At 44.3% G+C, this 118,521-nt stretch overlaps 3 protein-coding genes across 5 annotated transcripts; 1 reads left to right on the plus strand and 2 right to left on the minus strand.

Moving 5' to 3' along the window:
- Positions 1-14,120: 14,120 nt before the first annotated feature.
- GABRR2 (gamma-aminobutyric acid type A receptor subunit rho2) lies at positions 14,121-77,325 on the minus strand (the record flags this gene model as incomplete). 2 transcript variants are annotated; one of them, XM_080700191.1, is made up of 9 exons in its annotated part: positions 14,121-14,565; positions 20,327-20,523; positions 21,395-21,547; positions 26,046-26,186; positions 26,351-26,433; positions 27,446-27,669; positions 28,965-29,032; positions 65,631-65,737; positions 77,213-77,325. In XM_080700191.1, the coding sequence occupies 9 exons, from the start codon at positions 77,323-77,325 to the stop codon at positions 14,254-14,256; spliced, it is 1,398 nt and encodes a 465-aa protein (XP_080556317.1). In that variant the 3' UTR covers positions 14,121-14,253. The 2 variants fall into 2 exon arrangements, with proteins under 2 accessions (XP_080556317.1, XP_080556316.1); XM_080700190.1 differs by having other exon boundaries at positions 20,312-20,523.
- LOC308266495 (high mobility group protein B1) lies at positions 32,309-32,908 on the plus strand (the record flags this gene model as incomplete). The annotated part of the gene is made up of 1 exon (XM_080700729.1): positions 32,309-32,908. The coding sequence occupies one exon, from the start codon at positions 32,309-32,311 to the stop codon at positions 32,906-32,908; it is 600 nt and encodes a 199-aa protein (XP_080556855.1).
- A 7,856-nt stretch (positions 77,326-85,181) lies between the features above and the next one.
- UBE2J1 (ubiquitin conjugating enzyme E2 J1) lies at positions 85,182-112,544 on the minus strand (the record flags this gene model as incomplete). 2 transcript variants are annotated; one of them, XM_080700513.1, is made up of 8 exons in its annotated part: positions 85,182-85,460; positions 93,339-93,458; positions 95,933-96,062; positions 98,368-98,473; positions 98,741-98,825; positions 102,396-102,527; positions 103,454-103,527; positions 112,514-112,544. In XM_080700513.1, 8 exons carry the CDS (start codon positions 112,542-112,544, stop codon positions 85,182-85,184), a joined length of 957 nt encoding a protein of 318 aa, XP_080556639.1. The 2 variants fall into 2 exon arrangements, with proteins under 2 accessions (XP_080556639.1, XP_080556640.1); XM_080700514.1 differs by lacking the exon at positions 93,339-93,458.
- Positions 112,545-118,521: the final 5,977 nt, after the last annotated feature.

The raw sequence follows: 118,521 nt of genomic DNA on the forward strand, positions 1-118,521 counted from the left end.
GCATGGTTGAGTTTTCCATAGCCTTCAGCCATCTACTTTCTCTACCAAGAGATATTAAATTATGACTACTATAATCTGATAAGGAAGGAAGGAAAGAAGGCAGGCTGTCTCCTCACAATGTAAACTTTTCAATTGCATTTCCTGTGAGAAAGTGCAGCCCCGTCTCCCTCTGCTGGAATCCTAGTGAAACTGTCTAAGGCATTTTTAAAAATTCATTTCCAGGACTGCTTTTAGTTGAAACCCATGCTTCTAGGCTCAAATATAACTTCACAAGTCCCCTGGCTTCTTGTTGATGGAGTTTGGTATGGTTTCCATGTATCCAGGGACTTATTGGGGAAGATGTGGTCAAAAAAAAAAAAAAAAAAAAAGGAAATGCTGTGAGACCCATCAAGGCAGCTGGAATGGAAGAGGGGGTGTGGATGCAGGGTCCCCTTGTGCAGAAGCACAAGTTGTCGGTGCACTGGATTCAAAACACAGAGACTTCTTTCCTCATTACCCAAAGAAACCCAACCACTGACAAATAATAATAGTTTATAGTTAAATGGTCCTTTGGCGTTTAGGAAACATTTTCACATCCATGATTCCATATGGCCCCAAGAACCGGCCCTCGAATTAGGTATAGCAGGTTGCTACCTCCACATCACTGATGAGGAAACTGAGGCTCTAAGACAGAAAATTATTTACCCAGGAGGCGTGGTCAGAGATAGAGATTGTGTACTTTTGACTCCAGGGCTGGTGCTTTTTCATGGATGCCATACTCCCCCTTCTGAAACGGTGCATCTGCAAAATGGTGTATTTACAACACAGTCTTCTTCCTTACCGTGCTGCTCAACAAGGCATTTTGATGACAATTGAAAACTCGCAGTTAATTCATTCCAGATTGTTCCCTACTCGTCAGAGTTGCTGACTCACTTGAATGAAATAGAGGAATTTTGGCAATGGTAAGAATAAACACTTTGAATAAGAAGCCACATTTGGAACTGTCAACTCCTGAAGAAAAGAAAGGATGTAATTTAATTTTATGATAACATAAACAACAGATTTCAATTGCATTCATGGGTAAATAGACAAGAATAGCACAAGAACAACATAACACAATGTAAGTTGTGCAATTTAATGCATAACTATTCAAATTCTTTCACATATGTAACATAGAAATTAGAGTTTTGGGAAATTGCGAAGGAGGCAAGCACCAACTAGATTATTAACAATGGCTTTCATCAAGAACCGGCGCCTTCAGGGAGCCAGCCAGCCGTGGGAGAAGGGACCTACGAGCCACATGTCCAGAGAGTCGCACTTAGTCCCAATCGGCCAGCTGAGTCATGTGGAGGAGTGGAAGTACCGATGTTTTATAGGCATGCCGATTCTCTCACGACATCTGTAGTCTCACGACCTCTGGAGTATGTCTCGCAATGTTTGGAGTCTGGAGGTACCTGGATTCTTGCATATCTCTGCTTCTGACTTCTGGGATTTTGCCTCCTGTCCCCACTGCGGGGAAGGGAAGGACCCGACCTATCAACATATATCCTATATATCGTAGGAGATAAGCCCATCTTGACTCATGGCTTAGCATTGATTATGATTTCTTAAAATTGGTTAATGTAAACTCTACTCTCTTTGAATCTCTTGAAAAGTAAAATCAAAATATCCAACCTCACAGTGTTTTCACTTGATTTTGTTTTTTTCAGATGACTTGGTTCTTTGCTTTAAGAGAAAGAGAAACATAAGGAGCTCTAAGAGCCAATGGAACTAATGATTTTGGTAGCTTTGTGTCCACCTTCTCCCTTCCGAGGCATTCCCAAGGGCCAGCTGTTCCATAGGGGATTTAAAAACCACCCTAACTCTTGCTCTGTACCCTGCCATGTAAAAGGGCATACAGGGCAGCTTGGATGTGAACAGAAATCACAGGTTTGTGGGGGATTGCTATTGATCACTGGTGGCTGGAGCTTACCTTAGGTTTTGTTTTGTTTTGTTTTTTGGTGGTGTGCTGTGGGGATTAAACCCAGGGGTGTTCTACCTCCAAAACACACCCTCATCCCCCTATTTTATATTTTTGGAAACAGGATCTTGCTAAGTTGACCTGTTTCTCAACTCTCACTGAGTTGCTGAGGCTGGCTCTGAAACTGTGATCCTCCTGTCTCGGCCTCCCAAGTACTGGGATTACAGGCATGCACCACCACACCCCAGTTTACCTTTAGGTATCTTATAGAATCATGACTATTGTAATGGGAAGAGGTGTTGGGGCTCCCCCTGGTTACTTTACCTTATTTAACATCAAACTTGTCTCGATGGTTTTGGTTGCTTTTTCTAAGAGATTCTAAAGTCATAGGAGATTCTTGTTTTATTGGTTCCTTGTAGGTACAACTGTAAATTCCTGTCCTAGTCAGGAGTGGAATAGAGTTTGCTAATCTGTGGTGATGTGGTCTTTGGGGCTGTGACTTCTGCTTCTGATTGTTCTATAGAAAATGCTAAAGATAGGAACACAGGTGGCTTTCTCAGTTAGCTTTTCTTGAGTTGAATATTCAATAGTTTCAGGAGTTGCTAGGTTTCACTTTATTTAGAATTTCCATAGTTTCTGCTCTGAAACTTCAATAACAGGGACATGTAATTTTTAGACAACCATAATTATTTTGCTTAAAATTGTGCTTTACTTAAAGATGCTATTTTGTGGTCCCTGGTAATTTCCTTCTCTTCTCTTCTCTTCTCTTCTCTTCTTTCTTTCTCTCTCTCTCTCTCTCTCTCTCTCTCTCTCTCTCTCTCTCTCTCTCTCTAGTATTGGGGATGGAACCCAGGGGCATTGTACCTCTGAGCTACATCCCCAGCGATAATTTTTATTCTTTATCTATTTATTTGTTTATTTTTGGTGGTACTGGGGGTACCTCCAAGCTATACTCTCAGACCTATTTTATATTTTATTTGGAAACAGGATTGCCAAGAGCCTCACTAAGTAGCCGAGGCTGGGTTTGAACTTGTGTGATCCTCCTGTCTCAGCCTCCTAAACGCGGGGATTACAAGCATGCACCACCACGCCTGGCTGTTTATTCTTTATTTTGAAACAGGGTCTCAGTGAGTTGCAAAGGGCCTCACTAAGTAGCTGAGGCTGGCCACGAACCCGGATCCTCCTGTCTCAGCCTCCTAAGTGCTGGATTACAAGTGTGCCCACCACACCTGGCCCCAGGTAATTTTTAAATGAGAAAGAAAAAGAAATGCTGCTCCATCCATCCCTGCCTTCCCCCACCTGCCATACATGGTACCTCTTGCACTCAGTTATCCATGGTCTCTCACAAAGGGAGGCAAGCTCGAGGCACTAGAGAAGTCAATAAGGAGCAAGGCCAAACTGTCCAGGCAGCAAGGACAGAGAGAGCTGAGTATAAGACAGTTCCTAGGATGTGGGGATGCTCTCTTCTTAGCATCCCATGCTGCGAGGCATTCCCACCTCACTGGCGCCATACTGAGAGTCCTGGGAAAGAGCCATATGCACAGCTCATGGATCTATTCCATCACGTGGGTGGTGCTAATCAACCTGTAAAGACAAAGGTTGTCGTGGTGCGTACAAAGAATAGGGCTGACCTGGGACCAAATGGCAAATTAATAAGACTGTAGGTGACTTTCTGGTTTCTTCTGTTTAATCTAGTGAAGAGTTTGACGAGAGCAACCCACCCACCAGGAAACAAAGGCTGGAGGGACTTGTGAAGTGGGGAGGCTAGGAATAGCAATGACGTCTTCTTACTGGAGCAGATGGCACGATAGTAACAGCTCAGCCTCAGCCAGTTCTACCTAGTTAGTTCTAGTCCCATTTAGACCTGAGTGACCTCTGGGAGGTGAACCTGTCCAGACCTGGAATTCTTTATGCATCAAATGGGAGTGACAGCAACAGGACTTACTTCATACTAGGTAATTGAGTCAGTTTGTATCAAATGCTTACAGTCATGCATGACACTTGTGATGTGTTTGCTCTGGACTGAATGCTTGTGACTCCCTAGTCACATGTTGAAGCTTAAATCCCCAGTGTGGTGGTCTTGGAAGGCGAGGCCCTGTGAGAGGTAAATGGGTCATGAGGGTGATACTTTTGTGAATGGGATTGATGCTAAGACACGACGCAAGAGTGCTCATCTCTCTCTCTCCCTCTCCCTCCTCCTCCTCCTCCTCCTCCTCCTCCTCCTCCTCCTCCTCCTCCTTCTTCTTCTTCTTCTTCTTCTTCTTCTTCCTCTCTCTCTCTCTCTCTCTCTCTCTCTCTCTCTCTCTCTCTCTCTCTCTCTCTCTCTCTCTCTCCTCTTCTCCACATGAGGATACAGCAAGAAGGGGAAGGTCTGCTAACCAAGAAGAGGGCTCTCTCCAGACACTGAGACTCCCAGCACTGTGATGTGGGTCTCTCCAGACTATGGAACTGTGAGAAGGAAATGCTTGTTGTTGAAGCCACGCTGCCATAGCAACCTGAGCTGACTAGCACACGTTAGTTGGTGCGTTCACTGTAGTCTCTCCAGGGAAAACTATTTATTTCTGTGAATTTGTCACAGGTCACGCCACCACTTTGCACTTGTATAGGGCTTTCAAGTTGTCAGCTGCTTCTCTACGAATTCTTTTTTTTTTTTTTTTTTTTTTTTTTTGTGGGTCTGGGGATGGAACCCAGGGGCATTTGACCTCCGAGCTACACCCCCTGCCCTATTTTTTATTCTTTATTTTGAAACCGGGTCTCACTGAGTTGCAGAGGGCCTCACCAAGTAGCTGAGGTTGTCTGCGAACTGCGATCCTCCAGGTCAGCCTCCCAAATGCTGGGATTACAGCGTGCGCCACCATGGCTGGCTCTTTCTTTTGTTTTTAACAGCAAACAGTGAGGTAGAAATAAATCAGTGCCTCTGCTTCACACACAGGGAAACAGAGCCCAAGAAGTCTCTCCAATAAATAATAAATAAATAAATAAAATTTTTATTTATTTATTTATTTATTTATTTATTGCTGTACCAGGGATGGAACCCAGGGGCATTCTACCTTTGAGCTCACCCCCAACCCTATTTTTTATTCTTTAATTTTGAAACAGGGTCTCACTGAGTTCCAAAGGGCCTCACTAAGTAGTAGGTAAGGCTGTCTCAGCCTCCTGTCTCAGCCACCCAAATGCTAGAATTACAAGTGTGCCCCACCATGCCCAGCTTCACAGCTTAAAAAAAAAAAAGAATGGTGGGGTGGGATGGGTTTTTTTGTTTTTGTTTTTATTTTGCTTCATGCTACCAGCTTCTTGCACAAATTCCTCATTCAACTCTGCGTCTACCCAAAACAAGGTTCAAATTATGTTTGCCACCTCTGAGCCTCTGTCAAGAGTCAAGAGTGTCTTTTTTTTTCTTTATTTTGAAACAGAGTCTCACTGAGTTGCAAAGAGCCTCACTAAGTAGCAGAGGCTGTTCTCTAACTGGGATCCTCCTGTCTTAGCCTCCCAAATGCTGGGATTACAAGCGTGCGCCACCACAGCCCTAAGAGTATCTATCTTTGATGAACACGTTTTTCTGCTAAGATTTGTAACACACACACACACACACACACACACACACACACACACACACACACACACCTGCTAGATATTTAGGTAGTTATATGTATACTTAATGTATATGCAAACTCAAAAGCACATCGAAGAAAAGAGACAAATGGGACTTCATCAAATGAAAAACTTTGGTCCCTCAACAGAAACCATCAAGAAAATAAAGACAATCCACTGATTGGGAGGAAAATATTTGCAAAGTATGTGTCTAATAAGGGATTTGTAACTAAGATATAAAAACAATAATAAAGAGACAACCAGCAAGGAGTGGTGATACACACCTATAATCCTGGTACTTGGGAGGTTGAGACAAGAGGATTGCAAGTTTGAGGCTACCCTCACCACTGTGGGTATAGAATGCCTCTGGGTTCAATATCTTTTTTTATTTTTTTACTGGTACACTGTATTCATACATCATAATGGGATAAAAAAAATTGTTTAAAAATGCATGCACACATCACCCAGTTAGCCCCTACCCAATCCCCATCCCATTCCCTCCCCATCCCTCCTTCCCATGCTTGGCTTAGTAGTTGACATCTAATATTATAGCAGTTTATCCAAAATTAACAATCTCACATCACAGGTTCATTTGTCTGACATCAAGCTTTTGATGTCAGACAAAAAATCTGGAGTGATTTTAACATTTCAATATTTCTTTTTGCTTTTTTAACAGAGGATATTTTTTTCTTTTTTTTCTTTTTTAAATTTTTTTAATTGGTGCACTGTATTCATACATTATAATGGGATAAAAAAAACTTTTGTAGACATACATGCACACATCATCCAGTTAGCCCCTACCCGATCCCCACCTGTTCCCTTCCCATCCCTCCTTCCCATGCTTGACTTAGTGGTTGACATCTAGTATTATAGCAATTTATCCAAAATTAACAATGATAATCTCACATAACAGTTTCATTTTTCTGATACCAAGCTTTTGGTGACTTAAAGATAACATTTCAATATTTTTTACTTTCTTTCTTACCAGAGAATATTTTTTCTTTTTTTTTTTAGGTGAAACTATCATACATATATTTATTTATTTTTCAGAAAAAATCTATGCTAATATGGAATATGGACTCTAGATACCCAAAACGATCTCAAAAAAGAACAAAGCTAGAAGATGTATATTTTCTGATTTCAAACCTTATAAAGCTACAATAATTGAAACAGTGTAGTACTGTTATAAACGCAGGTATATAAACCATTGAAGTTGAATAAAAGCCTAGAGATAAATTCTTCCATATATTGTCAAGTTATTTTTGAAAGGTTTCCACGAACATTTGGTGGAGGAAATAATTATCTTTTAACTAAATATTGTTGAAAAATAATAATTACATGAAAAAGAATAAAATTGGACCCTTACCTAACACCATATACAAATATTAACTCAAAATGGATAAAAGACCTAAATATAAATCTTAAGACTATAAACTTTTAGAAGAAAATCTGGGTCATTAAAACTCACAACATTGAAATTGGCAGTGATTTCTTGGATATGATTTCAATGGCACAGGCAACAGAAGGGTAAACAAACTCCCTAAAAAATAAAAAAAATATATTGTATATCCAAAGACAATGTAAACAGACTTAAAAGTTACTGATAGAACGGGATAAAATATTTCCAAATGCTATATCTGAAGGTATATTAATATTCCAACTAGAAATCCTAAAAATTAACAACAATAAAAGCAAACAATACAATTTAGAGATAGGTAAAAGACAACATAAATAATGAATCTCCACAGATAACCAATCTTAGTTGTCTGTTGGATGAAAAAGCTTGTTTCTCTGGTTCTGGTGTGTGTCACCTATTTCTTCTTTGTAGTTAATCTCTTTGAGTATTTTCTCTAGCGCTGGTTTTGAAGACATAAATTCCTTCAGTTTCTGTTTGTCATGGAAGCTTCTTATTTCCCCATATAATTTGATAGAAAGTTTTGCTGGGTAGGAAATTTTTGGCTGGAAGTTGTTTTCTTTCAGAGTTTGGAATATATTGCTCCAAGCCCTTCTGGCTCTCATGACTTGGTTTGGGAAGTCTGGAGTGATTCTAATTGGTTTGCCTCTGAATGTCACTTGGCCCTTTGCTTTTGTTGCCTTTAAGATTCTCTGCTTGGCTTCCACATTGGTCATTTTGACAATTATGTGGTGTGGGGATCCTCTTCTCCGATCTTGTCTAAAGGGGGGTCTTTAAGTTTCCTGGACCTGTGTATCGACCTTTTGCTCTATGTTTGGAAAATTTTCTGCTATTACTTCCTTGAAGAGATTGTTGATCCCTTTGGTTTCACCTTCTTTTCCCTCCTCTATTCCAATTATTCTTAGGTTAGCTCTCTTAAAATGGGTCCATATTTCTTCAATGTCAGATTCCTGCTGTCAGATTTTTTTTTTTTCTAAATTAGAAACTACGCATTTATTTTTGGAGTGATCATCTTCTAGGAGCGAGATTCTATTCTCCATTTGGTCTAATCAGTTGTTTGTGCTTTGAATTGAGGCCTTTACTTCATTGATTGCATCCTTTATCTCTTTTTGGCTCTCTCTGAATTCATTTCGAAATACCTCTATTATTTCTACAGTCATTTTCCTGATTTGATCTTCTAGAAATCTCTGAATTTCTGTTTTATCAGGTTCTGATGTTGTGGGGTTGTGGGCATTCATTGCTCCATTGTTATTCCTCTTTCCCATGATTTTGGAAGTTTGTGCCTTCTCTGGGTTCTTCTCTGGGTCACTACGACTTCACTTAAGGTGCTCTGGATCTCGAGTCTGTGGTATCTCAGTCCCCACTACTCCTTTACTGGGTTGTATCGCAAAGTCTCAGGCCGAGGGAGCCAATCGAGGCTGCTTTAGACCATGGGGGGGTGCCAGGTTGGGCGTTCTCCTATGGTTTGATATCTCTACCACAGCCCCTCCCCCACTGGGTCAAGTTCCTGGGAGTGCAGTACTGGGATTTCTCCTCTAGGGGCCGCAATTTGACTCACAGTAGTTGAGTGCGCTGATGGAGCTGTAGTGAACTCAGTGAATTCACTGCTGCTGCCGCCGGTGGCAATATAGCACCACTGTCACGCCCTCAGCTGTGAGGCTGGCGTATTTCTTCTCTGTTTTTGAGCTCTACTCTGAGTCCCTGCAGGGTGTGCTGAGCCCAGCCCCTGGGAGCTTTAGACGCTCCCTGAGCCAAAAAATCTGCCGAATTCCGCCCGGCTGATCCACAGTGACTCACCTCGGCTCGCTGTCTGCCACTCCTCGCTGGAGCCTGGTGGGCTGTTGAGTGCGTTGGTCTGGTGCCGTCCAGTGAACTCGCCGCTGCCGCTGGCAGTAAGGAGCTGCTACCGTCTCCTCAGGCGTGAGGCCAGCATATCTCCTCTCTGGCTCTGAGCTCCGTTCTGAGTGCCTCTCCTCTATGGAGCCTGGTGCTGCAAGGGAAGGTGGTGCCCACGCTGCTCCGCACTGCAGTTCCGGCCGCAGCACTGCGGTCTGGTTTTTTTTTGTTTTTTTTTTTGGTGTCTTGTTTATCCAGCCCTCTTTTTCTCTGTCCCTTGTATTTACATTTTTTGTTTCTCTGCTGATGGTGTTTTCTGGCTATGAAAGGCACTGATTTTGTGGTAATAGAGATTGGTTGTTAGCTGGACTCGTAAGCCCCGCTTTTCTCGGTCGCCATCTTTCCGGAAGTCCCCTTTTTCATACTTTTTTTTTTTTTTTCAGAAAATATCTATCCTAACATGAAATATGAACTCTAAATACCCCCAAGGCCTGGATCTTCTCTACTTTCCATGAATTCCCTTTCATTTTATGAGCCCCTAAGGCATCCTTCCAATAAATCCCCTTTTTACTTGCACCATTTTTAGTTGGGTATCTGTCACTGGCAACTTAAAGGGCTGGAAAATATACCCATTCATATTCTGTTGGAAATTTAATCAATTTTACAAAATATTTCCTCCCTGTTCAAAACTTTTCTTGGTCCAACTTTCTTTCTCAACCTTCTCTTTGTAGTGTGGTGAGGCCCTGCCATGAGCCCAAGGCGTATGGAAAGAGCTGACCTCTCACCTCCTCTTCTGACAGCCTGGGATCCAGCCCAAATAAACGGCCTGTGCCACAAGCCCTGTTCTCTGCAGATAGGGTTTGTGTATTCAGGCTTTCCTCCCTCCCTTCATGCTTTTGCTCAGGCCCTTCCATTTGTCTGGAGTGCTAACAGAACCTTCTGCCACTGTGGAAACGTTCTGCAGCTCTGGGCTTTTCACTACAGTAGCCACTGGTGCCTGTGGCCACTTAGCAGAGCACTTGGAGTGTGGGTAGTGCAACTGAGTTCTCAATTTTATTGAACTTTAATTAATTTAAGTTAAACCGGCATGTGGTGAGTGGTTACCACATTAGCACAGATCTAACATGTACTCTGCCCAGTTTTTCTTCTCTAAATTGCAAGCCTTCGGGGAGACATCTTGAGATGCTTTTTTCATGCGATCCAGTCTTCCCAGTGGGATTCTTTCTTTTCTTCTTTAGAATTCTCATCACACATTGAGCCATTATTGTGACACTAAACGCTTATTATGGTCTAAATGTGCCCCCCCCAAACATTCATGCGTTGGAAACTCAATTCCCAAAATTCACATGTTAATGGTATTTGGAGGTGGGGCCTCTGGGAGAGATCAGGATTAGCTGAGGTCATGAGGATGGGGCCCTGTGATAGCATTAGTGGCTTCGTAAGAAGACGGAGAGAGCCAAACCAGAGCATTTGCTATGTCTGGCCATGTAATACTTTCTGCCATGTTCTGATGTGGCAGGAAGGCTCCCACTAGACATCACACTCTATCCTAGGACTTTCAGTCTTCAGATCTGTGAGCCAAATAAACTTCTATTCTTTAGAAATTACCCAGTGTTGGGTATTTTATTATAACAACAGAAATGGACTAGGACAATACTTTTTAACTTATATTTATCTGTCATGTCCTCTCTGGTAGCTGTGATTACTCTTAATCTGGACCCCACTATAACTAGCTCAAGGATGCCTTCAAATGCTTGTTGTCTGAATATATAATAGTAGCACCGCAATTAACATTAGCAGTAAGGAACTGATAGAAGTTGCTGTGCAGTAAAAGATTAACCTAGTCTCAGAAAAGGTTTCTATCTTGTACCCTAGTCCCTGAAAGACAATCCCTAAGACCTTGAAATGTCTTGCCTAGAAAAGTCTTTGCTTTTATGGCCCTAGCTTGAGCCATATTAGATAGTCTCTTCTAATAATGTAATTTAAACCAGGCGTGGTGGCGCACACTTGTAATCTCAGCATTTGGGAGGCTGAGATAGGAGGATCACGGTTCACAGACAGCCTCAGCTACTTAGTGAGGCCCTCTGCGACTCAGTGAGACCCTGTTTCAAAAGAAATAATAAAAAAGAGGGCTGGGATTGTAGCTCAGAGGTAGAATGCCCTGGATTCCATCCTCAGTACCACAAAAAAATTAAAATTAATAATGTAATTTATAATGGTGGCCTTGGGACTCAAGGTCTCAACCAAACCTCTGGAAGGGCTGGAGACTAAGGTCAGTCATGTGTACAATTAACTGTACCCATGTGGCCACCCTCCAGTGCAAACTCTATATACCTCGACGAGCTTGGGTGAGCCTCCTTGGCTGGCAATACTCTATACATGACCACACATCATTGATGGGACAAATAAATGCAATCCATGTAGCTCATGGGAAAGGACAATTCAGAGTTCTGTGCCTGTCTCTCCAGGACTCTCCTCTGTGTATTTCTTTCCTTTACTGATTTTAGTTTGTATTCTTGTTCTATAATAAGTTGTAATCACCAGTATAGCTGTATTGTGGCTTTTTTTGTTTTGTTTTTTGGTGGTGGTACTGGAGATGAAACCCAGGGGCATTCCACCTCTGAGCTATATCCCCATACCTATTTTATTCTTTTATTTGGAAACAGGATCTCACTATGTTGCAGAGAGCCTCATTGAAATTTCTGAAGTTGGCTGTGAATCTACGATCCTCCTGTTCCAGCCTCCTAAGTACCGGATTACAAATGTGTGTCACCATGCCCAGTTATATGGTGGCTTTTCTGAGTTCTGTGAGTTCTAGGGAATTATTAAACCTGAGGTTGGTTTTACAAACCAGTGAACATACAGTTAGTAATATATGTCATAACGATGCCCGGAGCTACCTCAGCTGAGAGTCCAGCTGAGAGTCCAGGCCCTTCGTATCACACAGCCTCTGGACTGGTGGGCTGGAAGCCACAGCTCAGATTAGGGCTGGTGGAAAGGGACGATGATCTGAGCCTCAGCATGGGCAAGGGACTGGTAAAGCAAGTGTCTGGGACCAGGTGGCACAAGATATCTATAAGAGGACAGGAAGTCAATGGAGCTCAAGCCTGATCTCAAGCCCTTCCACAATGAGAACTTTTGAAGGAACATAGAAATCAGAGTGCATATAGCAACCACGCAGTAAGTCACAGTGAGGGAGGGAGAGGACAGGTAGCCATGAGCCTCTGACCTAAACGCCTGGAGGCTCTGTATGCATGCATAACCCAGTCCTCAGGAACTCTACAGTCTGGGGCTTGACTTAAGGCAGGGTAAGCCTTCTCTTTTAATGACCATTTTTTCTTTTATTTTCTTTCTTTCGGGTTTTTTTTTTTTTTTTTTTTTTTTTTTTTGGTGGTACTGGGGTTCCTGGAAGCCCTTCTACCTATATAATTTTTTTTTTTGGAAACACAGAGTCTCTTAAGCCAGCGAGGCCAGCTTCGAACCTGCGTGATCCTCCGTCTCTGCCTCCCAAGCCGGGGATTACAAGCATGCGCCACCATGCCAGGCTACTGACCATTTTCAACTCTTGACTAGACTAGACACTGAGACCTGGCAGAAGCTGGTAGGGCAGTGAGAAAGAGAGCAGAATAATGTCCCTCAGTGAGCAAGCCCAGGGCGGCATGTCCTCCAGCTCCCCAAGAACAGTCTTTTGACTTCAAGTGCTGTGCTTTAAAGAAACAGTCCTCTGATCAAATCATGACCTTTATACCTTCTAAAATTCCACTAACGGGAGATTCACTCGAGTCATCCAGCAATCTCCTAAAGCAGGGTTAAGGGAAGTAGGCGTTCACCGCTTAGTGGAGATCCACTAAATCAGACTGCCTTCCGGACTGCACTTAGAGCTCCTCTAAAGTAGGTGAGATCGCTGGGGTGGGGCCAGACATGGACCCAGAGATGATACTGATGGTGATGGTGGGGGGGGGGTGATTGAGGACACTCTTCTACTGGAGAAGGAGGAGCCCAGAAACAGAGGTAGGATGGTGTAAAAACAGATTCTCACGGCAGACCACACCCTCAGGCTCTCACTAGTTCTCAAGTCCCTGTCCTCTTCCCCCAGCTGTTGGCTGGTCCCACCATAGACAGTCCAGGACAGAAACAGAGATGGCTTCATGAGGACCTCATCAGAGACTGGAACTGCTTTTGTAGACAAACCTGGAGTCATTTAATATTGGTAAACAGAATGGGTCCGTGTAGTAAGCAGGGTTGAGGAAGAAGAAGGCAGAAGTACTTATAATCTGCATCAGTGAACACAGTTAGCCAGACAAGGTGGTGCGCACCTGTAATCCTAATACTTGGGAGGTTGAAACAGGAGGATCACAGGTTTAAGGGCAGCCTCAGAAATTTAGCAAGACCCTCAGCAACTTAGCAAGACCTTTTCAAATAAAAAAATAGAGCCGGGCGGGGGGCGCACACTTGTAATCCCAGCATTCGGGAGGCTGAGACCTGGAGGATCGCGGTGCGCGGACAGCCTCAGCTACTTAGTGAGGCCCTCTGCAACTCAGTGAGACCCGGTTTCAAAATAAAGAATAAAAAATAGGGCAGGGGGTGTAGCTCGAAGGTCAAATGCCCCTGGGTTCCATTCCAAGACCCGCAAAAATAAATAAATAAATAAATAAATAAATAAATAAAAATTAAAAATAAAAATAAATTAAAAAATAGGAAGGACTAGAGGTGTAGCTAGAAGGTATAATGCCTTTGGGTTCAACCTCTAGTACCAAAACCTTCCTCTCCCCCCCCCCCAGAAAAAAATAATAAAAAACAAAGACTGAGCACAACTTAGAGACGTTCTCGGAGGAAAAAGACTATGCATTCATTTTCATAGTTCCTGGTACAGGGTGGAACTTTAATGTTTAATTAAGTGTTGAATGGGTGGATGAATAAATAATCCCTATATTACAAAATTATATGGATTGCCAGACTCACATAGGCCAAATCACTTCCCGTCTAGGATCTGAGAGTTTGTTTTTGTTGTTTCTTCCTAGATAGGCACTTCATCCAGTTGTTTGGGCTTACAAGTATTTCATTCCCTATATCTTTCTGTCTTCTCCCCAGAATGCCCCTAAACTTTCCCTTCCCTCTCTTCCACTACTGAACGCTTCATGAGAGTCTCACAACATCTGGGAGGTATTCAAGTCTTTTTTTTTTTTTTTTTAATGGGGGGTGGCGTTTTCTGTGAACAAGTTCCCACACAAGAACAGGAGACAGTCTTACTCAGAGAGGTGTAAAGTGTGACACAGAACACAGCATGAGCAAGGAACAAACCCACGAGGCAGAGGCGAGGGAGCTGGAGACCCCTGGGCCCCTGGGAGAGAGGGCGTACGCTCCTGGTGGCCCAGGGGCTAGTGTTCTGTCTGGTGTGAGGAGTGTGGTCAACAGGTCCATGTGTCCCCTCCATGGATGTCCATGCCCTTTCTCAGGCATGGCCTTGGAGTCCCTAGGAAAACACCGACCAATAAATTAAGTTGAAAAATATGTAGGAGGCAGGGAATATCAACCGGGAGTATTTGTCGATGACATGGGTGTTCTGGAAGATGCGAAGCCCCATCTGGCTCCCGAGGAGCCCCTTCTTCCTGGAGGAGTTGGACTCGCTGCTCAGGGCCAGGTGGACCACTATTTTGTCTTGTCTTTCTTCTTCTGTCAGAATGTGACTTCTTGGGTACCCAGCCAGGCTGTTGGCCTCAGACTCGCTGTAACTCCTGTCCAGCATCATGGTTCTTGAATGAAGCATTCCACACATGCATGGGAGCTACGGGCCACAAACACAAAGGACTCAGTTAGGCCTCGCGAGATGGCTGGAAGAAATGGCCGGCGTCCACAGCAACGCCCTGCTGCCATGCAGAAGCGTGGAGAGAGTTGGGATTACCTTCCAAGAGTACTTAGTCCAGTGATTCTCTACACCGGCAGCCTATCAGATTCACCTGGGTCATGTCGGGGTGCAATACTAGACCAATTAACTTAAAATTCCCATGTGATTCTACTTTGCAGCCAGAATTGCAGAATTGAGAATTACTGATGTAGCTCAATTGCAAAGGCAAAACACTAGACAGCTTATGCAGGTCTTCTGAGACCAGACAGCTAATGTCAGAACCAGGAATTTAAACTGGCATATTCTGATTCTGGTGCAGAATTCCACCCCTTTGTGCATAAATCAAAAGCTGATTATGTAGGAGAATGCCTTTATTCTAAAGAGTTCTATCTAAGAACTAAGAATCATGGTACTATTACATTTATTTTTGTGGTACTGGGGATTTAAGCCAGGGGCATTCTACCTCCAAGCTACATCCCCAGACTTATTTTATGTTTTATTTTGAAGCAAGTCTCACTAAGTTGCTGAGGGCCTTGCTAAATTGCTGAGGCTGACTGAGAAGCTGCAACACTCATGTCTCCGCCTCTCAGGGACTGGGATTACAATGTGTGCCACCATACCTGGCTCTATAATGTATCTTTGAACAGTTCAACTGCACACACACACACACACACACACACACACACACACACACACACAGAATGTTTATATGGGAGAAGGACCCTCACAAAAATAGCAAAATAGTAACAATGTTGAATTTAGTTGTGATATATATAGATGAACAGCACCCTAATCTCTCAACTATTTCTGCAGGAAGGAAACATTTGTAAGGAATTCCAAGTTGAAGAGGAGGAAATTATTCCCCTGACAGCTGAAGTTGGTGGAGTGTTGGCTCCAGCAAGCACAGGGGCTGGTTGGTGTTGGCCAAAAGCACGAGGCCTCCTGGCCCAGCCAATTGGCCCTGGGCTTACTCCTCAGCCTGTTGACTTTAATATGTTTCTGACTCAGCTCTCAGCCCATTGGTGCCTCTGCTTGCACCATCTGAGAAAGCAAAATAATGACATTTCACAACCTGCCTCCTACTGTTAGGAGTCTTGAAATACTTGGATGAATGCCATGAAGCTTCTGAATGCAAAAATAGATGAATGATTTCATGCACAATTAAAATTACTTGGAATATTTTTAAACCTGGAGAAATCATCGCGGTTTAGGGGTGTTTTTTAAATCAGGTATGTTTGCTTCATTGTTCTTTCTATGCTTCATCCCATCAGTTAACAGTAATTAAGTAATGCACTACTACATCCCTGAACATATAGACTCATAGGTATGGATGGGAATAAAAGTCCAGAGAGAGATCAACTATTCAACTGATTGCACTTAGGTACGATCACACTCAAACGGTGGTAAAATTGTAAGGTATTGTCATTGAAGTTATTTAATAAAGGCACAGGTTTTTATTTATTTCCTCTAAACTGAAGTTCTTCATGCTAAAATGAAAACAGACTTTTAAGACTAGAATCAGGAGGTGACATAAATTATGATAAATCTGTTTTCCGTATCAGCTTGTTTCTAAGAAAGAGTAAGTACTGCCTGTCTTTTAGGTCTAGATAATCAGCCCTGGGACTGGAGCAGCTGGGAGGAGGACTTACTCCCCTTTCAGGCCCAGGCAGAGTTGCTCTTTATGTAGAAAAGGACAGCTTTTATGTAGAAAAGTACAGCTTGTTAAATGCGCTGAACCCATGCTGCCATCCTCAGAGATTATGGATCAGTAGCTCTGAGATTCGGCCTTGGAATCTTTACTTAAAAATATTTTTCAGCTGGGCATGGTGGCACATATTTGTAATCCCCACACTTTGGAGGCTGAGACAGGAGGATCATGCAGGTTTGAAGCCAGCCTCGGCTGGTTTAAGAGACCCTGTTTCCAAATAAAATATAAAATAGGTCTGGGAGTGTAGCCCAGAGGTAGAAGGCCCCTGGGTTCCATCCCCAGTACCACCAAAAAAAAAAAGAAAAAAATTTTTTCATTAACTTAAGTGTGTGTGTGTGTGTGTGTGTGTGTGTGTGTGTGTTGCTGGGGATTGAACACTGGGCCTTGCACACATAGGCAAGTGCTCTACCACTGAGCTGCACTCCCAACCTAGAACTTACTTGTTTACTGGGGATTGAACCTTGGGGCATTCTACCTCTGGCTACACCCCCAGCCCTTCTTAGATTTTATTTTAAAACAGAGCCTCCCTAAGTTGCCAAGGGTGGCCTCGAACCTGCAATCATCCTCAAAATGTGTGGGTGGTATAGTGGTGAGTGTAGCTGCCTTCTAAGTACTAGGATTACAGGAGTGCGACACCTCACCTGGCTTAGAACCTTTATTTTTATCAGACACAGAGGCGATTCAGGGCAGGCACTCCTTGGCACCTACTTGGGAGCCTGGGCTCCCCTGGGGGCCTGCTTAATGGTTTCTCTGTGAGGCAACAGGAGAGTCTTTTGTGTTCACCATCGCTGTCTGCCCTCCAGCACCTGTGCTTCCCTCCGTGACGGGGCAGAGTAGAAGCTCACACACTCCCTTTATGTCTGCCTCCCACAAACACAGTGGCTTTTCCTTGTATGACTTCCTGTTGCTGTTTAAACAGTGTCTTATAATCACTGACAAAGACCAGGGACCATGGTAACGTTAGTGAACTGTCTGGTTCAGGATTCATGCAGTTAATGGTTCATGACCCCATGTTTATCAGATTTGCTAGTTTTTGAACAGGAAAGTCTAATGGATTATAAATCAAAAGTATTTGAATATATTTCTGTGTGTGTGTGTGTGTGTGTGTGAGAGAGAGAGAGAGAGAGAGAGAGAGAGAGAGAGAGAGAGAGAGAGAGAGAGAGAGGAAGGAGACTGGGGATTGAACCCAGGGGCATTCTACCTCTGAGCTACATCCCCAGCCCTATTTATTTTTATTTTGAAACAGGGTCTTGATATGTTGATGAGTCTCACTAGGTTGTCCTCAAACCTGTGATCTTCCTGTCTCAGCCTCCCAAGTACTAGGATTATAAGCATGGGCTTCCACACCCAACTTTTTTTTTTGGTGGTGGTGCTGGGGATGGAACCCAGGGGCATTCTATCTCTGAGCTACACTCCCAGCCCAACTTTTTATTCTTTATTTTGAAACAGGGTCTCACTCAGTCGTGGAGGGCCTCACTAAGTAGCTGACGCTGGCCGCGATCCTCCTGTCTCAGACTCCCAAGTACTGGGATTACAAGCATGTACCACCATACCATACCTGGCTCATGCCCAGCTTTTAAATATATTTCAAAGGCCTTTGATAGGATAGCAGATTTGAAGCCAGCCTCAATAATTTAGTGAGGCCCTCAGCAAATTAGACCTTGCTTCCAAATAAAATAGGGCTGGGAGTGTAGCTTAGAGGTAAAAAAAAAAAAAAAAAAAAAACTCCTATGTTCAATCCCCAGTACCCTGTTCCACATACACACAAAAAGTTTGAACTAAAAATAAATTCTTAAACAATCTAGTATATTTGGAAACAAGTAAAAATGTTTGACATTAAAAGGCTATGTTTGAGCTGGACATGGTGGCGCACGCTTGTAATCCCCGCGCTTGGGAGGTGGAGACAGGAGGATCGCGCAGATTCAAAGCCAGCCTCGCTGGCTTAAGAGACCCTGTTTCCAAATAAAAATATAAAAATAGGTCTGGGAGTGTAGCCCGGAGGTAGAAGGGTTTCCAGGAACCCCAGTACCACCAAAAAAAAAAAAAAAAAAAAGGCTATGTTTGAAAAGAAAATGTTTCTAAACATATATGCATATATACATATGTACATATTTGTAAAATATATATACATTTGCAGAATATGTATATTTGTAAAATATATTGTAAAATATATGTATAAAATATATTTATTTCCAAATATATATTTGTATGTATATATTTGTAAAAATATTTGACAGTAAAAGACTGAAAAGGAAATGTTTCTAAAATATATATTATATAAAACATATTATATACAATTATAACATATAATTATAAATCATAATTATAAATTCTAATATGTATAATTATAAATTATATATTTGTTTTGGTTCTTGGGATTGAACCTAGAAACATTCTACTTCCAAGCTACACCCCCAGCCATTTTTTCTTTTTTCTTTTGAAACACATTCTCATTCTTGCTAAATTTCTGGAGCTGGCCTTGAATCTGCAATCCTCCTGTCTCCACCTCCCAAATACTGAGATTACATCCAGTTTCTTTCTCTAATTTTTTTTTTTTTTGGCAGTACTGGGAATAGAACCCAGGAGTATTCTACCACCAAGCTACACCCCCAGCCCTATTTTTTTATTCTTTATTTTGAAACAGGGTTCACTGAGTTGAAAAGGGCCTCACTAAGTAACTGAGGCTGTTCATGAATAGCAATTCTCCCTTTCAGCCTCCCAAATGCTGGGATTACAAGTGTGCGCCACCACGCCCGGCTCTTTCTCTAAAATTTAAACACCTCCCCCCCCTCCCCAAGCTAAGGAGTCGACGGTCACCCAGATGTGCATAAATTTTCATGGTCCCTGATCTCTGTACCTCTTACATGATCATCACTCTGGAGAGTGCCGTGATTGCAATGATTTAGTAACAAGTGAGCATTTTACTTAACCGTGATTAATAAGAGTCAGAATACAAATGAATAGAATAGGCTTTCTCTTTCTGTGCCAAAGGCCCATGAACATCCCCAGATTTCCCATCTGCATTCTATCTCTTGTGCAATATGGTTTAGTACAGTCCGGTGGAGATGGTATCGTAATCCCAGGGAGTCAAAGACTGCAACATTTGCCTTAGTTTTCTTGTGGATAAATTTCCGCTGAACACTTATCAATAAAGGAGCTCTGTGTTCTAGAACTCTCTCCTCTCTTCTGGGTTCTGAACAAGAATGTGTTTTCCCTAGACATGTTCGATAATAATAGTGATATTTTGTGTGCCTAGAACCCTACAGTTTCAAAACAACTTTCGCATACATATCTCGGGTGACTCTTACAACAACCACCGGGGGAATGTGGGGTGAAGGCTCTGTATATCTCTGCCCTGCCCTTTTTTTATACCAAGGATTAAACCGGGGGCCTGTTCTGAGCTATACCCCAGCCGTGCGTGTGTGTGTGTGTGTGTGTGTGTGTGTGTGTGTGTTACTGGAATTTGAACCCAGGAGCATTCTACTTCCGAGCTATATCCCCAGCCCTATTTTGTTTTTATTCTGAAACGGGGTCTCACTACTTGCTGAGGCTGTCCTTGAACCTGAGATCCTCTTATCTCAGCCTTCCAGATACCGGAACTACAGATGTGCTTTTCCAGACCATTTTTGTTTTTGTTTTGAAACGGGATCTCGCTAGGTTGCTGAGAATCTCCCTATATTGCTGAGGCTGTCCTCAAACCTACTATCCTCTTGTCTTGGCCTCCTAAGTACTGGGCACCACCATGCCCGGGCTGTAACTCTGTTTTTACAGATGAGGAAACGACCCCAGTTTGGGTGGCAGAGTTGGGCCTAAATTCAAATCTTCTGGTTTCTAATCTCCAAAAACTTTCTGGGATCCTGTGTAACAGACGCCAGAATCCATTCTAAACCAGGATTCTCCGGCTTGCTGTGAGCACCTCCCTCCTCCACGTGCAACACGACAGGCCCGCACCGCCCTCAGTCCTCAACCTCACCCAACCAGGGCCCGCCTCACCTTCTCCCGCAGCTTCCGCTCCTCCCACTCCAACACCGTGGTCAGGTAGTTGACGGCCGCGTACTCCAGCACCGAGAGGAACACGAACACGAAGCTCACCCACAGGTAGATGTCCACGGCCTTGATGTAGGACACGCGCGGCATGGAGGCGTTCACGCCCGTGATGATGGTGGACATGGTCAGCACCGTCATGATGCCTGCAAAACCCATCCCGGCTCAGCATAGGGCCGCCCTGCGGCTCACAGTCAGCCCCACATCCTCGGGTCCCTCAGATGGGATGAGAAATCCCCTGCGGTGTAGGGGGCGGAGCCAGCGGGCGCCCATCCCCAGGCCGCCTGGTGTCTGCAATGGGGCTGGCAGGTCAGGATTGGCTCAGAAAGGGCCTGTTCTGCCATGGAGCTGAAAACAGTGACTCAAGGACACTTTGAAAGGAACTTAGCCAAACCTCTGGGATGAGCACATTCCCCTCACACATGCGCAGTCATCACACCCAGGTGGAAACTCCTGGAAGCCTACCATGCTTGTTTCCCTCCTGCTTTGCTGGTAAACCCTCTCCCATTTCTCTGGGCCCAGCCTGCCTTTGTCTAAATTGCTATGATGGGCAATGATCTCTCACTCTGGGACCCAGGGTCAGGAGGACCACAGCTCCGGGAATGCAGTCCTTCCTGTACCTGAGGTTATGTAAGGGGAGCACCTCCAGGCCCTCTGGCTGCTAAACAAGGCCAGCAAAAGAAGCCCTCTATTTGCAGAGTACATCTCTTGGCACCTTGCGAATCCTCTACTGTATCTGCTGAACTTCACTCAGTCAGCTGTGGACGTCTATATCCCAATAGGCTGCATCTTTCTAAAGAGGTGCTGTTCAAGTTGGCAAAGGTTTAGCTCCCCATGGTTTTCACAATGTGCTGGAAGAAACTGGAGCTTCATCTGAATGGTGCAGACAAGAGGCAGGTGGGTAAGTTGCTCCTTCCCACTCAGCCTGCGGTTAAGGCCTCTGAATCATGACTTTCCCTTTACCTAGTGACCATTTGAAACAACCACCACCCTGCCAAACTTTATCAGTGCTTTTACCCAGTGAAATTCTGGCGGGCACAGCTCTGTGGTCAATCCAGAAGGACACCCAGGACAGCATGACCATCAGGGTGGCGGGGAAATAGGTTTGGAGCAAGAAGAAGAAGATGTGGCGGTGCAGCGTGAAGTTGATGTACAGACGGTTGTACCAGCCTGGGCACACAGAAAGACACCAGTGAGGCTCGGTCAGCAAAGCAAGGACAGCCTCCTTCCACAGATGCCAGGCGCGGTTGTGGTCATCAGCAACAGCAGAGTTCGACTTCATGACCAGTTGGCTTAATTCGATCCCTTTCTCTTCCAAAATCTAAGCTATCTCTCCTATAAATAGCTTAAGCCCAGCTATGGTGGCGCACGCTTGTAATCCCAGCATTTGGGAGGCTGAGACCGGAGGATCATGGTTCGCAGCCTGCCTCATTGACTTAGTGAGGCCCTCTGCAACTCAATGAGGCTCTGTTTCAAAATAAAGAATAAAAAATAGGGCTGGGGGTGTAACTCAGAGGTGGAATCCCCAGTACTGCAAAATAAATAAATAAATAAATAAATATCTTGTCAATATTTGGTACATTTACTGTCACAGTAAATCTAATCTAACTTGTATAAATCTTGTATAATGTATAAGCTAGCTTTTCTTCACAACAGTTTGGAAGATGGTAGGACAAAACAGAGGCATAGATTTAACTGTTTATTTGGTACCTGTTAACTGTAAACCACAAGAGCAGTTGCTGGGTGGCTGGTGGCTCAGGAGCATTTGAAGTGGCGGCAGTTTAGCCAGGCGCGGTTGGTGGCACACGCCTGTAATCCTAGTACTTGGGAGTTGAGACAGACTTGAGGACAGCCAATTTAGTGAGACGCTCAACAACTTAGCAAGACCCTGTTTCAAAAGTTAAAAATAAGAATAGCTGGGGATTGGGGAAGGGCTAAATGAGTGCTGTGTGTTCAAATGCCTCTACCATCTTGTACTCCATTAAGATGCCTGACTACAATGCACCGATAAAAAATAAAAAATAATAAGAAAAGTGCTGGAAGTGGGTATAGCTCAGAGGAAGAACACTCCTGGGTTTAATCCCCGGTACCAAAAATTAAAAAAGGAAAGAAAGGTTGGAGTGATTTCTGTTCTGTTGAGATCAGTACCACTGAAGCAGAACGGGGAGAGGCAGACTGTCATGGGGTCCTCTTTAGTGTGAGGCGGCTCCCTCTCCTATTCTCCAACTCCATCATAAGATGGAATGGGCTGTTCACACATTTCTGAAGTCTGACATCAGTTCTTCTCCAGGGGGAAAAAATGACAACATGGGTCTATTTCAATATGGCAATTTGTGATTCGTTGATGAATGGTTGTAAAAAGAGATTGAAATTGTAAAGTTTCAAAAGACCCAGAGCCACTGGGATTCCAGCTGGTGCCAAGGAACCATTAGTGTAGAGTGAACCAAGGCTGGGTGCACAGCCTGCCCACCTCCCAGCCCAGCCCGGCCTCATCAGAGAACAGGCAACTTCCTGTGTCACAGAGCGTGGGGCACACGCCGCAGCACAAGACGACTCCAGGAATTTGTGTTCATTACATGGGTTATTATTATTATTATTATTATTATTATTATTATTATTATTGCAGTACTGGAGATAGAACCCAGGGGCATGCTACCGCCAGACAACACCCTCAGTCCTATTTTTTATTCTTTATTTTGAAACAGGATCTCATTGAGTTGCAAAGAGCCTCACTAAGTAGCTGAGGCTGTCCTCGAACCACGATCCTCCTGTCTCAGCCTCCCAAATGCTGGGATTACAAGCATGCGCCACCATACCTGGCTCAACATGAGTTATTTAAATCATGTTCTATTTATGGCAAATGACACCAATGTTCCACTGAAAATGTTTTTTTTTTTCTAAATAAAATACAAAAGAAGAGTTGACTTGAAGAAAAAAATTCAGTTGATGACCACCTGGGTAATAGCTTAGGTAAGACAAACAGGGCAGGGGTATTAGGAAATTTAACTGAGGTTTGAGTTTTATTTGAGGCAATGAGGGAATGTTAACCAAGCAGATGCCCACATTCTGATGTCTGAGGGGAAAAGAAAACCCCAGGTCTTGCTCCTACCCTCAGGGATTTTCAAAGAACCAAGTAGGTGTTGGGTGGAACATAAAGATTCACCAATATTCAAGATGGATAACTATCTCAGCACAGCTAAGCGCTACAGTATCCATCTGAGTGTCAACAGTGATCCCATTCAGTTTTGTAAGGGGCAGCCCTCAACTGGCTAGAAGGGCTGACACAGGCTCACAGAGGTCGACTGACTGCACACTGGACAGCCGGCCAGGAGGAGCAGCTCAGATGGGGTGAGCAGTGAGGGCCGAGGAACCTGACTCTTCCAGGACACCTAGACTGCACTCTGAAGCCTCGCCCTGTCCAAGAGAGATTTTGATTTAATGCATCTGGCCAGAGGACCTAGGAATGGGTATGTTTTAAAAGATTCCCCAGGTTCATAGCAATGCTATTCATAATAGACAAAAGGTAGAAACCACCCAAGTGTCCATCAACAGATGAATGGAAAAACAAATTGTGGTGTATGCATGCAGTAGAATATTATTTCGCCTTAAAAAGGAATGAAATTATGATTTATGCCACGATGTGAATAATTCCTGAAAACATTATGCTATGTGAAGTAAATCAGTCGCAAAAGGATAAATATTGCATGGTTTCACTTAGATGAGTTACCTAGAATAGACAAATCCATAGAAGCAGAAATAAAGTTTCTAGGAGTTTGGGGGAAGGAGAGTGGGGTTACCATTCAATGCGTTCAGGTTGCTGTGTGAATGATGAGCCAGTTCTGGAAGTCCACAGAGCTGCTTGTTGTACAACATTGTGAGTAGACTTAATGCTAGTATATTTTACACTAAAAGATAGCTAAAATGGTAAATTTTAGGCACATAGTGGCACATGCCAGTAGTCCCAGTATTTGAGTGGCTAAAATAGGAGGAATGCAGGTTTGAAGCCCCTTCAGCAACTTTTCAAAATGATGCCGGGTGTGGAGGCACACACTTGTAATCCCAGCATTTGAGAGGCTGAGACAGGAGGATCCGGCAACTTAGTGGGGCCCTTTGCAACTCAGTGAGACTCTGTTTCAAAATAAATAATAAGAAATAGGGCTGAGGGTATTGTTCGGAGGTAGAATGCCCATGGGTTCCATCCCCAGTAGCAAAAGCAAATAAATAAATAAATAAATAAACAAACAAACAAACAAACAAACAAACAAATAAATAAATAAATAAATAAATAGAGCTGGGGGTCATCTATCTTGGAGGCAGAACGCTCCTGGACTCAATCCTCGGCCAGGCTCCCTCTTTGCTGTGTCTGATGCTCTTGGGGGCCTGGGGGCAGATGCTGCCTGTGCAAAAGCAGGCAGTCTAGCTAAAGCTTCCAGCACAAAGGCTGGGCCTTCTCAGGGCTGGGACAAAGGGTAATGAAGAGAGACCCAGTAGGGTCCCATAGCCACACTGTGGGTTGAATTGTGTCTCCTAAAATGACTTGTGGAAGTCCTACGACCCACTCTCCTTACCTGTGAACGTAACCTCATCTGGAAACAGGGTTTTTGCAGACGTAATCAAGGTAAAATTAGATCACGCTAGGTCAGGATGGGCCTTAATCCAATTGCCAGTCTCCTTACAGAAGAGGAAATCTGGATGTAGACACCCAGAGAGGAGAACACCCTGCGAGGCCACAGACCGGGGACCTGAGCGCCAAATGCAATGTGGGCAGCAGCAGGGATGGGGCTGCGTGGTGGAATGCCAAGAATTCCTGGCAGCAAACGAAGACCGGAGGAGGCAGGCAGGACTCCACTACAGTCCTGAAAGGCAGCCTGCCTTGTGGTCTCTGGTCTCAAAAACAGCCAGTTGTGGCACTTTGTTACAACAGTCCTAAGGAATGAACCAGGCACCAAGGGTGAGATTAGGGAAGAGCCGACAAATGGATTCTCTCAAACGTTTAAACAGAAGAGGAGAGACAAGCTGGACGTGGTGGCAGATGCCTGTAATCCCAGTATGTGGGAGGCCAAAACAGGAGGATCACAGGTTCAAGGCCAGCCTCAGCAACGTAGACCTCAGCAACGTAAGACCCTGTTTCAAAATTAAAAAAATTAAGAGGGCTTGGGGGAACCTCAAAAATAAAAGAAGGAAGAGGAGGGGGGGATGAAGCATTCAAAATAAATTGATTAGAGCTGGAAATGGTGGTGCACACTTGTAATCCCAGTACTTGGGAGGCTGAGACACAGGTTCACAGTCAGCCTCAGCTGCTTAGCGAGGCCCTCCACAACAAAGTGAGACCCTGTTTCAAAATAAATAATAAAAAATAGGGCTGGGGGTGTAGCTTGGAGGTAGACTTCTTGGGTTAAATCCCCAGTACTGCCAGAAAAGTAAATTAATAAATTAAATAAATAAATTGATTAGGGCTGAGGATTTAACTCAGTGGTAGAGTGTTTGCCTAGCATACATGTGGCTATGGGTTCAATCTCCAGGAAAAGAAAATGAGAGAGAGAGAGAGAGAGAGAGAGAGAGAGAGAGAGAGAGAGAGAGGAGAAATTATTTTCATTGGGAGAAGAGGTTAAGGTTGAAGAAGAATTCTAATTCTTCCATGTTGGAATCGGACTGTGGCAAGAGTTACCGGTGCTGCTGTAGAAGGCCAGTCTAGAAGTCGTATGAAATTTCTGAATCAGAAACTGAGACAAGGAAATCTTCTCGTCTGTTTTCAGGGATTCGTCCCCATTCTTCCAATACAGCATCAGATCTTCATCCGTGTATGCATCTTGGGGGGAGAGGAAAACAAGGTAACTTGATGCAGCACGAGGCAGCAAGGAAAGCCCACCCCAGCCGAGGGCTAGACGGGCCTGACGTGCGGCTCGAGGTCACTAACGTGGCGCAGAGACCAGGCAGGGGTCAAGGAGAAGGAATGGACGACACCGTACTTACAGCTCTCCAGCTCCAAGGAGCAGGTCTGAGAGTCCAGGGGAAAGTGGCTGAAGTCCATGTTGCACATGGCCGTGACGGTAATCCTGCACAAGCCAAAGGCACGAGTCGGCCCATGCAGGGAGTGGGGAAGGCCCAGCGTGTGGCCAAGAGCCTCCTATGTCCACTTTAGACGTCCGGAAACAGAGGCACCACGTTACAGAACCCTAACTGTGGAGTTTGGTCTTCTGCGGCAGGTGCTGTGGATGCTCTGCTGGGCCCCTTTTCTGGCTGTCTGCGCCCCTTCCCTGGCCACTGGGGATGTCGCCATGGCCTATACCTACACCCTTCTCTGGGCACTGCCCTCAGCCCATAGCGCTGGCTCCCCAGAGCTGCCTGGAGGCCAGGGGTCTCCTCCCCACCCCTCATCTAAGGCCAGAGAGAACCTAGTTGTATCATTTAACTCTGGCAAACTGTATATTCAGGCCAGGAAGATAAAATGAGACAGCTTAGATCACTCAAGTTAGTCCAGAAGCTAGGCTGCAGTTGCACTCAATAAAATAGTAGCTAGTGTTACTATCTTTTTATTCTCTATTACCAATCAACTTGGATCTTATACTCTTAAGAGAAAGTACAGAGGATACTATTGCCTCCATCAACTTATTCAGGCCAAAGCAGTTTTCTTTCTTCTTTCTTTCTTTCTTTCTTTCTTTCTTTCTTTCTTTCTTTCTTTCTTTCTACTGGGGGAGCCACACCCCCAGCTCTTTTCTTTTTATTTTGGAGCAAGGTATCACTAAGTTGCTGAGGGTCTTGTTAAATTGCTGAGGCTGGCTTCAAACCTGCAATCCTCCTGTCTCAGCCTCCCAAATACTCCCAGGATAACAGCATGCATCATTATGCCTGGCTACCAAAGCAGTTTTCTAACCCATGCTTAAGACCCCCAGTCATAAGAATTCACCCACCCTGGGGTGGCCATTTCATCTCTGGACAATTCTGACTGGCCTCAGAAGGCTCGCACCTTCCCACAGACCCGCGGTGACAAAGTCTTCAGAGCCAGAGGGACTGGCCACGTGTCCTGACATGGCTCTGGACAAAGGGGCACAGCACCGGGATGGTTACCTCATGCTGTACAGCACTTGGCCATCTGGGAACACCCTCAACATGATGTTGTCAGTGGTGGTGTCGTGCATGAAGGACCTTTTGGAGTGCACAAAGAAGACGTCCGGGACCCAGATCTTCTTCACCAGCCGGCCATCGAAGGTCATGCTCTTGTTGCTGGTGCTGGGGAAGGCCAGCCGCGCGTCCTTCCAGTAATGCCGCAGGTACAGGGTCATGGTGAAGTCCTGCGGGGCCCGGGGTGACACCAGAAAGGGCGGGTTAGAGCCTCTTCCTCACCATCTGCTGGCACTCGGGCTCAGCATCCAGGGTCGGGGCGACAGTTCTGCACCCAGAGGGACAGCGCTGCGGGAATGGTTCTCTTTTGTCCTCACGAGGAGCTTATAGTCAAGTGTGGGAGACGACCGACAAACAAGACAGAATAAAATGCAAAACAAATCTATAGCAAAATTAAAATCCAGGATGTGGAGCTGGACGTGCAGCCACATGCCTGTCCTCCCAGCTCTTAGGAGGCTGAGATAGGAGGAGTGCAGGTTGGAGGACAGCCTTAGCAATGTAGCGAGGCTGTTAACAACCTGGCAAGACTGTTTCCAAATAAAAAATGTTAAAAAGGGCTAGGGGGTGTAGTTTATAGGTAAAATGCCCATGGGTTCAATTCTAAGTACCAAAGGGGGAAAAAAAAAATTGGTGATGTGGGTTAAGGAAAAACAGAAGCCCTTTTGACCAGGCAGTTAGGGACACCTCTTTGAAAAAGCCTTGTCTCAGCTGAGACCTAATGGGTAGGGAGGAGCCGCCTGGGAGGGTCAGGGGGGAGCACCTATGCACTTCCTGAGGCAGAGGAAGAAGAGATCTGGCTGGAGCCCGGAGGGGTGCTCCTTTCCAAGGTGGCCCTCTAGGACAGCCAAGAGATGTACGCATGCACTGGGGGAGCCAGGGAGTGAGAGGGCTCACAGCAGGAATAAAACCATCAAACTGCAGGTTTCTAATCAAAACACCCACCTGCAGCGCTCCCCCAGGTGTGGCTCACCTGCCCAGGTACAGCACCTGAGCACTGCGCTCAAAATGCAAAACCCTGGCCTCACCCCCAGAGATGCTGAAATCAGAGGGTATGGAGTAGGGACCAGGAACCTGCATTTGACCAGGTCTCATGTAATTTTTACCTATGAAGTTTGAACCCCACTCTAGATTTGTGGAGGGGAGGATTCCCGGGGATTGGACCCATGGATACTCTACTTTTGCACTACATCCCCAACCCTTTTGGTTTTTTAAATTTAATTTTGAAACAGAATCTAAGTTGGTGGGGTAGCCTTCAAACTTGCAATCCTCCTGTCTCAACCTCCCAAGTAACTGCTCTAGATTTTACTGCATCTGAGCCCACTCCCAACGCCCCACGTTGTCACCTCCAGCTCCTGCTCTGACCTACAGGTGCAGCCTGCCCCACTGAGGCCACCCAGCCACAGGCCCTCACAGCCTCTCAGCCACGTGACCCCTCGCTGGGGCTGCGGCCCCGGGCGGCGCCTACCATGTCCACCTCGGAGATGCTGTCCAGGCTCTCCACCTGCACGTCCACACCCACCGGGATGGCAGGGCCTATGGAAGAGCAGAGAGAGCTGGTCAAGGCACGTTCCTCTCCAATGCCTTCTTCTCCCAAGAGTCAGGGGTGTGGCAATGGTTCAGGATGCTCTCTGAGTTTTCCTGCTAGTTCCTGGTGTGTGGGGAGTCTGAGCTTCCTCCGTGGAGGTCAGGGGCTGTGTCTGCTTTATGGGCCGTTCTTGGGCCAATGCAGAGGTTTAATCCATGCTTGTTGGGTAAGTCAACGAACCAGATCATTACTTTCTGCCTATCAGGGTTGTCTCTGTAGGGTGGAGGTAATGATGTTGCTCTAGTGTTGCAGTAGAGACCTTATTCGTCCAAAGAGAACAGAATGAGGCTTAAGAGTCTCCAGTCGAAGACTGGTTCATCCGCACACCTGGGTCTGGGCTCTTCGGTCATTTGGATTCTACCCACGGAGAACCTAGCATGTGGCTGGGGTCCTGCCCTCTAGAATCCTTTCATCTAGAGTGAGACAAATCTCTGTGCAAAGTTAGATCACAGGAAAGGCAGCACTGTTCAAGATTTTTAAATCATCTCAGGACATGCAGGTAATACTACATAGCACAGAAACCAGTATCCAGTTTCATCAGGCCCCTGGCAAGATTCCTAAAACTGTGTTTATCTGTGCATTCATCTGTGGTCCTGTCCTTTTTCTTACTTTTTTTTTTTTTTTTTTTTTTTTTTTTTTGGTGGTACTGGGGATGGAACCCAGGGGCCTTCTACCTCTGGGCTACACTCTCAGACCTATTTTATATTTTGTTTGGAAACAGGGTCTCTTAAGCCAGCTGAGGCTGGCTTCGAACCTGTGCGATCCTCCTGTCTCAGCCACCCAAGCGCGGGGATTACAAGCGTGCGCCACCACGCCCGGCCTGTCCTTTTTCTTGAGCTGAATGATGGTCCCATTGGCAGGTTCACCTTGTAATAGTTTACTGAGCTGCACTTTAGTACCCTTGTCTGTATGTACATCATGATTAGGTACAATCCTTTTCTGATTTAAAATTTTTTTTTTGGTGGTACTGGGGTTCCTGGAAGCCCTTCTACCTCTGGGCTACACTCCCAGACCTATTTTTTTTTAATATTTTTGAAACAGGGTCTCTTACGCCAGCGCGGCTGGCTTCGAACCTGCATGATCCTCCTGTCTCCGCCTCCCAAGCGCAGGGATTACAAGCGTGCGCCACCATGCCCAGCGATTTTAATATTTTTTTAAATCTCAGGAAGGAAAAAAAACAAACCCTCAAAGCCTATATCTGTCAAGCATATTAACAAATTCTCTTATACTCACAGCCAAAATACATCCCTGGAGAGAGTGAGGTGGCATCTGGCGGACCCTCTGGGGAGAGGGGGCATCTGGAGACCGGTCTAACTGCACCTGGGCTGCCCAGGAGGCAGGAACAGGACAGTCCCATCCAGCCCGACCTGACTGCGGCCTGAGCAGGGAGACCCTCGGAGGCAGGGTGACTCTGGGTCTTAGAGGATGAGAATCGGAAGGAACGAAGACAGGCTGAGGCAAAGGAGGAGGATCAGAGGTCCTGACGAAGACTTGGCAGGAACTAGAAGACTCAGTCTTCCATTCCAGCCCAAACACAGGGAGCGGGCTCTCTTAAAGGTGGCGTAGGGCATTGGAATGGGCTCAGACTCTCCCTACATCTCCCCTGTAGGCTTATAACATGTCACATTCCACCATTAAAGATTTGTGGGTTTTTTTTTTTTTTGGCTAAGTTTGATAGAATGGAAGTCTGTTAGAATGTGATCGAGAGAATATTTGCTGTGTTCTTAAACCTGAAGGCAAATGAGTACATTTTTTTTCCTTCTCATATAAATCAGGGTGTAAATCAATCTGTTCCTGAATGGATAGCTTAGGTCAAGGCCCAGGAGAAATCCTGGCTCGGACAGCCACATTCTCTTCTTACTCTGGACTTCAGGGGGGCTTTGGAGGGAAACCTGAAGTGAAAAGGAGAAGCCCCCTCCTCAGGGCCTCCTTTCCAGGGACTTGCCACATGAGGCATATCTGAGGCAGCCTGGCCCAGACCCCCCGGCACTGTCATCAGAGGACAGAGGCTGATTAAATTACCGCATTTTCTGGCCCCAGAGTTGGGGCCATACTCTTTCTTTTTATAATGTGCTTTTATCGGTGCGTTATAGTCTCACATCAAAATGTAAATCATGTTGACAGTGACATACATGCATACAACACTTGGTGCTCACACACACCCCCGGAGCCGTACTCTTTCTACTCTGTTCTGATTACCTCTTCAATCCCTTTCTCTAATATGCCAGGCAACCTGCAACATGACTCCAAGAGCCAAAGGGAAGAAACAATACAGCAGTCTACCGACGTTCCAGTGACCTGGTTTTCAGATAATGTGCCCCGTGTCTGAGCAGGAGCTTGTTTGGCTTGGGGCACTGACCACATGAAATATAACATCGCTCATGGTGTCTGCGACTGTGCCCTCTGTTCTCGGGGTCCGGCTTCCAGCTGCCCTTTTAAGGAGAAATCTGACAATATGTCCGAGGGAGGTGTCGGTGATCCGGAGGAACTGCCCACCTGGAGGGCAGGCTCAGGTCCCAGTGCCCTGGCTTGTCCTCGCTGCCCACTGTCCACAGCTGCTCTCAGGGAGACGCAGCCCTCCAGCCTGAATGGATAGTGCGGCCCTGCCTGCCCCCTGTAGTCTGAGCTTCTCCTTTAACCCATCCCAGGTGAGGCTCGCCTGAGGCTCCATTTTGTGGCCCTTCCCAACCTCATTTGGAGAAAAATCCTTCCTAAAATGGTCTTTCTTCTCCTTCTAGGAACATTCTGTCTGATGGTTTGAGTGGAGCTGAGTTCTTTTAGGGTTTAGAAGAAAAATAGTCTAGTTAAGCCAGGTGTCCATGACTTGGCCCGCTGACACGGTCATGGGTGTTTCTGGTTTAAACTGATGTCTGGTGAGCCAGTGAGAAGCCTCTGGTGAGATTTTAGGCAGTAGAGCTGAGAGGTGGCAAATTCGAGGCGTAAGGAAAAAGTGTGATTGGCCAAGGGCTCCTATCAGTTCCAAGCGTCTCTGTCATTACTTTTTCTCATGTCATTCTGGGAATTACTATGAGGGTTTATCAATTTTTTGATAAGGACATATGTCGTTTCTTCTCCACTGACTCTTCAAGAATCAACGTGAGCGTCTGGCTCCCGCTCTCACAGCCATTGCAGTACATTGAGCTCCATAGAGACAGCGCCGGGGCAAGTGAGAGCTGGACGGGCACTGGGCGACTCGCTGCCGCGCGGAGGAAAAACAACTAAACATGGGCAAAGGAGATCCTAAGAAGCCGAGAGGCAAGATGTCATCATATGCATTCTTTGTGCAAACTTGCCGGGAGGAGCACAAGAAGAAGCACCCAGATGCTTCAGTCAACTTCTCAGAGTTTTCTAAGAAGTGCTCAGAGAGGTGGAAGACCATGTCTGCTAAAGAGAAAGGGAAATTTGAAGACATGGCAAAGGCGGACAAAGCCCGTTATGAAAGAGAAATGAAAACCTATATCCCTCCTAAAGGGGAGACAAAAAAGAAGTTCAAGGATCCCAATGCACCCAAGAGGCTTCCGTCGGCCTTCTTCTTGTTCTGTTCTGAGTATCGCCCCAAAATTAAAGGAGAGCATCCTGGCCTATCTATTGGTGATGTTGCAAAGAAACTGGGCGAGATGTGGAATAACACTGCTGCAGATGACAAGCAGCCTTATGAGAAGAAAGCTGCTAAGCTGAAGGAAAAGTATGAAAAGGATATTGCTGCCTACCGAGCTAAAGGAAAACCTGATGCAGCAAAAAAGGGAGTTGTCAAGGCTGAGAAGAGCAAGAAAAAGAAGGAGGAGGAGGAAGATGAGGAAGATGAAGAGGATGAAGAGGAGTAGGAAGACGAAGATGAAGAAGATGAAGAAGATGATGATGATGAATAAGTTGGTTCTAGCGCAGTTTTTTTTTCTTGTCTATAAAGCATTTAACCCCCCTGTACACAACTCACTCCTTTTAAAGAAAAAAAATTGAAATGTAAGGCTGTGTAAGATTTGTTTTTAAACTGTACAGTGTCTTTTTTTGTATAGTTAACACACTACCGAATGTGTCTTTAGATAGCCCTGTCCTGGTGGTATTTTCAATAGCCACTAACCTTGCCTGGTACAGTATGGGGGTTGTAAATTGGCATGGAAATTTAAAGCAGGTTCTTGTTGGTGCACAGCACAAATTAGTTATATATGGGGACGGTAGTTTTCTCATCTTCAGTTGTCTCTGATGCAGCTTATACGAAATAATTGTTGTTCTGTTAACTGAATACCACTCTGTAATTGCAAAAAAAAAGTTGCAGCTGTTTTTGTTGACATTCTGAATGCTTCTAAGTAAATACAATTTTTTTTATTAAAAAAAAAAAAAGAATCAACGTGAAATAGAATTTTCAAGTAAATTAAAGCTGAGAAAATTTTCTGGCAGGCAACCTGCCCCAAATGAAGTGTCTTTCAAGGAGAAGGAATGTGATCTGAAAGGGAAAACTAGAGATGCAAGAAGGAATAAAGAAAAACAAAAATGGCCAGGTGTGGTGGCGCAGGCTTGTAATCCCAGCATTTGGGAGGCTGAGACAGGAGGATGGCAGTTCAAGGACAGCCTCAGCTACAACTTAGTGAGGTCATTTGCAACTCAGTGTGACCCTGTTTCAAAAAAAAAAAGAATTTTTTAAAATAGGGCTGGGGTGTAGCTCAGAGGTAGAATGCCCCTGGGTTCCATCCCCAGTACCAAAAAAAAAAAAGAAAAAAGAAAAACAAAAATGGGAAATATGTGCTGGGCATGGTGGCCTGTGGTGGCGCTTGGCGCATGCTTGTAATCCCTGCGCTTGGGAGGCGGAGACAGAAGGATTGCTCTGGTTTGAAGCCAGCCTCACTGGCTCAAGAGACCCTGTTTCCAAATAAAAATATAAAATAGGTCTAGGAGTATAGCCCGGAGGTAGAAGGGTTTCCAGGAACCCCAGTACCACCAAAAAAAAAAAAAAAATGAAATATGTGCATAATTCTAAATGAATACTGATTGTGCAAACAATACTGATAATATTTTGTGAAGACAAAAAACTGAAAGTACAGCCAGGCGTGGCGGCTCATACTTGTAATCTCAGTACTTGGGAGATTGAGTCAGGAAGATCACAGGTTCACAGCTACCTCAGCTACTTAGGCCCTCCGCAACTTAGTGAGACCCTGTTTCAAAATAAAGAATAAAAGGCCTGGGTGTGTAGCTCAGATGCAAAACACTCCTGGGTTCAATCCCCAAAACCAACAACAAAAAAGAAATTAAAGTATACAACAAAAATAGCTTTTAAGCAGGGAAAGGTATAAATGTCGTAAACGTGTTCTTTGTGTTGTCCAGGAGAACAGTAAAAGTAGCTGCTTAACATAAGTAGATAAGCCAAGGACTCCTGTCATTTTCTGGGGAGCCTCAAGAAATAATACGAGTATGCATTTCCAATCTAATATTGGAATAACCAAAAATAATCCAAAAGAAAGCAGAAAAAAAAAGAAAGAACATAGAGTTGGTTGAAAAATAGAAAGGACACAGTAAGATAAATATTGAGCATATACTGTGCCATAAAGCAAATCTTGAAGAATTAGGATTTATTTAAGGTATGACCTCAATGGTCATTAGAAATTAATAACAATAACGTAACTGGAGCTGGGCATGTTGGCACATGCGTCTAGTTCCAGCTTCCGAGAAGGCTGAGGCAGGAGAATCACTTGAGGTTAGAAATTCAACTCCAATCGCCAGGCGTGGTGGTGCACGCTTGTAATCCAGTATTTGGAAGACTGAGACAGGAGGATCCGGGTTCTTGGCCAGCCTCAGCTACTTAGTGAGGTCCTAAGCAACTTAGTGAGACCCTTTTTCAAAATAAAAAATAAATCCGGCTGGGGGTGTAGCTCAGAGATAGAATGTCCCTGGGTTCAATCCCCAGCACCACAAAAAGAAAAAGAAGAAAGAAAGAAAGAAAGAAAGAGAGAAAGAAAGAAAGAAAGAAAGGAAGGAAGGAGAAATTCTATTCCAGCCAGGGCAGCATTGCAAGATCCTTTCTCAAAAGAGAAAAAATATATAATATATGTGTTATATTATTATGATATATAAAACTAGAAAATCTTTATTGAAAGGTTAGAGCTGCCCCCGCCCCACAAAGGGGCAGGGTGGGAAGCTAGGAGGCGGAGCCCAGTGATTCCGAGAGGGGACCACGCCTCCCGGTCAGAAAGAAGCGAGTTCAGAGTTCAGAGGGGAGCCCGACAGGGAGACGGAGAGACGCACTCTCCCCCACCAGCCCCCGCATGCACGCGGGGGCTGGAGGCCGACCTCCCATGAATAAAGCCTTTCCTATAATATTATGGATCTCCGCGTGTCTCTGTGCAACAGGGGACACGCCAAATACCTTTCATATTGGTACCGAAACCCGTACCGGACTTATGGGACCTGGCTTGGATCTGCGCTTATTGGAATCCATGCTCAGCCTGTGCACGTCTGCCCGCCCGCCCCACCGGCTTCTGCAAAAAGCTGAAAGTAGACAGGACCGCGCTGCCCGCCCGTGCTGCGCCCGCGGCCCGAGCTGCCAGCCGCCTGGATGGGCCTGCGCCGGCCCGCGCCCATGCCATTCCGGCCGCCCGCGCCACCCGCTGCCAGGATGGACCCCGCCGTGCCCGCAGACCCTGCCCCACGCCACGCCCGCCCCACGGACCGCCGCGCCCGCCCCGCGGACTGCCCCGCACGTGCCGCCCGTGGACTGTGCCGCGTCGCGCGCCTATGCCTTCTCTGCGCCTGGCATTGCTTAGACCTGCCCGCCAGACGGCCCGGGCCCCTGCGCCGGCTCTCTGCTGAAAGGTAGATGGCGTGGCCCCCTGTCGCACAGAGACACACGGAGATCCATAGTAGATATTATGGATGCCTTTATTCGTGGGAAATTGGCCGTGGCCGCGGGGGCTGGTGGGGGAGAGCCCGTCTCTGTCTCTCAGAGCTCCTCTCCGAACTCTGAACTGGCTTCTTCCTGACCGGGAGGCGTGGTCCCCTCTCGGAATCACCGGGCTCCACCTCCTAGCTTCCCGCCCTGCCCCTTTGTGGGGCTGGGGCAGCTCTAACCTTTCATCTGCTGATCAGCCCCGGCCCGCCAAGTCCAGCCCGTGCTCCAGCTGATCCCTACACTTGGACTCGCGCCCTGACGCCCTTCACCCTATGCTCACCCACCCCCGCTGCCTGGGCCCGGCCATTCCGGTAAGCAGCCACATGGAATCACTGTGGGGGGAGGCCACCAGCTTTGGCCCGCCATCTTTGGCCCACATGTAATCACTGGGGGGCAGCCATCTTGGCCCCACCATCTGTAACCCCTCCTACCTCATGGCCTCACTGGAGGCCTCTCCATCCTTAACCCCTCCCACCTCTTGGCCTCACTGGAGGCCTCGCCATCTTTAATCCCTCCCACTTTCCACTCCTAACCAATCCTAGGAGTCAGCGGCCATTTTTAAAAAACTTTTCGCAGCCATCTTCAGCCCAGGTCTCCACAGCAGCCTCTCTCAGCGGTAAGCTTCCTCTTAAGGGAGTGAGTGGGTTCCGCCTAACTCGGAGGATTCTGACTGACTGCTGTTAAACCTGGTATACTGGTATCCTCCAGTTCTCCATTCGGTCGGACCGATTGAGAGGTGTAAATAGAGAAAAGAGACGTCTTCTCTCTAACACACCTGATCTGTATTACCGAACTAGGCAGGGCCCTGGGACGCTGGGGATACCTGCCTTTGTTCTTGCCCACTTACAAATCATGGGGGGAAGTCAGCCATCAAAGACTGAGATTGACTCTCAGTCTCCGCTGGGCCGTGTGTTGGCTAATCTCCAGGCTCTGGGTTTCTCCGGGGAACTGTCCCCTGAGAGGCTCATTTCTCTCTGTACTAAGGTCTGGCCGACATATGATTTAACTAATAATTTTCGATGGCCTACGATGGGCACGCTAGATCCTAGGACGCTGATGGCTCTCAGTGAATTTTGCACGCGGTCAGCAAAATGGTGTCTAGTATGTACAGCCCTTCTGGCGGCTGCATTTTCTGTTTTCTCCCTCTACCGGCTCTACTGCTGCCCGAGGCATGCTGGCTGGGGAGTCCCACCAGCCACAGCCACCATCTTGGACACCACGTGGCAACTCACAGGCACCACCTGGTGGCCCTTCTGGGTCACAGGCTTATAATTCTGCGGACCCACAGCCGCCATCTTGCGATGAAACGTGGGGGCCGGGGTCTGACCCAGCTGTCTTACAAGCCCCATCTTCCTCTCTCCTGGCCCCACTTGGCGAAGTGGCTGGGGCAGAAGGGGTGGTCCGGGTCCATGTCCCTTTTTCCCTTCCAGACCTCACTCAACTGGAAAAGAGACTGGGGTCCTTTTCTACCAATCCTTCTGGTTTTATCAAGGAATTCCAACATATTGTGCAGGCATATGATTTAACTTGGCGGGATTTGCATGTCATTCTAACCTCTTCTCTAACTCCAGATGAACGTGATCGGATCCTGAAAGCAGCCAGAGAGAGGGCTGACCAGGCTCATTAAACAGATCCAGGGCTTCCTATCGGTATAGCTGCAGTTCCATCTGAGGAGCCCCACTGGAATTATAATGTAAAGGAGGGAATAGAAATAAGAAATTATATGATACAATGTCTTCTTGATGGTATGCGAGATGCTTCCCATAAGGTGGTTAATTATGATAAGCTCAGGGAAATCACCCAGGGTCCAAATGAAAACCCAGCAGTTTTTCTTAACCGGTTGTGAAAGGCCCTTACACGCTATACCCGTCTAGATCCATCCTCTGAGGCAGGCTCGATCATATTGGCCACCCATTTCATTGGGCAAGCGGCTCCTAACATAAGAAAAAAGCTAAAGAAAGCTGAGGATGGCCCGCAGACTCCTGTTCGAGATTTGATGAACATGGCATTTAAAGTCTTTAACTCCAGAGAGGAACAGGCCAAAGTGGAGCATACCCTCCATCTTCGTCAGATGGCGGACTTACAGTCCCAAGCCCTGATAGCAGCCCTGAGGCCAGAGGAGGAAGGGCAGCGCTCCGGGTGGCAAGCACCACCCAGGAGAGGATGACAGTAAAGACAACCACCTCCAGGAGCCTGTTTCAGGTGTGGAGTAAATGGCCATTGGAAAGGCGAGTGTCCTTTAAAAAGCGGTGGACCTCAGGTATCTCACTACAGGGGGTCTACCCTTCTGGACAAGGACCCGCCACTGGCCCTATTTGGTCTGACCAAGGACTGACAGCTCCTGGAATCCCTCGTCCTCCTTCCTTCATCTTCCTTGCTGGCCCAGGGTAACTACAGGTACAGGGTAAGCCAGTTTCCTCTTTGGTGGCCTGCTCGATCTTTCAGGCCTTAGTTTCCTTCCCAAATCTCGGTCCAGGGTGATGACATCAAGGACAAATTCTCTTGCACGATGTTAGGACCCACTAAACTTTGTTTCTTTCGACATAACTCTCTTTGATGTTTATATTTTAGCAGGTCCACTTGTTTACATACTATGGTGCTCTCCCTCCTCGGATGCCAAATTGCCTAAGTATTAAACTTCTAAAATGGATAACTGATACTGACGCTCCTAATGCAGTAACAGGTGTTTGTTTGACCAGACAAATCCATACTCACTCAATGCTGAAAAGAGTGGTGTGGGGTCTTCTTTGGGAGTTGCTGCTATTAATAACTCTGGTCTAATGAAAAACTGCTAAAGGGGTGGTAGACGTTCTCCTCAGGAAAATGCTGCTATGTAAGTTAGTAGATCTAGTGACTGCCTTGTATCTAAAAGGGCTCCTGCCCAGCCTGGGTTCCGCTCTCACAATTTTCTTTTTCTTTAATAGCACCTTGCCTGTTAGTCTCCTCAAAGCAAACCAGTCACCAAGCTCTCCAGGGTAACCTCCAACTCTCGCTGCGACCACACCTACCTGCTCCCTTCCGGAGGCTCAGATTCCAATTTCTCCCAACCTGGGGCCCTGACTGACTGACGGCGCCCCTTCCCAGCAGGAAGTCGCTAGAAGAACCAAACATCGCCCCTCTTCCCCCCCTTAGTCAAAAAGGTCGGAGTGAAAGGTTAGAGCTGCCCCCGCCCCACAAAGGGGCAGGGTGGAAAGCTAGGAGGCGGAGCCCGGTGATTCCGAGAGGGGACCACACCTCCAGGTCAGAAAGAAGCGAGTTCAGAGTTCAGAAGGGAGCCCGACAGGGAGACAGAGAGACGCACTCTCCCCCACCTGCCCCCGCATGCACGCGGGGGCTGGAGGCCGACCTCCCACGAATAAAGCCTTTCCTATAATATTATGGATCTCCGCGTGTCTCTGTGCGACAGGGGACGTGCCAAATACCTTTCATTTATATGTTTGGAAATTGAGCAAAATACTTCTGAAAACTCATTATGTCAATATAGAAATTATAATGAAAATTAGAAAATTTTAACTGATGATTTTTTCTTCTTTCTTTTCTTTTTATTTTTTTCTATTTATTTATTTACTTATTTATTTATTTATTGCGGTACTAGAGATGGAATCCAGGGGCATTCTACTTCCGAGCAATACCTCCATCTCCATCTCTATAGTTTTTTTCTTTTTTGTGGTACTGGGGGTGGAACCCAGAGCCCTTCTACCTTCGAGCTATACTCCCAGACCTATTTTATATTTTATTTGGAAACAGGGTCTCACTAAGTTGCCGAGGGGCTCACTAAGTAACTGAGGCTGGCTTCAAACTTGTGTGATCCTCCTGTCTCAGCCTCCCAAGCACGGGGATTATAAGCATGTGCCACCACGCCCGCCCCCCCCCCCTATTTTTTTATTCTTTATTTTTGAAACAGGTTCTCACTGAGTTGCAAAGGGCCTCACTAAGTAGCTGTGGCTGTCCGAGAACCGTGATTCTCCTGTCTCAGCCTCCCAGATGCTGGGATTACAAGCGTGCGCCACCACACCCGGCGAATGATTTCTAATAATACATCTCAAAATGCATGGGCTGAAGGCTAAATATTTCTGATAGGGGAACTTATAACATTAATAGAATATTTCAGAAAAGAAGAAATGATTAAATTTAACAAGTTCATAATCTTTCTAAGAAGTTAGGAAAAGAATAGCAAATTAAAGTATATACAAGAAAATTATAATGTTAACAATAAAAAGTATTGGAGCAGAAACAAATATACAACCCAAAGGATCAATTGAGCCAACTATTAGTTCTTTGAAAGGATGAGTAAAATTGATACAACTGACAAATTTGCAATTTTGACAATCTTGCAAAAAAGAAGGCAACAATATTTAATATAAAGCCGGGCATGGTGGTGCACGCTTTGGGAGGCTAAGACAGGAGGATCACGCAGATCTGAAGCCAGCCTGTCTCCAAATAAAATATAAAATAGGTGTGGGAGTGTAACCCGGACATAGAAGGCCCTGAGTTCCATCCCCAGTACCACCAAAAAATATATATATATCAATATAAGATATGAAAAGGACACCACTGTATATGCTGTAAATCTAAAAGAAGAAAAAAAAGAGGCTATTCTGAGAAAGATTTTACCAATTAACTTTAAAGTGTAGATAACAAAAGCCTGGCTGAGATAGAAGGATCGCAGTTTCGAAGCCAGCCTCAGCAGCTTAGTGAGACCCTGTTTCCACATAAAATATAAAAATAGGTCTGGAGGTGTAGCACTGAGGTAGAAGGCCCCTGGGTTCCATCCCCAGTACCACAAAAAAATAATGTAGATAACAGGAGTAAATTCCCAGAATATTCTACATATTAATGAACATTGACAAAGGCCAAGTATTAAGAACCTGAAAAGTCCTATAACTACTTTAAACATTGAGTCTATAATTTCAAATTTCCCACAAAAAAGATAATATGTCCAGATGGCTTCATGGCAAAGACTACCAAAAGTTTAGGAGGAATTAACACCAATCTTATACGTTCTTCCAGACACTACAGAAAAGACTAAACAAATCAAAGGTGTGTTATCAAAAGATAATTATTTTCTGAAAAAGTGAAAATATAGGTCAAACTCACTCAGAAACATAGAATCAAAAATCCTAATCAAAATGTTAAATAAAATAACATCTAGCAATACATTTTATGTATGTATGTATTTATTTACTTACTTGATACTGGAGAAACACCCAGTCCACCCTCTTTTTTTTTTCTTCTTTTTTCTTTTTACAGGGTTGCTAGGTTCCTGAGTCTCACTACTTTGCTAAGCTGTCTTTGAACTTGAGATCCTTCTATCTCAGCCTTCCAATTACTGGGATTATAAGAATGTGCCACCACACCCAGTTTCAGCAATAATGGTGGTACTGGGGATGGAACCCAGGGGCCTTCTACCTCTGGGCTACACTCCCAGACCTAATTTTATATGTTTTATTTGGAAACAGGGTCTCTTAAGCCAGCAAGGCTGGCTTCGAACCTGCATGATCCTCCTGTCTCAGCCTCCCAAGCATGGGGATTACAAGCGTGTGCCACCACGCCTGGCTCAGCAATAAATTTTAAAAGATACTAAATCAGGTTTATTTTAGGATTGTGATGTTTCTCTAACAATGGAAAATCAATCAAAAACTTCTACTTTCACTAATAGAAAGCCAAGTAGTTCACTAAAGTTTCTACTGAAAATTGAAAATCTGGACAAAAGAAGCTATATGTGGTGGGTGGGTGGTACTGGGGACTGAACCCAGGGATATTCTACTCCTAAACTACATCCCTAATCCTTTTTAATTGTTTATTTTATTTTAAAACAGGGTCTCTAAGTTACTGAGGGTCTCGCTGGAATGGAACACCACTCCTGGCTCTTCTTTTTGAAGACATTGAAGTTAACAAATTATAGCCGGTTTGTGAATGTTGGAGGAAAACAGAGGCTTGATGAGCTGGGCCCAGTGTTTGGATATACTTTTAGCTGCCCGTTCTGGAGGGGAGGAGAGAGGGCCAATGAGGCCTTTGATCATCTCATGGAGCTGGGGGGAGGGATTAGAGTCTAGAGCCCACCAGGTGTGGCTGTTTTACACGTGGACCTTACAGAGCACACCTTAACAGTGCAGGTAGGTAGGCCCTTGCAGGATGTGCCGCTCATGTGAGAATCAAATCATGTCAATTGCTGAAAGTCCACATGGACTACATGGAGTGCTGATGCACCAGGTACCTGAAGAAATAAACATAAATTTTCCCTGGAGGAAGACAACATCATCCTCATTTTGGTGCTAGGGATTGAGCTCAGAGGCATTCTACCTCAAAGCTACACCCCAGCCCTACATTATTTTGTGTGTGTATGGGGGGGGGGGGGGGTTGGGGATGGAACCCAGGGGAATTTGACCTCCGAGCTACACCCCCTGCCCAATTTTTTATTCTTTATTTTGAAATAGGGTCTCAGTTGCGGAGGGCCTCACTGCGCCACCACACCAGGCAAAGTTATTTTTTATTTTGAAACAAGGCCTCACTAAGTTGCTGAGACTGGCCTTCAACCTGCTATCTTCCTTTCTTAGCCTCTAAAGTACTGGGATTACAGGCATGCACCACCATGCCTGGGTTATGAAAAGAAATTTTTAAAAATATTGAGAATTTATTTTTATGTAAAATTAGGAATTATAAAAATGAAATCTATTAATATAATCTTTCAATTTATAGATTAACAGAAAAATATATTTCAATAGGGGAAGCACTTTTATCGTAAGTTTTTGTGGGTTTTCCCCATATTTTTCCTTACTGCTCTGGCTAGGACCTTTAGTACAACACTGAATAGCAGTGGCACTAACGGGCATTCTTGTCAAATTCCCAATCTGAAAGGTTGCCATTTAATATATTTACTGTAAAATGCTTTACCATTAAATATGATATTTACTGTACCTATTTTTTAGCTATCCCTTTATACATTAAAGAAGTAACCTTGTATTTCTATATGATTTTTAAAATTATAAATGGGTATTGATTTTTTTTTTTTTTTTTTTTTTTTGGTGGTGGTACTGGGGATGGAACCCTGCTCCAGGCTACACTCCCAGACCTATTTTATATTTTTATTTGGAAACAAGGTCTCTTAAGCCAGAGAAGCTGGCTTAGAACCTGTGCCATCCTCCTGTCTCACCTCCCAAGCGCGGGGATTACAAGCGTGTGCCACCACGCCCGACATGGGTATTGATTCTAACAAAAGAAAAGCCTTTGTTAAAATCAGTAACCGAAGCTGGGTGTGGTGGTGCACGCTTGTAATCCCAGCACTTGGGAGGATGAGACAGGAGGATCGCACAGGTTCGAAGCCAGCCTCAGCTACTTAGTGAGGCTTTCAGCAACTTAGTGAGACCCTTTCCAAATAAAATATAAAATAGGTCTGGAAATATAGCCCAGAGGTAGAAAAGTCCCTGGGCTCCACCCCCAGTACCACACATGCACACAAAAAATCAGTACCCTAGCCAGGTGTGGTGGCACATGCTTGTAATCCCAGCATACGGGAGGCTGAGATGGGAGGATCAAGGTTAGGGGACAGCTTCAGCTACTTAGTGAGGCCCTCTGTAACTTAGTAAGACCCTGTCTCAAAATAAAGGATAAAAAATGGGGCAGGGGGTGTAGCTCAGAGGTCGAATGCCCCTGGGTTCCATTCCCCAGACCTGAAAAAAAAATCAGTACCCATTTGTAATTTTATGACAAAAGTTCTACTATTCGTATATGATTGGGTACCTAATTTTAATTGTCATACAAATTATTTTAATCAACAAGAGGTTTTAGTAAAGTTGTTGAATATAAAATCAATATATAATAACCAATTGTTAGAGCCGGTCATGGTGGCACACGCTTGTAATCCCCACACTTGGGAGGCGGAGACAGGAGGATTGCGCAGGTTCGAAGCCAGCCGCGCTGGCGTTAAGAGACCCTGTTTCAAAAATATAAAATAGGTCTGGGAATATATCCCGGAGGTAGAAGGGTTTCCAGGAACCCCAGTACCACCAAAAATAAATAAATAAATAAACCAATTGTTACAGTTCACTATGCCAGAAAAGTTAGAAAAGGAATTTTTTAAAAATATATCATCTATGAAAGCATCAATAATACCCAGGAATTAGTAGTTAGAAATAAATCTAATAAACTATCTTAAAGTTCTGTCTAAGGAAAACTATAAAACATTGAGAGAAATTAAAGAAAACATAAGTAAATGGAGGAATATATCAAGTTTGTGGACTGGAAGATTAATTATTATAAAGATATGAATTACTCTATAGTTTCAGTGCATTTCCAATAAATATCCCATTTGGCTTTTTGTAGAACTTGACAAAGAGGTTATTATGAAATCCACAGGTCTAAGAGAAGTTCTTTTGGGGATAAGAGGGTGAAGAGTTGTTCTAGCCAGTTGTCAAGATTTGTAATAGAGCTCCGGTGATCAAGGTAACGAAGGGCCGGCACGAAGATGGACAAGTGGGAAGTGGAACAGAGGGGAGAATCCAGAGAGAGACTCATACACTTAGGGACACTTGGCTTGTTTCTATAATAACACTGCAGCCAGGTCCTGTGGTGCACCTGTAATCCCCATACCTGGGAGGTTGAGATCACAGGTTTCAGCCAGTGCTCAGTAATTAGCAGGACCCTGATTCAGAATAACAAAAGTAGGGTTGGGGGTGTAGCTCAGAGGTAGAATGCCCCTGGGTTCAATCCACAGTACCAAATAAATAAATATAAATAAATAAAGATAATACTGCACATTATTGGAGAAAAATAGTATCTTTAATAATTAAGGGGCAATTGGCTATCCAGATGAAAATTATCCAAAATACAAAATAACTCCAAGTGGATTGTAAGATCCAAACAAACTCCAGAATATACCATGGGAGAATATTTTCCTATATCAGAATGATAACATATTGGCATATGTGTTAATCAGGACACCAAAAGCATATACATAGGAAAAGACTGATAAGTATAAATTTAAATTAAGACAACCTAGTTGATGGAGGACATGGACGAAACCTGAGGAACAAAAGGTTCCAAAAGAGTTAAGGTGGTTTAGCGAAAAGGCCAAATTCTCCACAACTCTGGGTGACTCTGGTGTTTCCGGAATTCGTGCCCCTGGCCCACCAGTGAGAGTGAGAACTGACCTTAATCATATTTTTAATAATCTTTATCCAGGTCGCTTTGTTCCTCCCCGTCCCTGCAATTTCCCTTAGATAATTGTATTTTGTAAGCATATGACGTATGTTCTATATCAATCATTCTCTATTGTACTTTGATGTTTTCTTTATCTTGAAGTCATGATTTTTAGCATGGTTGTAAAAAGAGTATAAAAACTTAGTCTTAGAGAATAAAATTGTCAGTTGCAGGAGAGGCAATTGTCCATGTCCTTACTTCAGGTCTCTCCCTCCCAAGTCCCAGAGAAGAATCTCCAACACCTATTTAAACTATTATAACTAATTTTTCTTGTTAGGGGTCAGGATAATGGCTGCCCACAGTGGGAGGATAGTGACTGGGAAGAAAAAGGGGCTTTTCTGGAGTTCTGGAAATAGTATTTCTTTTTCCTCATTTCTTTTTTTTTTCTTTTTTTCTTTCTTTTTTTTTTTAAATATATATATTAGGGATTGAACCCAGAGACATTCTACCTCCAAGATACACCCATAGTCCTTGCCCTTTTTATTTTTTATTTTGAAATAGGGTCTTGCTAAGTTGCTGAGGCTGGCCTCAAACCTGTGATCCTGCTGTCTCAGACTTCCAAGTACCGGGATTACAGGCATGTACCACCATACCAGGTTTGGAAATAGTATTTCTTGATCTAGGTATGGGCTGCATCAGTGGGTTTCTTTTGGATAATTCACTAAGTTGCACAGTTATGATTTGGTCACTTTTCTGCATGCAAGTATGATTTGATCAAAAGTTAAGCTGGAAAATCAAGAACTTTATCAGAATATGCCATGAAGAAGAAAAAGACAAATAATAGAGTGGGAGAAGATATTTGTAATACATATGATTAACAAAGGGCTCCTATACAGAAGATGTAAATAACTCCTAAGAACTCCACTAAAACAAGTCAGACAACCAAGTACAAACACAGGCAAGAGACTTGAATAGACTTTTTTTTCTTTTTCTTTTTTTGGGATACGGAATAAGGAACCCAGGGGCATTCTATCTCCAAGCTATACCACCAGCCCTAATTTTTATTCTTTATTTGGAAACAGGTTCTCACTAAGTGTGGAGGGTCTAAGTAGCTGAGGCTGGCTGTGAACCTCCGATCCTCCTGTCTCAGCCTCCCAAGTACTGGGATTTCAGGTGTGCCCCACCACGTCCAACAAGAGGCAGCTTTTGATGAACTTGGGCTGCAGGCTCTGGAGAAAGCCCCACCAAAGGTCCACATTCTGGCCAGGCTTCAAAGCACTGATTACTTGTAACAAATGTGGGCGAGAGCAGGAAGCATAGCATGTAGCAAGGTGGATAATTAATCCACATTTCTGTTATGTATAATAATAATTTTTAAGAGGCAGCTTCTTTGATCTTTCTCACAAACCCTTGTGCCTGTCAGATGTGTCCATTAACAGCAGCCAGTTGCTGTCTACCCCGGTTCTGAAGCACTGCAGATTTCCTCCCATCTTAGTGACCTTGTGGTATAGAGGAGAAAGGCACCGGGACCCAGGCTGGCGGTCGCTGCCACTAGGCACTTGCTCTGGATTGGCATCTGCTGAGGAACAGTGGCTCCCACTTTAGCAAATCCATGGTCCTTTGGCGTCTAGCAGGGAAATTCTTCTAAGATGCAGCCTCTGGGTCTAGACCGAAGCCCATGCTGGTGCCTGCAGCTGCTCCCTGGGCATGCAGGGACCTCTAGAGGCTCCTCAAGCCCTGCCAGGAACTGGGCCTCAGCGCGTCCGTCCAGCCACCTTCCTGCCCTGTGACTGTGTCTTTCCTCCTTGCTCACATTGTGGCAGCAGAACACACACACACACACACGCACGCACGCACGCACGCACGCACGCACGCACACCCTCCTAGGCAGTGGCCTGCCAGCCTCTCTCCCCCACCACGCCCACAAGTTCCCAGGCTCCCTCGGGCCTGTCTAGATATTTCCACTGAGCCCCATGCTCTGGAGGGAGGTGGGTACATATGTGTTTGACTTCTTTGCCCTGATCATCCATCTCCTCCCTCACAAGTCACCAGCGATGGCTTCCCACCCCTCTTCTTGTCTGTTGGGGACTCATTGCCTAGTCCCCAGAGGTGACTGGCCGTCCATTGCTGTCTCGAGAACAGAGATGGCATTTAATCTTCACAGTGAACATTCAATAAAGTAAGTTGGTATGGCTCTTTTTTATTTTATTTTTTGATTTTATTGATGTTGGGGATTTAGCCCAGGGGCTTTCTACCTTTAATCTACACCCCTATCCCTTTTTATTTTTTGAAACAGGCTCTTGCTAGGTTGCTGTGAGTCTCGCTAAGTTGCTGAGGCTGGCCTTGAACCTGCAATCCTTCTGTTTGAGCCTCCCAAGCAGTGGAATTACAGCCATGTACCACCAGGCCCAGCTGTTATGGCTCTTGATATGAGAGTCCAGGATTATTGAGACTAGCTAGTCTGTGGATGAAAACATTACTTCCAAATTGGAGAAGACGTTAGAAGATGGAAGTCCCATGTTCTTGGATAGACAGAATAAATATTGTCACGATGGCAACATTACCAAAAGCAATCTATAGATTCGACACAATCCTTAGCAAAATAACCAAGGATATTCTGCACGGAACTAAAAGAGCAGTTCTAAAATTGATACGGAAGCACAGAAGATCCAAAATAGCTAAAGCGATTCTGAGCAGTAAGAACCATGGTAGAGGCATCATAATATCTGATTTAAAAATATACTCCAGATCTGTAGTAACAAGAATGAGCATGGTGTTAGCACAAAAACAGACCCATAGACTGAGGGAACAGAAGATACAGAGACAAATCCACACAGTTACAGCCAGCTGACCTTTTAAAAAGTGCCAGAAGCACACAATGGAGAAAAGACCACCTTTTCAACAAATGATGCTGAGAAAACCGAATATCCCATGTAGACTCTTGTCCTGCACAAGAGTCAACTCATGGTGGTCAAAGACCTAGAAATTATACCAGAAACCTTGCAATGTCTAGAAGAAACCATAGGACCAACCCTCTTACTTTAGGCACAGGCAGAGATTTTCTCATTAAGACCCCTAAAACTCAAGAAATGAAACCGAGAATTAATAAATGAGATGGCATAAAATTAAAAAGCTAAGCTGGGTGTGCTGGCACACACTTGTAATCCCAGCACTTGGAAGGCTGAGACAGGAGGATCACACAGGTTTGAAGTCAGCCTCAGCTACTTAGTGAGGCTCTCAGCAACTTAGTGAGACCCTGTTTCCAAATAAAATATAAAATAGGTCTGGGAGTATAGCCTGGAGGTAGAGAAGCCCCTGGGTCCCATCCCCAGTACCACACACACAAAAAAAAAAGTTAAAAAGTTTCTGTACAGCAAAGAAAATAATCAAGAGCACAAAGAGAGAGCCTAGAGAATGGGAGAAAATCTCTGGATTCATTTCTAAAATATATAAAGAACTCAAAAAACACCCAAACCACAAATAACCCAATCAATAAATGAACAATTGAACTGAATAGACAGTTCTCAGAAGAAAAAATATAAATGGCCAATAAATATATAAAAAATATTTAATATCCTTAGCCATCTAGGAAATGCAAAACAAAACTACACTGAGATTTCCTCTAACTTTCTCTAGAATATCAAGAATACAAATAATAATAAACACTGGTGAAGATACGGTGGGGAAAAACGCTTACACACTGCACACTGTTCGTGGGATTATAAATTAGCACAACTGCAATGGAGATCGGTATGGAGATTCCTTAAAAGACCAGGATTAGAAGCAAAGCACGGTGGTGCACGCTTGTAACCCCAGCATTTGGGAGGCTGAGACAGGAGGATTGCGGTTTGAGGACAGTCTCAGGTACTTAGTGAGGCCCTTTGCAACTCAATGAGACCCTGTATCAAAATTAAAATAAAGAATTAAAAAATAGGGCTGGAAGTGTCTCTCGGAGGTAGAATGCCCCTGGGTTTCATCCCCAGTACCACACACACACACACACAAAAAAAAAAAACTAGGAATGGGACCACAATATGACCCCACTATATCTTTCCTCAGTATCTTCCCAAAAGAATTAAAGTCAGAATACTATAGGAATACATGCATTCCCATGATTATAACAGCACAATTCATAATGGCTAGGTTATGAAATCAACCTAGGCATCTGTCAACAGATGAATGGATAAAGAAAATGTGCTATATACACACCGTGGAATTTTACTCAGTCATAAAAACAAACACATCACCAGCCACTTGTTAGAGATAACAATTCTCAGGCCTCCCCCCCAGGCCCATGAATTAGATGCTCTGGGTGTAGAGTCCAGGGTGTGGTTTTAACACACCCATCAGGTGATTCTGATCCACACTCAAGTGTGAGGACCGCTGGAGTATTCAGGAGAGTTCTAGGAGTGGCCTAAGGCCAGGGGTGTTGATGCATACCTATAATCCCAGTTCTTGGGGGGCTGAGACAGGAGGATCTCAGGTCGAAGCCAGCACCAGCAAGGTAGCAAGATTCTCAGCAACTTAGCAAGACCCTGTTTCAAGATAATAAAAAAAGGGCTGAGGTGTGGCTCAAGGTTAATGCCTCTGGGTTCAATCCCCAGTAACACACACACACACACACACACACACACACACACACACACACACACACACAGCATGTTCTTATCAACACTTCTTTTGCTGTCATGTATCTACTGGCCATCTCCGTCAGATGCTGGGACTGCCACCTCCACACGCCCTCTTCCCACCTGCTGAATCATCAGGCTTTTCTGGGCTTCCACCCTCGCCTCCTCTTTGAAACCCCCTCCTCTGCTGTCATGGAGAAGAGATTATTAGAAGAGGGTTCGGAAGGGTTCCCAGAGAAGGCAGGAACTTGACTCCGGCCCACAGTGTCCATGACCTTTGTGATAGAGAAGGATTTCAGCCCACGTCAGAAGTACAGAGGTTTGGGGAAGCAAGGAATCGACATTCAAGAGAGAATGCAAGCCATCTCGAGTGAGAGGCACTCTTTGGGACCCTGGCTTCTGTCTTGAAGGAAGCTTGGTGAAAGGTGGGCACGGGAAGGTCGTATGGATGCTCAGTCTGGTGTTCTCCAGATGGTTTATGGGGGTCTGGTCATTGTCAGCACTCTTAGGAGGGCTGGTCACCATTATCTGATCAACAGATAACACTGGAAGCCCTCTAAATTATCAAAATATTATCTCTCTCATTGCTTGTACTATTTATGTGGAATAATTACTAGCATACCAGGGAGATTCACAGATTTCCCAGAAGTTTAGGAGTGAGAGGCCTGAGAGAGAGACTGGCTTGGAGAATGATGAACATGGAAAAGTGTGTGAAACTTCTGAACTAAAACTGTATTTCCTTGTCCTTCCTTTATGTCTCCTCTCTACCTTCTTTTAATTGCTTATATTTTTCTTCAGTTGCCAGGGGCTAGGAGCAATGGAGATGAAATGTTGGTCAAGGGCAGAGCTTCAGTTCTGCCAGATAAGTAAGTTCTTGAGATGTGAGAGCTTCAGATGACAGCACCGTACTGTTCACTTGACATTTGCTAAGAGGGTAGATTTTAAGGGCTCTCATCACAAAACTAACAACAAAAACATACTGTGAGGTGACAGACATGTCAAGTACCCTGAGTATTGCAATCAGTCCATAATGTATACTTGTATCAAAACATCTATTTGTTAAGAAGGAGAAGAAGAAGGAGACAAAAAAAAAAAAAAACAGGACTTGGGAGGTTAAGACAGAGGAATTATGGTTTCACAGCCAGCTTCAGCATCAGCAACTTAATGAAGGTCTCAACAACTGAGACCCTGTCTTCAAATTAATAATAATAATAATAATAATAATAATAATAAGTAATTAGGGCTGGAGTGTAGCTCAGAGGTAGAACGCCCCTGGGTTGTATACCTTAAATATATACAGTTTTTGTCAATTACACTCAGCTGAAAAAAATGAATTTGCTAAACCCACTACAGACCCATCTAGTAAAGGCCCAGTCCTGTCCCATTGTCCAGCATCGTGTCCCTCGGGAGAATAGTGACGCCCTCAGTCACCCGGCCTCAGAGGGAGTCAGGATCGCCAGGCAAACAGCAGAGAGTGCCACCAGGGCAGCTGCAGAAGGGACTGTGTGGGACAAAGGGCCGGAAGAGAAGTGGGTGTGAGCAGGACATGGCGGGGCTTTGTGGTAGGAGCCCCAGCTTCCTCCCTTGCTCCACTCCTCCACATCTACCCCAAAGTGTGGCAGCAAAGTGTTAACCTCGCCCGTCGTCGTGGAGGGAAGAGGCTGAACCAGGAAGCCCAAGAGCCCACAAGAGAGGAGGCCCAGGCCCACAGGGAAATAGGGCCCCCGTGCTCTTGCCTTAGCTGGCTCCGGGGCCTTGGGACCAGAGAAGCAGCATTTGGAACCTCAGCGGCCAGACTGCTGTGCGTGAAGTCCAGGGGTTGATTCTCTTCTAGAAAGGAGACCATAGAATAAAGGGCCAGCAGAGACAGGCGCCTGAGAGAGGGTCTCTACTCACTAGTGCAGCGCTCCTTACGTGAGGTGGTTCTAGAGCAGCAAGGCAGGTGAAACTCGTGTCAGAATTACCCTAGGAAATCCCTTAGAAGACGCCACACTGGACAGTCCAGCTGGGAAGCAACCTGAGAGCAACAGAGCAGCTCAGGCCTTCACCCAGAGGGTCCCTGGGGGAGCCAGGAGGCCTGCCAACAAGCCCAGGCCTCAGCTGCGCCTGGCCGGGTGTCTCCATCCTGTCTGCATCCTGCCTCTATGGGGCCTGGTGTGCCTCCGTCCCCACCGCTGCCATCATCCTGTCTCATTATCACTCCTATCAAAAGACAGAACCTAATTTCCTTCCCTTTGATCCTGGAGGGCTTTTGTGGGGTTCAGTGAACACAGTACATCAGGAGAGATGCTGCTGCAAAAATCCCACCACCTCCAGGTCTCTCGGCAGCTGAGAGACCAGAGAGGCAGGAAGGGGTGCGGAGACAGAGAGAACCATATGGGCAGCCCTGGAGTCTCGGAGGGAACGTCAAGAAACGGATGTCTCTAGAAGGTAAAGCTGGCCGGGGAACGGGGCGATGTTGGAGGATTAAGGCCATGGGGTAGGGATAAGGCAGTACTTTCAAATTTTGTGTCATCGTTTCCTAAAGAAAAAATATAATTGGATTTCAATTTGTTAAAGAATTAAAATTAAATGCTAAGAAATAAGATTTTGTGGGGGAGGCTTAACTCCCAAGAACACGTAGCATGAGGGACGACGGCCTGGCCTGGCCAGTGGGGGAGGGGCTGACTGAGGTGCAGTCTGATGATGGTCTGATTCAGTTTGACTGATTCAGAAAGGGAAGGGCCAGGGGGGACGCAACCCCCAGTGGCTCTGGCAGGTCCCTCCGCGGAGCCTGGACGCTCTGGGCTTTGCAGTTAGCTGAGGGGGGCACAGGTGCTGGTGCGTCCTGCTTCCCCTGCTCGTCAGCTCTGAGTTGTGTGGAGTTGGTGCAGGGAAGACTCTCCTGTGTGCTGAAAGCTGACGTGGGGCAGGCACGACAGGCCGCCCTGCCCCACTCACAGTTGGGTCCGGTTCCCCTGGTCTCACTGGCCACTCAGTCTCACTCACCCAAAACGGGCTTCACTAAGTAGTAGCTGAGGCTGTCCGTGAACCGCATATGGGAGGCTGAGACAGAAGGATTGCGGTTCACGGAGAGCCTCAGCTACTACTTAGGGAAACCCTTCGCAACTCAGTGTGACCCTATTTCAAAATAAAGAATAAAAATAGGGTTGGGGGTATAGCTTGGAGGTGGAATGTCCCTGGGTTCCATCCCCAGTACTGGAAGAAAGAAAAAGAATCTGAACTAACGTGCTTCAGCTTTTACTCCCCAAAAGAGTTCTTTTTCCCAGACATGACTCTCCCAAATTCCTGGGAAATCTGTAGATCCTAGAGTTAACTAAAAGAAACTATAATTGCCCTGTGCATTGATAACAAGTACAATATTTTGAGAAACCTAGAATTTAGGGCACTCTCCAGATTATCTGTCAATCAGATAATGAAGATCCAAACCAGCCTGAGGTTCCTAAGGACAAGCAGACCACCAGGAGCTGGCTCAGGACTACAGGACTGAGATCATCCTCCCCAAAGCTGACCAGGCTCCCGGACCACCAGAAACAGCCTCAGGGCCTCCTGGACTAAGGTTGTCCTCATGCACCTCCTCCAGCCCAGCCCTCATGAAAATCTCCTATGAGAAGAGAGCCTTACACTCCCCGATATGCTTTCTTCGTCTTGAGATGGCCCGCCTTCTGTCTTGAATATGTATTTTTTCCTGTTTCCCCAAATAAACTTCTGTCCATGTCTCTAACTGGCACGTGCTGATATTCTTTTCATCACCTTAGCCAAGAACCCCAGTTCCTGAGTTGAAGACTCAACCCGACAGAAGGACCCATGCACACGCGTATGGACATCCCCATCCCATTCACACCTACCCCTTGCCATCTCAAGCCCAAGGGTTCACAGACCCGCTCGGGCCCAGCGAGAGAAGAAGCCTGTGCAGGTGATGGACAGGTGATTCCAGGTGTGGCCTGGAGTGGAGCGACGGTTGCTGGGCACATCCCCTGCTGTAGCTCTTTGTAGGTCACTGCTTCCTCCCCTCCCGCTCAGGCTTGGCCTGGGCACGGCCCCACTCTCCCCAGCCCCTCGAGCTGGCCCAGGGCTTGTTGGCTCCCCTCATCCCTGCCCACAGCTTTGCAAACACACCTTCAGGAAACTCTCCAGTTGCCCTATCGAGCATGCTGTTTCCTGACCATTTCTATATCCCTTCCCAGTTGCTTTTCCTCGCTGCCCCATCTCAGTGATTGGTCTTGGGCTCTGCACTTAAGAGGCTCCTCTGATTCTGTGAGACCCCAAGACCTGGCTGTTCTCCCTCTCTGTACCTCCCAGGCACCTCCACTTACTTCTTTCTATTGTCTTAACTCAGTCCCTCAACAGCCCTGGGCTGGACCATTGCTGAGTCAACCAGTCAGCGCCCTGCTTCCAGTTGTGGCCCCTCCGGCATCCTCTGGGTGGCCCACAGTGAGCTCCCTGGGGCACAAGCCCCATCCTGCCATTCTTCAGCTTGGGCTGTGCTGCTGCATCTAAATGCGGCAAAGCCTCCCAGAGCTGCTCCAGCCCCACTGCCCTGCGCCCCACGCTGCCTTCCCTCCCCAGCGACCACAATGCAGCCGCACAGAGCTGCTCCCGCCCCTGACTGGCTCACTGGTTGGTGCTCCCACTCCCCGAGCACTGCTCCTTGTGTTTTCTTCTTCCTTTCCCTTGTCCTGGGCATGCTCCCTCATCCGTGGCAACTGCAGCCTCCTGAATGCAAGCGGTGCAGTCCTCTCTCGGGGAAGAACTGGCCATAACCTCCACTCCACTCATCAGTGGGAACAGCCTACTTGTTTCTGTGATGTGGAATTATACTTAAATCAATTATATTTCCCCAAGAAGCTGTCAGCTGGTTGAGAATCATGTGTTTTTTTATTCCATTTCATTTATTTATATATTTTTAGTACTGAACCCAGATGCATTCTACCTCTTAGTCATACCCCCAGGCCTATTCTGTTTTTTGAAATAGGGTCCCACTATGTTGCTGAAGGCCTTGCTAAATTTCTGAGGCTAGACTCGAATCTTCGATCCTCCTGTCTCAGCCTCCCAAGTACTGGGATTATAGGTGTGCACCACCATGCCCGGCTCATGTAAAGTAATTTAACATTAAAAGGACTCCAGTAGCTGGATGTAGAGACGCACGCTTGTAATCCTGTGCTTGGGAGGCTGAGACAGGAGGATCAGAGAGGTTCGAAGCCAGCCTCAGCTACTTAGTGAGGCTTTCAGCAACTTAGTGAGACCCTGTTTCCAAATAAAATAGAAAAAAAAAAGGGTCTGGGAGTGTAGCCCGGAGGTAGAAAGCCCTTGGGTTCCACCCCCAGTACCACCAAAAATAGAAAATAAATAAAAAATTAAAAAATAAAAGGACTCCAGTAATGTGAGATTCCCAGGCAACTGTGGTACCTTCTGAGGGGGTGTGGGGGTGTCTTCCCTGTGGCACTCTGAAAGCTCCTGGGACTCTTCTTTACAGTAGCCCTAATAATTTGGCATCCCCACATGAGGATTTTGCGAGCACTGGTCTCCCCCATGAGAGCACAGACTCTGAGGACATGCCTTTCTTGCTTACCTGTGGTCCTCAGGTGCTCAGGATGGTGCTCAGGATCCTGCCCATCACAATAGCAGCTCAAAAAGTGCACATTTGTCTACAGACAAAAGCATTGGAGAACCGGACCCTGCTGTTCCCACCACTTTCCCCAACCATTCTGGCAGGCTTCTTGGATATATTTCAAAAGAATCCATGACGATTCTACATCCTTCCTTTAATTCATCACTACAGTTTGGATTAAAAAGCAGCACTGCGCTGGTGGGAATGTAAAATGCTGCAGCCACTATAGAAAGCAGTATGCTAATTCCTCAAAATATATATGGAGAGAATTACCATAAGACCCAGTAATTTCACTTCTGGGTATGTAACCACAAGAATTGAAAGCAGAGTCTCAAACAGATATTTGTACACCCATGTTTGTGGCAACATTGTTCACAGTAATCAAAATGTGGAAAAAAAAAACCCTGTCCATTCATAGATGAATGGATAACCCACATGGTATAAACACACATACAATATGATTCCACTTTAAAAAGGAAGAAAATTCTGTCACATGCCATAACATAGATGGACTTCCAAGACATTATGCTAGATGAAATAAAACAGTCACAAAAGCTAATCAAAAGCTGCATGATTCCATTTACCTAGGTACCTGGAATAGTCAAAGGCATAAAGACAGAAACCAGAGTAATGGTTACCAGGGCCCCTCGAGGGGAGAGCGGGGAGTGACTGTCCAATAGCCTTGGAGTTTCAATCTGGGAAAGTGAAACTGTCGTGTGACTGGATGGAGACTCTGGCGAGGCGGGACAGAGAACTCGGGAGCTGGAGGGAGAGGCCGGGGCCCACCAGCCGCACGGTAACAGTTCAAATTAAGGATTGAAATTGTGCACCCCCAAATCCAATTCTGACCACTCATAAAAGAACAGATGGGGAACCTCAGTAAGGCTTAAGAGCTCACCTCTCAGCAGCCTGGTGGTTACTTTCTTCCAGGAACCTCTCCCTCCCCCGTGAGGGGGAGGGAAACTGCTTTTGTCTTCTATCTTTCCCTGACTTAAAATAAACTTTTTTTTTGTAATAGAGATTGAACCTGGAGCATTCTACCTCCGAGCTGCACCCCCAGCCCTAATTTTTATTCTTTATTTTGAAACAGGGTCTCACTAAGTTGCAGCAGGCCTCACTAAGTTGATGAGGCTGGCTGTAAACCTGGGATCCTCCTGTCTCAGTCTTCCAAGTATTGGGATTACAAGTGTGTGCCATCATGCCTGGCTAAACTTTCATATTTCTATACCCTTCAATAGACCTTGGGCTTTATTCATCAAAATCCACTGGAAAGATTTCTATAAGGGGAGACACCGGCCAGGCAGGTGTTTCAAAATAAATAAAAAAAAAAAATAGGGGTGGGGTGTAGCTCAGAGAGAGAATGGATAACCAAACGTGGTATAAACAAACATACAATATGACTCCACTTTAAAAAGGAAGAAAATTCTGTCACATGCTATATCCCCAGTACCCCAACAACAAAAAAGAGGAGACATAGCCCCATTTCAAAGGTTGCGCAACAACATGAAGGTACCTGAGACCCCTGAAATGCAAACTTAAAAATGGTTACAACAGCCGGGCGTGGTGGCGCACACTTGTAATCCCCGCGCTTGGGAGGCAGAGACAGGAGGATCGCGCAGGTTTGAAGCCAGCCGCGCGCTGGCTAAGGAGACCCTGTTTCCAAATAAAAATATAAAATAGGTCTGGGAGTGTAGCCCGGAGGTAGAAGGGCTTCCAGAAACCCCAGTACCACAAAAAAATGGTTAAAATGATAAATTTTATGTTATGTCTATTTTGCCAAAGTTTTATTTTGAGCTCCGCTGAAGCTTGGTGACAAAAATATACAAAGTGTATACTATTTCACAACTTTTAAGTATTACATTTTAATTTTAAAAAATTAGTTGTCGTGTTTCTCCTAACAAATGAAAGAGAAACTCCTGTCCTCTGGAAGTTCTAAGCAGGACACTACTGAGTTGGGCGCGGGAACACATGCCTATAACCCCAGAACTTATGAAGCTGAGACAGGAGGACTGCAAGTTTGAGGCCAGCCTCAGCAATTTAGCAAGACTCTTAGCGACTTAATGAGAAACTGTTTAAAAGGTAAAAACATAAAAAAGGGCTGGGAATGTAGTTCTGAGGAAGAACAGCCCCGGGGTTGGATGCAAAAAAACAAAAAACAAAAAACAAAAAAAAAAAAACACCAGAGCACACAACTGAATCAGGCAACTGGTCATTTAAACAAGGTATTTTTGTTTCAACTGATCCCTGGGATTATTAGGAAGCTGCTAGATTTTTAATCTTTTCTCTTCCCAGACTGAAAAGGTTATCCAAGGGTATGTAGTCTTAGACAAATTTCTCACTATCAATTACTTTTAAACATCAATCCACAAGGAAGCGCTTCTTCAGAAATAGGATGGAAATACGGACATCTTGGCCCAAAGGTCCGGGCATGGTGTGCGTGTGAGCTCGAGGAGGCCGTGCTGGGCTAGACGCTCACTCGAGGCAGGTTGGGCCCAGGCTCTCCTTCTATCCAGGGCCGGTCACAGCGCCGCCCCAGGGCCAGTCACCCATGTGCTGTCTGCCCAGCCTCCGTCCTCAGTGATAAGTAAAATAAAAAATTAAATGCGAGTAAAATAAAAATAATGTGCATACGGCGGAGTGTGAAAAACACGAGAGAGGTCCGGTACACGTGGCATGTAAAGTTTTTTTTTTTTTTTTTTTTTGGTGGTACTGGGGTTCCTGGAAGCCCTTCTTCCTCCTGGCTACACTCCCAGACCTATTTTTTATATTTTTGAAACAGGGTCTCTTACGCCAGCACGGCTGGCTTCGAACCTGCGCGATCCTCCTGTCTCCGCCTTCCAAGCACGGGGATTACAAGCGTGCGCCACCACGCCCGGCGTGCATGTAAAGTTTTAATGGCACGGCTCTCCCTGGGATCAGGGCGAGGCACCGTGGGGCCCGCGCGCCTGTCCGAAGCTTGAGGACGCAGGCTCTCCTTTTCAAGGTATGCATCTCGCGAGATGAGGGTTTACTCGCGGGAACGCCCAATTCTCGCGGGGGTTTCAGCCCCTCCCTTGCCCTGCAGAGGTCATGTGACACAAAGTCACATGAGTGCAGGACCCAACTTAACACTCAGCTCTCCCAGGCCCTGAGCAGGGCTCCCTGCCCCGAGAGGAGGCACGGGGTGGAGTGGGACTCTCAGGAGCACCTGATGAAGTCTCCTTGGCTTTAGCCATCCCCAGATGCTCCCAGGGATTAGAGGGTGTGTGGAAGCCCCCTCCTGGACCAGCTCCTTCTCACATGCAAATCTTATTTATAGGCCTGTAAGGTGTGGAGTCCCGGTACCTCACTGTGTGCCCCCTCCCGGTCTTAGGCACGTAACAGCTGGACGTCCAAAAAGCCAAAGGAAGGGGGGCTCCTCTCTGTGCCTTGTGGCCGGGATCTTGGCAGCTGACATGAAACAGCCCGCGGTCTTAAGGATTGACACCTCCTTCCCCTCTGGGGCCCTCTTTCCCCAAAGTCAGGGTCCTTCCCAAGGGCCAGAAGTTTCCTCAGGCAGGGCCAGGGGGCTGTTCTGACCCTCTGCATTCTGAGGAGCCCCCCATGGGCCCAACAGATTCAGTGACGGGGGCACAGAAAGTGCCACTCGGTCCTTGACGTGGCTTGAGACAGGCGCTCTCTGACAGGGGGTCCAAGCAGTTGCATGATTCTGTTCAGAGCCAGGGTTTCTGGGAATGCAGCCAGGGAGTTAGCCCCTGCTTTCCCCCAAGGAAGGAACTGTTTCGCAACACCGTAAACAAGGAACAAAGTTCTCCTCCTAGCTGTTTTGGTCCTGGGTGTTGTACAGTCACAAGACTTCCATACTGAAGGCATGATCAGGCCACTGCGTAAACAAGAGCCTGGGGAGGAAATCACAGCGCCTTGTCTGAACGGCCTCCCACGCCCAGGCGCCCCTGAGCCGCGTACCAAGGCCACGATGTGACTCATGAGGACCTTGAGTCCCCTACCTTCACAGTCCCCTTCTCTACCCAACATAGGCAAAACAGATACTTCACAACTATATGAGTATAAAGATGAATATATTAATAGTAGGTACTCAAATCATTTCTTCTATCTAAGACTTTATCTTTTCTTCTGATTTTAAAGTAAAACTATTTTTGGCGGGCCCTGCCAAAGTGTGGTGGCTCAGGCAGCCTCCTCTGCCCAGTGACTATTCAGCCCAGTGACATGCGCAAGGAGACAAGGAGGAGGCCCGGCTAGGAGGGAGGGCTCACCTTCAACAGCACTGGGACCCAGGCCACTCACTTGCCCACTCTGTGCCTCGGTCCCCTCACCCAAGGGTAACAGTAGTATCCACCTCAAACCATTCATGAGAGAGCTGGCTGTGGTGGTGCACAACTGTAATCCCAGTACTAAGCTAAGACAAGAGGATCACAGGTTCAAGGCCAGCCTCAGCAACTTAGAGAGGCCCTCTTCAACTTAGTGAGACTCTGTTTCAAGATAAATAAAATAAGGCTGGGGTGTAGCTCAGAGGTGGACTGCTTCTGGGGTCAATCATTAGTACCAAAATAAATAAAGAAAGAAAGAAGCAGCTCATGAGAGGATCACATTAAGACTGTATATGGGCTTGGAGTATAACCAGGGGAAGAGCACTTGCCTAGCACACATGAGGCCCTGGGTTTGAGCCCCAACATGGAAAAAAAAATTATATGTCTTAGTGCCTTGGTCAGAGTGGTGCATGTCACACAAAACTCAGTTGACAAGTGAGACTGTCACCACAGTCTTATGACCAGACCTAGCCACCTAGCTGGCCTCTGTGGTCCTAGAACACTGTACAGGAAGAGAAAGGTCAAAATTCCAGTTCATGGGGACATTTTTACTTAGATGTCCCAAAGCAGATACAGATTTTTTTGTGTGTGTGTGGTACTGAGGTTCCTGAAAACCCTTCTCTGGACTACACTCCCAGACCTATTTTTATACTTTTTAAAATTTGGAAATAGGGTCTCTTAAGCAGCGCGGCTGGCTTTGAAACTGCCCAATCCTACTGTCTCCGCCTCCCAAGTGCGGGGATTACAAGCGTGCGCCACCACGCCCAGCAGATACAGATATTTTAAAGCTGATTATTCAGGAAAACTTTATTATCCTAAAACTCCTTGGTAGAATTGCCTACAGAGAGCCGGGGGAAGCCTGAAGTAGGGGCAGTAGGGCAGCCTCCTCTTGTCCTGAGGATCAGGCTTCTGGGTGGGGAGAGGAGTGACAGGGAGTCACCAAAGGCTGTCACCTCCCACCCACTTATCTATCTCCCGCTCAGCAGGTGTCAGAGCTCAGGGAATTTAGTGCCTTTTAAAATGCAAAGGCCTCTGAGATAAATTAATCCCTTACTAGTCACCCTAGTGGAAGAATATGTGCCAGGGGCTTTACATACATTATCTTGTTTAATCTGGACAACAAGTCCGTGTGTGGGGATTACTGTCCCCATTTTATAAATGAGAAAACAGAGGCTCAGAAAGGATTGGTGGCTTGCCTGAAGGTCACCCTACTCTTTCGTGTGGCCCAGAGAGAACAATGTGTCCTGAGAGAGGAGGAGGGGCAGAGATAAAGGAGAAAGGAGGCGGCCTGCCTGAGCTTGTCATTTCAAATGACCTGCTGAACTGCTCTGGGCCTGAGTTTCCCCACATGCACTAGGGGACAGTTGGCCCAGGGATCTCATGCAAGCCACTCTCCTGCCCTGCTCCCTGCCTGGTCGCAGCATACAGCGGTTCCTTTCCCATTTGCTATGGTCTGAATGTTTATGTCTTCCAAAATGCATGTGTTGAAATTCTAACCCCAGGCCAGGTGTGGTGACGCACACTTGCAATCCGGGTACTTGGGAGGCTGAGACAGGAGGATCACAGGTTTGCAGCCAGCCTCAGCTACTTAGTGAGGCCCTCTGCAACTTAGTGAGACCCTGTTTCAAAATAAAGAATAAAGTATAGGGCTGGGAGTGTAACTCAGTGTTAAGTTGGGTCCTGCACTCATGTGACTTTGTGTCACATGACCTCTGCAGGGCAAGGGAGGGGCTGAAACCCCCGCGAGAATTGGGCATTCCCGCGAGTAAACCCCCCATCTCGCGAGATGCATACCTTGAAAAGGAGAGCCCGCGTCCTCAAGCTTCGGACAGGCGCGCGGGCCCCACGGTGCCTCGCCCTGATCCCCGGGAGAGCCGTGCCATTAAAACTTTACATGCCACGTGTACCGGACCTCTCTCGTGTTTTTCACACTCCGCCGTACTCACTTATTTTTATTTTACTCGCATTTAATTTTTTATTTTACTTATCATTTGGTGCCGAACCGGGAGAACTCTTGGGTCCCTCCCCATTTTTTTTCCTTTTTTTTTTTTCTGTTTTCTCTTTTTATTTTTACTCTCTTTTTGAGCCCCGGACTCTCCAACCCGCCAGCAGCTCGACTGTGAGGTCCCACAGCAGCGCTCCGCTTGCAGGCGTTGCTCCCACCACTGCCGCCGCTGCCGCCCCGTGCCTGCGTGGACTACCTCCTGCACGGGCCAGGACCTCTGCCTGCCGCTTGGACCTCCTAAAACCGCCGTTCCCGCCTGCCCACGCCGCCCGCCGCTGGAATGGGAACGCGCCGCCCGCGGACTGCGCCACGCCGTGCGCCTATGTCTTCTCCGCGCCTGGCGTTGCTTAGACCCGCCTGCCGGGGCCGCCTGCCTCCTCCATCTAGGTGGCCGCCACTCTGCTAAACAGCCCCCAGCCCGCGCTCCAGCTGGTTCCTCCACTCGGACTCGCGCCCTGGCGCCCTTCACCCTGTGCCTGCCCACCCCTGCTGCCTGGGCCTGGCCATTCCGGTAAGCAGCCACATGGAATTACTGGGGGGGGGGGTCGCCAGCTTTGGCCCGCCATCTTGGACACGTGGAATCACTGGGGGGCCGCCATCTTGGCCCCACCATCTTTAACCCCTCCCACCTCATGGCCTCATTGGAGGCCTCGCCATCTTTAACCCCTCCCACCTCATGGCCTCACTGGAGGCCTCGCCATCCTTAACCCCTCCCACCTCATGGCCTCACTGGAGGCCTCGCCATCCTTAACCCCTCCCACCTCATGGCCTCACTGGAGGCCTCGCCATCCTTAACCCCTCCCACCTCATGGCCTCACTGGAGGCCTCGCCATCCTTAACCCCTCCCACCTCATGGCCTCACTCGAGGCCTCGCCATCCTTAACCCCTCCCACCTCATGGCCTCACTGGAGGCCTCACCATCCTTAACCCCTCCCACCTCATGGCCTCACTGGAGGCCTCGCCATCCTTAACCCCTCCCACCTCATGGCCTCACTGGAGGCCTCGCCATCTTTAACCCCTCCCACCTCATGGCCTCACTGGAGGCCTCACAATCTTTAATCCCTCCCACTTTCCACTCCTAACCAATCCTAGGAGTCGGCGGCCATCTTTCCGGCCCGAGCCAGGCAGCTTGGCACTTGCTCTGCCTGCCAACTGCCTGCGCGGGCCAGGACCTCTGCCTGCCGCTTGGACCTCCTAAAGCACCGTTCCAGCTTGGTTCTCCGGTCACTGCCGGGACCTCTGGCCGGTTTGCCCCACCCGCCCCGAGCCAGGCTCACTGGCGGTGCTCCTCGGGGCCCAGCCTCAGCGTCTGGCGCGTGCCTGGAAGCCATTTTGTCTCCACGCCGCCTGCCCGGCAAGCCATGCCGCCTGCGCACCCCCACTGATCCCACCTGCGCCAGCCGCCAGTGCCGTCCACACCAGCCACCGGCATCCACGCGCCCCAGCTCCACCACGCTCCCAGCAGCTTCTCAGCGCTTCTGTCGCAGCCAGCGCTGGCTGGCAACACTTCACTCCGGTAAACTGCCTCCTTCCCTTGGTTAGCGGGTTCCTGACTTGGGTCTTCCGGTCCACTGGGACCCAAAAATCCAAGCGCTTGGTGACCCATTGTCCCCCGGTCCACTGGGACCACGCTGCAGATGACCAGGTCATCCTCCGGTTTTGAGAAGGAATGAAGACGTTCTTCCCTATCTCTTAACCTCTGTTTCCGAACGATTGAGCAGGGAAATCGGGGACGCCCATTTCCTGTTCTTCGTTTCCGCCCGCGAACCAATTATGGGGAGTCGAACCTTTATACTAGCAGATGCCCTGAGAGCCTGTCTGCCTTGATACGAGTTGGGAAATAGGTTGCGGTGGCCCAGGAACAGTTAGGAACTTTTCTAAGTGGTCTGGTATCCCTCCAAATGCTCTCCCCCATCAGCTTCCATTTATTTTCCCGCCAGCTGCCATTTTGTGATGGCTCATAGTCGCTGCCTGGTGATGTCACAGTCGCCATCTTGGCCCGCGCCAGACTGCAATTTTGCTGGGCGGCCCGCGTGGGCACGCCCTAGGTACTGTGGGAAACGCCGGGGCTGGGGCGACACCCTCTGCCCATGGGGAGTCTGCGTTGCCATTCTTGCCGGACACCAGCCCCGGGACGCGCTCTTTGTGAGTATAGGTCCGTCACAGCTGACAGAACCTTAACATGGCATCTAAGCTTTAATTCCAGAGAGAAACAGGCGGAAATGGAGCGTACACTCCGATTTTGCAAAAAAGCAGATCCCTGGTAGCTGCCCTTCAGCTGGCGGTGGCGGCTCAGCCCTCTGGAGCGCCACCTAGGTGTGGAGGACTGCAACAACAACTACCTCCAGGAGCCTGCCTCAAGTGGGGCAAAGCCATGCCCACCAATCAGACTGCTCCGCGTGTGGCCAGGAGGGCCACTGGAACAGTGCCCTTGGAAAAGGGTTGGCCCCAGGTGCCTCAACACAGAGGGAGCACCTTTCCAGACCAGGCCCCGCCGCTGGCCCTACTCAGCCTGGCTGAAGACTGATGGCTCCTGGATCCCTCAACCTCCATCCTCTTTGCCAGCTCAGGGTAGCTCTCCAGGTACTGAGTAAGCCAGTCTCCTTTTTGGTCGCCTGCTCAATCTCATGATTTGTTTTTTTCTTTAATAGCCCTTGCCTGTTCAAGCCTCCTCAAGCGCACATCACTAAGCTGTCCAGGGTAACCTCCAATTCGCACTGCAGCTATGCACCCACCTGCACCCTCTTCTGGGGGACTGGACTCCCAACTCCTCCCGGCCTGGGGCCCCTGACGACGCCCCTTGACAGCAGGAAGAAGCTAGAGGGTCCAACGTCATCCATTATCCCTACCATCAAAAGGCCGGGATGTTAAGTTGGGTCCTGCACTCATGTGACTTTGTGTCACATGACCTCTGCAGGGCAAGGGAGGGGCTGAAACCCCCGCGAGAATTGGGCGTTCCCGCGAGTAAACCCCCCATCTCGCGAGATGCATACCTTGAAAAGGGGAGCCCGCGTCCTCAAGCTTCGGACAGGCGCGCGGGCCCCACAGTGCCTCGCCCTGATCCCCGGGAGAGCCGTGCCATTAAAACTTTACATGCCACGTGTACCGGACCTCTCTCGTGTTTTTCACACTCCGCCATACTCACTTATTTTTATTTTACTCGCATTTAATTTTTTATTTTACTTATCACTCAGAGGTAGATTAAACGCAGAGGTTTAATCTCCAGTACAAAAAAAAAAAAAAAATTCTAATCCAAAAGGTGGAGGCATTAGAAAGTGAGACCTTTGAGAGGCGAGTAGGTCTTGAGATGGACCCCTCATAAATGGGATTCGTGCCTTTCTGAAAGAGACCTCAAAAAGATCCCTGACCTCCCCATCCCCAATGTGAAGTTACAGCGAGAAGGTGCTGCTCATGAACCAGAAAGACATGGGATCTGTCAGGCCCTGGATCTTGAGCTTCCAGGGCCAGACTGTGGAAAACAAATGTCTGTTGTTTCTTAGTCTGCCAGCCTATGGTCTCTCGTCACGGCAGCCCAGACCAGTGAAGACCCAGGGGCCGTGGGGCATTTGTCCTTTGGGGGAGTGTGTGAGGGAGGGGCCTTCAGGACAAGTTAAAATGTCTCTGCCTTGGAAAGCAAGTGGCCCTCACAGCAGGGAATTTCCAATCAGGCAGAGAGCAGCCAAGCAGAGGAGCTGTTTATATCCCAAACCTCCCAGCGTTAGGCAAAAGGATGCTTAGTGGCTAGTGGGCTTTGCAAAGGTAGCTGGCTACCTACAGCCTGCGTCGCCACCCTCTCCACCCTTCCTGCCCGCTCTCCTCTCCTTGGGCAACCGTACAGAAGCGGAGTGGAGTTGGGATCCTCAGACTATGAGAGGAAAAATCCCAACCCCCCTCCACATCCACCCAGGAAGTGTTGGGCGGAGAGGACCAGACAGCGCAACCCTGGCAGGCTGCAGGGTCAGGGGAGGACTCGGGCTTACCTCCGAAGGCTGGCCGCATGGTGAAGTCATGGTCATCCACTTGGAGAAGTGGCTGAGGTTTTCCTGTTCGGATTTTGGTCACATCGAGGTTCTTTTTATATGAGTGACTGCAAAGACAAAGCAGAAGGCATGCAGAGCCTGCCTGTCAGGCTCCTTCCCTCCACCCACATTGTTCTTCTCACGCAGAGAAGGCATGGGCCGAAGAGTCCCCCACCGCACCCACACTCTGACAGGAGGGCCACGCGAGGGCCAGGCCCCTCCAGAGCCTCCGCAAGCAGATGTCCTTCTGGGCACAGTGTCATGCCTGGGCAAGCTCTTAACTGCCTTGTCAAAAGTTATGATTGGATCACAATTCATTAGGTTGAGTAAAAGGATTAATGATTTTTTTTCTTTTTAAAAAACGTTCATTTCCGGGAGTGGTGGTGCACACTTATAATCCCAGTGACAGGGGCAGGACCCTGCGGGAGCCCCCCTCCCAGAGCAGACGGCCCGCAATGGCAGGGTCAGGGCCACGTTGACCGAGGGTCCAGGGGAGCCAGAGCCGGAGCCGCCTGGCCCACGGCTCAGAGGAGCATTCGCTGGCGTCCTCTCCCACTTGATCTTTCCAGACGGTTGTCTTCACCACCACCACACACGCTCCTGAAGCAGTCCAACCCAAAACAGTCAGGGCAATAGTCTCCTGACAAGGTTACCACTAAACAAGAAAAAGGAAAGAGAAAGGAGAGAAAGAAAAAAGGAAGAAAGAAAAAGTAAAGGATGAAGAAAAAGAGAGTGAGAAGGGAAAAAGGAAAGTCCATGCACAGGCTAATCTGAGGGGCTTCCTGTCCCTTCCACGGCCCTGCTGGCTGGTGCATGGCGCGTCTCACACCTGCACGTCTCACACCTGCGGCTCACATACTTTGTGGTACTGGGGATGGAACCCAGGGGCATTCTACCTGCGAGCTCACCTCCAGCCCTATTTCTTTTTTTTTTTTCTTTTTTTTTCTTCTTTTTTTCTTTTTTTTTTTCTTTTTGGCAGATTTGGGGATGGAACCCAGGGGCATTTGACCTCTGAGCTACACCCCCTGCCCTACTTTTTATTCTTTATTTTGAAACAGGGTCTCACTAAGTTACAGAGGGCCTCGCTAAGTAGCTGAGGCCGTCCGTGAACCGTGATCCTCTGGTCTTAGCCTCCCGCAGGCTCCCAGCCCTATTTCTATTCTTTATTTTGAAACAGAGTCACATACAGATGAAATGTATAACATTAACTTTCAAATAAAAAAAGAAAAAAAAAAAGAAATAGAGTCTCGCTGAGTTGCATAGGGCCTCACTAAGTAGCTGAGGCTGTCCATGAACCCAGATCCTCTTGTCTCAGCCTCCCGGATGCTGGGATTACAAGCGTGTGCCACCACGCCCGGCTTCACATATCTTTCTCAAAGGGTTATGTCTGAGTTTCTATCTGTGTCTGTGGTACTAGGCACATAGCTGGCACATAATTGGCATTCAATAAACAGGAACAGCATGACAGGACAAAGGAACAGCTTCTAGAAGGAACGCTAACCAATTACATCCCAGTACATTTAATCAAAGTGATCTCTAAACCAGACGGTTCTCAGACTTAACTGCTTATTAGGATCACTCCGTGAGTTTTCAAAAATTCCAATGCTCAGGCCACAACCAGACCAATCAAATCCGCATCTCTGGGTAGGACCTGGGCATCAGCTTATTTTTTAAAGTTCCCCAGCTGATTCCCAAGTAGCCAACGCTGAGAACCTCTGCTCCAAGCTTAGCGTTTTTAGATCATGTAATACCCTGATGATAATAAGCTCTATCTAGCTTTGCATGTTGTTGTGTAGACCAGTGATTCTCAAACCCACCTTCAGATAGAATTACCAGGAGGAGGTTTTCAAACTATTGCTGCTTAAGCCCCACCCCAGAGATTTGGATTTGATTGGCACAGAGGAGGGCTTAGCACTGGGAGTTTTTAAAACCTCTTCTAGAGCGGGGCATGGTGGCCCACGCTTGAAATCCCAGCACTTGAGAGGCTGAGACAGGAGGATTGCACAAGTTCCAAGCCAGCATAAGCTACTTAGTGAGGCTCTCAGCAACTTAGTGAGACTCTGTTTCCAAATAAAATATAAAATAGGTCTGGGAATATAGTCCGGAAGTAGAAAAGCCCCTGGATTCCACCTTCAGTACCACCCAAAACAAACAAACAAACAAACAAACAAAAACTCTCTGCTGATTCGAAGGTACAGCATTCTCTGAGAACCACTAGGCAAGACCTTAATCTGATGTCTCCGGCAGAGTCCGAGAGCTGCCCAGAGCACCTGTGGGTGCTGATGATTTCAGTGTAAATGGTGACAAGACTAATTCATATGTGGAAGGAGCCAAATATCCTCTCAGGGCCTGTGATCCGGTTCCCTGCAGCATACTGAAGATTTTTAGAAGTATGTGTTCACCGTTCATTTGTGTACACCCCAATCTTGTTTTCTATGCTCTTGTCACATTTAGTTTTCTTTTGAAGCAAATGTGGGTGCTTCCAGCTTAAACTTGTAAGAGAGAGGGAGTATTTCCTCTCTTGAGATCTTGGAGACCTCATCCTATGAAATCTTTCTTAACTTTTACTCTCTACCAGCTCTGTCCAGATGGTATCATTCTGTGGGAGGTCAGAAGCTGTTCTGATCAATAAAGTAGCCACTACTCATGTATGACTGCTTAAATTTTAATAAAATTGATATTCAACTTCTCAGATGCACAAGCCATGCTTATGTGCTCAAAAGCCGGTGATATCTACTATCTTGGACAGTGCAGCTAGAGGATTATTTCCACAACCATGAAAAGTTGTGTTGGTAGTTCAGTGCCCGTCTAAGGTCCCTGGCCACAGATTCCCCTGTTTGCAGGGGCTTCCTAACTTAGAGTCCCACTCTGGTAACTATAGGCCCCATTTCACAGCCCCAATCTCACTGCCCCCCCCCACTTCTGGTGAGGCTGGGGCACCACCTGTCTGTCTGTCTGTCTGTCTGTCTCTCTCTCTCTCTCTCTCTCTCTCTCCATTCAGTTCCTCCCATCAACCCTGAAGATGTCAGCAGGCTTACGGACAGTTGTCCCACACGCGGTGGCACAGCTTCCCGGTCCCTGGGCCCTAGATCATTTGCTCCACACACTTCTATGGAGTACTACTCTGTCCAGTGCATGACAGGACAAACGAACAGCTGGCTAAATCACATCGTGGGGAGGGTGTATATTCACTGCCCTCACGGAGCTGATAACCTAGCCGGGGAGATGACAGTAAACAAGTGCACAGATACCCGACCTCAAGAAATGTCACGTGCCATAAAATGAAGCAGGGTAAGGAATAAGAAGGCGGGTGGTGCGCCAAGTCTCCCGAGACCTGGAGGGAATGCAGGAGCCGAGCGAAGACCCCAGCGAAGCCCATGGCGAGGGAGAATCCTTATACTTCCAGGCTACACTCCCAGACCTGTTTTTTATATTTTTATTTGGAAACAGGGTCTCTTAAGCCAGCGAGATTGGCTTCAAACCTGCGTGATCCTCCTGTCTCCGCCTCCCAAGCACGGGGATTACAAGCGTGCGCCACCACGCCTGGCTGGCTTTCTTTCTTTCTTTCTTTCTTTCTTACTTTCTTTCTTTCTTTTTTGTACTAGGGATAGAACCCAGGAGCATCCTACCTCCGAGCTACACCCCCAGCCCTATTCTTTATTTTGCAACAGGGTCTCACTGAGTTGCAAAGGGCCTCACTAAGTAGCTGAGGCTGTCTGTGAACAGCCTCCAGTCTCAGCCTCCAGAATGCTGGGATTACAAGCGTCCACCACACCTGGCCCCTGGCCCTCCTTTCTGTGGGGCTCTCTTTTTTGCTGTGTGGTACTGGGGATTGAGCCCACAGGAGTCCCATCTCTGAGCTATACCCCAGCCCTATTTTATTTTTTATTTTGAAACAGGGTCTTGCTAAGTTGCGGAGGCTGGTCTCAAACCTGCAATCCTCTTGTCTCCGCCTCCCAAGTGCTGGTATGATAGGCATGCTCCATTAGGCCCAACCTGTAGTGCAGAGTTGAACTCTGCCCTCAACGCTCCCCATCCACCACGTACTCAGCTTTTCTCTCTTTACCCACTCCTATCAGCATTCAAACTGGATTCCAGTCTCTTCCACCTTGAACTAAAGGAGGCAGAGAAACTGTCAGACTCCACGTCCTCCTCTAACTCCCATCTCATACAGCCTTTGCTGAAGTGACAGCAAAACAGATATGTCATCTTATTCCTCCTCCTCCTCCTCCTCCTCCTCCTCCTCCTCCTCCTCCTCCTCCTTCTTCTTCTTCTTCTTCTTCTTCTTCTTCTTCTCCTTCTTCTTCTTGTGGTACTGGGTATTGAACGAGTACCACAAAAGGGGCAGATCAAGGGGCATTCTACCTCTGATATGCAGTCTCGCTACTTGCTAAGGCAGACCTCGAACCTGCAGTCCTTCTGTGTCAGCCTCCTAAGGCCTGGGTTTGCAGGTCTGTTCCACCAGCTCTTTTTGCTTCCTTCTTAAGACAACATTTAAAGTCTTGGCTTCTCTGAGCAGTCTGGGGTCCACAGCACGGTTGAGTGCCGCGTGCCTCCTGCCTCCCCATGCGCACAGCCTCTGTCCTCCACATTTCGCAGCACAGTGGCCTTTGCGACAGCTAATAAACCTGCACTGACACATCATACCAGGGGCCATGTTTACATGAAAAGTCATTCTTGGTGTTGGACATGCTACGGGTTTGGGCGAATGCATAAGGATGTGTAGCCATCATACAGCACCATACAGGGTGTATTTTCACTGTCCTAAACATCCTCTGTATTCAGCCTAAGAAAAATTTTCTTTCCCCTCCCACTAAATAATTCATTTCCCGAAGAGCCACACTCCACAGGCTGCTATTTTGCTGCCTCACTTTCCAGGCCCTGCAGGCGTGCTGTTGGGACACCAAGGACCCCTGCTCTGTTAGAGAGGCCATCTTTCAGCCAGGCGTGGTGGCGCATGCTTGTAATCCCAGCATTTGGGAGGCTGAGACAGGAGGATCGTGGTGTGCGGGCAGCCTCAGCTAATACTTAGTGTAGCCTTTTGCAACTCAGTGAGACCCTGTTTCAAAATAAAGAATAAAGCTGGGCGTGGTGGCACATGCTTGTAATCCCCGTACTTGAGAGGCGGAAACAGGAGGATGGAACAGGTTCGAAGCCAGCCGCGCTGGTTTAAGAAACCCTGTTTCCAGATTTTAAAAGTATAAAAATAGGTCTGGGAGTGTAGCCCAGAGGTAGAAGGGTTTTCAGGAACCCAAGTACCACCAAGGAAAGAACGAAAGAAAGAAAGAAAGAAAGAAAGAAAGAAAGAAAGAAAGAAAGAAAGAAAGAAAGAAAGAGAGAGAAAGAGAGAAAGAGAGAAGGAAGGAAGGAAAGAAAGAAAGAAAGAAAGAAAGAAAGAAAGAAAAAGAAAGAAAGAAAGGAAGAAAAGGGCTGGGAGTGTAACTCAGGTAGAATACTCTTAGATTCCATCCCAAGTACTGAAAGAAAGAAAGAAAGAAAGAAAGAAAGAAAGAAAGAAAGAAAGAAAGAAAGAGGAAAGGAAGGAAGGAAGGAAGGAAGGAAGGAAGGAAGGAAGGAAGGAAGAAGTGTCATCTTCCAGACAAGGACCTAGGTTTCCTCTGACCTCCCTGACTTGCCTTCTCAACCTCTGCTGCGGCCCCAGGGCCTCCGGCCGTCCTTCAGTGCCAGTGTCCCCTGAGCCTGCCCCCGCAGCCTTCTCTCTCCTCTCTGCCTCTTTGGCAGGCCAAACACGCTGGGGCTCACCTTGCCACCAATATGCAAATGATTCCTAAATCCTCATTATCTCCCTGATTTCTGCCTTTATATTGACAGCTACCTCATGGAACAGCCCAGGTTGAAATGTTGGGGTTTGCGTTAGAGCCTCTCAAACTCAACATGTCCAGCTTGATGTGGGAGATGCTGAGTGACCTCGGCTGAAGGACGCATGAACGTCATCAGAAGGGACGGGTCAGGTGTGTGGCTGAAACTACGAGAATAAGGTCACAGGGATACACAGGGGCCAGGTCAGGTGGAGTGCTGAAGGTTGCATGACCGAGTCTCTCTTTATCCAAAGGCAATGGAAAAGCAGTGAAGGGGGTTACGCAGGTGGAGGAGGAAGCCCTGACCAGATTTGCTTTTGGACAAGCCCATTGTAGCTGCTCACACGGAGAAGTAAAGTCCAGCTGATCTTCCTACCCTGGGGCAGGAGGTGGGACTTGGGTCCAGTTCCCTTTGAAGCAGTGAAGTCATGGCCAGGGCTTCCACGGAGCTGCCACACTCTTCCCCAAGCCACCTCCAGGAATGAGGCCGGACCTGGCCTGGCTCTCTGGGCAGAGATGGCGTGAGAAGCCCTGACCAGACAGCCCAGCAAAGATGCCGCGGGAGGCAGATGAAGAGCTCAGCGGTGGGCTTAGCTGATCATAGACATTAAATCATGAGCGCACCGGCTCACTGCCCTCTGCCTCACCAGGAGCAAATCCCTCCTGTCGACACAGTTTCCACATCTATTTAGGGGAGGATTAGGGAACCGGAAGTCCCAGAATGCCACCATTCCAACAAGAGAGAGGAAATTTAAATCCCTCTGCCATTGAGGGCTCAGTACTTTTTTTTTTTTTTTTTTTTTTTAAGGGACCAGTTGTCCGATAAGTCAAGCCGCTAAGATCCTGAGCCTTGGGCTATGTGTGGGAGCAGGGTGCTCCCCATTCATCCTTTCACAGGGACTCCTGGCCCTGCCTCCCAGCAGGACAGCTAGAACCTTCACGAGACTTCTTTTGAAAGCTAAAATGTAAAATGCTTGGCTGAAGTCCTTCACAGGGAAATGTAGCGCTAAGATTTTCTGACCATGAGCATTTCCTGGTGGATGCAGAGAGGCCCAGAACCATGCTCCCTGTACTTTTTCCCAGTCTTGATTCAAGAATTAATCTCATGTTTCTTGCATGTCTGTGTTCATCTTTTCCTACTTTAATACTTCCTGGGTTCAATGTTAAGAAACCATCATGGCTTCTAAGGGCCAGATCCCAACTGTCCCTGGGCGATGTAGGTGTCTGGAAATGAGACTCTGCGTCTTCTGAGAAGTGACAGAGATGTCGTGGGAGCTTGCGCTGCTTCTGTTCCCTGAGGACCCCTAGGGCTCCGAGTAAACCCTAGGACCACTCTCAAGGAACAGTTTCAGACAACGCATTCCTCCAGTCTGAGTAAACCAGGAATCTATGTTTCAATCCTGTGGGCCACCAGCAGACTGTGTGCTTTCTCCTGTCTCTGAGCCATCGTCTGTGCATCTGAGAAATGAGCCTGTTTGCAGTTTTCCAAGGTGTAGAAATCCCGGGAGCTAGCACAATGTAGTCCCCTCCTCAAGGTCTACAACAATTTCCATTTGCATAATGAAGGTTCTAGAAGTTTTTCTGTAAAGACATCTGTTTAAAATGACCTAAATGGCCGGGCGTGGTGGTGCATGCTTGTAATCCCCGGGCTTGGGAAGCAGAGACAGGAGGATCGAGCAGGTTCTAAGCCAGCCACGCTGGCGTAAGAGACTCTGTTTCCAAATAAAAAAATATAAAATTGGTCTGGGAATGTAGCCCGGACGTAGAAGGGCTTCCAGGAACCCCAGTACCACTAAAAATAAAAATAAAAATAAATAAATAAAATAAATAATAATAATAAAAATAAAATAAAATGACCTAAATGGATTTTCCAATCTCCTTTGCCCTCAGAACTCCCTTTTCTTCTTTTTTCTTTTTTTCTTTTCTTTCTTTCTTTCCTTTTTTTGGTTAACTTATTTTTTCAGTACTGGAAATGGAACCCAGGGGGATTCTACCTCTGAACTAAACCCCCAGCCCTATTTTTTATTCGTGTGTGTGTGTGTGTGTGTGTGTGTGTGTGTGATACTGGGGGTGGAACCCAGAGGCTTTTCTACCTCCCAGCTATACTCCCAGACCTATTTTATATTTAATTTGGAAACAGGGTCTCACTAAGTTACTGAGAGCCTCACTAAGTAGCTGAGGCTGGCTTTGAACCTGTGCGATCCTCCTGTCTCAGCCTTCCAAGTGCTGGGATTACAAGCATATGCCACCATGCCTGGCTTTATTCTTTATTTTGAAACAGGGTCTCACTGAGTTACAGAAGGCCTAAGTAGCTGCAGCTGCCCGCGAACCGCAGTCCTTCTGTCTCAGCCTCCCAAACGCTGAGATTATAAGTGTACGCCACCACACCCAGAAGAACCCCCTTTTTTATACAACACCTATTCATTCATACTTCCCAAAATTAGAGCTCAGGATAGTTTCTGGACCAGGTGACCTCTGAGGTCTCTTCTAATTCAAGCCCATGATTTTTTTTTTTTTTTTTTTTTTTTTTTTGCGGGCTGGGGATGGATCCCAGGGTCATTCAACCTCTGAGCTAACACCCCCTGCCCTATTTTTTATTCTTTATTTTTCTGGCCACATAACCAGGAGAAGCCCTCCAGGGCAGTGCCTCTTTCTCACCAATCTGGAGGATTGCTTTAAATATATTTTTATTGCTGGGTTATAATTATACATCATGATGAGTTATGGAGTGATAGGGACACAAAATGTGGTGTGGTTCCTGTTACAGTTTGAATGGTGGGGGTTCTTTTTCTTATTCAACTAAAATTTGTTGAATAGAAAAATTAAAACTAACAGGCAGCTCAGTGCAGCTTTAACAAATCTTTATACAAAATCAGTAGGAAATAGAGCAGTAGGAAATAGAGAAGAGAAGAAAAAAGCAGCCTGCTGACCCGCATGCTGGGGAGCCCCAAAATGGAACTCTAGCCCCTTTTGGGGACCCCAACCTTTAAATAGATTTTTTTTATTGGTATCTTTCTCATCAGCGTTACCAAGGCAATGGGCTAGTTACTTATTCCTGAGCCAGGTGGTGCCTCTTTGTCTCCAGACAGTGCACTTACTAACTGCAAGGGTCAAGAATCTACCTGGCCCTCGGCTCTATTGTACTGGGCAGTATTAGTTGCTCACCAACTAGGGTGCTTTGAAGCCCCACACAAAGTTCACCTTTCCTATGCCCAGGCCGGATCACAGAGGAGAGGAGGTAAACAGAGGCACCGGTTGCCTCTTTTGTAGTTTTAGGGCCAAAGGCTTCAGTTGACTCTAAGTCCTTTACTATAGGTTAATCATTAGAATGAAGGAAAAAGACATAGAGGAACTCTGCATTGTAATAGCTGCAGCCCCTCCCTGCCTGAGTGTCCATATAGCACCTAGGCTCTGACTAGATTTTACACTTTGGAAATTATCAAAGCAATTTTCCAATACCGGCACACTAGTACAATTGATGGTTCTTCCTAATACTGGTACAGTTCCCTCTGGATCCTGCCCTACTCCCTCCCCTTCCCCATACCTATCCTTGAGCTCAGCACTGGCAGTTTTGTATCTGTACTTAGCATCATTTGACTGTTGCCTTCATCACATCCCCTCCCGATCTCCCTCTCCTAAGCCACCTCCATCGCTCCCTGGGAGTCTCCTCATTCTGGAAGACTTTGAGCTGTTCGTTTTCAGGCTGAATAGGACTGGGCCTTAGAGAGTATGTACGTCTCCCAGAGCAGCAGTCTCCACTGGGGCTCCAGAAGTTGTTATTGTAATTCTTACTTACATTCAGATTGTTTTCTAAAAACAAATATGCAAAGCTGGTGTGGTGGCACACATTTGTAATCCCAGCATTTGGGAGGCTGAGACAGGAGGATCACGGTTTGCTGACAGCCTCAGCTACTAAGTGAGCTTCGCAACTCAGTGAGACTCTGTTTCAAAATAAAGAATAAAAAATAGAGCTGGAGGTGTAGCTCTGAGGTAGAATGCCCCTGTGTTATATCCCTAGTACCACACACACACACACACACACACACACACACACACACACACACACAAATACAGATATATATATATATACACATATATACATGCAATCAAGCCTTAACTTAATATGCACATTTGTACTAGTGTATATATAGAATTTGTAAGTATTTATATACATATTAGAGGTAAAGTTTAAAAAATAAATTGTCATCAGTGGCAATCTATGACCAAAAATCTACTGAGATCACTGACCTAAAAAAAATCGCTTCAAGATTTTAATTTAGGGCTGGGGATGTAGCTCAGTGTTAGCGTGCTTACCTAATGTGTGTGAGGTCATGGGTTTGATCCCTAGCACCACAAATACATACACAAATATACATACATATACACATTAATTTATATTCAAAACCAGTAGTTCACTTAATGCTTAGAATGGGAAATAGACATGTAATACCCCACACAAGGTATTCAATTTCTACTGCTTAATCTTTTGTTCTTCATCCTTAACAATTCTTTTTTTTTTTTTTTTTTGCGGGTCTGGGGATGGAACCCAGGGGCATTTGACCTCCGAGCTATACCCCCTGCCCTGCCCTATTTTTTATTCTTTATTTTGAAACTGGGTCTCACTGAGTTGCAGAGGGCCTCACTAAGTAGCTGAGGCTGTCCGTGAACCGAGATCCTCCGGTCTCAGCCTCCCAAATGCTGGGATTACAAGCGTGCGCCACCACACTAGGCTCATCCTTAACAATTCTTATGTCTGCCTCATCCTACAGGAGCATGTTTCATACATAAGTTCAAAGCAAACTTACTAGCTGAGCGTGGTGGCGCACACTTGCAATCCCAGTGCTTGGGAGGCTGAGGCAGGAGGATTGCAGGTTCACAGTCAGCCTCAGCTACTTAGTGAGACCCTCTAAAACTTAGTGAGACCCTGTTTCAAAATCAAGAATAAAAAATAAGGCTGGGGCTGTTGCTCAGAAGTAGAATGCCCCTGGGTTCCATCCCCAGTACCTCAAAAACAAAACAATAACTAAGTTACTGATATTTGGCATGCAATGATTTTGAGTGCAAATTCTGGGACTAACCAGTATTTCTTGGCAAAGTCCATTATATTCATAAAATGGCATTCCACTGTTGTCCACATATATTTTTTAATAATATGGCAAATTTTAAACACTTTTTCTAAAATTCAAAACAGTAAAATAAAACCCACTTATCACTATAAAGTTATTCCTTATCAAATAATTTAAAAAAACAACTCCAGTTACATTTTCTTCTTTGCAGTACTCAGAATTAGACTCGAGGCCTCCTGCATGCTAGGCATATGCACGCACCCTGAGCTCTATCCCCAGCCCAGCTTTTTTTTTTTTTCCCCTAGTAGTTCAGACCAAATTCCTATATACAGTTCTCCCGCATATACTTAGGTCTAACTTCAGGCGGCCTCTTGGACCCTACAGGATGTAATCCTGAGAAACCAAGCAACACAATCTGAGAAGTGTAGATGTTTTTCAACCATCTTCAACTACCCGCCTTAGATCAAAGTACTGAGGCCGAATAGAGCATCAGAATGAACGGCACAACCGGTTCCAGCTCTGCTCTGGGTGCTTATGACAGAGTGAATTCTCGTAGGACATCTGAGGATGTGCCCCACCTTCCTGGGGAGCTTTCCCACTGTGCGGCGGCTGCTGCTCCCCCATAGCGGGGCCTCCGTCCCTCCCAGCAGGACCTTACCTTGACTTGTGCATTTCTAGCTGCCCTGTCCATCTCCTCCTCCTGGGCTTTTTGCTCTCCACAAGAACCATCAGGCAAAACAGGAACAAAATTAATCTTGGAAAATAAGGCATTTTGTGGACGTCTCTGGTGCCGCAAGCCGGTTCCCGGTGGCCTTCAGAGGGGCAGGCCCCCCCAGGCACAACCATTGATTCAGTCTTCGGCCTCCTGACGGCGCTCCCCTTCTCGGAGGGGCTGCGAGGGCATGGTTAGCGTGGCTGCTTTGCCCAGGTTCCTATTAGACACTGGTGCTTGTCCAACCCACACCCCTCCCACCCAGCACAGCATGGGCGCCAGCCTCGGAGCCCCTCGTCCTTCAGAGATCGGCCATTAGTCAAGAAGTTTGTTCTCCTGGGAAACTCTGCTTCCGCTCAACCCTAGAACAGCTTTGGCTAAAACCGTTATATAAAAAAAGCAAATCTCTCGAACATGCAGCTTCTTTCCTGAGGTCGTTAATCCATCTCTCTGGCTGCATAAAACTACTCTGCTACATTCAGCGGGGAGTCAGCTGAACTCCGAGTGGATTTGCGCACAGAGAGCAGAGCTTGAATATGTTCAGGAAACGCTGAGAAAACACGAATGACCTGCTTTTAGAGGGTCGCTTTATTTCTTGACCTAAGAGAATAAACTCCTTTCATAAAGCTCAAGGACACCTGCTTTTCCCCCAGATACATAACATTTTTTCTCCCAGAGGAAGCATTTTTTAATTTTTGTTTTTGGTACTGGGGATTGAACCCAGAGGCGTTTTACCTCCAAGCTACAACCCCAGCCTGATTTTATTTCTTATTTGAAAATAGAGGCTCACTGGGTGCTGGGAGCCTCACTAAGTTGATGAGGCTGGCTTTAAACCTGCCACCCACCTGTCTCAGCCTCCCGAGTACTGGGGTTACAAGCAGGCAGCATCATGCCTGGCTAAGGGAAAACATTTTTATCAAAGCATAAATGCATTTTTTATTGTGCAGGATAGTATAACCTAAAGGAGAATTTGTGGTTTTTTGAGCCCTCTTTTTCTATCGTAAGTATTAAATTAACTATAATTTCTGATCCTGAAGTGCATAAAGTCAAACATCATAAATTAGTCTTGATTCCTGTCCTGCAATAAAGCATTATGCACATTAAGAATGCAGAGGTCTGTGCAGTCATGTTTAACCTACTGAATAGAATACAATGTTTAAAAACTACTTTTCACTAGGCTGCCTGTGACCTGGCAATAGTGTTTAATGTGGTGGAAACATAGGAAGATGGGGAAGGAGATAGGGAGGAGGGAAAGCCAGAATGAAACAGAATGAGTTGTTTGTTTATCTAGGGAAGAAATAATCAAAAGCCACAGAGCAAGATGATGTTGTTCATTTTATTTATTTATTTATTTATTTATTTATTTATTTATTTATTGTGTATGTGCATGTGTTAGAACCAGATTGAACCCATAGGAATTCTATTTCTGAGCTCTACCCCCAGTCCTATTTTTATTTATTCTTAAATTTTTTTTTTTTTTTTTTGGTACTGGAGATTGAACCCAGGCATACTCTACCTCTGAACTACACCCTAAGCCCTATTTTACTTTTTATTTTATTTATTTATTTATTTATTTATTTATTTATTTATTTATTTTGCATGTCTGGGGATGGAACCCAGGAGCATTCGACCTCCGAGCTACAACCCCTGCCCTATTTTTTTTACTCTTTATTTTGAGGCAGGGTCTCACTAAGTTGCAGAGGGCCTCACTAAGTAGCTGAGGCTGTCTGCGAACTGTGATTCTCCAGTCTCAGCCTCCCGAATGCTGGGATTACAAGTGTGCACCAACACGCCCATCTGGCTATTTTTTATTTTTTGAAACAGAGTCTCACTCATTTGCTGAGAGACCTTACTAAGTTGCTGAGGCTGGCTGTGAACTTGCGATCCTCCTGTCTCAGCCTCCCAAGTACTGGGATTACAGGTGTGCACTACACCTGGTTTTTTTTTTTTTTTTTTTTTTTTTTTTTGTGTGTGTGTGTGTGTGTGTGTGTTGTTTTAATTTTGAAACAGGGTATCACTTGCTAAGGGCCTTGCTAAGTTGCTGAAGCTAGCCTCAAACCTGTGATCCTCCTGTCTCAGTCTCCTAAGTATTGAGATTACAGATGTATGCCACCACACCTGGCTTCATTTCTTAAGGAATTTCTAATTGGGATTGTTGGTGTGAGTCCTCAGCTCAGGAACTCAGGATCTGCAGGGTCCTTGGCTAACGTGATGGAAAGAATTTCAGCACGTGCCAGTCAGAGACATGGACAGAGGTTTATTTGGGGAAAAGGAAGGAAATACACATTAAAGAGAGGATGAGGGCCACCTCAAGTTGAGAAAGGCATTTTGGGGAGCTCAGGGTTCTCTTCTTATAGGGGACTTTCGTGAGGGGTGGGCTAGAGAAGGTATGCGAGGATGAGCTCAGTCCGGTAGTCCCGAGGTGGTTTATGCTGGGCAGGTGGTCTGGCAGCCTTAGGGATGATCTCAGTCCTATAGTCCCGAGGCGCTTCCTGATGGTCTGGTGGTCTGGTCAGCCTTAGGGTCTTCAGGCTGATTGGGGTCCTCATTAGCTGATTGACAGATAAGCTGGAATATCCTAAATTATAGCTTTCTCGGAAATATTGTAGTTAAAGCTAGGATCTACAGGTTTCCCAGGAATTTTTGGGAGAGTCAGGCTTAGGAAAGAGAACTGGTTTGTGGATTAGAGGCTGAAGCCCTTCAGCTTCAGGTTCTTATATTAAAGTTATATTTTACTTTTCTTTCCTGTCTGTCTCCTTTCTACCTACTTATTTCTTCTATCCTACAGGATCAGGAAAATCACAGTAACCAGAAAGGATGAGGTCTTTTTCTGAGAGAATGGAGAAGAATGAGGTGGTCAAATTAGTTCTGAAGTAGAATACATTTGGTGACTCCTACTTCAGAAGATGGGAGAATGAGAGCAGTCAAGGATGACATCAGGGAGTGTAGCCTGGGGCTGGAGGTTGGGTTGGGGGTACCACCACTAGAGGAGGGCAAGTTTAGTGGCTGGATGAGATCAACTTGGACTTGTGGAGTTGCAGGGCCACCAGACCTCCAGATGGCCAGTGCAGGAAAAAGGCCTGGGGTGGAGAAACGCATTTGGAGACATTAGATTACGGTGGTAGTTTAACCCAGAGGAGCAGCAAAATCTTTAGGGATACAGAAAAGGTCCACGTGCATGCACAGGATCTCTGCTGGAGAATCTACACTCTTGAAGGATGGGGGGGAAAGTACAGAAGGCCCAGAAAAGAAGCTGATCATGCATACCAGGGGAGGAGGGGAGTCAACAGTCAGTGCTGTGGAGAAGTCAAGCAAGGCGAGGGCGGGAAACAGCGGCTGGACGGCAGCTCTAAGGTCATTCCTGCCTTCAACAGGTGCATTTTCAGATGTGAGATGAGGCAGGAAGCCAAATGGGTCATTACTACCTCCTTCTACCTCCAGGTTACACTCCCAGACCTATTTTTATATATTTTTTTTAATTTGAAAACAGGGTCTCTTAAGCCAGCGAGGCTGGCTTCGAACCTGCACGATCCTCCTGTCTCCGCCTCCCAAGCGCTAGGATTACAAGCGTGCACCACCATATTTGCATACAAGTTTGGGTGTGAACATGTTTTCATTTCTTTTGGATACATATGTGAGAGTGGGATTATTAGGTCTTAAAGCAGCAACGTTGCTTCACTTTTTGAGGAATTGCCCAACCATTTTCAAAGTGGCTACTCCATTTTACATTTTCCCCAGAAATGGAGGAGAGTCGTAATTTCTCTGTATCAGGGCCAAAAACTTGCTATCTGGCTTTTTATTCTAACTCTCTTTGTGTCAAGTGGTATCTCAGTGTGGTTTTGATATGCATTTCCAAATGCTGTGCTGCTTTTCCCGTGTACATTGGCTATTTACCTATCTTCTTTGTAGCAATGTCTATTCAAATCCTTTTTTTTTTTTTTTTTTTTTTTTTTTGCGGGTCTGGGGATGGAACCCAGGGTCATTCTACCTCCAAGCTACAACCCTACCCATATTTTTTTATTCTTTATTTTGAAGCAGGGTCTCACTGAGTTGCAAAGGGCCTCACTAAGTAGCTGAGGCTGGTCACGAACCTAATTCCTCCTATCTTAGCCTCCCAAATGTTGGGATTACAAGCATGAGCCACCACGCCCGGCTTTATTTAGATATTCTTGATTGAAGTCCTTTATCAGATATGTGCTCTGCAAATATTTTCTTCTCAAAATGAACCTAAATGTAAGAACTAAGACTAAAAACCTTAGAAGGAAACAAATCTTTATCATAATGTGTTGAATAGTAGTTTCTTAGACATGGGATCAAACGCACAAGGAGCCAAAGAAAAAGGTAAGTCCCATTTCATCAAAATAAACCTTTTTTTTTTTTTCAAAGAACACTACCATGAAAGTAAGAAGACAACAGAATAGAAGAAACTATTTGCATAACCTGAGGGCAGATTACACCAGAACACTAGGCAGGACTGCACTGTGTCTTAAATCAGGGTTTAGGCCTATCTTATCAGCAATAGAAGAGACAGGGTCAAATCTGTGTATTGGAGAAGACGGGCTGTAGTGCTGGGGATGGTGAAACACTAGAGATCTACTAATAGGTAACTGCATGAAGAAAAGCAGAAAAATACATTCACAGAATTAGAATGGGCAGAAGTTAAGACTAAATAACAAAGAATACAACCTCTGGTCAAAAACAAAGTATGAATATGGTCACTGATTCTACTGAGCACCTCAAACTAGTTTTGAAGGAATCTGTTCAAATCTGTTCCAGAGGCATTCCAAATAGCCTTTGTGCCGTGCTTAACCTCCCACGAGGGCTTCAATGGCATATACATTACTGTGCCCATTATTCTTGGTTAAATCCAAGTTCACTTAATGCATTCCCTTGCCCAAATACTTAACTGGAAACAATTAAAAAATGTAGGGTTTTCAGTACTTCCAGCCTAGTTTCTGCTCAGTAAGTCCAAGTGTGTGAGATCTATTTTTTTTTTTTTTTACTGATTTTAGTCTATAAAAATGGGCAGTCTCAAGATACCAGAATGTTTGTTTATAAGTAAGAAATAACAGAGTTCTTATTCTTCTATAATAAGAAATTTTATATTTATAGTCAAAACAATAAACAATTAAAAATTTTAAATTGAGAATCTTGATGAAAATCATTTATTTCAGTAGAATAAAACAATAAGCAGCATGGAAATGTAAAGTGCTACATAAAAGCTCCATTACATAAAATCTGAAAGGTTCATTGGCTTAAACAGTTACAGGTTAAACAGACATATTTTTTTCAAGCATGCTATTTTAACTACCTTGATATGTTATCATGTGCTATGTTGGTCAAAGAAAAACCCATGAATTACCTAAATCTGAGAAGTGGGAGGAATAAGGAATCTTCAAACTTTATCAGATTATATACCAAATTTTGGCCTTTTGCTGGAATTAAGGGGTTAACGTGGGGCTTTAAAAATGCTAAGTTTCTGAAGAAGACTTTTAGTGGAGTTTCAATAGAAACAGCCCCCCAAGCCATTTTTAATGTGGCTCACTAGCCCCACAGTGGGGATCAGACTGACAGCTTAGGGATTTTTAAGGGGGCGTCTGAGTGAGAGAGCAGAACGTGCCACTTTCAGGTGGGCCTATCAGGTGCAAGTGGCCGGTCCCTTGAGGGTGAGGGAAGAGAAGCAAATCATACTGAAAAGGATCTGCACAGTGCTGGATTCAAAGCACATGTGCACCCCGCGGACACAGGCAACGAGTCACCCACCGGAGGCTGGCTACAGTCTGACTAGGAGGAAGCGGAAGGAAGACTGTTTCTAGCACATTTTTTCTCAGCATAGGTTGCAGGTGTGGGATTTCTTTCTTACATGACACCATGACCTGGTCTTCCTAGTTGAGTCAGTGACTTCTTGCTGGAAGACCACTGACCCATATTTCTAATATTTTCGCTTTTAAACCAAGACTTCCAATGTATTTTCTCATGGCAATAAAGTTAAAAATTGGTAACCTATAATTTTCTTAACATGAGGTCTTCCTAAAGTCCTTGGGATTTTTAGATGTTACCAATTTTAGCAACAGATATAACCAAAACAATCTGTAAGCAACTTTAAAATTCTAATTTATTAACAGTTAAGCCAATTCTATAATATATAATAGTATACAATATGCTTTTATTTTAGATGCAGAAATAATAGAAAAGTGGCCATCAAAGGAAAATAGCAATTATGTCTTGTGGTCAGTAGAAACAAAGTCCTGTAACAGGAATAAAAATTAAATTTGCCTTTAAAATTTTTTCTTTTACTTTTACTTTTTTTTTTTTTTTTTTTTTTGTGTGTGTGTGTGTGTGTGGTATTAGGGATGGAACCCAGGGGCACTCTACCTCCAAGCTACAGTCTTTTTATTTTTGAAACCGGGTCTCACTGAGTTGCAAAGGGCCTCACTCAGTACCTGAGGCTGTCCGCAAACTGCAATCCTCTGGTCTCAGCCTCCCAAATGCTGGGATTACAAGTGTGTGCCAACACACCCAGCCCTTTTAGATAATTTTATAAATGTTTTTACCCTGTCCATAATTTCAGTTAGTTGAAATCACATAGAACTTTATGAACACCTTTCCCCAAACTATTCAAGATTCATATGGGCTAACTTTTGTGAGCTAGTCTAGAACTTAAATACATTTTTTGAGTTGTAAAAAAAAACAACAACCTTATATATGTTTTAGAGCATATCTGTTGGGAAGGTAGGGAGGGACTGCCTGTATTTAAAAATCAAATCTTCATTAAGCATGCTCTCAAGAGTGCCCTCATGGATGCTGACAGAACATGCTGAGGCAATGTTTTCTGTGAGAACATGGTTGGCATGATGTAAATTACCCACTGGCAACCAGGGAGCTGGCTAGCACTAGTGATATGCTGATTTTTTTTCTAATGGAAATCTTTCTTGAGCTTTGATTCGGTGAAAAATTCTAAGTAGAGGGTTTCTTCCTTCTATCACTGTTACTTGGGCCCTGAGCTTTTCTATTAAAATGGTACATGAAATATTTAAACATTATGCATATTCCTGGAATAATTAAAATGGAGAGTGATTACAAAGCTAGGCATATAATACATTTCAAAAGATATACAATTCAAAGCAGAGCAAACATTCAAATCTTAAGATCCTCCCACTTAATTTCTGGAGAAAATCAAGCGATTTCCTGGCTTGGAATCTTTCTTCCCTAAGACAAAGGTTTATGGAGGACTGTGTTCTGTCTTTTTAAATCTGTATGTATAGTGGGGGGGTATAACAGCAATATCAAAGTGGTTATGAAGAACGTTCACTTCAAGTAACATAGGAGAACAATGATGGAATCTCATTCCTCATATAATGTTTGACTTAAGTTACTTTACTGAAGAATGTTTAGAACACAGAGTTCCCAAATGGACAGTCCTAGTACATCTCCTATAAATGACACTTCAAGGAAGTTACTTGAATTTTGTTTTCCCTTTTCAACTCTTTAAAAAAAATCTCTTTATCATTCTACATAAGTAAAAACAAACTCCATAAATTACATTGAGTAACCACTAATACTCATGGGAACTTAAGACACCATCATTTACCTGAAAATTTCAAAGGACTATACAAGAAAGTACTGAAAATTTACAGAAAAAGCTGAGGCACGAGAAACAACAATAAGTTATTTCCCAATGAAACAGATCAAGTAGTGAGACAAGAAACTTTGACTTCCAGTCCCTTAAACAAAGCAGGACACGCTGCTAGATATAGTCTGAATGTCTAGCTATATTTATATTGAACTTATAAGGATCAAAGAAGGAATGAGGGCAAATACAAAATAATCTTTTTGTAAACAATCCTTAGATTATACCCAATGCAGAATGTTTAATGAAGCAGCTGAGTCACAGCTCTTAAGTCACAAAACAATCTTATAACTCAAAGTCAAATATGTACTCATTGGCCAGATATATTCGTCGGAATATAAGAGCTGCCAATGCCAATGTCAGAATGACAATTAGTACGGCTGATCCACCATGATCGGTGTGGTTGTCTCTGGGCTGCTGGGCCTGGACTGCATCGGGTGAAGTGGACGACCTTCTTTGACTCTGCTGCTGAGCCCGGCGCTGTCGAGGACTCATGGAGGTATTCTTAGCTGCAGGTTGGGTAGGCTGTTGAAAGGATGGTGCAGGCGGATTCTGGACTCCACACTAGAAAAATTTAAGGAACTTTGTTTAAAACTGGTGAAGATAGTCGTGTATATATTTGTTATCTAAGAATACACAGAATATCAGGGTACTAAATGTGACTAAGGACAAAACTACCACAAATTATCTGAATACTGTCACTAGTAGTCACCTACCCTGCTGAATAAGCCAGCAACATAACAGGAGGAGGGGAACCAGTTAATTAGCAACAAAGCAGGCAAGGCAAAAAGTTCACCTATTTTCTCAATAGATGGCTTCTCTTCTTCCTCAGATGCTTAGCAGATAGTGCTGGAGTTGAAGCAATATCTGCTAATAACATTTCAAAATATCTAAGGAGGGAAACAACTTGATTTCCATTTTCTGCTTGAAAATTACCCATTGTGAATGGTAAAAAGGGCTGGGTATGGTGGTGCACACTTGTAATCTCAGAACTTAAGGGCGCTGAGACAGGAGGATCACAGGTTCATAACCAGCCTTAGCTACTTAGTGAGACCCTCTGCAACTTGGTGAGGACCTATTTCAAAATAAAGAATAAAAAATAGGGCTTGGGATATAGATCAGATGTCGAATGCCCCTGGGTTCAATCTCTGGTACCACAAAAAAGAAAAGAAAAAAAAAGATGGCAAAAAGGGAAACTTAATAGTGTGCCTTTCATGAACCAATTTTCTCCCAATATTACCTTACTACGTCAATTTGCTTCCACTAACAATAAAGCACTTGAAATAATTTCAAACTATAAATTCTTCATAGCAATATTTTTTTTTATTAGGTGCAGTTTTCAAACCAGGCTTATCCTCAATTTCTGGAACAAGTGAACTGAGCACAAGTCCAGAGGTATCTTTTACTTCATGCTGAATATGTGGTTAAGAGACCCCTGGGAGCCAGGCGTGCTGGTGCACACTTAAAATCCCAGTACTGGGAGGCTGAGACAGAAGGATAGCAGGTTTGTGGCCAGCCTCAGCCACTGTGAGGCCCTCTGCAATTTAGTGAGAGCCTAGTCAAAATGAAACCATAAAATAGGGCTGAAGGTGTAGCTCAGAGGTAGAAAGTCCCTCTGGTTTCCATCTCCAATACCAAAAGGAAAAAAAAGAAAAAAGAAAAGAGCTCCATGGATATATACTGAAAAAATGTGGAAGTAATCACGTAAATCAACAGATCCCGGTTGCTTTCCATAAACCACTGGATAACAGCTTCTATCACTTCAATGACTAGTCAGAGCACAACCACACCGTGATACCAAGTGGCTTGAAATACTGAATATAATTTATAGATAAAAATGATGATGGTATATTCAAGGAAGCTGTACAAAATATTAATTCCATTTACTATATATAGATGCCTCAATATGAATTCCATTTAATGTATGTAGACATCTTTTTTTTTATAGTACTAGGGATGGAACCTAGGGGCATTCTATCTCCAAGCTACACCCCCAGTCCTATTTTTTTATTCTTTATTTTGAAACAGGGTCTCACTGAGTTGCAAAAGTCCTCACTAAGTAGCTGAGCCTGTCCAAGAACTGCAATCCTCCTGTCCCATACTCCCAAATGCTGGGATTACAAGCATGTACCACCACGCCCTGCTAATATGTAGACATCTTAATCTTATCTCTACTAACTCAATGGCCTTTAATTTTTTATTGAAAGAAACTTGTGTATACTGGTTATACATTATTGTCAGTACATAGTCTTTCAAACGAAAAATAAGAATGAGCCGGGCATGGTGGTGCACGCTTGTATTCAGGTGCATTCAGGAGGCTGAGACGCAGAGGATCGTGGTTTGTGGACAGCCTCAGCTACTTGGTGAGGTCCTTTGCAACTCAATGAAACCCTGTTTCAAAATAAAGAATAAAAAATAGGGCTAGGGCCAGGCATGGTGGCGCATGCTTGTAATCCCCGCACTTGGGAGGCTGAGACAGGAGGATTGCACAGGTTCGAAGCCAGCCTCAACTACTTACTGAGGCTCTCAGCAACTTAGTGAGACCCTGTTTCCAAATAAAATATAAAATGGGTCTGGGAGTATAACCCGGAGGTAGAAAGCCTCTGAGTTCCACCCTCAGTACCACAAAAAAAAAAAAATAGGGCTAGGGGTGTAGCTCGGAGGTAGAATGCCCCTGGGTTCCATCCCCAGTACCACAAAAAGAAAATAAGAATGAATATTCTATTCAGAATAATATAAATTAAATATAAAATATATAAAATAATTCTATTTAAGAAAATTTAAATATTTAGAAAAAATAAGAATCAAATAATATAATTCGAATACTTTTTTTTAAAAGATAAAAAGATGGACTTTTGTGCTGACAACAGCTTTAAACATAAGGGGAAAAAACTGCTGATCTAATTTACCTGCAGAGGAAATTCCATTTATTTATTTAGTGGTACTAGAGATTGAACCCAGGGGCATTCTACCTTTAAAGTATACCCCCAGTCCTCTTTTTAAATTTTTTTGTTTTGAAACAGTCTCTCCAGGTTGCTGAGAGTTTCGCTAAATTGCTAAGGCCATTCTTGAACTTCCTATCTCAGTCTCCCAAGTACTGGGGTTACAGATGTACACCACCACCCCTAGCCAGAATGTCCATTTAAAATCTGACATTCATCTCAACGTTAAAGGGCTACATCTTCTGGATTTCTTACAACTATCCTTCAGAATCACTCAAATGTAGTGTGGCCCATAATACAGAGGTAGAAAGGAACTACTGATTTTGAGTTAAAAATGAAAGTTAGTAGAGCTGGGGGAATAGCTCAGTAGTAGAGTCTAGCACCTGCAAGGTCCTAAGTTTGATTCCTAGCAGTGCAAAAAAAAAAAATAAATAAATAAAAGGAAAGGAAAAAAAATTTAGTGCTGATACTTGATTAGAGTTACATGTACCTCCTCCAAATCCAAGACTCTAAGCAGCAATCTGCTCAATGAAAAGTACTAATATAGTTGGACACGGTGCCATGGCTGTCATCCCAGTATTTGGGAGGCTGAGACAAGAGGACTGCAGGACAGCTTCAGCAACATTGTGAGACTCAGCAACCTAGCAAGAGTGTTTCAAAACAAAAATGAAAAAAGGTCTGGGGGTGTAGCTTGGAGGTAGAATGCTCCCAGGTTCAATTCCCAGTATCACACACAGAGACACACACACACACAGAGTTCTACTATACTACTATACAAAAAAGCTCAACATTTTGTGAGGTCGTACATTGTCATAAGTGTTAACAAACACTATGAGTTACTGCAAAATACCAATCCAAATCTCCAAATTTTCTTAATTGCTCAACCAAGAATATGCAAGTATTTTTTTTTTTTTTCTTTTTGCAGGTCTGGAGATAGAACCCAGGAGCATTCGACCGCCGAGCTACATCCCCTGCCCCATTTTTTTTTATTCTTTATTTTGAAACTGGGTCTCACTGAGTTGCAAAGGGCCTCACTAAGTAGCTGAGGCTGTCTGCAAACTGTGATCCTCAGGTCTCAGCCTCCCAAATGCTGGGATTACAAGCGTGCGCCACCATGCCTAGCAAGTATTTAACAGAAGCAGTGTACTCAGGGCTTAGGAAAACAGGTTCTTTTTTTTTTTTTTTTTGCAGTACTGGGGATGAAACCCAGGGGGACATTCTACCTCTGAGCTATAACCCCAGCCCTATTTTTTATTCTTTATTTTTTGAAACAGGGTCTCACTAAGTTACAGAAGGCCTCACTAAGTAGCTGAGGCTATCCGCGAACCCAGATCCTCCTGTCACAGGGGAAAAAGGTTCTTTCTTCAGGAAAAGAAAAAAACATATTGGTAATATCTAGAAATTAGCATAAAACGCTGACTCATATTAAAGCTTTTATTTTACACACATTACCTTGTCCATTAGTTTGAGGGAGAACATTTTTCTTCCTGTGTACCTGACCATAAGAGGATGCCATGTTCCTACTAGGCAGGCTTTGCCACTTAGCAGATATGTGACCCTAAGCAAGTTACTCAGCCTAAGTCAGCGCTCATCTGTACAATGAGGATAATATCCAATTCAGTTGTGAGGATTAGATGGGATAATGATATAAAGTGCTTAGGATTCACAATTGCTTATTAAATGTTAGTTATTATTAATAGTGTTACTGTTAATATGTCACTTTGGAAGCATCTAGATTTAGGTTCAATAAAAAGTCGTGAATTTACTTAGTATAGCTTTTTAGGCTTTCTTAGTATGATTACTATATTTAGAAAAGCAATCCTTTGCTGGGCGTGATGGCACGCGCTTGTAATCCCAGCATTTGGGAGGCTGAGACTGGAGGATAGCGGTTCGTGGACAGCCTCAGTTACTTAGTGAGGCCCTCTTCAACTCAGTGAGACCCTGTTTCAAAATAAAGAATAAAAAAATTGGGCAGAGGATGTAGCTCAGAGGTTGAATACCTATGGGTTCTATCCCCAATCCTTTAAAATATTGTTAGTATATAATATTTTAATATAGTCACTTAATGGACTTAATAGAAATATTTACATAGATAAAATATTTTAATTAGGCTTATATTTCAGACACCTTTGAATAGTGCATCAATGCCTAAAACCTAATGCCTTGATAATAAAAAATTTAAAATTTTTTCTCATTTAAAACAATCAGAGTTTGGGAAGCTGAGACAAGAGGATTGTGGGTTCATGGACAGCTTCGGGTACTTAGTAAACCTCTACAATTTAATAAGACCCCGTTTCAAAAATAAAGAATTAGCCGGGCATGGTGGTACACACTTGTAATCCCAGCATTTGGGAGTCTGGACAGGAGGTTCACAGCCAGCCTCAGCTACTTAGTGAGGCCGTTTGCAACTCAGTGAGACCCTGTTTCAAAATAAAGAATAAAAAATAGGGCCAGAGGTGTAGCTTGGAGGTAGAATGCCTCTGGGTTCAACCCTCAGTACTGCAAAAAAAACCTAAGTCCCTTAGATCTTTTTATACATACACACATACACACACATAATACCTTAGAATAACCAGCATCTGTTTTAATATAAAATGGAATGGCTTAATATAAAATGGAATGGCTTATTCAGAACCTCAATCCCTTGGAAGAGGGGAAAATCTGATAGACCGGAAGAACATAAAACTGCCATCAGATATTTTTCCCATTTCTACATAAAAAAAAAAAATCTGCATCAAAAACCAACAGATGGCCTGATGTTATCTGCTGTACTTAGACTTTTGGCAATCTGCACCCACCCCCCTATCTCACTGGCAGAGCAAAAAAAAAAAAAAATGTAGCTTATCTAGGATTTGATATATACCATCTCAGTGAATTTATATTGTACTTGCATGTGAAGCAGCTGCCCCTAGCCAAAAATCAGATTTTAGTTATTACCACAGTGCCCAAATTACATAATTATACTTTGAGAGTTTATATGTAAATGCAATTAAAAGTTCCACTTGCAATTGTACAACTGGAATAAATATAACTGGAATATGTAACAAGGGTACTCAACATAGATTTACAATATACAAAAAGATTTAGATATATTACAAGTATTAGGAGGTTATTTTAATAGGCTTAAAAATTTGCCAACTTATCTTAGTAATAGAATGGCTCTATTTTTTTTAAAGCTATTTATAAAATGAAAGCAATTAGCCAGGCATGGTGGTGCACGCTTGTAATCCCAGTACTTGGGAGGTCGAGACAGGAGGATCATGGTTCGTGGACAGCCTCAGCTTCTTAGTGAGGCCTTCTGCAACTCAGTGAGACCCTGTTTCAAAATAAGGAATAAAAAATAGGGCTAGGGATGTTGCTTGGAGGTATAATGCCCCTGAGTTCCATCCCCAGTACCATCAAAAAATAAATAAATAAATAAAAGCAATTAGAATCCTAATGATGAAAAGTAATCAGAAAATTGTAATGCTTTAAATTAAAACATACTGACTTTAAAATAACTTTTGGGGGGATACTGGGGATTGAACCCAGAGGCATTGTACTTCCAAGCTACACTCCCAGCCCTATTTTATTTCTTATATGGAAATAGGGTCTTACTAAGTTGCTGCGGCTGGCTTTGAACCTGTGATCCTCCTGTCTCAGCTTCCCATGTGCTGAAATTACAAGTGTGAGCCTCCACACCCAGCATACAAGTAAGTACATTTGGATCGTGTGAAAATGACTTAATCTTATTCATACACTTTCTCCCACACCATCATCAGTCCCTCTGGTACTTCCCTTAGAGGACCCTTCCCCTGCTTTTCTCCAACCCACTTTTTTCTACCCAGCTCACTCTTTAAATAGAAGAGAGCCAGTCAAGATGATTCTCTTCTACTTTATATAGAAGTTACTCCTGGGTAAAGGAAATCTGTGTTTACTCAGCTTTTTCATTTTTCCCAACTCTCTAAAGTCCTCTATGAATTAGAGGGGGAAAAAATAGATGTGGCTACTTAACCAATCTCTCATCAAAAAGACCCCCCAAAACAGTTTATTTTATTTTTTCTTTTTGGTACTAGGGATTGAACCCAGGGGCATTCTACCTCTGGGTTACAACCCCAGCCCTGTTTTATTTTTATTTTGAAACAGGGTTTCTCTAGGTTGCTAAGAGTCTTGCTATTTGCTGATATTGTCCTCAGACCTGTGATCCTCCCGTCTCAGCCTCCCAAGTACTGCGATCACAGGTGTACATCACACGCCTGGCTTCATCTTTTATATATAAAGAGAAAGTCATTGTTTTCCTCACAGTCCTAATTATTTAGCATCAGTCCAGTCATAATTTTTAAATCAGTATCTTAGATCACACAGGCCCACTAATTTTTTTAGTCACTAGGTCAGGGTACAACTAACAATATCTATAGTATTCTTTCATTCTTTCTTCCAACAACTGGATACCTACTAAGTGAAAGGCAACACTAGCCAACGGAACTATACAATGTTAGTAAAATTCATACCTATGCTTCTAAATATTATAGCCACTAGCCATATGTGGCTGGGGAGCACTTGAAATGCAGCAAGTGTGACTGAGGGAATCAGAGCTTTGAATTTTACTTAATCTTGATCAAATTTAAATTCAGGTAGTCATGTGAAGTCTATGGCTACTGTATTGGACAGAACAAGTCTAAGGTAAACTTTTGGTTCCAGATATTTATCAAATCAGCCTTAAGGTAGTTTAACAAACCTGCCAAAGATAGTGTCTATTTAGAAAGTGGTTAGAATATTTTCTTCTCTTCAGAGTCTAGCATTTTATTGAAACTAACTTCTTAGAGAAATCAGAATTCTGGAAGGACAACAGGGCTTAAAAATTATTCAGTCCAAGCTAGGTGCACCTGTAATTTCAGTACTTGGGAGTCTGAAGTGGGAAAATTGCAAGTTCAAGGCCTGCTTGGGTAACTTAGAAATATCCTGACTCAAAATAAAAAATAAAAAAGGGTATGGGGGGGTGTGGCTCAGCAGTAAACAGCTGCTGGGTTCAAACCCAGCACTTCACTCACACACACACACACACACACACACACACACACACACACACACACTATTCAAGCTGGGTGTGGTGCATGCTTGTAATACAGCATTTGGGTGTTGAGACAGGAGTATCACTGTTTGTGGCCAGCCTCAGCTACTTAGTGAGGTCCTTTGCAACTCAGTGAGACCTATAAAAAATAGGGCTAGGGGTGTAGCTTGGAGGTAGAATGCCCCTGGGTTCCATCCCCAGTACCACAAAAAAAATTATTTAGTTCAGCCTTACTTAATGAAAAGAAATCTAAAGCCCAAAAAGTGAGTACCTTGCTAAAGATAATATAACTTATTAAGGAGATAGCTGGGCTAGAATCTAACTCTTAGAATGAAACTTTTCAGATATTTGATCTGACATCTTTTCTTCCTATTCCAAATAATAATAATAATAATAATAATAATAATAATAATAATGATACACATATGTATTAAAAGATAAGAGCCATACCGATGTGCTGGCTGTAGCTCCCTGGAATGTTGTAGGTATGTCATCTTGGGTATCATTTAGAGAAAAAGAGTGGTTTAAGTCTGATTCAGCAATAGTCTTTCCAGATGAGTTGACTTCTGCCTAGAAACAAAATATACCCAAAAGCAGTGTTATAAGAAGCATGTTATAAGAAGCAATCTACAAACTGCCTCTCTTGGATTTATTTTCATCTCTGGTTTAATAAATAGTATCAATAAGTTAAGCTTTGTGTGCTCATGTGTCTGATATCAGCTAGATATAATAAATAGGAAGAGCCAGGCATGGTGGCGCACGCTTGTAATCCCAGCGTTTGAGAGGCTGAGACCGGAGGATCGCGGTTCACAGCCAGCCTCAGCTACTTAGTGAGGCCCTCCGCAACTCAGTGAAACCCTGTTTCAAAATAAAGAATAAGAAATTGGGCAGGGGGTGTAGCTCGGAGGTCAAATGCCCCTGGGTTCCATCCCCAGACCCGCAAAAAATAAATAAATAAATAAATAAATAGGAAGCGGCATACACAATCCATGGTCTAAAGGAACTACTGCTTGGTAAAAACCGAAGGCAACACCCATGGTTCACAATCTACAATTCTAAAAACTCTGAAAACTAAAGTATTTTGGATAATTTTTAGGCAAAACTTGACATGAACTGATGTGAAGCTAGTCCAGTTTTCATACCACATTAATGTAAATACTCCCAGGTTCGCTGAGGAAATATTAACAAATGTGATTATGAGGCGCTGCCTGAGATTCCACTGCAGGTCAGTTAATATACAGTATGTGTGAAATATTTTCTAAGAAAACACACTTGACCCTAAGATCTTCAGAGAAGTGATTTTAAGTGGAATGGAAAGCCTCAGAAAGGGGAAGTATAACCAACACTACTGATACATCCTCTTATAGGTACTAAAATGAGATAGAAGGAAAAACTCTTCCCAAGAACTAGACCAAACTGTAGCTCCTCCCAAGACTAGGTAGGATGTAGAGGAGGAGGTAGCATCTTGCTTAATGCAAGTTGACTTTTTTTTGGTGTGGAGCTAATTAAATTCCAGAAACATAAGTGTAGCTACTCAAAGTATTTAAATACTATATAAATCCTATATTTGAGCTGGGCATGGTGGCACATGCTTGTAATCCCAGTACTTGGGAAGCTGAGACAGGAGGATTGCAGGCTCATGGGCAGCCTCAGCAATCTAGTGAGGCCTTCTGCAACTTAGTGAGACCTTGTTTCAACATAAAGAATAATAAGCTGGGCATGGTGGTGTACACTTGTAATGCCAGCATCCGGGAGGCAGAGACAGGAGGATCTGGGTTCTCAGATAGCCTCAGCTTCTTAGTGAGGCCCTTTGCAACTCAGTGAGACCCTGCTTCAAAATAAAGAATAAAAAATAGGGTTAGGGATGTAGCTTGGAGGTAGAACACCCTTGGGTTCCATCCCCAGTACCATGCCAAAAAAAAAAAAAAAGAATAAAAATAGGGCTGGATGTGTAGCTTGAAGATATAATGTCCTTGGGTTCCATCCCCAATACCACAAAATAATGAATAAATAAATGAGCTGGCAATGTAGCTTAGAAGTAGGATGCCAGCTGGGCATGGTGGCATATGCTTGTAATCCCCGTGCTTGGGAGATGGAGACAGGAGGATCGCGCTGGTTCGAAGCCAGCCACAGTGGCTTAAGAGACCCTGTTTCCAAATAAAAACATAAAATAGGTCTGGGAGTGTAGCCCAGAGGTAGAAGGGCTTCCAGGAACCCCAGTACCACCAAAAAAAAAAAAAAAAAAAAGAAGAAGAAGAAGAAAAAGAAGTAGGATGCCAGCTGGGCATGGTGGCACACACTTGTAATCCCAGTACTTGGGAGGCTGAGGCAGGAGGATCACACAGGTTGGAAGCCAGCCTCAGCTACTTAGTGAGGCTCTCAGCAACTTAGATCTTGTTTCCGAATAAAATAGAAAATAGGTCTGAGAGTGTACCCCGGAGGTAGAAAGCCTCTGAGTTCCACCTGAGTACCAAAGGAAAAAAATAAAATAAAAAAGAAGTAGGATGCCCCTGGCTTAAATCCCCCAGTATTATACGCACACATGAATAAAGAAAAAAAAAAAAACCTATTTTTGGGAAAAACATGCAGAAAAAAAAAAAAAAAACAGGGAGATATGCCAATATATTAGCAGTATTTATTTCTTGGAGATGAAATTATGGATGATAATTTTCTTCTTATTGCTTATCTATATTTTCTAAGATAATAGCTAGAATTTTTAAGCACCAGGACAGTTCTAAATATCACATGCACTCCATGTATTAACTCACTTAATCCTTACAGTAATTCTATGAGTCTGGGATAGATGCCATTATTATTTACAGATGGAAAAAAAGGTACACACTGTTTAAGTAATACGTCTGAAGCCATACTATTAACAAGCAACAAAGTTTTCATCTGAACCATGAATATAAATTATAAGTTTTATAAGAAAGATTATTTGTAAAACCTTATTGCAATAAAACTATATTGATTTTTTCCTACCCAGAATCCAGCAGCAAATAAAAAGGCTACCTAATTAGACTTTATCTGGAAACGTATAGCACCTTAAAACTGATTTGTCTAGCCAGCTCCTTGGCTTCTTGGTCAGCCTGGCTTGAGTCACCTCCAGACTTCAAGGGTAACAGGACATCCTTCATGGCACAGCCACATCCTTCACAACAGAAATCTTGAGATCTGATAGAAAAGAATTTCCTTCAGTGAGTATAAATCAATTAGCTGAATGTTAATTCCCTTTTATTGAGGTCCTCAATACTAAACAATTAAATTTAAAAGAAAACAATGCTGGACAATTACACATCACATTCATCCAGAAGCAGTAAACTGGATGATTAAGGCAATGATAATAGTTCTGAAAGAAGTACCTAAATTAGCATGGCATTAAAAAAAAAAAAACCCAGCCAGGCGTGGTGGTGCACCCTTGTAATCCCCGCACTTGGGAGGCGGAGACAGGAGGATAGCGCAAGTTCGAAGCCAGCCTTGCTGGCTTAAGAGACCCTATTTCCAAATAAAAATATAAAAAATAGGTGTCTGGGAGTGTAGCCCAGAGCCCAGAGGTAGAAAGGTTTCCAGGAACCCCAGTACCACCAAAAAAAAAAAAAAAAAGGAAAATAAGATGGGGGAGATCTAGTTCAGAGTTAAAATGCCCCTTGATTCAATTCCCAGTACAAAAAAAAAAAATTTTTTTTCCTTTTTAGGGCTGGGACTGTATCTCAGTGGTAGATTGCCTGCCTAGCATACATAAGGCCCTGAGTTCAATCCTCAGTATTGCAAAAAAACAGAAATAAAAATTTTGAATAGCTGGGCGTGGGGGCGCACGCTTATAATCCCCGCGCTTGGGAAGGGAGGCAGGAGAATTGCGCAGGTTCGAAGCCAGCGGCACTGGCTTGAGAGACCCTGTTTCCAAATAAAAAAGTATAAAAATAGGTCTGGGAGTGTAACCCGGAGGTAGAAGGGTTTCCAGAAACCCCAGCACCACCAAAAAAAAATTTTTTTGAATAAATGAAATTAAGTTATTTATTATAGTATTTCTATATTAATATAATTTTTAAAACCTAGGATCTTGAAGAATATGCAATTAAAATTTATAAAATAGCATAATTTGCCGGGCATGGTGGAGCACGCTTGTAATCCCAGCATTTGGGGAGGCTGAGACAGGAGGATTACTGTTCACAGACAGCCTCAACTACTTAGTGAGGCTCTTTGCAATTCAGTGAGACCCTATTTCAGAATAAAGAATAAAAAAAAAATAGGGCTGGGCATGTAGCTCGGAGGTAGAATGCCCCTGGGTTCCATCCCTAGTACCGGAAAAAAAGAAAAGAGAGAAGAAGAAGAAGAATAAAATATAGGGCTGGGGATGTAGCTGGGTTCAATCCCCAGTACTACAATAAATAAATAAATTAATTAATTAATGTAAATAAACAAATTGATATTATCATGTTGTGATTGCCTAGTGGTATTGCCTTCTCTGCTTTTTTTCTAGGAGCATTTTTGTCTGTATATCCCAGATTATTCAATTCAAAATATCCTTTGAGTAGGGCTAACATCTAGGACTTGATTTTGATAATTTTCTTGTACTGTAATCTGCTGCCTACCACTTTTCAGACAGATTCTATTAATTAAAAGAAAGCATATTTTATTCTAGTACAGCTGAGAATAGTTCTTCCATAGATGTTTGTTAAACAGGCTTTAGTTTGTGGATGACTTTGTACATGCTCTGGTCTTATCACAACTTTTCTTTTTAAATCTTATTGCTGAATTCTGGAGGTGTACATTACTTGCAGCTATTGTTCACAGAAGACAATATGTACTTTGCATAAATCACTGGCTGAGAACCTGGGTCCTCCTATCTCAGCCTCCCAAGTGCTGGGATTACGAGTGTGTGCAACTACTCCTGGCTTATTCATTTTGAAACAGGGTCTCACTAAATTGTAGAAGGCCTAAGTAGCCGAGGCTGGTAGTGAACCCATGATCCTTCTGTCTCAGCCTCCCAAGTACTTGGATTACAAGTGTGCGTCACCACCTCAACCTTGTTTATTAGCACTTGGGAGGCTGAGACCACTGGAGTAGAGACAAATGACCAGTAATGTTTTCCAGGAGAATATACCTCCCACAGATTTTTCTCAAACAGATTTTCTTACTGCAAATCATCCATTGGTCTTAGAAATAAATAAGGCATGTTAAAAATATGTATGTGAGAGCCAGGTGTGGTGGCACACACTTGTAATCCTAGCACTTGGGAGGCTGAGACAGGAGGATCACAGTTCGCGGACAGCCTTAGCTACTTAGGGAGGCCCTTTGCAACTCAGTGAGACCCTATTTCAAAATAAAGAATAAAATATATAAGACTGGAGGTGTAGCTAGGAGGTAGAAGGCCACTGGGTTCCATCCCCAGTACCTCAAACAAAACAAAACAAAACAACAAAAAACAGAACCTATCTCCCGATATCATTCCTCACAAAGAATGAAACACAGAACTTACTTTTTGGCTAGTGCTCTTCTTTCCTCAGGTGTATAATCCAGAGAACCTATGGCTCCCTCTCCTTTTGTTGGCATAAACCCAATGATGGCCAGTAATGCCGTCCTTACTGAAATAAGAAAGTAAACATCAATCTAAGTGGCTCTATAAAAGAAACTGGTTTTACTCTGGAAGGGAGGGAATATATTCTCTTTCACAGAAGAGCCATAAATAGCAGGATTGTATTAAAATGTTGGCAAACATCTAGACGTGAGTTTTTATTATTTATTCAATAATACCAAATTATTTATCCAAAGCAGCTTCAATCTCAAGAGTATATTATAACAAACTGATTAAAGTTACATAATACATATATTCACTATTAATTGATACTTACTACTCCATGAAGGTTGCCAAGTTTCAGGATGATGTCCCGAGATGCTCAAACAGATTTTTTTGCCCACTTCAAATCGCCCATTAGCCTTAGAAATAATAATACACTTAAAATTATGTGTGTTTAATGTTTTATACCTTCTAAATATATTTAGTAAGCCAGGTATGGTGGTACACACTTGTAATCCCAGTACTTGGGAGGCTGAGACAAAAGCATAACAGTTTCATGGCCAGCATCAGCAATTTAGTAAGGCCCTGTTTCAGAATAAATAATAAATAACAGGGTTGGAGGTGTAGCTTAGAGGAAGAATGCTTCTAGTACCACAGAAATATATTTATTTAATATATTTATATATAAATAATAATTTCAATTAAATATTTTTTGAGGGTCTGGGGATGGAACCCAGAGGCATTTGACCTCTGAGCTACACCCCCTGCCCTATCTTTTATTCTTTATTTTGAAACAGGGTCTCACTAAGTTGCAGAGGGCCTCACTAAGTAGCTGAGGCTGTCCACAAACCATAATCCTCTGGTCTCAACCTCCCGAATGCTGGGATATCAAGCGTGCACCACCACACTCAGCTCAATTAAAGACGTTTTTAAAATATATATAATTCAAAGGGGACATAGATTTTTGTTCTCTTATAGACACTCCAAAAATATTTGTTGGATGCTGAGTGAATAATAAAAGGTGTTTTAAGGGGAATATTAGTGCCTTTTTGAAACTAAGTTGCACAATTTAAATAACAAACACAAAAATTTACTGATGCCCTACCCTGTGCCTAGTTCAGAGCGAAGATCAGCTAAGGATCTTAAAGAGAAGATATATAAAAGGCTAGACTAAAAATCTAAGGACTCAGTGTCATCTACCTAGGTGTCTGTGAAGAAGGGCATGACAAGAAAGGTCCTAAGACTGATTTGCAGAAGGATGATGCCATTTAGTAAGACAGAAAGACAGAAAAGGAAGATCAGAGACAATGACTTCAGTTTTGGACGTGCAAATGATATCTTGGTAGGAAAGCTACTGATGATGTCTCATAGGTAGATAGAAATGGAAGTATCCTCATGTCAAAAAAGATACATACAGGCTGGGCGTGGTGACACATGCTTGTAATCCCAGCATTTGGGAGGCTGAGACAGAAGGATGGCGGTTCACAGACAGCCTCAGCTACTTAGTGAGGCCCTTTGCAACTAGGTGAGACCCTGTTTCAAAATAAAGAATAAAAATAGGGCTGGGTAGCTCAGAGGTAGAATGCCCTGGGTTCCATCCCCTGTAGCAAAAAAAAAAAAAAAAAAAAGATACATATAGATTTACATACAAATGTAAATTTATATATACATATACAAATGTAAATTTATATACATATAAATGTAGATTTACATATAAATCTATATGTACACACACACACACACACACACACACATATATATATGTATGTATATATATATATATATATATGCTATTGATATCTCTTTTCCCAAAGGTGACCACTGAACCTATTTCACAGAAAAGGAAACAAACAAATAGCTAAAGTGTGAATTTGTAGACTATCTACATCTAGGGGAAGGGTGAGAGGAAGAGGCAAAAAGTTCCATTTCGGCAGAGACTTTACTCATTCTCTGCTGCACCCACAGGGCCCTGCACATGACATAGGTTTAACAAATATTTGTTGAATGAAACTTTTCAAAAGAGAGGAAGTCAACAAGAAAGAGTGCAATACTGAGTATCTAGGAGGGCAGGGCCAGTTGGTAAATATGACCATACTCTAGGTAAACGCTTGGAATATTTCTGTACTCTCTGGTAAAGAGCCGTTGCCAGCTCCAACCTCGACACACACACCACTTCCCCACATACGAGCCTCCCACTCCAGACGGCCCGGCTCTCCCAGGACCAACAACTAAATGATGTGACAGTCAACAACTCCCGACACGGCTGGGTGCCTCCAGGACCTGCTCCAGCTCTACTTCCAGCATTAAACAATTTTCAGTATCATCTGAAATTTGTTAAGCAGCTTCTATACGCCAGTAACTTTGTTGTGTGATTATATTTACCATGTACAACATTCCTTTTGTCAGATGAGAAAACTGAGTTTCAAAGACAGTATGCAACCAGCACACAGCGTAACACTGGTTAGAATTCGTGTCTACTAGCTCTGAGACAAATGTTCTTTCCATCATACCCCAAACAGGTAAAAGCTGCATTAATCTGCTATTTATTGATGATTATCTTTTGTTTCAACATTTGCTACCCATGTAGGTCAGATGTAACAGGATGAAGGGAAGACGAGTCAGTGGGATTTCTCACAGTGGTCTCTGAGACTGTAAGCATGTTTCAGCAGAGTGCTATGTGTGGAAGTTGGGCTGTAATAGGGTACAGGGTTAATAACATGTAATAGAAAAATAGGAACTGTCTAAAGTGGTACCAGACACAAAGTTTTTTGTGTTGTTTTTCTCTTTTCAAAGTTAGGAATTAAACATACTTACACATTAAAGGAAATAAGGAAATAAAAACAATTAAGAGAGGAAATGGATCAACAGTTGTCTTTCACATAAAAATAAAATGGAAAGATGAAGTAAGTACTAAGATGCAAAAGTAATAATAGAACTAATATTTACAGGACTCTTGGGTCAGGCCCTATTCTATGAGCTATACAAGGTACATTTTTAATTCCACATCAGTCCAATAAGGTAAGCATCATTCTCATTGTAAGGGCAAGAAAACTGAGGAAAAGAATATTATAAATAAGTGTGGTGGCACATGCCACATGTAATCCCAGTACTTGGGAGGCTGAACAGGAGGATTGCAGACTCAAGGCCAGCCTTAACAACCTAGTGAGACCCTGCTTCAAAAGAAAAAAGAGCTATGGCTCTAGGTGGAAGGCAGAATACCCTAGGTTCAATCCCCAGCATTACAAAGAAAACAAATGGGGGAGGACAGGAAGTTGAACTGTGAGGTACACTAAAATTAGCTACCCTTTACTGAGTACTTAATATGTACCAGATAGCCAGGTGCGGTGGTGCATGCTTGTAATCCCAGCATTGGGAAGGCTGAGACAGGAGGATCACAATTCACAGTCAGTCTCAGCTACTTAGTGAGGCCCTTTGCAACTCAGTGAGACCCTGTTTCAAATTAAAGAATAAAATACTAGGGCTGGGAGTGTAGCTCCGGAGGTAGAATGCCCGTGGGTTCCATCCCTAGTACTGAAAAAAAAATGTGCCAGACTTGTGCATAGCACTTCACATTAATTTATTGAATCCTAACAATCTGATATGATATTTATGCATTCAGTAGTATCACTAGCACTTCTCAGACATGTCAGTTTCCTAGGAATTATTTTGAGGAGAAAAATGGCAGTCCCTGGGCCTAGATGCCAAAGGTAAAATTACAATGTTCCTCTTTCTTTTTCATCCCTCCGAGCTACATCCTTAGCCCTATTTTATTTTTATTTTGAAACACGGTCTCACTAGGTTGATAAGAGATTATTTGCTGAAGCTGTCCTCAAACCTGCGATCCTTCTGTCTCAGCCTCCTGAGTATTGTGATTACATACATGTACCACCACACCTGGCCACTTTATTTCTTAATAAGGATGCTAACTACATTTTGGAGTCACCAGAAATAGTTAAATCACATGCATTCCAAAAGCCAAAAATTCTTACCGTTAGGAGAATAATGCTTGGTGGTTTCATGGGATACTCTGGTGGCAGTACTATTCGTCCATGATAAACTCCTCCATCAAAATCAGAATCTGGGGGCCCTCTAACTGTGAAGTGCCATTCAAAAAGGTTATCCTGAATAAAAGCAATAATCCATTAGGAATCAGTGACATTAAAAAGTTGGAACACTTTTATCAATCTGAATATTAGAAATGTACCAGGTGAGAAAAATCGAATTTTTTTTATTATTGTTAGGATAGTTTGTAGTGCATAAAATATCTCAAGAATAAAAGTTATGAATAAGTAAAAGTTATAAGTAAGAGCTTTTTAAAATATAATCTACTGAAAACTGTTATGTCTCACAAAAACTAAACTCTTTTAGTCAAATATATTAAAAACATGTGAATGTTAGTATATTCAGACTTATTTAAATATTAAAGACTTATTTAAATGGGCTATATAAAAAGAATACCAATTAGTGTTAATTATCATATAGTTAAAATTACTATAAATGGGTTACTTTAATCAATCTCTATAAATTTTCTCTTATTACTGATTTATAAAGTCAGTAGTATTAATATATTTGTTATTAATATCATCTTACATTTACTTTTCAGTTTGCAAAACACTGGTACATACATTATTACACTTTTCTCCTCACTTTTTAAATTGTGATGAAGCATATTTAAATATTCTCCTTTTACAGATGGGAAGACTGAAGAGAAGCAGAGATGTTAGTATAAAAAATCCAGGGTAGCTACAGAGACCTCTCAAGGGCCTGAATCTTCCAAAGTGTAGAGAATCTGGGGTTCTTCCCACATTCCCTCCCTCACTCTCAGGACCTAACACCATCTAAGCATAAGATCCACCGAGGCCAGAAAATCTGTTTTACCCAGAAGTTTGATTCTAAATGCTAATGAAATAGTCATAAAATCAAAGGAATAAAATAGCTCAATAGACTACATCAAACACGTCTGTAATGATTTGAAGCAAAGAAAAAGCAATTTTAAATAACTTGCTTTAAAGTATTAAATCTATGGAGAATATAGATAGAGACTAACCTCTAAAGGCTGTGCATGGTAATGATCTGTTGGATCTTTCAATTCTGCTGCTTCTTTCATTAAACGCTTAACAGCTAAAATAAAATCCATAAAATAGACATATTTATAATATGCTTTTCTGAGTGATTAATGAAGACTTACAGGCCTAATGAAAACATTCCCACTTCAATGAAAAATATGTAGCTTGACTGAGCATAGAGTAAAGGTTCAATTATGATATAACAGCAATAAATGGGGGAGAAGAAAATGGTGGCTAGGCATTAGAAGAATGACATGCTTTGAGAGTTACATATTAAGTTCTATACATAAGGAAGACATTATTTTTATTTAATAAGTACTTATATATACTTCCTATGTGATACATTTACTAAGTGCTTTAAAAGTATTAACTCATAGCCAGGCATGGTGCCACACTTGTAATCCCAGCATTCAGGAGGCTGAGACAGGAAGATTGCAATTCGCGGCCAGCCTCAGCTACTTAGTGAGGTCCTTTACAGTCTCAAAATAAATAATAAAAAATAGGGCTGGGGGTACAGCTCAAAGGTAGAATGCCCCTGGGTTACATCCCAAGTACGGCAAAAAAAAAAAAAAAGTATTAACTAGTTTAATCTTCAAACAATACTACTGGATTGGGACTATCCCCATTTTCCAGATGTGAAAACAGACATGGACGATTACACAACTTGCTTAAGGTCACACAGCTGGGAAATGGCAGAGCTTGAATTCTGACACAGGCAGTCGAGCTCTACATTGTAAAATGAATATATTAACAAAAACGTGTCCTTTGGATCTCATGCCCAATGAAAAGTAAACCTCCTAAATGTTCAACCTCTGGGTTCCTTCTACCACCATCTTGCATTAACTAGATAGGGCTGCCTCCAAAGTTCACTGACTCTCCATGGCCCTAATTAAATTCCTTTTCAAAATGACTTTTTGATTTAATTAAAGCCTCCAACCCACTCACCCCATAACTTTCTTCACCCCACCTAGACCTATATTTATTTCCCTCTTTATCCACACCCTTGGCCCTTAGAAGTCTCTCTTTCATGTTCCCCTAATAAAATTCAAGTCTAAGAAGCCGAGCGTGGTGGCACACACTTGTAATCCTAGTACTTGGGAGGCTGAAAAAGGAGGATCGTAGGTTCATGGCCAACCTCAGCTACTTAGGCCCTTTGCAATTCAGTGAATCCCTGTTTCACAATAAAGAATAAGAGTCAGGAGTGGTGGCACACTTGTAAGCCCAGTACTTGGGAGGCTGAGACAGGAAAATCACAGGTTCACAGCCAGCCCCAGCTATTGAGTGAGGCTCTCTGCAACTTAATGAGATTGTGTTTCAAAATAAACATTAAAAAATAAGGCTAGGGGTGTAGCTTGGAGGTAGAATACCCCTACGTTCCATCCCCAACACTGCAAAAAATAAAAATAAAAATAAAATAATAAAAGGGCTGAGAGTGTAGCTCAGAGGTAGAATACCCCTGGGTTCAATTCCTAGTATCACAAAAAATTAAAATTAAAATTAAGAAAATCCAACTCTAGCTGACCCAACCTAACTATCTTATTTGGTGTCTATATCCAAAAAGCTAAGCATTATTGAAAGGGAGAGAAAGGCACATTAATGTCATTATAGGGCCATCATCAATGACTTCAACGGGGACACAGTGCCACCAAAGTCCCTACATTCTCCAATAAGACACCAGCCCACTCTCTCTACCTAGCACCTCAAGACCGTTACACATCTCCCCTCATCTCTCCTTTCACCTCTTTCACCTGGTGACACAGCATTTCATCTCCATGGTAAGTGGCTATTAAGGAGTGCACTACGGCCTAGCACCACAATCCACAGTACAATCCTCTCTGTATCTGTACCTTCTTTCCTTCCCTATTAGCTTTCAAAGTTCAATCCTATGATATGTGCTCTGGGTCTCAACCCTCTCACCTCGAAGTTTTAGGTGCTAAACATGTCAGGATACTGAAGTAGGATGACAAAGCCAGGGAGAAATCTCAAAACTCTGCTTGAAAACACTAGTTCAATACTGTTATCAGAGAGGCATGCACCAGATGCTGGGAGGGCCAGCGTGTACCTAACTACGGTGGATACAAGAGAAAAGGAACCAGGTACCAATACTTGAAAGAAAAACAGGTAATTACCCAGGTGGGTATGAATAGGCAGAAGGAACAATAAAATTAAATGTATAACAGATAGCTTGGGATATTAGAGGGAGAGAAGTTAACGGAATAACCCCTTCATATATACAACCAGAACAATTTGGTATCATGACTTTCCCAAAAATTTTCATTTTAATCACAGGTTCCTAGGCTTTAGAAAAAGTTGTTAGGTCACTACCCTATTTCATAATTATTCTTTTCCATCCCCTACTCTGAACTAAAGCCCTGTAGGTACTTTGTCCACAAAGTGAGGTGCTACAGCTACAATGATAAAACGTTTAAACTGGGAGGCAGTCAATATAAAATAGCATAACAAGCACTGTATTTGAATCATACATATTACGAAAGACTCTCCCTCCAAATCTAGACACTAAACATGTTCCATTTTTTGAACCCTCTCCCCTCCGTCTACTCCAGGCCACCCTACAGTGTTTCCTCAGCTTGCACAGCTGCTCTGGCCGCATCATGACCCTGAGGCCTCCGAGCACAGACTTCAGGAAAGTCTCCTTGACCTTGTCCTGCCCTGAGAGCAGGGACTAGACTGGAGGGGTGGAGACTAGAAATGCTCTCCAAACCACTGCCCTCAAAACTAGCTTAACTCCCTCGCTAGCTATCTTAACACTCTGTATTTTACCGTTTGTAAGTTTTATCTCACCCCCAACAATAGTAGCAAAACAAGAGTTTTCCTACCAAACAGTAGTTAAGAACAATGTGTATCTACTTCACTGCAGTCTCCTCAGACCTTTAGCACAGAGCATGCGTTCAAATATTACTTGAATTGAATGTCATTGCCTTCTTCTAATACATCTCTTCCCAAGAAGGTGATGGCTTTCAAACTTACTTGACATTAATACAAAACTCTTTATTAAAAAAAAAGCTTAATAAGAATCCCAATATGTAAAATAAATAACACAGGCCTGGTTTGGCTGAAGAGCCAGTTTGAAAGGGCCTGCAGTCTATTTACTCTATTTACTCCTCATCTATTTCACTTTGAAAGGAGCCCAGAGAACAAGAACTGAAAACCTCTGACTTAAAGCCATGTAAAGATTTTTTTTTTTTTTTTTTTGCAGTACCATGGATGGAACCCAGGGGTATTCCAAGCTACATTCCCAGAGCGTTGCGTGTGCTCGCTCGCTGGCGCTCGCTCTCTCTCTCTCTCTCTCTCTCTCTCTCTCTCTCTCTCTCTCTCTCTTTTACTCTTTATTTTGAAACAGGATCTTACTGAGCTGCAAAGGGTCTCACTAAGTAGTTCAGGGTGGCTGAGAACTGCGATCTTCCTGTCTCAGCCTCCCAAATGCTGGGATTACAAGCATGAGCCACCACTGCCTGGCTAAAAGCACCATTTTTTAATTTTATTTTTTATGGTACTGAGTATTGAAGCCAGGGGTGTTCTATCTCTGAGCTATACCACCAACCCTATTGTATTTTGAAACAGGATCTCACTAAGTTGACACACGCTGATCTAGAACCTTCAATCTTCTTGTCTTGGCCTTCCAAGTACTGGGATTACAGGTGAGCACCAATGCACCCAGCAAAGTATCATTCCTTTAAATTAACATTATCTAAAACAAAATCAGGGTAGTTCTTTTGAAGTTAGTTTGGCTACAGGTAGCAATAAAAAATGCAGAGATTTTTTTCCTTCATTCCTCATTAGTGGGTTAGACAACAACGATTAAGCTAAAGAAGTCAAATCTTATATCATTTCATACCCTTATCACATTTTCTACGGCTCTTCCACACTCAACTCAGCTCAAGAGCAGAAAACAAACACCCAATAGTTGTACCTATATATTATGAGAGATATATGAGGGGGCTAAAATTGCTGAGATTGCATTTGTACAATCCTATAAAGGAATAATTATTGGCTCAACAAAATAACATGTTGGTTTTATCAGTTCTTAGGCCACACAGGCATATACCATGTGACAGCTCACAGAGTGAAGGTGAGATTAGTGTTTTCATAAACTCTTTTTCATAAATGTCATATAATATAAATGCTTTAGTAAAAAAGAACAGAGATTCTGGATTTAGAGCTTCATTGAAATTATGGTTCTGACATTTTATAGCTCTAATTCATTGAATAAATCACTTAATCTTATTGTAGCTCAGTGTTTACATCTGTCAAATGAGAGTCAATAAATTCTTTTCACTCTCTTCATGAGTTACAAAAATTAAAAAAGACCTGGCATAGGATGAGGGTATATAGCTCAGTGATAGAGTGCTTACCTAACATGCATGAAACACTGGGTTCAATCTTCAGCAATACAAAAAGAGGGGGGCAAGGAGGACTAGAATATAAGGCCTAAGTGATTCTCCCTGGTTCAAAATCAGGCATCAAGCCAGGTGTGGTGGCACACGCCTATAATCCCAGTACTTGGGAGGCAGGAGGATCGCAGGTTTGAGGACAGCCTCAGCAACCTAGAAAGACCCTTGTTTCAAAACAAAACAAAACAAAACAAAACAAAAAAAAAAAAAAAAAAAAACCAAAAAAACGGTTATTCGGATGTGGTGGCGCACACTTGTAATCCCAGTACTTGGGAGGCTGAGACAGAAGGATCCGGGTTCAAGCCAGCCTCAGCTTCTTAGTGAGGCCCTCTGCAACTTAGTGAGACCCTGTTTCAAAATAAAGAATAAAATATTGGGCCAGGGGTATAGCTTGGAGGTAGAATGCCCTTGAGTTCCATACACACACACACACACACACACACACACACACACACACACACACACATTAAAGGGCTGGGGTGAGCTTGAAGGTAGAATGCCCCTGATTTCAACAATCACAGTTCTACAAAAAAAAAAAAAAAATCAGGCCTTCCTTAGCTTACGCAGCTAGCCTTCTGACATGATCCCCTGGCTCCTGAGAAGAAATACCACTGCTATAGAACAGTCAAGAGTCAAAGTGCTGCCTGGGACCTAGAGCTAGAGCACAGGCTGTTCCGCCTTCTATCCCATCTCTTGTTTTCACAAGGGAGGGAACTTTTTATTGTAGCTCCTCTCATCTTTTTGCATGATTATTCTACGGAGCCTTCCTACTATGATGAGACAAAATACGCCATGGGAGGAGCAGATGGCACCTGCTGTCTGCTCTTATTCTTTCCTCCTATAGAGCCCACGCAGTCTCACTGGATCAAAGCTAATGGGCTCCCTGGGTCTAGGCATCAGCACTCTTCACATGCCCAGGCCAGCTCACTGGGCTTACACCAGGTTTGAAGCCATTATCCAGCTAGAAATAAAGGGATCTTCCATAGGTCACTGTCTCCCAACATCAATTTCTCTTGGAAAGCAAATACTGTTTCTTTTTTTGTTTGTTTGTTTTGTTTTGGTACTGGGAATTGAACCCAGAGGTATTCTACTTCCAAGCTACACTCTAGCCCTATTTTATTTTTATTTTGAAACAAGGTCTCACTAGGTTGACAGAAACTACTTGCTGAGGCTAGCCCTAAACCTGCGACCCTCCTGTATCAGCGTCCCGAGTACTGGGATTACAGGCGTGCACCACCACGCTTTACTGGAAAGCAATGATCTTGATATCATCAGTTCCCAAATGCAGAAGCAGGCATACTGAGGATGTAAGTCCACACATCCCAATTGCCTCTTCCTGCTCCCAAAATGAAGGCACTGAAGCAAAAGTTTAGGGACTGATGTTTCTGCCCAGAAAGACCCTACAAAGGTCAACAAACATCTGAAGAGTATATGAGCGCTGGAGACATAGAATAACCAAGACCTGCTTCCTGCCCTCATAGTTAAGTAAAGAAAGTCACATAAACAGTTACACCACCAAATGGTAATATTAACCAGGCCTGTGTAAGTGCAGGGATTACCTTCGTGTGCCTAGGGGAGCTGGGTTAGGCTGAAGCTTAAAGAAGCTTGAAAAATGAAAAGGAATTTTAGATGGACTAAATGAAAGGCATTCCAAACAGAGGTTCTAAACCAGGCCATATGAGAAAAGCTGCTCCATCTGAAAGGTGGTTCAGGAAAAATAATAGAGGATGAAAACATAAAGGAGCATAAGAGTGGCAGGCGAATGAGGCTGGTAAGGAAGGCAAGGGTCAGTCCTGATTAGCCCTGTCGGCCTAGCTGAGCAGTTTACTTTGGCCTTATCCACAGCTATCAGGATGCTGTTAAAAATTGGCAATATAGAGTGATTTTATTTTGTTTTAACTGATCTTGTGACAACAGTAACTGATTAGTTGTTTGTGTGTGTGTGTGTGTGTGTGTGTGTGTGTGTGTGTGTGTGTGTGTGTTGTTTGGGGGCAGGATAAAGCAAAGGAGGTGACCAAGAAACCACAGATAATTCTCACTGGTGCCTGAGTGCTGCCTGTCCCTGGCACGAGGAACATGAGGGTGAAGAGCAAGACTGGGGGAGGTAAGAAAACTGATGAGTCTGGTTTTTATACCTCATACAGTTGTTGTTGTTGTTGTTGTTGTTTTTCAATTTATAGAAAACCTTGGAGAAGATGTTAAGTCACCAGCAAGCTCTATACATCTCTAAGTTAGAAGGAGGGTCTGAGTTGGACAGTAAACTTGGAATGGCTAGAATGACGGTGTGGTCAACACAAACAGCATGGATGGAGTAACTCAGGTTCCTGGGGGAGGTAGTGGACTGCTTTGCATCAGTCTCATTCCATTACTTGCTGCACAGATCCACAGCCTCCTTCATGGGAAGGTTGCCAAGGGAAGCTCTTTACAAACACGTCTCCTTGCTTTCTACTATAAGACTCTATTACCTTGGCAAGAGACCCAAACAGGGGTCAGGGAGCATAAAAGCTAGCCTTACACACAGCTCTGTTCAAAGTCTTAAGTCCGTTTCATAAAAATCATAAAGCATAAAGTTTTTATACCTATAAAATGAACACATTTACTATCTGCATGCCAGGAGGCTGGCCTTGAACTAGTTATTTGTATTGTCTTCATTTAATTCTCCCATCTGTACCTTCAAGACAATCCCAAGTCAAAGAAGATGAGTAGTGTTTTAAATCACTATCTTTTACACAAGGATTCCTGGAAAATTATCAACGTTCTGAGAATAAAACAAAGAAAGGAAGGTTTTTTTTTTTTTTTACTATGCTCAGAATTTTCAATAAGCGGCATATATCTCATCTAATTCACCTCTTCAGTGAACTCCAAATGATCTACACAACAACAACAAAAAAGACTTAAAATATTTTTAGAACAGTCACAGTATAAGGAACTGAAACCAAAAGAGGACACAAATTATGATACAGCTACAAGATGTCAACCAAAGCTCCACCCGCTGAGGTTAAGACAAACTTGGAAAAATCTGTACATCCTACCATCACAATCTTCACTATGCTAGCCAATCGGAACGGAGCAATGCCCTCTGGTACCCAAGAGTTCTTCACCCCCCACCTTCACTCCTACTCACACTACATTACTCTCTAGACATTCCACTAAGTACCTCTGCTATCCTAAGAAACCATGTGTCTTAGAGTCACCATACAATTTCACCACATAGTGGCTAAAACATTTTTTTTTAAATAAAGATCTAAGAACCAGGCATGGTGGTGCACCCGTGTAATCCCAGTACCTGTGAGGCTGAGACAGGAGGATCCTGCAAGTTCTAAACCAGCCTCAGCTACTTAGTGAGGCTCTCAGAAACTCAGTGAGACTGTTTCCAAATAAAATATAAAATAGGTCTGGGAGTATAGCCCTGAGGCAGAAAGCCTCTGGGTTCCAACCCCAGTACCACAAAAATAAATAAATAAATAAAGAAAGAAAGAAAGAAAGAAAGAAAGAAAGATAGATAGATAGATAGATAGATAGATCTAAGGCTGGGTGTGAGTACACAGCTGTAATCCTGGTTCTTGGGGGCTGAGAAGAGAATCACAGATTCTAGGCCAGCCTCGGCGATGCAGTGAGACTCTCTTTCAAAATAAAAAGGGCTGGAGGTGTAGCTTGGAGGGTTCAATCCCAAGTACTAATAATAGTAATAATAATAATTAAAGATTCAAGCTGGGCGTAGTACTACACACCTGTACCCACACACACACACCCAGCTACTCAGGAAGCTGAGGCAGGATTATGAAAGCTGGAGTCCAGTGTGGGCAACTTAGCCTGGCCCTGTCTCAAAAGGGCCGGAGATGCACCTCCGTGGTAGAGCACTTGCCTAGCAAGTGCGATGCCCAGGGTTCAAATCAATCCTCGCTACAGAAAGAACTCTTTAAAGTTTCGCCCTGTCAACCCTTTCTTCAAGGATGCTAGTCGTGCTGACTCCTACTGGGACACAGTTTTGGAAAGAAAATCTAAGCAGCAGCAAGAGTTGGTCAAACTGTCATTAACATTCTAGGATATATATCATTCTGAGCTGACCTATGGTTTCGCCCTCCTTAAAAAAAAAAATTATCAAGGCGCAAGGAAAATAAGTACTTTTTATAGAATACGACTTATTTCGGGCTTGCCTTAACCTGAGAGCGCGGGTTACTTTCATTTCTTTAATGCACCAGAAAAATAGCTGGAAGCTGGGACAGTCTGAGCTGCTCCCGAATGAAGCACCGGCGGGGAGGAGGAGCCCTGCGGCTGAACCCAGACTTCAGCGAGTTTGGGGGGAGAAATCATGGTACACGGCTGCACTAGTTTTTTGGGCTCTCTGGTCAACCGGCTTAGTGACAGACGCTTCCTTAATGCCTTCCATTCTCTTTGCCCCCAACGCTGCAGATCCCGAATTTAAACGCCCCAGCCTTCCCAGCGAGCGACCCGCACGACTCCCGAGGCGGCGGCGGGAGGACGCGGCCCTGCACCTGCCGGCCGGGCGGCCATGGCGGCGGAGGGCCCGGCCGGCCCGCGGCCTGCAGCTCCGGGCGCGCCGCGGCCTCGCGTAGAGCCGGAGCCGCCCGGGGCGCCCCGCCCGCGGCCTCCCGCCCCGCGGCTCACCCGGGCTCTTGAGGTTGTAGCGGGCCTCCATGGCGGGTCGCGGGCGGCGCGCTGCTCCCGCCTCCTCCGCCGGGCGGGCGGGCGCCGGCCGGGCGTCGGGGCGGCGCGGGCTGCGGCCGCCTGCGCGTCCCCGCCGCCTGCGTCAGCGCCCCCGGGTTTGTGAAGTTGTCCTGACGTGGCGGCCGGCGGCCGCGGCCTGGGCGGCGCCGGGCGCGGAGACTGCCCCGGGAGCGCGCGTCCGTGTGTGCTTCAGAGGTCGAATATACCGCTTAACATCCGCCCGAGCCCGCGGAGGGAACGCTCCACACATAGGGAGGGTTAGACCGCAGAGGACACGCTCGGAGGGGGACGCTGTGGGTTCTGAAGGCTGGAAGGAGCACCTGGGGCAGGTGGAGGGAGGAAGGGAGCCCGTGTTTGTCCTGTAGAAGGGCCACCTGTGATCCCAGTGCTTGGGAGGCTGAGACTTCACAGGTTCGAGGACAGCCTCAGCAAGTAGTGAGACGCATCAACCTAGGGAGACCCTGTCTCCAAATGGAATCGAGGTAGAATGCCCCCGGGTTCAATGCACGCGCGCGCGCGCCACACACACACACACACACACACACGCACACACAGTCTGATTCCCAGTAATACACACACACACACAGTCTGATTCCCAGTAGTACACACACACACACACACACATACACACACACACACAGAGTCTGATTCCCAGTAATACACACACACACACACACACACACACACACACACACACACACAGTCTGATTCCCAGTAATACACACACAGAGTCTTAAATTTGACTCGTTTTATACTGTGAATCTAAATCTAGAAATGAGAGGCTGAGACAGGAGGATCACAAGGGTTCGAAGCCAGCCTCAGCTACTTAGTGAGGCTTTCAGCAATTTAGTGAGACCCTCTTTCCAAATAAAATATAAAAAAGGTCTGGGAGTATAGCCCGGAGGTAGCCTCTGGGTTCCACCCCCCAGTACCACCCCCCCAAAAAAAAACAAATAAACAAATAAAAATAAAAATAAATCTAGAAATGAATTTCTTAGTGTCTGGATTATACCCTTTTGGTTTTGTTATGCTGAGGATTGAACCTAGCTCTGCTGGGCAAGCGCTGTACCACTGAGCTAACTAGGATTACAGGTGGGCACCAGCACAGCAAGCTACCAGCAGCCTTTAGTAAAGTGAAATTGGTGGGGGAGGGGGGAGAGTTAAAATTAGATGGTATCAGTTTTCTGAGTAGTAAACTGATAATCCAATTGGTTGACTATACAAACAAAACCAAACTCTAGTGTGCTGCTTCATTCACTCGTTTTTTCTTTGTGTTCAGTCTTTAAAATACCCTCTCCCGGCGGGCGTGGTGGCGCACGTTTGTAATCCCAGCATTCGGGAGGCTGAGACAGGAGACTCGGAGTTCCAAGACAGCCTCAGCTACCTTTGCCACTCAGTGAGACCCTGTTTCAAAATAAAGAATAAAAAATAGGGTTGAGGCCGGGCGTGCGTGGTGGCGCAAGCTCGCTCGTAATCCCCGCGCTTGGGAGGCGGAGACAGGAGGATCACGCAGGTTGGAAGCCAGCGTCTCTGGCTTAAGAGACCGTTTCCAAATAAAATATAAAATGGGTCTGGGAGTATAGCCCGAAGGCAGAAGGGTTCCATCCCAGTACCACCAAAAAAAAAAAAGAAATGACCACGATTAACATTTTGCTTTTATTATCTTGAGCCTCTACTATAAAGCATAGGAATTTTGAAAGTTGAGATGAAATTCCATTGTATATATTTTTCTATAAAAATATCCCAAAAATATCTGCTATCAGCTAATTAGATTACTTGTTTTGTAAACAACAATGCTATTATCACTTAGATGCATGGCATGAGTTACCTAACTTTATATCAGTATCTTCCTAGAGTAAAATAAAAAACACTTTGAAAAGCCATATATGAGCTTTACTGTAAATAGTTTATTAATGACTTTGAATATTTTATAGTAGAGGTTGTATTGTTCAGGGGGAAAAAAAACAAAGCATCTACCATAGTTTTTTCTATTGCTTTTCCCCTTTGAGTTGGTTAATAAGAAACATGAGATATTTTCCCACTGGGATGTAGCCAGAATTAATGTAATGGTAATATTTGGTTATATCATTATCAGGGACACAAGTTTAAACTCTAGCTACCTGAACAAAACTGTCAGCCGGGAAGGAGTTCTCTGGGCTCTGCCTGCTCCCTGCCTCCCTCACTGCAATGCAGGTTTATGAGCTGTGCTTTTGTTTGCCACCTGGTGGCTAGCTAAGCTATCCAACATCGCTTTGTTTATTTTCCTCCCAGTTTCTGAGTGTTTAAGATATGTTTTACCGGCTTATTCAGTTTCAACCCTTTTCTAATACCGTATTTCAGAAGAGACTATTAGGGCGAGATATCAAGGGAATAAATTTGAAACGCAATGGAGCCCTTAGGAATACTAGTTTAGTAGGTTCCTTCCACCAGATGACCGACGGAGGATCATTTCTCATTTCTGTTTTCGAAGGCTTGTCCTATGAATAAGCAAAGAAATATTTTATAAATACAAGAGCAAATCATTGTTTGCAACATTATGATTTGTGATTTTTTTTTACTGTGGCTTTCTTAATTTATGTCTTTTCTTTGAAGCTCAACTTGCTAGTATATCCTTCAATTATCTGATATCTCTGAATTACAGCTCTTCGTGTCAGGAATGGAGAAAAGGAAACCTGCTTAGGATTATGCTTTTTATCTGGCACATATTGCATTTTTTTGTTTTTTATAATTTAAATGTGCTTTTAAAATTATGTTATTATTTTTAGTTATTATTTTAGTATATTATTATGTTAATATTTTTAGTTAACAAGTAGGGCGCAGTAACATACGTTTATAATCCCAGCAATTTGGGAGGTTCCAGAGTTTAGGCCAGCAATTTAGCAAGACCCTATCTCAAAAAAAAAAAAAAAAAAAAGGTAACTCACTCAGTTGGTAGAGCACCCCTGGGTTCAATGCCCAGTATGGCAAAATAATACGTTTAAATAAAACTAGTAACAAAAATTACAATATATCTTCTCCTTGCTCCTTGGTTCTGATGTAACGATAAATTTGGCAAGAGCCATTTCCTTTCCTAAGTTTAGCCCTAAAGGAAACACCTGCAACTAAGATAAAACTGTCATTTTCGAATGAGAAGACAGGCGCCTCCGGACGTGCCAGTGGCAGCTGGGTCCTGTTTGCCCCTCTCCTCGGAGTCCTCTCCTGGTACCTCCTTGGGTGCTGGCCTCTGCCACTCTGCCTGCACCTTTTTACTTGAGCCCCAAAGCCTGACTCCCCAATTTGCCATTCTCTGGGACCCTTTTAGCCACTTGCCGATTAATGGCACTTGGTCACCAACAAACTAAACTGAATTGCTTAGAACTTGGCTCCCTATCTTGAGAGCAGTTTCAGATTCTATTTCATTATGAAAATGCAAAATGACAAAAAAAAATTACTGAGTTCAATACTTTTAAACAGAATGATAATTTATTCACCACCACAAACTTAAGTCATTGTTCAAAGATATGTGAAACATTCTTTACATAGTTCAGCAGATACACGAATTGTGGGACTTCTTACAGTAATTCTGTAGCCACAGAGCATTTTTGGCCAGATTATTAACATCTTACAACAATCAAATAACCCTATACTGCTTCCCATTGAAATCCAATTTACAAGCCGGGCGTGGTAGCGCACGCTTAGAATCCAGCATTCAGGAGGCTGGTTTGCAGACAGCCTCAGCTACTTAGTGAGGCCCTCCACAGCCTAGCGAGACCCCGTTTCAAAGGAAAGAATAAAAAAATAGGACTTGGGTGTAGCTTGGAGTTAGAATGCCCCTAGGTTCCATTCCCTGTACCGCAAAAAGATAATAATAATAATAATAATAATAATAATATCCAATTTACAAATATAGGCTAAATTTGAGTCATAACCAAGTCATCACTTTCAAAAATTCAGCCCTTGGACTTCTGATAATTTATCCTTTTAAGAACTCCACAACCAGATGTGCAGGTATGCCACAACCTCTCTGCCTTCTAGAATCCTGTGATAAAATATTAAGGCAAATTTGCCGGGCGTGGTGGCACACACTTGTAATCCCCGCTTGGGAGGTGGAGACAGGAGGATCGCGCAGGTTCGAAGCCAGCTTGGCTGGCTTAAGAGACCCTGTTTCCAAATAAAAATATAAAATAGGTCTGGGAGTGTAGCCCGGAGGTAGAAGGATTCCATCCTCAGTACCACCAAATATATATATATGTATGTATATATATATATATATACAAATTTAACTTCCCCAGAGATTTGAAGTTAAGCTTAAGCACAAATGTTCTTAAATAGTAATATATACCATGTATGAGCTGGGCATGGTGGTGCACACTTGAAATCCGAGTACTTGGGAGGCTGAGACAGGAGGATCGCAGGTTAGAGGTCAGCCTCAGCTACTTAGGCCCTCCCCAACTTAGTGAGACCTTGTTCCAAAATTTAAAAAAATAGGGCCGGGGGTGTAGCTTGGAGGTAGAATGCTCCTGGGTTCAATCCTCAGTACCAAAAAAATTGTATATGTGTCAAATATGCCAGAATAGGAATTTTTTCAAAATATAATTTTTCAGAAAAGCCACTTTATATTTTTCTCCTTACTTTGTCCTTTTTGAACAAAATGCTCTTCAGGAAGACACAGTGTCTTGTAGGGGCCTGAAGCAATGAGAGTTTTCAGTTATAAAAGTCACACAACAAAATCAGGGGGTAAAAAGGCAAAGACATGTTTAATAATTGCTACTGAGGATATGAACTTGGTGAATATATTTTGGAGATTATAAGTAGTAGGCTTTTAATTAATAATCGAACAAAGAAATACAAGAAGTACTTATTTGTAGCAATTATAAATATGTAGGGAAAAAACTGTACTGCAGCTAGACATGGTAATGTATGCCTATACTCCCAGTACTTGGGAGCCTGAGACAGGAGGATCATAGGTTCAAAGCCAGTCTCAGCAACTTAGTGAGACATTCAGCAATTTAACAAGACCCTGTTTCAAAATAAAGGATACAATAAGGCTGGAGGTATAGCTCAGAGGTAGAATGTGACTGGGCTCAATCCCGGTATAAAAAAACAAAAACAAAAACAAAAAAAACCCTACTGGGGGTGTAGCTCCAGAGAGTATTTGCAAGGTCCTAAATTCAATCCCTGCACTGCAAAAAACAAAAAACAAACCAAAACAAAAAAAACAAAAAAACAAAACCCAACTCTGTTCTACTATTAAACAAATGGTTTTCATAAAATCTCTTTATAAAATGATTCAGTAAAATCTCCATTGGCAACAATCTTTTCATTTTGTTTGTTTGTTTATTTATTTTGTGTGTGGTACTGGGGGTGGAACCCAGAGGCTTTCTACCTCCGGGCTACACTCCCAGACCCATCTTATATTTTATATTTGGAAACAGGGTCTCACTAAGTTGCTGAGAGCCTCACTAAGTAGCTGAGGCTGGCTTTGAACCTGCGCGATCCTCCTGTCTCAGCCTCCCAAGCGCGGGGATTACAAGCGTGCGCCACCACACCCGGCCAGTCTTTTCAATTTAAAGCATGTTCTGTCTTTAATAACGTAAGTGGGAACGGTTAGATCATTAAAATTGTTCCAGTGATGATAAAGTCCCAGCTACAGGAGATGCATATGAAGAATCTGAAAAGAATTGAGTGAGGAAAAACAATTTTTCTAAGTTAACACAATTTTATATAATTTGTGATATTAAATATGAATAATTCTATTAATAAATTATTTGAATAAGACTGAAAATTATACAATTTACATCTATAAAAGTTTACATTTAAATTGTAAATTATCTGGGCGTGGTGGCGCACGCTTGTAATCCCAGCTCTTGAGAGGCTGAGACAGGAGGATCGCGCAGGTTCGAAGCCAGCCCCAGCTACTTAGTGAGGCTCTCAGCAACTTAGTGAGACCCTGTTTCCAAATAAAGTAG

Source organism: Muscardinus avellanarius, assembly GCF_963383645.1.
Source record: "Muscardinus avellanarius genome assembly, chromosome: 8".
Taxonomy (NCBI): Eukaryota; Metazoa; Chordata; class Mammalia; order Rodentia; family Gliridae; genus Muscardinus; species Muscardinus avellanarius.